At 39.8% G+C, this 134,117-nt stretch overlaps 4 protein-coding genes across 10 annotated transcripts; 2 read left to right on the forward strand and 2 right to left on the reverse strand.

Moving 5' to 3' along the window:
- Positions 1-6,709: 6,709 nt before the first annotated feature.
- On the forward strand, positions 6,710-30,074 carry LOC130924422 (uncharacterized). 4 transcript variants are annotated; one of them, XM_057850983.1, is made up of 11 exons: positions 6,711-7,040; positions 7,164-7,206; positions 12,625-12,773; positions 12,982-13,111; positions 17,027-17,296; positions 17,437-17,736; positions 17,806-17,966; positions 18,036-18,179; positions 23,308-23,358; positions 26,446-26,650; positions 26,741-30,073. In XM_057850983.1, exons 2-10 carry the CDS (start codon positions 7,167-7,169, stop codon positions 26,617-26,619), a joined length of 1,419 nt encoding a protein of 472 aa, XP_057706966.1. In that variant the 5' UTR covers positions 6,711-7,040; positions 7,164-7,166; the 3' UTR covers positions 26,620-26,650; positions 26,741-30,073. The 4 variants fall into 4 exon arrangements, with proteins under 4 accessions (XP_057706965.1, XP_057706966.1, XP_057706968.1 ...); XM_057850984.1 differs by having other exon boundaries at positions 6,849-6,882; positions 6,970-7,206; XM_057850982.1 differs by having other exon boundaries at positions 6,710-7,206; positions 26,446-26,664; positions 26,741-30,074.
- A 13,315-nt stretch (positions 30,075-43,389) lies between these two features.
- LOC130924278 (uncharacterized) lies at positions 43,390-68,867 on the reverse strand. 2 transcript variants are annotated; one of them, XM_057850721.1, is made up of 5 exons: positions 68,777-68,812; positions 67,998-68,668; positions 62,335-62,394; positions 47,361-47,463; positions 43,390-47,285 (listed from the first exon to the last, which is right to left on the reverse strand). In XM_057850721.1, exons 2-5 carry the CDS (start codon positions 68,244-68,246, stop codon positions 46,930-46,932), a joined length of 768 nt encoding a protein of 255 aa, XP_057706704.1. In that variant the 5' UTR covers positions 68,247-68,668; positions 68,777-68,812; the 3' UTR covers positions 43,390-46,929. The 2 variants fall into 2 exon arrangements, with proteins under 2 accessions (XP_057706704.1, XP_057706706.1); XM_057850723.1 differs by lacking the exon at positions 62,335-62,394 and having other exon boundaries at positions 67,998-68,867.
- Positions 68,868-70,111: 1,244 nt separating this feature from the next.
- On the reverse strand, positions 70,112-100,090 carry rnf20 (ring finger protein 20, E3 ubiquitin protein ligase). Of its 3 annotated transcripts, XM_057851048.1 has the most exons (22): positions 99,985-100,090; positions 99,475-99,661; positions 99,317-99,385; positions 95,260-95,358; positions 95,039-95,186; positions 91,578-91,763; positions 91,226-91,341; positions 90,928-91,074; positions 90,693-90,767; positions 90,494-90,613; positions 88,702-88,881; positions 88,506-88,641; positions 88,274-88,395; positions 88,007-88,163; positions 86,482-86,791; positions 86,299-86,416; positions 86,045-86,194; positions 80,482-80,694; positions 80,271-80,396; positions 72,777-72,917; positions 72,553-72,657; positions 70,112-72,385 (listed from the first exon to the last, which is right to left on the reverse strand). In XM_057851048.1, the coding sequence occupies exons 2-22, from the start codon at positions 99,649-99,651 to the stop codon at positions 72,209-72,211; spliced, it is 3,072 nt and encodes a 1,023-aa protein (XP_057707031.1). In that variant the 5' UTR covers positions 99,652-99,661; positions 99,985-100,090; the 3' UTR covers positions 70,112-72,208. The 3 variants fall into 3 exon arrangements, with proteins under 3 accessions (XP_057707031.1, XP_057707034.1, XP_057707032.1); XM_057851051.1 differs by lacking the exons at positions 70,112-72,385; positions 72,553-72,657; positions 72,777-72,917 and adding exons at positions 77,842-77,901; positions 79,226-79,354; XM_057851049.1 differs by lacking the exons at positions 70,112-72,385; positions 72,553-72,657; positions 72,777-72,917 and adding an exon at positions 79,157-79,354.
- Positions 100,091-109,383: 9,293 nt separating this feature from the next.
- On the forward strand, positions 109,384-122,436 carry aldob (aldolase b, fructose-bisphosphate). The gene is made up of 9 exons (XM_057850972.1): positions 109,384-109,538; positions 113,744-113,856; positions 116,901-117,112; positions 117,244-117,298; positions 117,361-117,521; positions 119,266-119,349; positions 119,430-119,604; positions 121,835-122,034; positions 122,190-122,436. The coding sequence occupies exons 2-9, from the start codon at positions 113,745-113,747 to the stop codon at positions 122,283-122,285; spliced, it is 1,095 nt and encodes a 364-aa protein (XP_057706955.1). The 5' UTR covers positions 109,384-109,538; position 113,744; the 3' UTR covers positions 122,286-122,436.
- Positions 122,437-134,117: the final 11,681 nt, after the last annotated feature.

The raw sequence follows: 134,117 nt of genomic DNA on the forward strand, positions 1-134,117 counted from the left end.
GGTCGTACAGGGACCGAACAGCCCTTACTAAGGGGCTCGGTACCCCATACTCACGGAGCACCCCCCCCACAAGAGTCCCCGAGGCACACAGTCGGACGCCTTCTCCAAATCTACAAACCACATGTACACTGGTTGAGCGAACGCCTATGCACCCTCGAGGACCCTGCCGAGGGTGTAGAGCTGGTCCATTGTTCCACGGCCGGGACAAAAACCACACTGCTCCTCCTGAATCCGACATTTGACTTCCTTACAGGCCCTCCTTTCCAGCACCCCTGAATAGACTTTACCGGGGAGGCTGAAGAGTGTGAACCATCTATAATTAGAACATACTCTCCGGTCCCCCTTCTTAAAAAGGACCACCACCCAGGTCTGCAAATCCAGAGACACTGTCCCCGATGTCCACGCGATGTTGTAGAGGCGGGTTACCGGGGTCCCCCTCTGGAGCCAGGCCTGGAGGTGGGGCTCGAAGGCAAGCGTCTGATGGTCGGACCTGTTCCCATGGGGCCCGGCCGGGCACAGCCCGACAAGGAAACAAGGATCTCCCTTCCCATGGGCTCACCACCTGTGGGAGGGGCCAAAGGGGTCGGGTGCGTAGGGAGTTGGGCGGCATCCAAAGGCAGGGGCCTTAGCGGTCCAACCCCCAGCTACAGAAGCTGTGTTTATATATATACATGTATACGTATATACTGTATATACAGTGGGGAGAACAAGTATTTGATACACTGCCGATTTTGCTGGTTTTCCCACTTGCAAAGCATGTAGAGGTCTGTAATTTGTATCATAAGTTCTCTTCAACTGTGAGGGACGGAATCTAATACAAAAAAAACTGAAAATCACCTTGTATGATTTTTAAATAATACATTTGCATTTAATTGCATGAAATAAGTATTTGATACATCACAAAAATCGAACTTAATATTTGGTACAGAAACCTTTGTTTGCTATTACAGATACCAAACGTTTCCTGTAGTCCTTGACAAGGTTTGCACACACTGCAGCAGGGATTTTGGCCCACCCCTCCATGCAGATCTTCTCCAGGGCCTTCAGGTTTTGGGGCTTCTGCCGGGCAACACGGACTTTCAGCTCCCTCCATAGGTTTTCTATCGGGTTCAGATCTGGTGACTGGCTAGGCCACTCCAGGACCTTAAGATGCTTCCTACGGAGCCACTCTTTAGTTGCCTTGGCTGTGTGCTTTGGGTCGTTGTCATGCTGGAAGACCCAGCCATGACCCATCTTCAGGGCTCTCACTGAAGGAAGGAGGTTGTCAGCCAAGATCTGGCGATACATAGCCCCATCCATCCTCCCCTCAATACGGTGCAGTCGTCCTGTACCCTTGGCAGAGAAGCAGCCCCAAAAAATGATGTTTCCTCCTCCATGTTTCACGGTTCGGATGATTTTCTTGGGGTTGTACTTATCCTTCTTTTTCCTCCAAACACGACGAGCCGAGTTTAGACCAAAAAGTTCAATTTTGGTCTCATCCGACCACATGACCTTCTCCCATTGCTCCTTTGGATCATCCAGATGGTCAGTGGCAAACTTCAGACGTGTCTCGACATGCACTGGCTTCAGCAGCGGGACCTTGCGTGCACTGTAGGATTTTAATCCATGACGGCGTAATGTGTTTCCGATGGTTTTCTTCGAGACTGTGGTTCCAGCTCTCTTCAGGTCATTGACCAGGTCCTGACGTGTAGTTCTGGGCCTCACCTTCCTCATGATCAGTGATGCCCCACGAGGTGAGATCTTGCATGGAGCCCTAGAACGAGGCAGATTGACTGTCAACTTGAACTTCTTCCATTTTCTAATAATCGCTCCAACAGTTTCTTTTTTTAATCCACACAAAAAGCACTATGTCTTGCCCTCACAATGGTCTTCTCGAGGAGCACCCGCCTCGGTCTTGCAGAATTCTGAGTAAAAGTCACGGTTCTAGATGTAGAAAAGACCGGTAAACAGAATTCTTTTCCGGCACAGACCATCTGAACTTCTTCTTTGTCACCTGTAAAAAGTGGACAAGGTTGTCATAAAAATGTTTTCCCTATTTCCTCATAGAAAAGAATATGATGACAGCTTGTGTTGACTCACCTAGTACGACCCAACCTGTAAAGAAGCAAAACAATGTTTAATGACCATACTCAAAGCACTAACCTGAAGTGTCATTGATCACCCTTTAAAACATTGATAGTCTACAGTGTATCACAAAAGTGAGTACACCCCTCACATTTCTGCAGATATTTATATCTTTTCATTGGACAACACTGACAAAATGACACTTTGACACAATGAAAAGCAGTCTAAAGTCCCTAAATGTCCAAATTGAGAACTGCTTGTCGTTTTCCCACCAAAATCTCATGTGACTCATTAGTGTTACTAGGTCCTGGTGTGCATAGGGAGCAGGTGTGTTCAAATTTGTACTGCAGCTCTCACACTCTCTCATACTGGTCACTGAAAGTTCCAACATGGCACCACATGGCAAAGAACTCTCTGAGGATCTTAAAAGACATATTGTTGCGCTACATGAAGATGGCCAAGGCTACAAGAAGATTGCCAACATCCTGAAACTGAGCTGGAGCACAGTGGCTAAGATCATCCAGCGTTTGATCGGAGCAGGGTCTACTCAGAACAGCCCTCGGGTTGGTCGTCCAAAGAAGAGGGGCTGAGTGTCACATCCAAATGCTTTCACTCGTTGCAGGAGTGCTGTCAGCGTTGCTGCAGAGAATGAAGAGGTGGGGGGTCAGCCTGTTAGTGCTCAGACCATACGCCGCACTCCACATCAAATTGGTGTGCATGGCTGTCACCCCAGGAGGAAGCCTCTTCTGAAGACTGTACACAAGAAAGCCTGCCCGTCTCATCAGACCATAGGACATGGTTCCAGTAATCCAAGTGCTTTGTTGACATGTCTTCAGCAAACTGTTTGTGAGCTTTCTTCCGTCTTTTCTCCCGTCTTCAGAAGAGGCTTCCTGCTGGGGTGACAGCCATGCAAACCAATTTGATGTAGAGTGTGGCGTATGGTCTGAGCACTAACAGACTGACCACCCACCTCTTCAATCTCTGCAGCAATGCTGACAGCACTCCTGTAACGAGTCACATGACATTTTGGAGGGAAAATGACAAGCAGTACTCAATTTGGACACTGGGCTCATCGGTTTTACTATTCAGCCCATTGAGGGGGAATTATTCAGAACGAGGAAAACGCGACGAAGAGAGCCGCAAAATGTCATTGTTTCAGTCTCTCTATTCCAATATTTTTACAGGATATTCTTTTTATCCAAGTATTTTTCCCCAATAGCTATATAAATGGGTTGAGAAGGACCAGTCAGCCCGTCGAGGGGGAACTATTCACAACGAGGAAAACGCAACGAAGAGAGCGGCAAAATGTCATTGTTTCTGTCTCTTTACTTCAATATTTTTACAGGATATTCTTTTTATCCAAGTATTTTCCCCAATAGCTATATAAATGGCTTGAGAAGGACCAGTCAGCCCGTCGAGGGGGAACTATTCACAACGAGGAAAACGCGACAAAGAGAGCGGTAAAATGTCATTGTTTCTGTCTCTTTACTTCAATATTTTTACAGGATATTCTTTTTATCCAAGTATTTTCCCCAATTGCTAAATAAATGGCATGGTCATTGCAAATAACAGTCTTGTGCTGAATGGAATATGAAATAATAAAAATGCATTTATTCAGGACGACATGGCAAAATTACTCCATAATGGTCAGAACTGTCGACTTCACCTTTACTGTCGCACCTCCCGAACGATATTTTATGACACCTAAATCGGACATATGTCATTTCCCTTCCCCGGCTGCGGAGAATGTAAACAAACCAGAAGGGGTGACAGCTAGCCAACATGCTAAGCCGAACCGAGTGATGTTTCAAAGTCTTCGAAGCGGAAAATCACACATAACTATCCTGGATTATTTGACATGATGACCCGGTTGTCGATTGTCTTCGCGGATCGGCAAACCGCCCGGCGGAGAGCAATTTACAGTTCGTTCCCCGGAGGAGGGTGGCTGGAGTTGTTGTGCAGCTAACGTGCTGCTGCTAATGAGCATTAGGAGACCTTTTTACATGCCTATCAATGATCAAACGTAAGTAGTCCTTCATTTAAAGGTAGTTTGTAGTGTTTACTTTGTAATCGCTGTATTCGTATTTGACGTAATACAAAACAAGATGTTTACTCACTTCCTCGTAAGTCCAATGGTCCCACAGTAAATATCCACGGTGAATGGGAACCTTTTGAAACTCCAAAAAGGCGCATACGCCTCTCCCTCATACAGAATGATTTTTCTGCAGCCGTTTGGCTGGCGTGATGCGAAAAATAAACGTATTAATCCGCAAAATCAGCTGAATCCTTCGTCCACATACACAACAGTACACTGTAGCGTGAAGAGGACGTCTTCTACCGTACACGTCACAGCGCCCTCCTCCTCAATGCAAGACCGAAGCCGGAAGTCACTCATTTTCATGGCGCGGGATTCAAAAAACTACATAAAAATAGCGATCGCTTCCACACACATCCAAGCGGCCCATATCATTCAGGAGCATAAAATACCGCGTGTATTATGAAATAAACATGCTTTTTCGTGTCACAGGCACTTTAAGTTTCAAACCATTCTCTGCTTAGAGGGGGTGGGTGGGGGATATTGTACAAAAAAAGTAAAAAATATATATATATTTGAAATATCTAATATGTTAGTTTTTAAGTACATATCGAGTGGAACACAATATTTAATCAGAATGATTTGAATGAAAAACATGTGAATGTAAAGTAAAAATTCATTCAGTCATTCAGAGTCATTCAGGGGCCCTATGGTCCTGAGGCCCAGGACAACAGGACCCGCCCCCCCCCCCCCACCCCCGTCGACGGGCTTGAACTTATGCCATACATAAATGTTTCATTTTTACTATGAAAGTAATTACCGATGTCCAATTCACTATAATTTTGTTTATAGAGCACATTTTTAACAAGCACTTATGTGCTGCTACTACAGGCTGCCCTCTACTGGATAACTAACCTACAAGCAACATAGGCACCAACAGTCCGCGCCGTGCGCACTGTGTGAGTATGCCCTCTACTAGCAAATTACTAGCCTACAGAAGGCTGCGCTCTATTGGCTAACTCCGAACTACAGTGGTAGGAATAAGTATCTCAACCTTTTAGAATTTCTCACATTTCTGCATAAAATCACCATTAAATGTGATCTGATCTTTGTCAAAATCACACAGATGTAAAAACAGTGCTTTAACTAAAAACATCCAAACATTTATAGGTTTTCATATTTTAATGGGGATAGCAATGCAAGCGATGACAGAAGAGGGAAAATAAGTTAGTCCTTTGCCTAAGGAGAAAAGCAATTGAAACCAATTTTTACCAAACAATTTAAGTCAGGTGTGTGCCCAATCACTGATGAGTGGTTTAAAGCTGCCCTGCCCACTGTAAAACACACACCTGGTAAGAATTGTCATGATGAAAAGCAGTGGCTGATGTGTATTATGGCTCGGTCAAAAGAGCTGTCTGGAGACCTGCGATCAAGGTTTGTTGATTTGTATAAAGCTGGGAAAGAAAGGATACAAAACCATCCCTAAAAGTCTGGATGCTCATCAATCGACAGTCAGAGAAGTCAGAGTTTGGCACTGTTGCTTCTCTCCCAAGGAGTGGCAGTCCACCAAAGATAACCCCAAGAGTTCAGCGCAAAATACTCAGAGAGGTAAAAAAGAACCCTAGAGTGTCTGCTAAAAACTTACAGAAATCACTGGCACAGTGCACACATCAACTATAAGTAAAACTATGGCCAAGCATGGTGTTCATGGGAGGACTCCACGGAAGATGCTACTGCTGTCGAAAAAAACATTGTTGCTCATTTACTGTTCGCAAAAAGGCGCTTGGACACTCCACAGAAGTTTTGGCAAAATATTTTGTGGACTGATGAAACCAAAGTTGAATTGTTTGGAAGTAACACACAACGTTATGTGTGGAAGAAAAATGGTGTCTTTCAGTCTGGCCTTTTCCAGCCACTGGTATGTTTTTCCCATGTCAGCTATATATATATGGCGGAAAACACAGACAAGACTGAAAAAGCGGTTTCTGCTCTTGCACTCCTCTTTAAAAGAAACTGCTGTATTTGAAGCCAAAACAACTGTTGTGTTTGATAGAACAATATGTCTATATGGTGCCATAGCAGATTCATAGCACATTAAGCCCCCGAACTATTTTTAATTTGTCCATTTTACCCTGAAAACCCCCGTTTACAGACGTCACGCAGCCGCTTTTGTTTCAACCCAGCCATAAAACGAAGGTAATTAATTATATTTATTATTCAAAATGTCTGTCGTTTTTAGCTTAGAATCATTAATTGATGTCTCATATTTCGTTTATTTATTTATTTATTTATTTTAAAAATGACTTTAAGATATGTGAGTGAATAATTTTTTAAACTTTTTTAAAAAATATGCCACAATAAAAAAAGAATCTGTCAAATTGTTCTCGCATGTATTGTATGAAATTATGAACACGTTTTCGAATGACATAAACAATTGAGTACACCCCTTACACTTCTGCAGGAATTTATCTTTTAATGGGAGCATACTTAAAATATGACTCTTCCTCAAGTAAAATTAGTCCGTGTACAGTTTATATAGCAGCATAAACTTATTGCTCCCTCACAATAACTCAAAATACAGCCATTATTATTAGTACTAGTATTATTATCAAATATTAATAAACATTGTTTAAAAAAAAATCCCGAAACACATCACATAGTCAAATTGTCGTAAAAACGTCGCAAATCAACGCATGTACGGCTTGCTTGTGCTTGTGCTACGCATGCGCCACTCACATCAATGACACATTGGGAACTTGCGACAATTTATGCCGTTTGCTTAGGTAAATGGTGTGTGTTCGATTTCATGTTTCTTGCGAAAATAAAATACACTGCACCATGTGAGTAAAGCTTGCGCATGTTTTACGCAGGAGTGACGCCCACATGAGAGGAAAGCCTCGCCCAGTTTGTGTTTCCTTGACCGTAAAATACATTTTAATCGGTGCGAAAAAAATGCCTATTTGATAACCAACCAAGTACACGTTTCAATTTAATTGCCATATCTCGCAGCAGTTTTGTATGTGTGCATTGAAGGATTCCTAGTCACCGTGTTGTTTCTGTACAGGTCATGTTTCTCGCATTCCTTCTGCTCCCATGTTTTCTCTGGGGTGAGTAAAAGCAGCTCTGTCACACACACTGGCAACAACAAAAGGGCGCTACCATGGAGAACCCAACGACTGTTTGGCGACTAGTGCTGCAATTGTCAGTTATTTATAATTTAATTTTAATTTATAATTTAATTTAATTTATAATATTAAGTTAAATCTTACGAATGCGACTTAAGTAACATTGCTGCGCCCAATTAGTAGGAATTTGTCAACAGTGTCATGCAGTGCTAGCTTTTCCATTCAAGCTAGTAAACCGCCTAACTTTATGCCTAAATCACACACAAAAGTGCGATTGTTCAAAAAAATGTTCCAAATGAACTACCACGAACCAGCTCCATCTACTGGCTTACTCGGAACCTGCAGGCAACCATTAATTTAATTAATGTAATGTTTTGTTTTGTTTTTATATGGTGCCATTTGGACGTAACAGAGTAGACACTAACAGAGGGGACATTTTGTGCCTTAGTTAGCCCTCAACCTAGCTTTGCTTGCACAATAGCTAACATGACTTTGGGTACTTCATGATAAATCTACAATTTTACATATAAACATTTTGAAATGATTCAATTAAATTATTTTTTTTAAATGTAGCTTAACAGTATGAGCACGTTGTGATGACACACTAACACAACAGAGTGGACATTGACACGACGGACAAACTAAAAACCTTTTTTTTTTTTTTTCCGATTTTTTAACTAAAAACAACACATGATTAAAGGTAGTACACGCTAAACAGCAAAGTTTTCACGAGGAAGGAGCACATAAAATTATCTTCTCTTAAGCATGTTTGCCTTTGCATAAAGTTTACTACATTGACGGTGAATATCCGGTTACTGAATGAATAATAAATAAATCCTGGAAATAAATAAATGAATAGGGCTCCGAGGATCGAGGCATATACATTCTTATAATATATCTAGTAGGTCTGAACGATATTGGGGGAAAATATTGACATTGCGACTTTTTGGGTTTTGCGATATATTTATTGCGATATTAAATCTCAAAGAATTTTCAGCAGATTACTTAAATGGCTTTGTTTGGGAAGACTTTCGGCAGCTCACCATTTAATCCAAGCTAAGGGGGTTCATCTGTGAATGATGAAGATTCCTGTATATAAAAGGGATCCAGGAGGCCATGTCTATGCACAAAATAGATGATTTATTTCACACTTCCATAGCAACAAAAATATTAAAACATATTTTAAACAAAAAAATAAAAGGGCAAATACTCCACACAGCTTAGTACACGCTAAAAGACACACTTGAACAGTTTTCACATACCTTAAGCGCACAGATGCATGTTCAAAACAAAACAAAACAAAACAAAACACAAAAACAGTCGCCCGTCTTGCGATGGGACTATTGCTTATGTGCACATGGCGATAGTGATGTTCAAACAATACATCGTGCAGGCTTAATACTTAGCAAATTTCTTTATGATCTGTCCACAAATTATGGTGGAGAGGGAATTTAATTATACATTTATTGAATGTAACTAATAGGGGTGCAGCTATCAATTATTTTAGTAATCGATTAATCTCTCAACTAGTTAGTTCAACTAATTGAGTCATGTTAAACAACGGCTTGCTAAGCTTGCACTTTCAAAAGAGCGTTAAATGCGAATCCAAAATAAAAAAGTTTCTTCAAACGATGTAGAATTGCACTTTCATTTCACAAGAGCAATAAATGCATTTAAAATACATTAAAATACTCGATCTTGGCCTCAAACAGTATGAAAACAAACTAAAGAAAGATATAAGTATAAAAAAAGAACAATTGCCTAACTTGCATCGCAAAAGTCCGCTAGCTTAAATGCTATAAAATGCTTTTTTCACAATGCTTTTAACATAGTTTAAACACATATTCTCACAAAAAACTCTAAATCTATCTATAAACTAAATCACGAATGGATAAATAAACATTAGCTCAAGCAAAAACTAATCTTGCGTTGGTCTAAAATGAGTTATGTCATATTCACTGTTGCCACTAGAGGGCAGTCTATCCACCCAAATCAATAAAACTAAATGCAAACACTTTCAAAACCATTACAACTCCATTGTAATTAAACGAGTCCTTGAAATGGCAAAATTTGATTAGAAGCTTTTTTCTAATCGATTAATCGTTGCAGCACTAGTAACTAATCAGCCCTGAGACAAAAAAGTAACAGTCAGGCTTGATTATAGCACTCGTGAGGGTTAATATACAAAGCAGAACATTTTGTTCATTAAGAAACGTACAAACATTAGGAAATAATAATACTTCTATGCTTCCGTGCTGCTGTCCTGTCTTCATGACTAATGACAACACCTTGACCAATGAGATGAGCAGGATTTTGTATTGTCATTGTGATAGTCGTATGCTCATTGGTCACAAAGCAGGAGAGGCGGGGGAGTACGCTTGCCTGCATATTCTTAAAAAGCACCCCACAAGTACAGTGGTGTGAAAAAGTATCTGAACTGTTTGGAATTTCTCATTTTCTGCATAAAATCACCATCAAATGTGATCTGATCTTTGTTAAATTCACACAGATGTAAAAACAGTCTCTGCTTTTACTAGAAACACCCAAACATTTATAGGTTTTCATATTTTAATGAGGATAGCATGCTAACAATGACAGAAGGGGGAAATATAAGTGAACCCTGTGCCTAATGAGACTTAAAGAGCAATTGAAACCAATTTTTACCAAACAATTTAAGTCACGTGTGTGCCCAATCACTGTTGAGGGGTTTAAAGCTGCCCTGCCCTCTATAAAAAACACCTAATAAGAATTGTCTTGATGAGAAGCATTGTCTGATGGCTCAGTCAAAAGAGCTGTCTGAAGACCTGCGATCAAGGATTCTTGGTGTAAAGCTGAGAAAGGATACAAACTGCGTCACCAGTAGGTAGATGGCAATGTAGTGTAAAGCGCTCTGAGCACCTTGAAAGGTGGAAAAGCGCTATACAAGTATAACACCAAAAACCATCTCTAAAAGTCTGGATGTTCATTAATCGACAGTCGGAGAAGTTGGAGAGAGTTTGGCACTGTTGCTTCTCTTCCAACGAGTGGCCGTCCACCAAAGATGATGTCATGAGTTCAGCGCAGAATACTCAGAGAGGTCAAAAAGAACCATAAAATGTTTGCTAAAGACTTGCAGAAATCACTGGCACAGTCCAATATCTCTTTGCACACATCAACTATATGTAAAACTATGGCCAAGAATGGTGTTCATGGGAGGACTCCACAGAGAAAGTCACGGCTGTATAAAAAAACCTTGTTGCTCTTTTAATGTTTGCAAAAAGGCACTTGAACACTCAACAGAAGTATTGTCAGAATATTTTGTGGACCGATGAAAACAAAGTTGAATTGTTTGGGAGTAACACACAACATCATGTGTGGAGGAAAAATGGAACAGTTTACCAACATCAACACCTCATCCCCACCGTGAAGCATGGTGGAGGGAGCATCATGATTTGGGGCTGTTTTGTTGCCTCAGGGCCTGGACAACTTGCAATCATTAATGGAAGAATTAATTCAAAAGTTTATCAGGATGTTTTGGAGGAAAACCTGAGGCCGTCTGTCAGACAGTTGAAGCTAAAAAGAGGATGGATGCTGCAACAAGACAATGATCCAAAACACAGAAGTAAATCAACTTCAGAATGGTTTCAGAAGAACAAAATACACGTTCTGGAGTGGCCAAGTCAAAGTCCAGACATGAACCCCAATTAGATGCTGTGGCATGACCTAAAGACAGCGATTCATGCCAGACATCCCAGGAATCTGACTGAATTACTGCAGTTTTGTAGAAAAGAATGGGCCAAGATTAATCCTGATCGATGTGCCAGACTGATCTGCAGCTACGGGAAGCGTCTGGTTATTGCTGCCAAAGGGGGGGGCCACAAAATATTAAATGTGATGGTCCACTTACTTATTTTTCCCCCCTTGTGTTTGCATACTATCCTCATTAAAATATACAAACTAGGGCTGCAGCTATCGAATATTTTAGTAATCGAGTAATCGACTGAAAATTCTATCGATTAATCGAGTAATCGGATAAAACAAATATATTTTTAGGTGAAGAGCAATTATAAATATACATGAGAAAACAAGACATTTTATCATTTTCAGTCAATCAATGTCTTTATTTTTGATGTATATTGTTAAAAACAGCCAACAATTGTATCTCAGATGTAACTAGAATTTTAAAAAATGACTAATTCACTGCTTTCACTCAAAAAACCTTTAATCTTATTTTTTAAAAGTATATATATATATTATATAATATATATATATAAACACACCTAAAAATGCCTTTACGCTTGATAACACACATCACTTAAAAGTTAGGATTTTTCCCCACGTTTTTCAATTAAATATCTATTTGTGTCAAGCCATTTTTAAGTTCTAGTTAAGTTTTAAGTTAGTCTAAACTGTAAGTCCTGATAGGATTTTGAGTTTTTGCACTGTTCAAAATAAATGTATGATACAGGCTGTATTGGAGCACATTAGGGACTAGTGCTACTTGGTGTTTTATCCAGCAATGACTACTGAGCTAAAATTGATAGTTAGCATTATTGAGTTTTTATTTGACACCCTCATCACTCCACAACGCTATGTTGTGTAAAGCCTGTATGAAAGACACGTTAGCCACGCATCGAAAGCGGTCTTAATTAATTGAAACCTAGCCCTCCGCAATGCTAACGTAAGGTGAGCTAGTAGTGACAGTAACGTTAATCTTATATATCAGCGCTTAACGCTCTTTATTAGCGCTTAGCGCTCTACTGCTTTAAGATGGCGGCTGTTTGCTAACGCTGCCCAGACGCGGCCTAGTCTTTCACTGTGCATCTAGTTCAACATACATGTGATCTCTATGAGACGCACCAGATGCTATCTGTTACCAATGTAGCATTGTGCGGGCTAGTATTTAGCAATGTCGGCGTCGTTTGTGGCGGCTGTCGGCTGCGGTAAGTTTTTTTTTTTTTCCCCCTTCTTCCTCTCCGCACGTGACAGCGCGTTGTCCCGCATTAAAAGTAGTCCTAGCAAAACGTGATGCTTAGAGCTGTCAAAATAAACGATAACTCGAGGTGAATAAAATTACTCGGATCACTTTTTAAACTCGAGTTACTCGAGTTGCTCGAGTATTCGTTTCAGCTCTAATACAAACCTATAAATGTTTGGGTGGTTTTAATTAAAGCAGACACTTTTTTCATCTGTGTGATTTTAACAAAGATTAGATCCCATTTAATGGTGATTTTATGCAGAAATGTGAGAAATCCCAAAAGGTTCAGATACTTTTTCATACCACTGTATTCAGTTGTTCTACAGTATTTTCGAGTTTCATGATAATACGGGACAAAGCGCGTCCCTTGTAAGCTCAATACATTACAAGTACTTTTGTTTTTAAGTCTTGATGTTCCCAACTTTTCTGTCCTTTGTCTCCAGTTCCAGGTACCATTGGTAAAGAGTATGAAGTGTGCTATGGCGCATCATTTCGCATTCCATCTCAATATGCGCCCCCTGGATTCACTAAGAAGCTTTACTTCACTCCAAAGAATGGAGGAACGAAGAGGCTATTGCTTGAAAATGGCCAGGTGGAGACTTAGCCCATGACAGATTTTAAACCATATTCAAAAGTCTGAGAAAAACAAAACAAAAAATTCAATTTGGGTCACCTAAAGCTGTGGTCTGAATGTAGCTTTAAACAAATGATAACGATCTCACTGGCATTTAGAGAAAAATAAGAAGGAAAAATGACAAATATTATTAAAACCTCTGTTTTTTTCTTGTCCTTCCACTCAGGCCGTTGACCCACGGGTGAAACTTCGCAATGGGACTCCTATTTTGTATGATGTGACAGAAAAAGACAACGGATATTTGTCCGTTCCTTTCGGCAGCCAGTTTTTGTATCACAACTCACTGAAAGTTTTAGGTAAGATCATTTTACATTGACACATTATCTATTTAATCGAGAAAAAAAAACATTGTGAAAGACTGATACTAAAGTAATTGAACCACTCCAAAACAGTTGTTTTTGGCAGCCTTTTTTAATTTTCGTCATAGTCTTTTTGGACGATAATAGTCTTAGTCATATCAAAATGTGGTTTTCTTCGTCTCGTTTTTGTTGACAAAAACTCAGACTAATTTCGTCTAGTTTTAGTCGTCGTTTCCTAAAAAATGTTTTTGTCTGTAAAATTCTAAATTTTTCGTCAAAAATAATGAATAAAGTGTACTTTGACAGAGTTAGATCAGTGGGCAAAAATACATTTCAATCTCTAAATTAGGTTTAAAAACCAGTATTGTTTACATCAGCGTTTTCAGAACTGCTGTTACTGTTAAAATACGCAGTACGGTATTTATCTTGTTTTTTGTCCATTTGTGTCTTTATTTTCGGGTTCAAATGTTATGATTTTTAACTGTTTCTTGCCACTTTTATGCTGATTTGTGTCATACTTGTTTGACATTTTGGCAAGGACTTGCCTTTAATCAATCAACATGCAATTTGTCTTTACCTACCAAATATATGGTCCAAATCTTAAATACGGCGCCAGCACGCAACCCATCTTTATCAATCTTGACTGTCGTGTTGCCTTTTAAAATGCCTAAACCCGCAAGCTCCTGTCACTTTACAGCATGCTCAATGTCTCGCATTGTCCGTCGAACAAATTTCCTCTAAAATGTCCGATGTAAACCCATGAAATACCCACAGATTTCATCATCTGGCATGCATTCGCTGTTCAGCTTCAACACGGTAGACGTCACAACCAGTGTTGTTTTTGGCGGCCCTTTTTATTTTCGAAAGTCTTTTGAACGATAACACTTATTAGTCTTAGTCATATTTTAGGCATCTCAAAATTTGTTTGTCTTCGTCGTTTTTGTTGTTGACAAAAACTCATGACTAATTTCATCTAGTTTTAGTCGACGTTTAATAAAAATGTTTTCGTCTGTAAAATTAAAAAAATTAATTATACCCACCTGGACGCCATGAACTGTATGAATTAAAAATTTGTCCGAGAATTTAAGAGGACGTTCGCCGTTAGCAATAGCCTGATGCTAATGCGAAAGTGAATGCTATGAATTTTTTTATACTCCAGTTCACTCGACGACCCCAGCGGCGACTTACTATGCAATGCTGCGTTATTTTTTTTATTTATTTTTTTTTTATTGGAACTTATATGCATGCAAACTTCTGCTTCACAAAACAGTCAGCTGACAGAAAATTGACACATACAGATACACGGTTAAATTATCATTGCAAAATAAAAGACAGTAATAAAAAAATGCTATACACAGTTTAACATGTAAAAATAATGCAATGCAACATTACGTACAGCATTACAGCACCACCCTGTGACACTCCATGCTCCCTCCCCTCACAGGAGGGAGGTATTTCCTCTTCTATTTGTCCAATCAATGGACAAATAGATTGGACAAATGCGCCTTTCATCCATGTGATGCTACTCGGAAAGTTTGGTTGGTGCAATGTGAATGCTGAACTTTTTCAACATCTCATTTGCAAGTGTTGCTGCGAGGTAGCTCTCTAACCGGTCCTCTTGGTCGAGTGTGAAAGCGCCGTAAGCTGTTACACTGCTGGCCAAATGTATTGGCACCCCTGCAATTCTGTCAGATAATGCTCAATTTCTCCCAGAAAATGATTGCAATTACAAATGCTTTGGTAGTAATATCTTTATTTATTTTGCTTACAATGAAAAAAACACAAAAGAGAAAGGTTTTTTTTTTTTTTTAAATCATTATCATTTTACACAAAACTTATTGGCACCCTCAGCCTAATACTTGCACAACCTTTTTTCAAAATAACTGCAAACAACTGCTTCCGGTATCCATCAACGAGTTTATTACAATGCTCTGCTGGAATTTTAGACCATTGTTCTTTGGCCAACTGCTCCAGATCGTTGAGATTTGAAGGGTGCCTTCTCCAAACTGCAATTTTCAGATCTCTCTACAGGTGTTCTATGGGATACAGGTCTGGACTCATTGTTGGCCACTTTAGAAGTCTCCAACATTACGCTGCAAAATTTGATGGCAGTCTTCAGACTTCATAATGCCATGGACACGGCCAAGTAGGCATGTGCCGGTATGAGATTTTGACCATACGATAACCGTGAGCAAAAATACCTCGGTTTCACGGTATCAAGGTAATGCAATTATAGCTCCAAAATTTGGAGATGTATGGGTTTAAAAAAAAAAAAAAAAAAATCCTTTTTCCATTGAAAAGGATTTTTATTTTCCCGAACATATTTGCAAATTGGAACATGAATATAATGTGAAAATTAATAAAAAAATAACAAATATTTGAAATAAAATTAAAATAAATAAAACTTATAGACTATACCCACAGCCACAGCTCAAGCGTGGCTGTGGGTATATAAGTCTCCCAGGTATATAAGTGTGGGTCTATAAGGTCTCTTTGGGGCTGTCGTTGGGCAACACGGACTTTCAACTCCCTCCACAGATTTTCTATGGGGTTGAGATCTGGAGACTGGCTAGGCCACTCCAGGACCTTGAAATGCTTCTTACGAAGCCACTCCTTTGTTGCCCTGGCTGTGTGTTTGGGATCATTGTCATGCTGAAAGACCCTGCCATGTCTCATCTTCAATGCCTTTGCTGATTGAACGAGATTTTCACTCAAAATCTCTCGATACTTAGCCCCATTCATTCTTTCCTTTACACAGATCAGTCATCCTGGTCCCTTTGCAGAAAAACAGCCCCAAAGCATGATGTTTCCACCCCCATGCTTCACAGTGGGTATGGTGCAATTCAGTATTATTTTTCCTCCAAACATGAGAACCTGTATTTATACCAAAAAGTTCTATTTTGGTTTCATCTGACCATTACACATTCTCCCAGTCCTCTTCTGGATCATCCAAATGCTCTCTAGCGAACCGCAGACAGGGCTGGATGTGTACTTTCTTCAGCAGGGGGACACGTCTAGCAGTGCAGGATTTGACTCCCTGACGGCGCATTGTGTTACTGATAGTAGCCTTTGTTACTGTGGTCCCAGCTCTCTGTAGGTCATTCACTAGGTCCCCCCGTGTGGCTCTGGGATTTTTGCTCACCATTCTTATCATTTTGATGCCACGGGGTGAGGAGGGAGTTGAAAGTCCGTGTTGCCCAACGACAGCCCCAAAACATCACTGCTCTAGAGGAGAGCTGCATGGAGGAATGGGCCAAAATACCAGCAACAGTGTGTGAAAAGCTTGTGAAGAGTTACAGAAAACGTTTGGCCTCTGTTATTGCCAACAAAGGGTACATAACAAAGTATTGAGATGAACTTTTGGTATTGACCAAATACTTATTTTCCACCATGATTTGCAAATAAATTCTTTAAAAATCAAACAATATGATTTTCTGTTTTTTTTTTCCACATTCTGTGTCTCATGGTTGAGGTTTACCCATGTTGACAATTACAGGCCTCTCTAATATTTTCAAGTGGGAGAACTTGCACAATTAGTGGTTGACTAAATACTTATTTGCCCCACTGTATATCCAAGCTTAAATCCGACATGAGCGTGTGCCGCCTTCGGCTATTACTAAATGAAGCTCGGCCCCCTCTGATAAGGTGTAACTCAAAAAATGACGAAGTGTCAGGTCAATTGATTTTGAAGTCAATGTTTCATTTTTTACCCTATTTAAACATATTCGCCGTCTGACAGTGAGCACCGAACCGTGATAACCCGTACAGTGACGGTATGGGATGAATGCAAATACTGTTACACTCTAAGTATGTTGTTATTCAGATGTATAGCAAAATTGGAGGGTAGAAAAAATCCTTCACAATGGCACTTTAAGCAGACTAACTGTTATTTTTTGTCTTTTACTACTGCAGAGTGTGCTGACAAGGCGCAGAGGTATTACCATGCTACGTATCGCATCAATATTCCCAGTCATGCAGAAATCCTGGAATTCTCTAAAATTGACCAACCGGAGCTGGTAATCCTGTGGAATCGCAGCAACTCCCAGACCGGTGGCACATCCAGGGGCCGGATGATAAATAATGCCTGGGAAATTTCAGAGCTTACACAGGCTGACAGTGGCTACTACAATATTCGGCATAAAGACAACATTTTATTGTCGAGGAAAAAACTCACAGTCACAGGTGGGTATTGGTAGCAGATATATATTACGGAACAATGTTAATTTAGCTCATGGCCTTAGCATACGTCTGTTTTGGATGAATCGTTTCAGGCCCGTTTCTATTGAAATTGCCTTAGATTCTCCTTTCTTCATCCCGCACAGAGCACACAAAAAAATATATACCCAAGGAGGAAACTCATTTCGTGATGCGATACCCACTGAGCTTTACTCCATGGGATGTCACCTTCGAACCGAGTGGAGGTGACAATTACCACAAGCAATCCATAACTATCATGAAATCTGGACGTCAATACGAAAATGAAATATCTTCTGAGCAAATGGTTTTCTTTGATGGCGAGGGCATGGAAATTGATCCTATAAAGTTACAAAACTCCGGCGACTATAAATTCCGAGACACAGACGGAAACTTGGTGTTTTGGGCCAACGTGGAGGTCGAAGAGGGTGAGACATTTGGTTTTTCGTCTACATTTCTTGCCATATAACGCACTTGTCATCCCTCTGTTTTTACAGTACAAACGCCTGCGTATATTTACGTTGTCCTTTTGGCGGCTATTGCTGTTGCTGTGGGTATCTGCTGTTGCTGCGTAAGAAAATGCTGTTGTAAAAAGAAAACTTCCAAAACTCCTGCACCGACTCAGGAAGCGGCGGCAGCACCAGCTGTGCATTACCACGTAGGTACACCCTCAAATGAGCATACGGAATCACATGACTGTTTTTAAAAGTCCTTCTTCTAATTGCAGGGCACAAATCAATCTACAGGACCAGCTTACTCCCCGGCACCACCTGCTGCAACATACTCATACCAGCCTGCGAATTCGATCTTCCAAAGGCAACCGTCCCCTGCGCCTGCACGTGCACCAGCGCCCGCCTCCTCAGGACCACCTGTAATGTCTTTATGGTGTTTATTATTGTGGTTGTAGCACTGTATTGTAGCTTAAAAATTCTTGAAAAGTAGGCCTTTAGTTAAGGAAGCGTATTGCTGCCACTCAAAGATGGAACTGTTATGTGAAAACATGATAATTATCATGTAAAAACGCGATAATTAGCATGTAAAAACGTGATGACTGTCATGTAAAAACGTGACAATGTATCACTTTGAAAGATTGAAAAAAAAACCTCTGCAGATTCCATAATTTGAACAATTTGATTCAATTTTATTTCAGTCTTTGGGACAAAAAAAACGTCTGCGCAAGTAAAAGTATTGTTACATTTAGAGGTGCACGATAATTATCCAGGCATGAAAATCTCTCACCTTTCGGCGAAATTCACCGTTTTGAAGTAAAAAAGGACGACCTACGTGAATCGTGTAGATCCGAGAAGAAAATTTTTAGGGGGGGGGTGTCGAGTGTAGCCATGTGCCAGTTACCTTCACGGTTTACCATGCTATGAAAACGTCGCGGTTACAAAACCACTAAAATTTTCCGTCATACAGTAGTACGTATTCGTTATTTTTCATGTGTCAAAAATGCAGCCACTTCCCTTTTGATGCTGCGTGTGTCAGTGACGTTATTCCAGCACACCCAAAAACAAACACTCCAAACACAAGGCGTACTTTTCTTCAATTTATTGATCTCTCAAATCGTAGTAACTAAAATATACCAAATGAATACATTTAAAACGTTGTACAATCGTATTTTTCCACATGAGTAGCTTCAACAGTTTAGCTTCATGAAAAAGTTCGCCAAAAACAAAACACACATTTTCCTTTCAATTTCAATACACAAAGTTACTAAAAACTTACAAAGACGAATGATAGGCAAGGCTTAGCTAGGAGAGCAACTACATTGAGGTTAATCACAGCCGCTGAGAGAGAAACAAGTTTGAATGCAGGGGGAGAAAAAGAGAGCGTCAAAGATCGCTAATTACGACAGATGATCTTGTCCTAAGCACAAATTCACGTTCGATGGACGAGGAGAGGTCTCCCTCCCAATTTTTTTTTTTTTTTTTTTTTTTTTTTTTTTTAAGATGAATGCATTTGCCAGCATATTGAATTTGGTGAGTAATGGTTTCAGTCGTTTTCATATTTTGCGCTAGACAAAGTTACTGCCGTTCATTGCAGCTTGCGTTGAACACTGCCAGAGCTAGCCAAATCTCCGGTGAAAAAATAGTTCCCGTTAAGTTAGCGTCAAGCTTGTGTATTTAACGGTAATATAAAATCAGTGGTGTCAGTTACGCATTATGTGAGTAATGCGTAACTGTAATCTGATTACTTTCTTTCAGTAAAGAGCAATCTAACGCGTTCATTTTTCTAAATCAGTAATCTGATTAAAGTTACTTTCCTTGATGCCCGTGCGTTACTATTTTGTTATTGCATCATAATGTATGTAGAATGAAGAATACTGTAGACATGGGAGTGACATCACATGTCACATTTTCTAATCTGGGATGGGAAAAAAACAGGTTACGTGTATTACTATGATGCGTGAGCCGTGAGCGCTGGGAGTTTGCGGCCAAAACGTTGCCTTGCTACCTCGTCAGGATGCAATGAAATACGCAGGAGATATACTACAAACGGCTGCATTTGCACACTGGAAACACAGACATTACTTCACATTTTTGTCCAGTAAAGAGGACAAAAATATCTCCGTGCGCTGCTAACTTTGCGCTGACTCAAAAAGACTGTCAACCGCTAAAAGCATCCAATTCAAGCACCACTTGTAATTACAGCACAACAGGTAACAAGACAGCCAGGACTTTTTGATACTGCTGGTGCTCAATCCTCGGTTCAAGCTCAGTTGTTGTTGAAGGTTTTGAAAGCTTAGGTTTAAGGAAATTCTAAATATCCATTTTGCCTCCTCAGCTGTAGTTTTGGCTAAGCAAAGCAAACGGCTGTCTCTAAGGTGCTATAGTCACATGAGCTGTTCGAAAAATAATTTGGACCCATTATGAAATACTTTGAAGGATTCTTGTTTATTTCATTCATTTTTGTTGTTTGTTTTATTGCTCTAAAACTTTTATAGACAACATTTTAATGGCCATATTCAATGGTCTTTATTTTAAAGGGGAAGTTCAGAATTTTTTACATTAGGCTTAATCGTTGAGTTAGCCGTGGTTTAATTAGTCGTTGGAGTTGATTTGAACAAATTCTGTGCAGTTTGCCAGTTATTTGTTAGTTTCAGGGCTCCGGAGTGGCTAAGCTAGCGTGAGTCAATGGTTGTTGAAATCAACTCCTTCAACTAATTAAACCCCCGCTAACTCGAATATTAAGCCTTATGTGAAAAATTAAAATTGTCAAATTTGCCTCATGTAGGCAGAATTTTGGCAGAACGCCGGAACATATTTCCTCCACACCCCCTGGAGGATCTTGATCTTCTTTGCCTTGAGGAACTTTGAGATAGAGATTGAAGTATGCGATGGAGCACCATCCTGCTGCAGAATTTGTCCCTTTTTATTTATTTATTCAAGGCATGTAAGAAGCATCTGATATTTGTTGATATTTCAGACTATTTATGTTGCCTTCCACTCGCACACCCCCATACTGGATGTAACCCCCAGACCATGATTTTGCCACCACCAAACTGAATTAATCTCTGATCCATGCGGGCTCCAGTAGGTCTCCTGCAATATTTGCGGCGACTGTGGTGTAATTTAATTGAAGATTCATCTGAAAAATCCACCTTTTGCCACTTTTCCAGCATCCATCCTTTTGACAGTCTGTGGGCCTAGGCAAATGCCACATGGTTTTTTCATTGCCTGCACCCTGAGAGATTTGCAGGGTGGAAGGCAACATAAATAGTCTGAAATACCAACAAAGCTGCCTCTTTCATTCCTAACCACAAAAAGGGACAAATTCTGCAGCAGGATGGTGCTTAATCGCATACTTCAATATCTACCTCGAAGTTCCTCAAGGCAAAAAAGATCAAGATCCTCCAGGACTGGCCAGCCCAGTCACCAGACATGAACAGGATGAAAGAGAAAGCATGAAAGACGGAACCCAAGAATGTTGATGAACTCTGGGAGGCATGCAAGACTGCTTTCTGTCGATCTTTCTTTGATGTTCCTGATGACTTAATCAATAAATTGTATGAATCGTTGCCGAACCGTACGGATGCAGCCCTTCAAGCCCATGCAAGTCATACAAAATATTGAATTAGGATCTCACAGCACCACTACCTAATTCGCTTATGTTATGTAACATATTTTTGTATCTGAAGTACATTTTTTGTTCAATTTTCACACTACTTTCTGTAGGCGACAAAACTTTTGTCTTGCCAAAATTTGATTTGATAAATCTTTTTTCAGTCAAACAAATATATTTTTGTACATTCAACATCATTTGGGAGGGTCTTAGCTTTCATAAGAGCCATTTCTGAAGCCAATTGAATAATTTAAAGTCAGGTTATTAGCAATTCTTTCTACAAAATGGATAAGCGACAAGACTTATCTCAGGGACTGTATATACAGGGTGTTCCAAAATGGTGGACCCCATTCTAAATGCCCATATCTTGGAAACTACTTGATGGATCTTAATGAAACTATATACACTTTATGTTGAAGGTCATAAGTTTTATTGGTTAATTTTACAAAGAAAAGTAGAAATACAGTATTTGTTGGTTCTATGACAGATTTTCATAAATGTTCAATATGAGCGCCGCCTGTGACTGCACACATCGGGTCGGTATTCAAGCTCGTGCCAAACTCGCTGTAGCATGTCTTCTGTAACAGTTTCCAGTGCAGCTGTAATTCTCTGTTTTGTTGTTTAGTTGGTGCCTTCTTTGCAAAATTTTTAAAGAAGGCACGCTGCACTGTCATCGGTGACTGAGTCCGAGCATACTCTAACACGCAAAATGCCAAACAGCATTTCTTAACCTGAAAAGATCGAAATGCCAAACGTTCCACACAAAAACTTGAAACGTTCCTACACACGCTGTGAAAAATTGAGGTCATTCCAACGAAAATTGTCAAAATTATTGGCCTACGAAATGAGGTCAAAAATTTTGGAACACCCTGTATTATAGAGGAGCAGAAGAAGTATTTGCACCCCTTGTGATTTTGCAAGTTTACCCACGTAGAGAAAAGGTAGAGGTCTGAAGTTCCAATCATAGATGCATTTCCACTATAAAGACAATCCAAAAAAAAAAAAGTGTTTGTCTTCATCTAGTTTTTGTTGACGAAAACTCAAGACTAATTTTGTCTAGTGTTAGTCGACGTTTCCTTAAAATGTTTTTGTTTTTAAAATTAAAACATTTTACTCCAAAAATAAAGATTTCCAACTATTTCGAATGAACAATGACAGAGAAGCACATATTGTAGCGTCTACAAGGCCAACTTGGTGATAATACACGCACAGCGGAAAACAGTACATTGTTTTCAATGAATTATACCCACTCGGACACCACGAAATGTATGTAAAAATTTGTCCGTGAGTTTGAGGGCGCTCGCGGTTAGCTTTAGCCTAATGCAAGTGCTATGCTAATACTACGAGTTACACTTAGTGTGTGATGATCACTAGGCATCTCTTGTCTCGTCTGACGAAAACTGGCATTTTCTTCTACTTTATGCTAAAAGTGATGGTAACAGGGTTGTGTGCATGTTGTCGGACACATGTTTCGCAAATTATAAGTTATGTATGTAATTCTGTGTTTATTAAAACAAATGTTCCCACAGATACAAAAGACAACAAAGAAACAAACAATATCAAGTACCAACAAAAATAACACATGAATTAAATTTGAACTGTTATTTGAGATTCAACTTGGTCATCAGAGATTTTTTTTTTATGCGGCGGACTTATTAGTTATTCAAAAAATATTTTCACACACTATTTTTAGATTTGGTATCAGCACAAGTGAATTGACTCAAAAATTGTAGGTATTACGATTTTGTATGTGGATTATTTAACATTTGAAAGCTGATCCTACAATCATGTGTTGCTCGTTTACTGCACTCACGGTATAATACGGGTCTTTTAACAAAATTGTTATGTCATAGTGCATCTTACTGGATAGTTGTGGCTGGTAAGTGCATATTCTCTTGAGCCCGGCAGTACTTAACACACAGTTTTGTTTTCAGGCGTACAACAGAGTGGATATCCATCCTGATCCAAACTCGACAGAGTTTGAGGTAAGCAACCACACACTCATTCAACACTAGTGAGGTACCTCTGGGTAGCTCACGACACGATGCGAATTGCGATACAAGGCTCATGATAACGATTATCTCACAATATGGGTATGCCGTAATTTCCCGAATATAACGCACACTTTTTTTCCCCAAAATCAACTTGTAAAATGATTGTGCGCATTATAAACGGGTACATGGATGGAGACAGAAATATATAAACCGATTTTAAATTTTTTTTTTTATTGACACGGCCACGTTGTGTTGAAGAAACGTATGCGGCGATCCGTTGCCGACCATTACGGTACGTGACATCACCATTTTGTTTCGGTAATACTTCACTCTGATCAGCCGAATGATTTCGCCTGTGTTAAATTCTGCATTTTTCACTCTTCATAAAGCACAGAATTCAGTTTCTTGAACTCATTTGAGTCAACTTTTATTACAGCTCCGCAACTCGGACCATAACAAACGTAACATCACAGACTTCCTGTGTGTGTCCGTCAACTATATCTGTCCCTCGGGAAACTCAAACCCAAATAACAATAGTTCCTATTGTTACTGTTGTGTCGACAGCGATGAGCTCTCTCGGATTTCCGACTTACGTTCTCACTTTCAGTTTACCGTATCAATCCATGGAAGAAACATTTATTCATCAGTTATACAGCAGCCTTTAAAAGAAAAGTCACATCTGTTTTGTTTTCTCCTAGATTCTGGTAAGTTGGAGAAATTGTCAAATCCTATTACCGTAAATATTGCCAGTTTATGGTAATGTTTTGAACTACCAATATGCTATGCTTGTGCTATGTTTCACCATTCAGTAAAATGACATTTCTGTATCTGTACACGAGCTCTGTTTTCTTGTATTCTTCATTATTTTATTTATTTATTATTTATTGGTGCTAAAATTAGGGTGCACTTTATAAACGGGTACAATAATTTTCCCTAGATTTTACAAGTAAATTTGGGGTGCGCATTATACACAGGTGCGCCTTAAATTCGGGAAATTATGGTATATCAATATATCAATACTCCACCATCAGTTGACAAGACAGCTCCCACAGACATTGCGCCACACCTTCCCGTAGGGGGGGCCGACCCAGGCAGAACGTTGAGTTGGCTGTCACTGAGATAAACTCAAACATTCCCTGCGTTCCAACGCCGGATTTAGGTGGAAAAAGGTTTTACTGCATACAAGCAGGCAGGAGTGTCTCAAGAGTGATTTGGTCAAAGGTTCAAGGTAATATTAAAATAGTACCATGCATGCACTTTGAAACGTTGTGAAAAAAAATCAATGGATAAAAATGGTTTAACTTTGGCTCGTAAAATGAACAATAACTGCCTGTTTTTTTGCTTTTAACCAAGAATCTAGACTGTTTTACGTTCATATCTGTAGAATTTATGCGATTTAAGCATTTATTTGCAAGAATTTTCAACTTACAAATCTCTTTGTTGTGTAACTGCCACCATGTTGGATTTTGTATCTCTACACAGTAGCAGAATTCAACCTAAATAGGTTGTGATTGTACAAAAATTAAAATTTTGCTTTTTATGAGTAAAGTTTAAGTTTCTTATTTGAAAATTTAGTGATTTATTAGCGACTGAAAAAAAATTAAGCTGCTATTTTGGGCAAAAACTTGTATGTTAAAAATTGCTATTGATCCTGAAAATTGTTGATTATTTCTGGATTTGGTGGTTTTTGTTCATCTAGCGTATAATTTGAAAATTTTATAGCTTTTATATATTTTAAGTTTTCTTATACTTGTATTTAAAAAAATAATTGTGATTTTATTAGGGAATGACTTTGAATTTTTTTATGTCGCTGCTCATGGAGACTTATATGCCTAACTTGGTTTGGTTTTAGGTTGCTAGCGGCTTTCGTTTTGAAAATATTTGAATTTTAAATTTTCGAAAATAGGCCCCGTACAGCTCGGCCCCGAGCTCCGTGTCCCGTCAACTCATAGTGAAGTCTACAATATCAATTATTGATACGTGGATCAGGAAATGATTCTACAATATTTTACTGTGTATATAAGTAATAAACAGAAAAATCATTCTGCTGTGAATTTAATTGAGTTTATCAGGAGTAGAAGTCCAAGTCATTTGAACTGGGAGGGGTACCATCTCTTCCACTTCAATGGCAAGCCATAACTTTAATTTTGGGGCATTTCAGGTCATTTGCTGTTGATTTTCAGTCAGTTCCTGTTGATTTTGGAGCATTTATGGGTCACCTTAAGTTGATTTTCGGTTACAGAATAGGAAGTGACCCAGGAATCTCCTCAAATGAATAGGCAGCGACTCAAACTCAAGAGGCAGTGACCTGTAAATGCCCTAAAATGAACGGAAAGTAAATGACCCGAAAATGAAAAAGACTAACTGTAAATACTCTGGTTTAGAATGAACAAACGTTCATTTGCCCCTCCCACTCTAACTGGATTGGGCGTCTAGCGACTATTGAGTTAACAAACACACCACAGGTGGTCCGCGGGTCACGACATACCCGATTTACTTGATTTTAAATTAACAACGCTGGAGTCCCATCTGCCATTTTGTCTCCAGTCGTTTATTATTTTTTTTGTCACGTAAACAGTACCTCACAATACCATATTTTTTACTTTATTTTATTAATATGACTTCTGCTTTTTGGAGAAATGTGTATTTGATTATAATGTTGACGTTTTCTTTCTGCTGCATGCTGCTCCCACATAGAAGTCGCGCACTCAAGTGAGAGAGAGGGAAAAAGATACAGCTTAGCCCGCTGTCTAACTAGGATTTAGCACCAACATCTTGGCGAGGACAGTGCAATGAAGTATAGTACATGTTTTTGGATGGTTATTTTGAGATTTATCGGGTATTTAAGGGTACTTAAAGGGTCATTTCAGAATTACGCGAAAATTAGGGTTACATCACCAGCGTAGGAATGGAACTCGTTCGTAACTTAGGGACTACCTGTATGTTTTTTTTTTTTTTTTTTTTTTTGTGTCCATTGCTTGACTTTTAATTTGATGTTACGGTCATACGTCTTGATCGAGCAAAAAATCTAATGGCAACCTATCTCTTCGTTCTACTTGGGAAAATTGTGTTTTACAGTCTTCCCAGCCTGGACACGACGTCGCTACTGCTCCGTCCGTGGCACTTGCTTTTCCGCCTTCGGACCCCGACCCCAAATTTGAGCTGAAAGGGTTTCGCTTTTCCTCCGACCCTCCGCTCTCGTCTGACTCCACTTTCGCCAGTGTTTACACCTCCGATAAGCTCAACTTCTGAGAAGCTTGTGACGAATACTACACTACTGCAGGTACACATCACGAGGTGCATGCTCGCCATCGGACGAAAAACAAAACACTGTCAAGTGTACCTGAAAGTATGTGCGGCTTTCTTTCAACAGGGAAAACATGGCCGTGCCATCAGTATCAATTTGTTTCGTGACGTGTTGTCTGGCACGGCAACGGTGGACCCCAGACATACAAAAAGGAACTAAAAGGATGTTGCAGGTGGTCTTTGTATCGTATCAGGAAAACAAAAGTCGTCCCACATCTCATAGTCACGGCCAGATAGAAACTGAGCAGAATTGGTGCACGTGTTCTGTAAGAAAATAGATTGAGAAATGAAACACTGCTGTGCGATAACTGTTAAAGACAGAAAATCGGCACCTTGTCCCTATGCAAATCCCACGTAAGGGGGCCAAAACTGAGAGTCGTACGTTAAAGGTGCTACGAAATGGTGACCATGTCAAAAAAATGACTGTACTCATGCTGTCTTTTACCATTTCATAGTTATTCCATGCAAAACAATGCCTCAGGGAACGCCCACTTTTTGTCAGCAACTGACCTTTCGCAAACTCCACCTCCTAAACGGCATCGACCAATCATATGTTCTAGAGACCGTTGTTAGGCTGCGTTCAGACTGCATCTGATTCCAATCGGATTCCTCCTCAAATCTGATTTTCAGGCCTGACTGTTCACACTATCTTTAGCAAGTGTCGAAATCGGATATGGGCCTGTTCAGACTGAGCCACATTGACACACCTAACATGTTATTTATAGAGTGACTTAACAGACGGTAAAAATTAGAGTTGTCAGATAATTACTTAACCATTAGCCGATATGCCGATATTGTTCAACTTGAGGGCTGCAGCTATGGATTCATCTATCAGTTAGTTGGTTCGAATAATCGAGTAACCGGATTTCGAACATTTAAGGTGCATTTGCAGAATAACTTAGGATATGTAAAACAAGTGTTTTGTTAGCAATAATTTTTATTTTATCTTGCTAAGATGACACTTTTAAAAAGAGCATTAAATGCGAATCCAAAATAAAATTCCTGGGTGTTTCTTCACACGATGCAGAACTACACTTTCATTTCACAAGGGTAATAAATGCATTTAAAAATACATTAAAATACCTAATCTTAGCCTCAAACAATATATTAAAAAATGAATAAATGAGGTTCTATTTACAACAAAAGAGCAATTGGCTAAATTGCAAAGCAAATGTCTGCTAGCTTAAGTGCTATAACATGCTACATTTTTTTTTTTACAATGCTCTAAACAAATCGTTCAAATACATATTCCCACAAAAAACTGCTAAATATACTTCTAACGAATGCATAAACAATCATATTAGCTCGAACAAAACATACCTTGTGTTGGTCTTAACAGGGAACAGCTGGATTCAGCCATGTTTGACGAGTTATGGCATATTCACTGTTGTTACTAGAGGGCAGTGTATCCACTCAAATCAAGAAAAACTAAATGCACTTCCTAAATAAACCATTAAAACATCACTCCAAGTAAACAAATCCTCCAAGCAGCAAAATTTGAGTTGAGGCTTTTTTTTAATCGATTAACTCGCGTTCATCAATTAATCATTGCAACACAGTCCAAGTTAAAAAATCTGATGCAGATAACAAATTGATGCCGATATATGCAGTCATGGACTTAGTGTAGTGACACATTTTTAGCTCATCGTCACGTAATCGTCATGAAAAAAATGTTTGTTGACAAAAATATTATGCTTTTATCGGCCGATATTATCAGCTACCCAATAATATCAGACAACTCTAGTCAAAACCCATCTGTGCTGTTCAAATAGCGAAGCTTCTTGTCCATATCTGATATAAAACTATGTGGTTTCAATCATTCTCGCAAAAATCTGATTTCTGTGCTTTGTGACTGTTCAGACTACTGTACAAAAGAACCATCTATTGTCAATCTAGATGGGCTAAAAATCCGATTTTGGTTGCCAGTCGGAACAAGGCCTTAAGCATGTACGACAAACTCTCAGATGCCCTATTGTCTAATTGATTGATTTGGTGGTTTTGAGATGCTAACTGCCATAAAACTTTACTGAAGAAGACAAAATGATCAACAATGATCAATGATTCAAAACGGTGAAGCGATGAGCCTGTGGAATATCTAAATCGGACACGAAGTACCCCAGGACTATACCAATAGAATGTGGTTCTTTCCCTTCACAAAGCTGAAAAATCAATTGGATTCCAATGGAATCCCATCTAAATGTTAAGCTAACGCCAGAGGCTAACAAGCGGACTGTCTTGGCTAACTTGCGCGTAGAGGCAAGAACATTCATAAAACTGGATGCAAAATTGTTGTTACTATTATCGAATATTATATCTAACTTGGATTTCATGGCTATAACGTCTATATCGGTAGCGTTTTCATTAGCTAACGTTAGTTAGCCTCATGTCTTCATTTTCGTTCTATAAGCTAACATTAAAGCGAGACGCTTCCTCTTTTTAAATAAACATAGCCTCCTAATAGGCGCTTTGAACATATTTTGTTTTTATTTTCCGTGAAACAATTTGTGAAGGGACACCTTAGTATCCCAACCATTTGCCTTGATAGCTTGCTGCAGTTTTTTTTATATTTTCAATGTAATCCGGTTTAAGTTTGGAGTCACGAAGCTTGGCGGCTTAGCACCTGTAATTAAGGGAGGAAATCTTTTGTGAAAGGTCAATTGATGATCATGCCTAGCTTTCTTGTATTGCACTAGCTAGTACATGTGGACAGAATGTTCTCATGGTAGAAAGCCTATGGATTAGCATGCTAGCAGACAACAAAAAGCTGCAGCTTGATCTGGGTGTGACATAAATCCTTTTGGAGATTTTTTAGGAGGCCTAGGCAGCTAAGAAATGACTACTTTCGTTATGCCTTTGCCCTTTTTTTTTTGATGGATTTGTGTCAAAAATATAGTCTATCATTTTAAGGTCACTTGTTGTAGCATTTCATAGCACCTTCCAACCTCTCTACTGTGGGGCAAATATGCTAAACACTTGGACCACCATGCTGCCGCTGTGTGTTCATACAGGAGGTAAATGTGTCGTTTGACTTTAACTCATTCAGTGTCAATGATCTCAAAAGCTGTCAATGGCATGGGATGAGCTAAAATAGCAGTGATCTCAAGCGTAATCATGTTACCATTAAGTGTTGCTTCATGTTGGAATGTAAATGCGTTCTTGTTCATGATAACTTTTTGAGGCCTCAGGTCACATTTCCGAGCTCGTTTTGGAACACTGCTCTCAAATCACCACCGTGAAGTTGGCCCCCCCATCAGACGCAAATGTTATATGAAAATGATGTCAATAGTTTGTGCTCTGTTTGTGCTGTAAAAATTTTTGTCTGTGCTGCTATTGTTTTTAAGATATATATAATTATTTTATAGGTCAATCTGAGGTCAACCAGCCCCCCCATTTTGATTAAAAATGGCTAAAAAATGTGTCAGTTGCTTAGTTTGTTCTGGTTTGAGCTGTAAGAAGTTTTGTTTGTGCTGCTATAGTTATTGTAGATATAAATTTCGAGTGATTACGTCACGCAGCCCCCCCCCCCCCCCATTTATTGCAAAGTGGACCCGAAATGATGGCATCCATTTATGCTTGTTTGAGCTGTAAGAATTTTTGTTTGTGCTATTGTTTTATAGATATTGAGATATTATTTTTGAGTGATGACGTCAATTGCAGCTCCTCTGTCGCAGCTGACGGAGTGTACCAACTCTCTCAATAACAGAGGGGTGTCCCATCAACAAGTGCAAACAAATGGCACCCCTTTGGGTCCATTTTGTAGTAAATGGGGGGCTGCGAGTCACGTTATAACTCCAAACGCATATCTCAAGCCCCCCGTTAACTGCAAAATGGACCTAAAGACATGCCATTTGTTTGTGCTATGTTTGCGCAGAGGTCGTTAGAGTAGCCACAACCTTTACACGAAGTTAACTATATGAACTGGTATTATTATAATGTACTATAACCTATTACTAAGGTAGTGCCAAAAAATCGATTATTAGATGCATCGCGATTCGACACGTGACGATTCGATTACGATTCTTAAATGTTCAAAAATGATGATTTGCCCTAATAACTTTATGACAACAGCTCATAGCGGAACGAAATTCAAGACACGTTTGCCGCCCGGACACCTTTAACGGACGCACACACAACGATGTGATGGCTGCTGCCGGTTACTAAGCGAGAGATTAAATGTAATAAATTTGTGTATGAGACAGGCAGGGACCCGGCGGTCACGCTTCTGTGCGCAAGTTATTTTTTAGAGCAAGAGGGGAGGAGAAATAGTTTGTTGCTCCTTGTCTTTCAGTTGGGCAGCAGTAGGTTCAAGTTGTGTTAATTGGAAAAAGTCCTAAGTGTTTTGCTAAGTCCCGTTTCCATCTATCAGAGGTGAGTACACGGACCCTCTTGTACTGTTTAGCTAATATTGTTGTTGTTTTTGAGATGTTACTATTTAGCGCCAAACACTATGCTAATTAGCAACTTCCCTAACATGTATTTCCATGTCAAGTTGTGTGTTGTTTGGTGGTGTACATAAGTTACTCTAAGTTAAGTACAGCAGTAACTGTTTAAGGGCAGCTTTTTGTTGTATGGGCATGTTTCCATCGTTCCTGTTGAATCATTAGGATATTTTAAATAAATGATGGACATAAATTTGTTTGGCTACTTTATTAATTAGCAATGTACGATGTATCGATAATCCCGTTAACCGTGATTGTCAATACCATTATCACCGTTCAATAATCGAATCGTAATCGAATTGAATTGTGCGGTGCCTAAGATGGCACACCCCTACCTATTACATAACTGCATTAAGTCAAAGATGTACAAAAAAGAAAAAAAAATAAGTTCCAGCAAGAGAAAAAAAAATGCATCATTTGTCCAAAAAACATGAGTGCCCTCTAGTGGAGAAAATAGTTCCTAGTTGGAAGAGTTAAATAGTAAATAGTTCAGTTCTCATTATGAAATTAAAAGCACCACATCTGTTTTTCCGTGGTCAATTGATGCCAAATAAAAACTGGGAGAAAGGTTAAAGTCCGAACTTATGAGTCACGTTAAAGGCCGCGCTCTATGTCAAATACTTAATTTTTTTTACGATGATTTAAAGGTGCCACGTCATTGAACAGGCCGGCGTGATCATAGAACGGCAAGCTTAAGTTTGATGTGATTATTGTTGCAATGTCTCATTGGTGAAACTGGTAGAGCTACTGTTGGCCTCACTGGAAAAAAAGTAAAATCTAATATGTAGAATAAAGAGGAAAAATGTAACTAATAGTGTTGCCCAAAGTAGCGGAGTAAGAGTAGTGTTTCTTCTCAAATCTACTCAAAATTAAAAAGGGTGGCTTTGTAATACTACTCTTAGAAATACTACCCCACCTCTGCGTTTGTGCTAGTTGTTGGGACACCCCTTTGTTATTGAGAGAGTTGGTACGCTCCGTCAGCCGTGGGAGTTGGATAAAGAAAAGCTGCGATTTACGTCATCACTCAAAATTAACATCTCAATAGCTATAAAACGATTGTACAAACGAAAAGTTTTACAGCATAAACTTAGCATGAACGAATGGCACCATTTCGAGTCCATTTTGCAATAAAATCGGGAGCACAAACCAGCTCAAACGAAGCCTAAACGACTGACATCATTTTATAGCCATTTTTCATCAAAATGGGTGGCTGGTTGACCTCAGATTGACTATAAAAGAATTGTAAATATCTAAAACAGGATCACAGCACAAACAAAACTTTACAGCACAAACGATTGACATCATTTTTATTTAAATTTGCTTCTGATGGGGGGCCAACTTCACGGAGGTCTTAAATTGGCCTCAGCACTGCACTTCGAATCACTTTATATTCATGTACTTTTGTTTTGGGTGCCTTAGAGCAGGGGTTCCCAACCTATTCCACTAAGGCACACTGTGGGTGCAGGATTTCATTCTTACCAAACAAGATGACAACACTTTTTCCCCAATCTGGTGTTTTACAAGTGCAATCAGTTGATTGCAGTCAGGTGTGGCTTGTTTTAGCAGAAGCCTCATTGGTTCAACTGTCTCTGCTGGATCGGCTGGAACAAAAACCAGGACCCACAGTGTGCCTTGAGGACTGGGTTGAAAACCCCTGCCTTAGAGCCTAAGCTAGTGTCATGCCTGTGCAATCTTCAATTTCTCTTAGGAAAGAAAATGCATGTTGTTTGTTGTATGATCTTGTATGCTGACTCTTTAAATGTTGTCATTTTGGAACCAAGGTAAATGTGTACTTAAATAGTTCTAAGTATACGAAAGTAGAAATTGTTACTCTAACATTGTTTTGATGTCAAAAGCAAAATCCTCAGATGCATAGGACCGATGTTGTTCAACCAAATCAACAATACTTGTGCCTGATTTTACCAAAAAAAAGTAGCGAACAGCGTCTCATTATTATTTAATGGTCTTTAAAAAGCCATTGTCGAATATGGACAAGCTTAAATCACACATTTTAAGCCTTGAGTGAACAGAACACACCTCATAAGAAGTCAACTTTAGGATGAACGCACTACCTCATCTTTGGAAAAAGTTACTGGTCTTTTCTTTCTTTTTAAATCAAAACCAAAACTCAGACCTTACTGCCTTTTCATAAGAAATACCGTTGACTTGTTAAATGTCTCTTTTCGCTATTGTAAATGCTCTCAAAAGATATCTTGTGCTTGCATGTGCACTATTTGCTTTCATTTCCTTGGGACTGTTTTGTGGAAAGATGTTTTATGGTGAAATGTTTTATCTAACAAAAGTGTACATTAAAGCTACTAACGCCTGTTGGCTTCTCAATTTTGGGGGTCCTTTTTCACACGCGGTGTATGAATCTCACCTTACTGTGCTATAAAGCTCAGCTGTTCAGATCATTTAGTTTGACCATAGAATGCATAAAAATATATAATTTAGATTTAATTCATTGTGGAGCTAACAGTTCTTTTTTTTTTTTAACCCTTTCAGGGACACGAGACTGAACATTTCTCAAACTTTAGCATTAGCTTAACTCATTCACTGCTAGCCCAGGTCACATAGTGTGTGTCGCAAAAGTTGGTAAAAGAGAAAAATTGAGATTAAAAAAAAAAAACTACAGTATTGACGGCAGTAAACATCCAATTGCGTAAGTAGCGTACCGCACGAATGCTAATTTTAGACCGCAAGGCCGCGTGACGTCACAAACGTAAACCAGCAGGGGGTCAACATAGAGGTGCGCTCGCGTACAACCAATGCTTGTACTGCTTGTTTTCTGTCGGTATTCTTTTAAAAAGGAACATGCCGGGCAAACACTGCTGCTATGGTACTTGTAGAACGGACTCTCGACATTACAACTGTCCAGATATGAAGGATGTTTTCTTCATATGTTTTCCGAAGCCAAAAACTGGAAAAAGTGCGAACAATGGATCAACTTGTGCGGTATGGGGCGCCGTTTGTAAAGCAGCACATGCTGAAAATTATGACATATACTCACATTTAATGCCACACAGTGTTTAAAATGCGGTGTGAAAATTTTAGTCACTTTTTTTTTGTGCACATTTATAAGATTTAGCAAGTTTAAATATTTATTGTTCATTAATAAGTATTAGACCTGAATCTTTAAATCCAGAACTAAATATTTAATTAAAATCTTTGACATAAATCTTAAATCTATATCTTAAATCTAAATATTAAAAATCTTAAATTTAAATCTTAAATCTAAATCTTAAATATATATCTTACAATCTAAAATATGTATGGCGCAAAACACTCAGGTGACTTGAAGTTCCGCACGGAGACCCCCAATTTGGCCAAACTCAGAATTCTCGTATAAGCATGTCTGATACGTCATTGGAAAGCTTAAAATCTCATTTTTTGGGGGGAAGAAAATTTTTGAACAGGAGGGCATTTAATTTAAAAAAAAAAAAAAAATTTTTTTTAAATAGCAAAACCCTATCTGGAGGTGAGAACATGAAAGAGCATAATTAAAGACGCCACGATTTTAACGAGATATTATCGTGCACTTACCTCTATTTGATCAAAAAACTTCATGTAGCATGTGTCAAGACACAGCTGTGAATGGCCACAGCTGGACTTTGTGGGGATTTCATGGGTGAAACATGGAAATATAACAAAGGTCGTTGTGCAGAAATCGCAGACATGAAGGAGTGGTTGAGATTTTCTTTTTCAACGATTTACCCTTTTAAACTATTTTTTCCCCCCATTTTTTTTGTTTCGATCGATTATCATCTAAAATATTTGGGAAAATGCAGCAGTAACAAAAAAATTACAATGAAGCGATAGTTATGAGGTAGACATCCGTGACACAATTTTTTTCATTGTGACGTAATTTGTCTAAATGTTTAAAATATGCGAGTGAATAATTTTATAAAGCCGTTTTTTTAAACTAAATATTAGACATTAATTAATGATTCTAAGCTAAAATGATAGACATTTCAAATAATAAATAAAATAACCTTTTTATGGCTGGGTTGAAACAAAAGCTGTTGCACGGTGTCTTTAAACGCGGGTCTCCAGGGTAAAACGGACAAATTAAAAATAGTTCGGGGGCTAAATGCACCATGAAACCGCTATGGCAACATATAGAGTTATTGTATTATCAAACAAAACAGTTCTTTTGGCTTAAAATACAGCAGTTTCTTTTAAAGAGGGGTGCAAGAGCAGAAACGGCTTTTTCAGCCTTGTCTGTGTTTGCCGCCATATCCAATTTCAAATGAAATCCATTGTTTTTAATGCAATTATTCAAATGAAACAAAATCAACTTAAAATTACATTATTCAGATAGTTTATTTTAACAATTCAAGATAAAGTGCGTGTGACACCAAAATGCATGTTTATTCTATTATTACAAGCGTTATTTTACACTCCTGAATGAAATGGACCACTTGGATGTGTGCAGAAGTGATCGATATATTTATTCAATTTTTTGAATCCTGCACTTCGAAAATGAGAGACTTTCAGCCACGGTTTCGGATTGAGGAAGAAGGCTAATGTGACACTAACGGGAGACATCATCTTCACTATACATTACAGTCATACTATTGTATGCAACAGGACTGCGGATCCATCTGATTTTGCAGATTCATTTGTTTATTTTTCGCGTCACGCCAGCCCAATGTGCTCCATGCTTTTGTTGCTACACCAGGGAGAGTGGTGTGAATCTTTTTGGGTTTCCAAAAGAGCCTGTTCAACGGGCAAATGGGCAGAATGGGCAAAACAAGTACGACAATGGAGCGACCATTGGACGGACGAGGAAGTGAGTAAGCTTCGGTCTTATATTATGTCAAATACTGGGATCATGGCACACGTTTTAATAAGGAGGTGGTATGCATTTGCATTCCTGGCCGATGAGCCCCCCCATGCTTAGGCAGCCACGTGCTCTCGTCAGCGATTGTCCATTGTGTAAAGTTTTTCACCCCTCTTGGCCCTCTTCATGTGCCTGCCGAGAGAGCGCCATCCTCAGCTTGGGCTCAGGCAGCCACGCGCTCCGACGTCTGCTTGTTTGTCAACCGAGAATGTGGCATTTTCGGCGTTCTTTCCGATGCCGTGTCTCCAGCAACAAGCACTGCCTGCTATTTTTTCCGGCCGGCGGTAAGGACATCAAAACTTGGAATCGAAATTTAAAATTAAACCTGTTCCAGGATAATCGGAGTGTTAGTCCGGGATCCTATCGATGCTTGATGCTCAACGCTAATGAAAAGTAACATTAGTTACTTTGCTGAGTAACTACAACCTCTAGCAAAAAGTATGGAATCACCAGTCATGGACGAACACTCAGACATTTTATCATGTAGAACAAACTCGGATAAAAAGCTTGAAAAAACAATGAATTAGTTCAAAAGTGTTCAGGCAGTCATCTTTGTAAATCGAGAATCTGCATTGGACAAGGTGATGCTGGAACTTTGGTTTGGTGCTGTTTCAGTGAGATTTACAAAGATGACTGCCTGAAGAAAACATCAAAATTCCCTCAGTCCTTGATGATGTGGGGCAGCATGTCAGGCAAAGGCACATGGGAGATGGCTGTAGTTAAATCTTCAATAAATGCACAAGTTTACATTGAAACTTTAGACCGCTTTCTTATCCCTTCAATTGAAAATATGTTTGTCATTTTCCAAGATGACAATACATCATGCCACAAAGCTAAAACTGTTAAAGCATTCCTTGGAGAAAGACTCATCCAGTCAATGTCATGGCCTGCAAATAGCCCTGATCTCAAACCTATTATAAGCCTGTGGTGGAAATTGGGAAAAAAACTGGTCCAGAGCAAGGCTCCGACCAACAAGGATGATCTGGCAACTGCAATCAAAGAGAGTTGGCACAAAATTGATGAAGAATACTCATCAAGTCCATGCCTCAGACACTGAAAGCTGTCATAAAAGCCAGAGGTGGTGCTACTTAATACTAAAGATGTGTTTAGATTTTTATTTCCTTGTTTGTTTCTCATGATTCCATATTTTTTCCTCAGAATGGGAGTGATTCCATATATACTTCACTGCACTTGCTCTATAAAAGTAACATTTACTAAACACCACAATGTTTTTCATTCATTTCTTTTAGTGTTTCTAAATGCTAAAGAGTTGCACCTTTGAACTAATTCATTATTTTTACAAGCTTTTTATCAGAGTTTGTTCTACATGATAAAATGTCTGAGTGAGTGCTCGTCCGAGACTAGTGATTCCATACTTTTTGATAGGGGTTGTAATTACTCTTACAGAGAGGTATCTGAGGTACTAACTCAAAATTACTACACCCAAAACTAATTACTTTTTAAAAGTAAAATTAACAACACTGCTCCTATTGTTTTCCAACCTAAGTGACCCAATATCAACAGGAAGTTACCCGGAAATACCCCCAAACAAATAGGAAGTGACCTGATATACCAACCATCACAGCAAAGCTACCATTTCGATTTCTCTAGAAATTATATTTTCAAGTTAATTGAATGTTGTACAAATTGTTTCAGCTTGTGTGCCAGAGCAAGTTTTGCTTTGACCAACCAATGCAGAAACAGAAAAAAAATTGTGTAATGCAAGTCACATTGTTCATTTAATCATGAATTCTGTTGTTGGCAATATTAATACAGTTTCATGCAATGACTTGAATTTCGATTGTAAATGTAATAAAACCATAACAGTTAAGCTGCTCTGCGTTCTCTGGATTCTTGCACTTGATTGTCCTTGAGGGATTTAAAACTGAACCGTTCAGGTGTCACTGAAGACGACAAATGTGATCTCTGAGAAGCTGACAGCAACAAGAAACCGAGCAGGTGCAGAACGTGGTCAACGGGCCTGAGGTCGCCGTTTGAGGACAGGACACGCACTCGGTCCTTTGTGTAAAAGCGAGACCAAGAACGTTTGACAAACTGACATCAAGTCAGTTTATTTCCGTTTAGTTCATTTTAAGCCAATTAGAGGTCATTCATACTATCCATACGAAATGACATGCTTTTAACATTGCCACCGTAAAACCGTAAATTTGCCTGGTTGAATACGTGTACTACTGCAGTTAAATTCATTCATTCCTACTCTTAGAAAATGATTGGACGTCTAGCACTATCAGGCAGCCAATGAGTAAGGCCTGATTTATGCCTCAGCGTTCCGTTGACGGTGGAGAGACAGCGTAGACCAGGGGTCCCCAACAACCGGGCCGCGGACCGGTACCGCTCCGTGGCGCATTTGGTACCGGGCCGCGCAGAAATAATAAATAATTTATTAACGACTGCATTCTGGCCGATTGACTTTTCCCTATGCCGCTTAACACACCAATATCCCTGTCTACTCTAGATATACAACTACAGGATAGGAGGTCGACATAGAAATGCATTGATTGGACTGTTAGCAGTGCATCTTGTTTTGTATATCTATGTGCGCTTGGCTTCGATAACAACGTATGACATAGGTCATCGCCCATCACATTTGTTCCCGGAAATAATTAGCCCCACACTAGAATAACTGAAAAACGGATGTCCTTGGACAGATTTTTTACGGGGAAAATGCAACCTGATGAGCCAAAAGATGAGCCTACAGCCTCAAAGAAAACAAATTCTATGCTACTTCCCAATCACTAAAGACCCACAAACTGAAGGAGTGGATTCGTGATTAAACCGAGTGATTCGAGCATGTCTGTGTAACAGGAATATCAGCTTGTAGAGATCGCAAATCACGGCGACCTTAAATGTACATTTCAGAATACAACTCTATCGAGGTTCTGGATTAAAGTCATTTCGGAATATCCTCACATCGCTAGGAGAGCACTGAAAACTGTGCTACAATTTCCAACATCGTATCTTTCTGAAGCGGGCTTCTCTCACTCTCCCATCTCGGGACCATCTCGTCTCAACGAAACAAGCTCAGGCCCCCCACTGATTCAGCAGGTGAGTTGTATTTTCCCTGCACTTAACACAACGGGGCTAAATGCAGCGATTCCAAAGTACACACCACAAACTTTCTTTAAAGAAAGGAATATTAACATACATTTGCCCTGTTAGCTGCACACAACAACTGCACACAGCTCTCTCACGTAACGACTTTGCCATGTCGTTAAGCATTCATTTACGCCATTTTCGTGTTGCAAATGTATGTTTATGATGTAAATAGTTTTTTTTTAAGCACCGTTTTTTATTTTTTAGCACCGTTGTTGTACATGTGCCACAAAAGCTTTGGGAGCAAAATTTTATAAGGGTGCAAAATTTGACAGAGCACAGGCCTGTGAAAAAAATACCCAAATCACACCGGTCCGTGGTGCAAAAAAGGTTGGGGACCCCTGGCGTAGACCATACATGGCCATTGAGCATTCGAAATTTTACGTCAATGGAACGCGTTGCTCGGTAATTCACCGCCAGGCCACTAGAGGGGTGTGGCTTTGTCTCGGTACAGTTCTCAATTTTTTTTATTTAGTGCAATTTCGACAGCTAGCTTTTCCACAGCTAATAAATCACTCAATTTTCACACCAGAAACTTCATACTTGAGGAAAGCATGCAGAATCATCTTCATTTTACTCAACAAAATCAAATTTTGCATTTTTCTTTATGCAATTACAACTTACTTAGGTTGAATTCCGTTATTACTATTGCTTCAGCACGTCTTGCCGGGTAATCTGGCATTTCCAGTTTGAAATGTTACATAAAATAAAACACGTAAAAGCCGAATTTTATTTTAGTATGGACGCAGAAATGTCTAAATTACTATTTTTTGTCCAAAAAACAGGCTGTTGGCTGAAAATGACCTGATTATTTGAATGTAAAGTTACGCTATTGTTTATGGACTAGGGCTGTCAAACGATTAAGATCTTTAATCGACTTAATCACAGCTTGAAAATTAATTAATCGTAATTAATCGCAATTCAAACCATCTCTAAAATATGCCATATTTTTCTGTAAATTATTGTTGGAATGGAAAGATAAGACAACAAGACGGATATATACATTCAACATACTGTACATAAGTACTGTATTTGTTCATTATATATATTATATATATATATTATATATATATATATATATATTATAAATCAACAAGATCGCATTAACATTAACATTCTGTTAAAGCGATCCATGGATAGAAAGACTTGTAGTTCTTAAAAGATAAATGTTAGTACAAGTTATAGAAATTTTATATTAAAATTTGTAAAATTTTCGATCAAAAAATAAACGAGTAGCTCGCCATTGTTGATGTCAATAATTACACAATGCTCAAACCCATAAAATCAGTCGCACCCAAGCGCCAGCAGAGGGCAACAAAACAAGTAACAAGTGGACATGACTGTGCTGTCATTTTAACCTGTTTGAACAGGGCATGTGCGTTAATTGCGTCAAATACTTTAACGTGATTAATTAAAAAAATTAATTACCGCCCGTTAACGTGATAATTTTGACTGCCCTACAAAATCCAACATGGCAGCCATCACAAAAAAAAGCTTTTTAAATTCAAAATACTTGTTAATAAATGCGTAAATCCCAGAATTTCCATAGATATGATAGTTAAACAGTCTACCTAGATAGCAGACAGGCATTGAATAAACGTTGATTTTCCATCAAAATCATCAGTATGGTTGACATAGAAATTTTCAACGCCAAATCACGTTGAAACAATGTTGTTCTATGGTATGTCAGGCGATGGTTGGGTTTACATTGTTTTAGATTGATGAACTAATGTTGACAAAAAGTTGGTTTATGCTTGACCCGGAAATATGATTGAAAAGTCATTGAATTATGGATGAGTGGGCGGTTTGGCCGAAAACATAACATTGATTCGTTCATTTAATAATTGAAATGAAGTTTAGGTTTTTTAAGGATTTCAACGTTGAAAAAACAATAAATGAGGGTGCAAAAGTGGCGTTAATTCAACGATATAAGCTCAACAGTGGAATGTTGATCCGACAGCTTTTCAACGTCGGTCTGCTATCTGGGTAGATTCTTGGTTAAAGGCAAAAAACGAGCCGTTATCGTTCATTTTGCGTAAATATTTCAAGCTAACGTTACGCTACTGTGTAATACAACGTGGCGGCCGTCACAAAACAAAGAGCTATTTAAGTTAAAAAATTCTTGTACATGAATGCGTAAATCCCGGAATTTCTTGAGAAATGAACGTAAAACAGTCTAGATTCTTGGTTAAAGGCAAAAAACTGGGCAGTTATCATTCATTTTACGTAAATAATTCAAGCTAGTCACGCAAATTTTTTCCATTCAATTTTTTCACAACAATTCTAAGTGGGCCTTCTTGCATTTCTTCGTACGGGGGTGTGGAAGAATGGCCTGAGAGCCTTCGGAAAGGGCTTCAAGGGGAACATCTTGGGAGAGGGTTTCGTGCTAGGTGGCGTCTTTGTTGTTGGACCTGACCAACAGGGAATTTTGCTGGAACACAGAGAGCTTGAGTTTGGAGATAAGGTCAACACTGAAGATGTGATTGAAGCTGTTGGAAAAATAGGGCAGGAACTTCAGCCCATGAAAAATATTACAGAGTAAGCATGGTGCTATTTTATTTAATTATTAACTTGAATCCTCAACCAAATCACTCGAGACACTCCTGCCTTTTTCTGTGCAATAAAACTTTCGTCCTTTTTCCACCTAAATCCAGCTTTAGACACAGCGAGTATGAGTCGGCCCTCTTCTCCTCAACTGATGGTGAAGCCTATGGTGGACTTGTCGAATTGTTTTCCTCCAGTCAATGGTAACGGAGATGGAACGTGTGTATTTGCAGCTGCAGCGGATCAATATTTAACAACCAACGTTGTGAATACAAATGTTGGAGCACTGGCGACACAGAAGACATTTGCGAATGTTTAAAACAGTGGCGTTGTTGTGCTGAGCTGGGAAAAACGCCGCAACGCATTGACGAGATGCGCACGTCAGGCTACGGCATAGGGTCATAAACAGAGGTGGGTAGTAATGCGTTACATGTACTCCATTACATTGAGTAACTTTTTCAGAAAAATGTACTTCTAAGAGTAGTTTATTAAGCCATGCTTTTTACTTTTACTTGAGTAAATTTGTGAAGAAAAAACACTACTCTTACTCTGCTACTTTGGGTACGTGACATGGGTCTGAAGAAAGTTTGCCCCCACTCCTCAACGCAGAATACTTTCAGATGTGAGATGGTTGAGGGGTTTCTTGCATGAACAGCCCGTTTTAGGTCACTCCACAGTATTTCAATGGGATTAAGATCTGGGCTTTGACTCTGCCATCCCAGGACCATTTCTTCCTTTTCAGTCAGTCCTTGGTGGATTTACTGGTAGGTTGTGGGTCATTGTCATGTTGCAGGGTTCAGTTTCGCTTCAGCTTCAATTTTTTTCCACAAATGATCTGACATGTTCCTCAAGCACCCTCTGATACACAATAGAATTAATGGTGGGTTCTATGATGGTGAACTTGCCAGGTCCTGATGTAGCAAAGCATCCCCAAATCATGACACTTCCACCTCCATGTTTCAGAGTTTCTTTTCCTGGAATGCTGCATTGGGTTTACGCCAAACAGGTCCTCTGTTCTGGTGTCCAAATAATTAAATTTGATAGATTTGATAATTATTATATGTGGCGGAAAACACTCAGGTGACTTGAAGTTCCGCTCTGAGACCCCCAATTTGGCACAATTTCAAAATTGTCCGATATGGATGTGTGATACATTATTGGAAAGCTTAAAATCTCAATTTTCTGGGGGAAGAAAAATTTTGGACAAGAGGGCTTTTTTTTAAATATGATTTTTAAACTGCAAAACCCTATATGGAGGTGAGAGCACGTGAGAGCAGAATTACAGACGCCATGACTTTAACAAGATATTATCGCGTACTTACCTCGTTTCGATCCAAAAACTCCATGTCGCATGCATCACTGAGTGTCAAGACACAGCTGTGAATGGCCACAGCTGGATTTTTGGGGGGTTTTATGGGTGAAACATGGTAAATATAACAAGGGTCCCTATGCAGAAATTGCATAAATCAAGGAGTGTTCGAGATTTTCTTTTTCATATATTTACCCTTTTAAACGTCCCCCCCCCCCCCCCCCATTTTTCTTTGTTTGGATTGATTATTTGTTATCTAACATATCGGGGAAAATGCGACAGTAACAAGAAAAAATACAATTCAGCGTTAGTTATGAGGTAGATATCCATGACTTTTTTACAGACGCCATTTTTTTCATTGTGACTAATTTGTTTAAAAGTTTAAAATATGCAAGTGAATAATTATTTTTTTTTAAACAAAATATTTGACATCAATTAATGATTCTAAGCTAAAAATGACATTTTGAATAATAAATATAATTACTTGTTTTCATGGCTGGATTGAAACAAAAACGGTTGCGCGATGTCTGTAAACGGTGGTTTCCAGGGTAAAACGGGCAAATTAAAAATAGTTCGGGGGCTTAATGCGCCATGAATCTGCTATGGCAGCATATAGACATATTGTTCTATCAAACACAAGTTCTTTTGGCTTCAAATACAGCAGTTTATTTTAAAGAGGGGTGCAAGAGCAGAAACTGCTTTTTCAGCCTTGTGTGTGTTTTCCGCCATAATTTGATTTAAAATTGATTCATCTGTTCAAAAAACATTATTCCAGAAGTCCTGGTCTTTGTCTACATTCACTCTGGCAAACTTTTGGCCTTCATGTTCTTCTTGGAGAGCAAAGGTTTCCCCCTTGCACACCTCTTAACTGAAGGTTAAACTTGTGAAGTCTCTGATTGTAGAGGCATGCACTGTCATCATCAACAGTAGCAAGAGCCTGCTGTAGGTCCCGTGATGACATTTTAGGGTTTTTGGAGACTTCTTGTAGCACCTTGGGGTCTGCTCTCAGGGAGAACTTGCTTGAACGGCCAGACCTGGGCATGTTGGCAGTTGTTTTGAATGTCCTCCACTTGTAGACTTTTATGCGGACAGTAGAATGGCTGATTTTATATCCTTTTCAGATCTTTTGAAATCCCTTACCAGCCTCATAAGCGTCTACAATCTTCTTTCTGACGGCCTCAGACAGTTCCTTTGATCTCACCATGGTGTTTTCTCTCACTTCAACAGTCAGGGGCACACCAAACTGAACAGGAGGTTTAAATAAGGCAAGCCTCCTTAAACATCGGTGATGTTCTAATCATGTGCACCTGATGTGATACCCCTGTGTGCAAGGGCGTAGGTTTGGTCTTAATATTGGTAGGGACGCTATAACAGCATGTACACTTTTTGCTGAGGATGGGACATTAATAAGACCAAACATATTTGGTGAATGGGGGTCATGGCTACATTTCTCACCAATATGAACCAAATTAATTCATAGGCTAAATGATTATTGCAAAATAAATGTATTGACATATACCAACTTTCACATTGAAAATTTATAACATCTTAATCTGATAATTTTTATTAAATATATTCAGATAATTTTCTCCATCATTTTTGAGTGTTAAAGGCTAGTTAACAGATTAGTGCGTCAGATTCTTCCACTTGCTTTAAGTAAATATTACTATTTGTTCGTATTGAGCCTGTACGTCTAAAAGTTGGTGATTTTTCACCTAAATCAAGAAAAAAAATTCTTTCAAATAATGTTTTGAACAATAGTCTTAAATTAAGAACATTTCTGACAAGTTTTTCTTTTAAGATTAAATATACAAACGTTTTGAATAAAACAAGTCTGTTAAGCTTATTTTCAGCTGGCTGTTTTTCTTTCAAGAAACCTAAGTGAGTAAAATCGACTTGAAGCACTGTAGCAGTAGCAAAATTAGTGGAGTGTTCCCCACCTCCACAACATTGACGTCTTTTTACATTACTTAAAGTGGCTGCTGCTAGTGGGAAAAAACTAATATCCCTCATCTTTGAAGGGGCGGGGGAGGCGGCATGGTGTGTTTCTGTCGGGCTGTGAATGCGTGTGTGTTTGTGTGGGGGGGTCAAGTCATCAGCCAATCAAACGTGCATTTGAGGGGAAAAAAATGGACTGGCCCATTCAGCGAGTGAAAAGGGGTCAGTGTAAGTCTGAACATCATGAAAGTACTCTAATTCACTTAATAATGGTAGGTTCAATTCTACCCTTACAACATATAGGAAGACAATCTAAATGACCTATATAACTGAAGTCATTACATAATGCATATAAGGTTGCTTGAAAGTTGGTGGGGATAATTTGGGCATCCTGAAAACTTGGTAGTGTCATGTCCCTACCATCCCTATGCTACGCCCTTGCCTGTGTGTGATTTTAGCCATTTTAAAAGGGATTGAATGTGGGGGTGTGTTAACTTAAATAGAAATTGTATTAATCTAACATTTTTTTCCCCAGTTTTGTTTAGTTCTATTACTTGGATCTCCCAAAATTGTTAAAATATTCAATATCCATATGACCAAATATGTCAGAAAACACAGGCTTCCATTACTGGTGTCAACAATAATCGATGCGGCGATGCATCCCCATGCGGGCCATGGACGATGCGATTCGATGCGGGCAACAAGCCGAATCGATTCAGCACATATTAAAATATATAAGTCCGTTCAAAAATCTTCCGGTGATGCAATGGATTTGGTTTCCCCATTTGTATTATTCTCCTCATGTTTACCTGTAGAGGGAGCTACTGTACAAGCAATGCAGGGGGGACGAGGAACCCAAATCTGCTTCCTCATGGGAGTAACGTCACAGACATGCGCAATTGCGCAGTGGCAATCGAGAAAGCAGAGAGATAAGACATAACAACAATGGCTGAAGCGGAGAAAGAGGGAGCGTGAAAGATTATTGACGCACCAGAGACATTGAAAGCAGGCATATGGAGACATTTTGGCTTCTATGAGGTTGGTGGGAAACTTGACCAAACTTATGCGGTGTGTAAAATGAAAGGCTGCTACTGTGTGTAAAAAAAAAAAGAAAAAGAAAGCCCTTGTCTCATTCAAAGCACTAATTAAATGCTGTGATGTTTTTTTTTTTTTTTTTTAATATATATTACTATTTTCATTTGACTACAACCAGGAATGACACAAGAGCCTATAAAAAGTTGTTTAATGTCTGACCGCTTGTGTTGCCTCATGATTCACGAAAAATATGCTTTGCTTTAGCATTTTAATGCATCCCAGGCTTTAATGCATCGTGATGCACTGCCGAATCGAACCGAATCGAATCGTGGCCCTCTGAATTGAATCGAATCGAATCGTGGCCCTCCGAATTGTAATCGAATCGAATCGTGAGGGCAGTGCCGATGCACACCTCTAGCTTCCATAGGGTGTCCCCTAATTCTTTCACATGACTGTAGATAAGTTTGTGCTGAGAGAAAAAAAACAGTTCTTAGACAAAAAAAAAAAAATCAAAAATGTAAGCAGTTACAATGTTATTATTACTAGTAGACGTTCAATTTGGACGTCTATGGCCATCAGTAAAGGCCAATGCCAGGCAATGAGGTTAATTGTGGGGCATTTCAGGTCATTTCATGTTGAATGTTGGCATTTTGAGGCATTTATGAGTCACTACCTGTTGATTTTGGGTTACTGAGAACAAAGTGACTCAAGAATGTCCCTAAATGAATAGGAAGTGACTTGAACTCAACAGGAAGTAACCCGTTAATGCTCTCAAATGAACAGGAAGTGACCTGCAAATCCCCACGAAAGACTTGCTGTGAAACTAGTCTGGCCCACATAAGATCTAAATATTATAGCCTTTTATTTATGATATCGAACACAAAAAGGTGACTCATTGTAAGGAGTTTGGAGAGGAAAAAAGATACACTTACTCTATAATTCCTGATTAAAAATCCACTTTATTGCCCGTGATACTTTGAACACACCAACCAATCAGATCACTTTCACCTTTTTGTCCAATATTTCCTGATGAGTTATTTGGATTTTCTCTTTTCCACTGCCCTAACTCGTCCCTCCAGGCTCTTGAGGCGATGCTCCAGCGCGCCGTTGCGGTCTGAGCCGGAGGTGAGCAGGCTCAACAAAATGTATCCCAGCACCAGGGCGCCCAGGCGCACGGCCGTGATATCGGCGCTGGCGCTGCCGTCGCTCACGATCATGGCGAAGAGCCACAGCACCACCGCCATCTTCACCAACCAGAAGACGTGGCGCAGCGTCTTGATAGCCAAACGCAGGAGGAGGGTTAGAACCCAATAGCCGATGAAGGCCAGGATCCCCCACTGGGCCACCGCGGTCACGCCCTCTGGGGTGAAGCGCGGAAACATGATGGCAGCTGGAACGAGAGAATACGAGAATGAAAAGTCACGACTGTTACTTGTCATTTCAATAGCGGTGCACGAGCACCCACCGTCAAATCCCGTGACCCTGAGGATCTCCGTGACGTACACGGCGATGACATTGAGGCCGCTGGCGACTCCTTCGGCAAGAAAGCGGATCACAGTCCCCAGGACCTGTATCGGTTCAGAGAGAATTGGTTTTAGCTCGCGATCGTGACAACTCATTCTGAACTACAACCCCTAGCAAAAAGTATGGAATCACCAGTCAACAGCACCAAACCAAAGTTCCAGCATCATCACCTTGTCAAGAGTCAAGAATCTGCATTGTTTGGTGCTGTTCCAGTGAGATTTACAAAGATGACTGCCTGAAGAAAACCTCAAAATTCCCTCAGTCCTTGATGATATGGGGCTGCATGTCAGGCAAAGGCATTGGGAAGATGGCTGTGGTTAAATCTTCAATAAATGCACATTGAAATTTTAGACCGCTTTCTTATCCCTTCAATTGAAAATATGTTTGTCGTTTTCCAAGATGACAATGCATCATGCCACAGAGCTAAAACTTTTAAAGCATTCTTTGGAGAAAGACTCATCCAGTCAATGTCATGGCCTGCAACCCCGATCTCAACCCTACTGAAAACCTGTGGTGGAAATTGGAAGGATGATCTGGCAACTGCAACCAAAGAGAGTTGGCACCAAATTGATGAAGAATACTCATCAAGGCCATGCCTCAAAGACTGTCATAAAAGCCAGTGGTGCTGCTGCTAAGTACTAGTGATGTGTTTTGATTCTTATTTCTTTGTTTGTTTCTCATGATTCCATATTTTTTTCCTCAGAATGGAGTGATTCCATATATATTTCCCTGGACTTGCTCTATAGAATTAACACTTACTGACCACCACAATGTTTTTTATTCATTTCTTTTAGTGTTTCTGAATGCTAAAGAGTTGCACTTTTGAAGTAATTCATTATTTTTTAAGCTTTTTATCTGAGTATGTTCTACATGATAAAATGTCTGAGTGAGTGCTCGTCCGAGACTGGTGATTCCATACTTTTTGCTAGGGGTTGTAGTAGTGATGGTAAGACGAAGCCTCGTGAGACATTGAACGACTAGAGCAGCGGTACTTAACTGGGGTTCGGTCAGTAAGCCTCAGGGGTTTGGTGAAGGTGAAGAAAAACAGCCCTAATTTTTACGCTGAATAAATCTAGGCAAAGTGGTGTTGTTAAAAATGCCAGGTTTGCATGTTACGTGTTTTAGATCCCCCTGGTGGTGAGTTGCAGTTTGTCGTTTTTCTGATCAGGTATATTTTGGCCACCTAACGAAAGTTAAGACCCACGTTAACAATAGAAAGAGAAAATAAAAGCATTGTTGAGGAAGAGTAAGTTTTTGGTCTCATTAATTCTGGACGGGCATCATTATAGTTCTAACCGGACTATCTGCAGTGGTATCCAACCTTCACACCAGCCAAGCTATATATTACAGGTGTTTTAGACCAGGTTCTGGACTGGGTTGCCCGGAATTAACAGGTTTTATTCCATTTCTTTCAACTGCTAGCCCTCATCTAATGGGAGAGATCTCGGTGGAAGGTTGACTGGCACTTGGTATTAGGAATTACTACTTTGGTTCTGGTCCCCATTAACCGCAAAAAAACAAGGGATCATTGTTTTTCATGCGGTACAAGGGGAACAAGAGTGCAAGAATGAATTAAATAAAATGGAAATAAATGTTGAAATAAACAAAAATATATTGGAATAAATAAATGTTGAAATAAATAAAAATGTAAAATGAAAATGCTCTCCTGTTCAAAATTTTTCTTCCACCAAAAGATTTTAAGCTTTCCAATGATGTATCACAAATGCATATAGGACAATTTTGAAATGTGGCGAAATTAGGAGTCTCAGAGCAGAACTTCAAGTCACCCGAGTGCTCTATGCCATTTGTAATTAAGTTTACAGCTACAGTTTGTGGAGTTATATGTGAGCGATTTGCAATGCGAATTGTAAATACATTAGCATTCGAAGCATTTAAGGTAGCAGACTTTTGTCAGGCAAATTAGGCACTTAATCTACTATATTTACGCATTGATCAGACTAGATGGATGTACCAATGGCGTACCGCACGCAGGCTATTTTTAGACCGTGACGTCGCATCATAAAGCGGAAGTAAAGCCGAAGTGGGACATTATAGACCCGCCCTCGCATAGACCCAACGTAAAAAGTGCTACTTTTCTCCGGTAATCTTTCAAAAACGAACATGCCAATCACGCAATGCTTTTTTGGAACTTGTAGAAACGACTCTAGACATTATGACACATGAAGATGTTTTCTTCATACGTTTCCGGAAACCAAAAACTCGAGAGGAAAAAATGTGAAGACCGAATCAACTTGCGCGGACTTTAACACCAGCTCGGTCAATCCATTCACGTTTCATATGCAGTAAACATTATGTTGGGTTGGCATGGTCTTTCAGAGGACAAAGAGGTAAGCCATTTTTATACTTTTACCTTAGTTTTTTTAGCGTAACGTTGTGACGTACTGCTTCTGTCTGACATTGAATGACCTGAAAAGAATTACAATGATATCTGACTGCCACTGTTACCGTTTCTGTTATATATATTAAAAAAACACTTTAGTAAGGGGGAAGTGTAAATAAATTATCGGATTAAGATGTGTTATCAATGAAAAAATTAAAAGTGTTCGTTGGCTGTCACTGAGTAGCATTTGCGATCGCTACACAAAGCTAACTAAATTACCCCCAAGAACGGTAAGAGACGTAGGACAACCAGAGGATATATAAGAAAGACAGGGCTGATGGTAAAGGATAGCTTGTTGAAACAGGAGAATGTCATTGTCAGTCGCGTCGATAAAAAAGCTAAAGCTATGCTTAGGTCGGCTCGTTTTTTCCCCCTCTTTTTCAGCCTTCGACACTAAAGCCATCTCTTTAACTGAACATTTTTATGTTCTTCCACATCTTTGCCAGTGAATTTAGCACCAGGCACATCATTTTCGGAGAGAATTGGTAGGTTTAACTCTGTAAACATCTCCTTCGTACACGATTTCCATTCATTTCCCATTAGGGACAAACGGCACTTAGCAAAAGTAGCTAATGTCATGAATATTAATGAGCGGAAGTGACGTGTTGCTTGCGGTACGCCATTGTATTTTGTCAAATGTTTCATTGTTAAAATGCATGTCGTTTTGAAAATAAGTGTACATATCTGTGTTAAAGCTTTCCAAATTGTCAAAAGGGAAGGAAGTAAAATACTTCAAAAATTCACTATTTCCTTGATTGTAAACTCAAACAAGTCAATTCCAACTCCATTTGTATTGAACCCTTTTTTGTGCACAAATTGTAATTATTAATATTTTTATATTTCACTCATTGGCTGCATTTGACTGTGCTAGACGTCCAATCCATTTTGACTGGCAGGGACTAATGAACAAAGGGCACTGAAAGATGGCCCCTAGGTAGTGTAGCTCAGAGACCCACCCACCAAATGACAATATATGTTTTTAAAACATTGTCTATTTTGTAAATATTGTATTTTCATTACTCACATGATGTACATTCATCACTGTTTATGGTTCACCTGAATCGAGTGATTAAATAATAATGTTGCATTAAAGTCCTATTTAACGTGCATTTTACCTGACATTGTATAGCTAATATGTTTAATAATAGATTTTTCTTATGTACAAGTAGTCCCCAAGTTACCACGTGCTCAACTTACGCGATTTCGACTTAACGACGCCGGCGTCTCGTCCGCCATTTTGTCTCAAGTCGTTTTAAGTCGCATGAACAGTACCTTATTTTACCTCACACATCTTATTTTTTGCTTTACTTTATTAATATGACGTGTTCTGTCCTCACTAAACGTAAAGTTGTTCTGCTTTACAGATGTCAAACAAGGCAATTGTGCTTTTTGAAGCTTTTGACTTCTTCACTTTTGACCATTTGAAAACAGTTGGTTTTCAAATGTCCATCTAGTCTGATCAATATGTAAATTTAGATTAAATTAAGCCTAACTTGCCCAACAGAAGTCCGCTAGCTTAAATGCTACGAATGCTAATGTATTTACAATTCTCATAGCAAATCGCTCACATGTAACTCCATAAACTGCATAATGTAAACTTAATTACAAATGCATACACAAACATATTAGCTGAAACATCCTACAGCCTTATGTGGGCCAAACCAGAGCACAGCTGCCCTTTATCAATGTCAGACGTCTTAGTCTGCTTCTGCCATTCAAGGCCACAGTCCAGTCAGACCAAACGCTGCCACCAGAGGGCAGTGTATCCATCATTAAACAAAATACAATACTTTTGGACTTTTTTGCTAGTTATTTTGGCGATACTTGAAGAGTTAATTCAGATTTACGCAGGAATTCGGTTTACATCACCAGCGTAGGAATGAAACTCGTTCGTAACCCGGGGACTACCTGTATTGAAAGGTACTTGGTCTTAAAATACATTTGTACCCCACCCCAACAGAGTATCCTCCCCCGCATAGAAAATTGGCGTCCCTGCCACTAGACGGCGCCCTAGGCTACTGAATATATCTATATATATATAGCTCACCTATGCTAGGTCTGGCATTGGTACACGGCCAGTCCTCCTAGTTTAGTTGGACTAAAATTGTGTCAGTGGAATGCTATGAAAAAAATACTTTAGAATGTTAATTGCGGTCATAAGAGGAGTGTATTTTTGTTTTTCATTTTTATTCATGCATCTTTGGATCAATCACTGGATTATCGTATTTTCCACACTATAAACCGCATCAGAATACATGGTGTACCTTCTATGAATGGCCTATTTGAAAACTGTTTTCACATATAGGGCGCAGTGGTAGTAGTTGTTGGGGTTGCATTATGCATCCACTAGATGAAGCTGCGTTAAAGGGAATGTCATGCCATGATTAACAACCGTAATTTTCGGAATGTAAGACGCTACTTTTTCCCCCTCTCATTTTGAATCCTGCGGTTTATAGTCCAGTGCGGCTTATTTGTTGATTTATTTGGGTTAATAGGCAACAGTTTATTTGACGGCGGCATCAAGAGACTGCCATAAGACCATCATATCTATGGCATGACACCATCATTAGCATTAATGAATGCTTATGACAGATGACATTAAGTATCATCCGGCAAATTATGTCAGGAACTCCATTTATGTCCAGCTCGGATCTTTTACATACATTCAAAAGTGAGATTATTTGCCCGATGGCACAAAATGACATCTGTCATAAGCCTTTAGGAATGCTCGTGGCAGTGTCATGTCATAATTATGATGGTCTTATGACAGTTTTATGCCGCCACTATCAAACAAAGTGTTACCAGATACTGTAGCTAACAATTAATGAAACAACTAGGACAGTAACACAAAAAATATTTCGCATAGAATATGAATTTTTATTGTCATTTAAATCTGTAGCGCTTCAATGCATGCTAGGAGGCTTGCTGGATGACAACAGTGCTGACAGCAGGTGGCAGCATAGGTTGACTGTCTCCCACAAGGGCGCAAAGATGGTCAAATGAAGCTTCTTGAAACAATGAATCTTTGCAGCCAATTGGTTCAAAGCTTTATCTTGGTTCATTTGGTCTTATAACAGTCTTATGATGCCGCTGTCAAGTAAAGTATTACCAGATACCGTAGCTAGCAATTAATGAAACAACTAGAACAGTAACTGAAACAATATTTAGCATAGAATATACATTTTGATTGTCATTTAAATCTGTAGCGCTGCAATGCATGCTAGGAGGCATGTTTGATGACAACAGTGCTCACGGCAGGTGGCAGCAGAAGTTGACTATCTTCCCCCAAGGGAGCAGTGATGGCCAAATGAAGCTTTTTGCAGTAATGAAGCTTTGCAGCCAATTGGTTCAAAGCTTTATGGTAGTTCATTTGTTCTTATGATGCAGCTGTCAAATAAAGTTTTACCTGTTAATATTTTAAGGTGTAAATATCTCTTAGTCCAGTGTGGCATATCTATGAACAAATGGCGTTTTCGTGTCAGATTTGGTGGGTGGCGGCTTATAGTAAAAAATTACTGAACCGTATTTTTTGGACTATAAGTCAATAAGTTCCCCCCCCCCCCCCCCCCAAATATAGTTTGGCAGAGGGTGCATCTTATACTATGGAGTGACTAATGTGTGAAATTCTTAAAACATTATTACATCATTGTAGCTTGTTAGCATGTTCTTTATGCTATAGTTATCTGGATAACTCTTAATAGCTATGTTACGTTATCATGCCGGCCACATTCGTATTTTTGTTGTTCATGCATCATGTAACATTATCATACTGTACACCTATTCAGCCTGTTGTTCTCTTTTGTATTTTTTATTTTAAATTGCCTTTCAAGATGACATGTCTGTTCTTGGTGCTGGATTCCCTCAAATAAATTTCCCCCCAAAAATGCGACTTATAGTCCCGTGCGAGTTATATACCGTATTGGCCCGAATATAAGACTGTGCTTTTTGCATTGAAATAAGCCTGAAAAAGAGGGGGTCGTCTTATATTTGCGGTCTAGACAGTGTGACGCTAGATGGCGCCAGATTTCATTCTGTCATGATAGATTTCAGCTGCTCTCATTTTATTACAATGTTTTTCCCTTATTCAGATTTGTTTCAAAACTACAGTTACAGTTAGACTTCACTTTGATGGTTAATGCAGTTATTGCAATTTTGTGGTTTTATCACGATATATTGGTTTATTTACATTTCAAAAACCAGAAGCCAATCATTTACGAACGTGACTGCACTTTAGTTAACATATTTAAATCTTCAGATATTAAGATTTCAATGAGGCAAAAATAACATGCTTTTTCTCTCAAATATATTGTTATAATCGTTTGTTTCGGATGTACTGCAATTATTTTCTGTATGAAAATTAATTTGGTGTTCAAAAAGTCTTTTTTCAAACTTGAGTCTTGAAAAAGAGGGGGTCGTCTTATAATCAGGGCCGTCTTATATTCGGGCCAATACGGGTATGCGTTTTTCCTTTTTATTGCCTTTTTTTTGGCTGGTGCGTCTTATACTTAGTTGTGACTTGTAGTCCAAAAATACGGTAATATAGATCCATATATAAGGAATATCAGATTATAAGGCGCACTAGGGTAAACTATCCGAACTAAAGGCTTTTAGGTGCAGCTTAATAGTGTAGAAAATATGGTAATTTATGCAAAAAATATCAAATACTAATTATTAGTATTATATGTAGTAAGTTTATATATATATATTTTTTTAAATGAGTAAGAGTAGCAGTCCCTTGCCCAATTAAGGTTAAATGTCTTCAGTGTCCACTTTTTAATAGTTGGTAAATGGTGTTATACTTGTATAACGCCTTTCAAGGCTCTCAAAGCGCTTTACACTACATCGCCATTCACCTACTGGTGACGCAGCATCAGGAGCAACGTGGGGTTCTGTATCTTGCTCAAGGATACTTAGACGACTTCATCAAGGCGGAGAATCGAACCCACAACCTTTGGATGGGGGACAACTACCCCACCACTGAGACACGCCACCTTACTGTAGTGACCACTGTTCCCTGAAAGTGTTAAAAGTATCATGCAGTTTATAAGTCACACTGACCCTTATCTATAATAAACATGGACTGCACTCTCTGACTGCCATTGTTTTTGTTTACTCCCAGCAAGATAGTCTTGTCTGATATTATCATCCTCCGATTTAATCAAACCAGATATTTCAATTTGCGTATGTAAGACTTTGGAGGAGCATTCAGCAATAGCTCTTGAACAGTTCTTATTATAATGTCAAGTGGGCCTCAGTTTTTAACTGCTAAATGCTTTTAAACAACGAAGACATGAGTCGATTTGAGCCAACAGCTGTGTGAGTGAAAACAGCTGCCTTGATCTATTCCTGTACCCGCCAAACACTCACACACTGTCACTCTCACACACACGTAGGTGGCATTGGTCAAGGTTAAGGCTAAGGCTAGCCCTGATCTTCATCTCCTGCATGACACACTGGCTCAAGAAATCAACTCAAATAATCTTAATCTGATAAAATGTATACGTTTTTCAGTTCGAGCCCCCCCCCCCCCCCCCCAAAAAAAGAAATGTGCACGAAGCTATACAAACTTCGACAACCTCCGGGAAGTTGGTTTGTGCTGTAAAAAAATGTTGTTTGTGCAGCTAGGTATAATTTCGAGTGATGACGTAACAGCCCCCCATTTATCGCAAAATGGACCTGAAATGGTGCCATTCGTTTGTTCTACGTTTGTGCTGCTATCTTTTAATAGATATTAAGTTATTAATTTCGAGTGATGAAGTCAATCGCAGCCCGTCTGTCGCGGCTGATGAAACGTACCAACACTCTCAATAACGGGGCCATTTTGCAGTCATCACTCGAAATGAATATCCCAATGTCTCAAAACTGATAGTGGCACAAATGAATCGTTTTACAGCACAAACTTTTTGAAGTACAGTGGGGCAAATAAGTATCTAGTCAACCACCAATCTTGCAAGTTCTCCTACTTGAAAAGGTTAGAGAGGCCTGTAATTGTCAACATGGGTAAACCTCAACCATGAGAGAAAAAAAACAAGAAAATCACATTGTTTGATTTTTAAAGAATTTATTTGCAAATCATGGAAAACAAGTATTTGGTCAATACCAAAAGTTCATCTCAATACTTTGTTATGTACCCTTTGTTGGCAATAACAGAGGCCAAACGTTTTCTGTAACTCTTCGCTTCGTGTAAAGAAATCAACAGTGGGAGCAATTATTAGAAAATGGAAGACATACAAGACCACTGATAATCTCCCTCGATCTGGGCCTCCATGCAAGATCTCACCCTGTGGCGTCAAAATGATAAGAACGGTGAGCAAAAATCCCAGAACCACACGAGGGGATCTAGTGAATGACCTACAGAGAGTTGGGACCACAGTAACAAAGGCTACTATCAGTAACACAATGTGCCGCTAGGGGCTCAAATCCTGCACTGCCAGACGTGTCCCCCCTGCTAAAGCCAGTACACGTCCAGGCCCATCTGCGGTTCGCTAGAGAGCATTTGGATGAACCAAAAGAGGACTGGGAGAATGTGTTATGGTCAGATGAAACCAAAATAGAACTTTTTGGTAGAAACACAGGTTCTCGTGTTTGAAGGAGAAAGAATACTCAATTGCATCTGAAGAACTGTGAAGCATGGGGGTGGAAACATCATGCTTTGGGGCTGTTTTTCAGCAAAGGGACCAGGACGACTGATCTGTGTAAAGGAAAGAATGAATGGGGCCATGTATCGAGAGATTTTGAGTGAAAATCTCCTTCCATCAGCAAGGGAATTGAATATGAGACATAGCTGGGTCTTTCAGCATGACAATGATCCCAAACACACAACCAGGGCAACAAAGGAGTTGCTTCATAAGAAGCATTTCAAGGTCCTGGAGTGGCCTAGCCGGTCTCCGGATCTCAACCCCATAGAAAATCTGTGGAGGGAGTTGAAAGTCCGTGTTGCACAACGCCAGCTCCAAAACATCACTACTCTCGAGGAGATCTGCATGGAGGAATGGGCCAAAATACCAGCAACAGTGTGTGAAAAGCTTGTGAAGAGTTACAGAAAACGTTTGGCCTCCGTCATTGCCAACAAAGGGTACATAACTAAGTATTAAGATGAACTTTTGGTATTGACCAAATACTTATTTTCCACCATGATTTGCAAATAAATTCTTTAAAAATCAAACAATATGATTTTCTGTTTTTTTTTTTTTTTCTCCACATTCTGTCTCTCATGGTTGAGGTTTACCCATGTTGACAACTACAGGCCTTTCTAATATTTTCAAGAGGGAGAACTTGCACAATTAGTGGACTAAATACTTATTTACCCCACTGTATGTTTATTTTATATTATCAAATCAGGAAATGTTCATTTTGCTCTAGCCATAGGCTGACGTATATGAAACACTGAGTATTTATTTTTGCACTCTTTTAAGGGATACTTTATTTGCACTTTTTGTGTCAGCCAATATAAAAATTAGGGCTGTCAAACAATTAAAAATTTTAAGCGAGTTAATCACAGCTTAAAAATTAATTAATTGTAATTAATTGCAATTCAAACCATCTCTAAAGTATGCCATATTTTTTCTGTAAATTATTGTTGGAATGGAAAGATAAGACACAATACAGATGTATACATTCAACATACTGTACATAAGTACTGTATTTGTTTATTATAACAATAAATCCAAAGATTGCATTAACATGATTAACATTCTTTTCGTTAAAGGGATCCATGGATAGAAAGACTTGTAGTTCTTAAAAGATAAATGTTAGTACAATTTATAGTAATTTTATATTAAAACCCCTCTTAATGACTTCGTTTTAATAACATTTGTAAAATTTTCAATCAAAAAATAAACTAGTAGCTCACGATTGTCGCCGTATTTTGCGGTCGAAAATAGCGGCCGATGTATGTAAAGTAAACTTCCCTCATTTTTAGTTTCGTTCTCCGCGTTTGTCAGCTAATTTTAGAAACCTTTTGAGAAGATGGCAAAAAGAAAAAAAAGGCGAGGAGTATCGTACTTTTCACCAGGAATGGACAGAAGAATTTGCCTTTGTGGAGAGAGCAGGTTCTGCGTTGTGCATGATACGCAATGATAAAATTGCATCTATGAAAAGGTCATATATAAAGCGGCACTTAAGCACCCACCATACTACATTTGCATCAAAATATCCTGCGGGGGACAACAGGAAGAAAGCATGTCAAGAGCTACTATCAAGAGTGCAAGCTAGTCAGCAGCAACTCCGTGTTTGGACCCAACAAGGTGATTGAAATTCGGCTAGCTTTGCTGGCGCTTTAGCAATTGTGAGAAACAGAAAGCCATTCACAGATGGGGCATATGCCAAAGCATTCATACTTGATGTTGCCAATGAACTTTTTGACAACTTTTTGGATAAAGACAAGATAATTAAACGGATAATAGACATGCCTCTGTCAGCAAGAACTGTTCACGATCGTACAATCATGGTCTTGAATCAAATTGAGGCAACGCAAGTGAAGGACATGAATGCGGCTCAGTTTTTTTTTTCTCTCTCGCTTTGGATGAGTCAACAGACGTAAGCAATTTATCCCAGTTCAGCGTGATTGCAAGGTATGTTGTCGGTGACACACTACATGGGGAAAGTCTTGCAGTTTTGGCTATGCAAGGAACAAAAGGGGAGGATTTATTCAAGTCCTTCACAGAGAAAACACTAAAGAAAAAAAATCTACCGATGGATAAACTTGTTTCGGTGTTCATGGTGAGTAGTGGGGAAAAACAGGATTCGCGGCGGTTCTTCGCGAAGAAGCTTAACCCCACCACGTAGCAACCAGATTACAAAGCCATCAGCAAAACCATGCAGCACCAGAAGTCACATTAATGGAATGAAATACTCATCATTGATTAGCAACAGCCATAGACATCATCACTATTGACGTGTCACTTTGTGTCATTCTTTGCGCGACGCATTATCAGAGAGGGCCGAGCTTCATTTAGTAATATCTGAAGACGGCACACACTCATGTCGGATTTAAGCTCTAATTTATTAAGATTGGATTTACCTACGAAAGCTGTACCGCATAAAAAAAGGATGGGATGTCTCAGGAGTGATTTGTTCGAGGATTCAAGGTAAATATTATATTTTCGTACCATGCATGCTTGATTGAAGCATTTATTTGCAGGAATTTTCTTCTTTGTTTACACATTGAGGCGGCTAATTTTCGTAACTGACTAGCCTCATAGCTTACTTTTAACCAAGAATCGAGACTGTTTTACGTCCATATCTATAAAGAATTCGGGGATTTACGCATTTATTCACAAGAATTTTCACCACAAAAGCTTTGTTTATGCCAGACGGCCGCTAGCCTCATTCGCTAACATAGTAGCATTTAAGCCTGAACGATATATCGTTTAAACATCGCCATCGCGATGTGCGTGTGCGCAATAGTCCCATCGCAAGCACGTGCGATAGTTTTTCTTTTTTTTTATCCACATACGCCTCACTTTCTGGTCTGCGCACAGCCTCCTACCCTCCCTCTCCCAGCCTTTTGATCCTCTCAGTCACTGCGGCACAACAATGGCTTTGATCTGGCCAAAGAAGCAGACTTCACACGGGCATCTGTCAATCATCGTTTAACTTGTTAAACAGTTGTAAGGAAGCCGCGCTGGAATGAATGTGTGTACTGTGGGGACGTTGGAGACATTTAAATGCCAGAAGTGATCATGAGGAGTTTGAAAGTTCTACATGTCACTTCAAAGGTCACAGCTAAAGTAGATAAACAGAAGCATTTAATAAAGCCAAGCATTTATCTGCTACAGTACTTTATTCTTGTTCAAAAATGATTTGGTTGGACAGTTATGTTTAAAACTTATCATAATTATGAAATTTGAAGTGCTTAAGAACCATTTATTTATATACATTTTTTAAATCACTTTGGGGGGGGAGTTGGGGGGGGAGTGAGAAAAAAACATGTCTTATACATGGTTACCCAAAAAAAAAGTTTACATTGCCATAATACAACTTAAATGCCATGTTTATTCAGCTTAGAATTAGAATTGAATCACAAATTATACATTATTGTAAAGAACATGTACAGTACACTCTATTCTTCAATGTGTCCTCCCTTAAGTGTCACAACAGCCTCCAGGCGCCTGCGGAACGCTTCTTTATGTAGGATGCTGTCATCTTTTCCCAAGATCTAACAATGGACCTCTCCAAGGCTGCCACAGAAGTTTGTGGCTTCTTACAGGCACTGTCCTCCACAGTTGCCCATATGCTATAATCAGGGGATTGAGATCTGGACTCTGGGGTGGCCACATATCACCTTGTCAATCAACTTTTTGGTCCGCACAGATCGGCACTTCCAGACCCAGGTTTTCGTGAGGCTGTTCCAATATCTTTCAGCTTCTTTTTAACTTTGTAGACTGCACATCTGGATATTCTCAGATTTGCTGCAATCTCAGTAGGTGTCAGACCGGCACGCAGCAATTCAGGTACAGCTAAAGTTTTCTTCATTTTCAGCAGAAGCACAGGAATTGTAGAGACGAGAGATTACCAGCTGCACTGAGTGACCTTAATGAATCACTTAAGCATGACAACCTATTTAGATATGTTTCAATGGCTTTTAAACAAGCAGTCAACTGAGTGTAAACTTTTTTTTGGGTCAACCTGTATGTATCTCTTTCCAATGCTAAATCTGAATAAATACATTGGGCACAAAAAACACACACAAAAAAAAAAAAATTAAATGGGGGGTGGGCTACTTCGCGGTTTTTCACTTATCGCGGTGGGTTCTGGTCCCCATTAACCGCGAAAAACAAGGGATGACTGTACACTGTGGTGATCTAAAGTCTTTCCAAACAGCTATTTAAGTCATCTTGTGAAAATATCTTGAAAAAAATATATATAATTTTTTTTTTAATATCGCAATATATTATCGCAAACCCCAAAAAAATCGCAGCAATAGTTTTTCCCAATATCGTTCAGGCCTAGTAGCATTGTACTTCGTCAATATACGTAAAATAAAAGCTAACTGCACAGTTTTTTTCCTTTTAACCAAGAATCGAGACTGTTTTACGTCCATATCTATGAAGAATTCGGGGATTGAAGCATTTATTCACAATCATTTTCGCCAGCAAAAGCTCCTGTTATGCCAAGCGGTCGCTCGTCTCATTAACTAACAGTACATGGTGTATAATGATAAAGGGCTATTCTATTCCATAATAAGTTGTGGTTGTATATAAAATTTATTAATAATCTATTTACATATTATTTATAATTCATTCCGCATGTTTTCCTTAAGTAATGAATTTCTGATGATAAATTGAGTGATTTATTAGCTGTTGAAAACTTAAGCTTAAATTAAAAAAAAAAGTTCAGAAACATATATGTTAAATATTGCTATTGATTCTGAAAATATAGGTGATTATCTCTGCATTTGGTGATTTTTGGGCATTTAGTAAAATCTGAGACTTTCATAGCCATTTCAAATTCTGTTATTCTTATATAGAAAATAATTAATCGGGATTTTATAAGGGAACGACTTTGAATTTTTTGATGCCGCTGCTCATGGAGACTCATATATGGCTAAGGTAGGTGCCCGTTTTGGTTTTAGGTCGGTAGCAGCTTTGGTGTTGTAAATATTTGAATTTTAAGTTTTTTAAAATAGCCCCCTTACGAATCGGCCCTGTTTCCCGTGTCATGTCAATAGGTTATGAAGTCTATGCAGGAGCATAACGATGTCATTAAAAAAATTCTGAGACTTATTGTACTTTAAAAAATGTTGAAATTACATTCAAACGCAAACATTACTTGTATTTTTAGTGTTAAACGTATTGTATGGCTCTCACGGAATTACATTTAAAAATATGTAGTGTTCATGGCTCTCTCAGCCAAAAAGGTTCGTGACCCCTGCATTAGATTCATATTTTTGCACCGTAAAAAATAAGTGTTATTCATGTTACTCAAGCAAACTGTTCTTTTTGTGATTACTGGGATCAATAACTGACACGTTGACTTGGGCCAGTGGTTTTGATAGTGGGGCCAGTGGATTTCAAAATCTAACTTCCCTTATTTTCTACCCCTGCAGGATCAAGGTCACATGTGGGAAAAGTATGACTAAAGTCAGCAGTTATGAGTCAGCTCTGTCTGCACCACAGAACTGAAATAATGCTTCAAGTTACAATAAGGAATGACTTTATACATGGTTCAATCAATCCTTGGTCAAGTCAAAATCAAGCTGAACTGCATTTACCATGCAGCATATTTAAAGTGTAACTTTGAAAGGTCTAAAACCACACCTCACCTTTTAAAGGCAACAAATTAATCAGAAAGAGCACTCATTTCCCTGCTGACTTGACACAAGGTGCCAACCGCATACATAATAGGGTTAGGGAAATAGAAGGAGATAGATTAAAGTTCTATTCCGGTTTCAGATCCAACTATTTCCGTGGCCTGCTGCGCGCTTACAGATGAATGGCGCAGCGGCGCACACGCAATCCCATGGCATGCTCAACTTAAAGCTAGTAGTAAAACATCCCAGGAGGGTTCTTACCATAGCCACTGAATTGACGTTCTCCTGCCCAAGCAGTGACTCTAGAGACAAGAGTGCACTCTGGGGATAGAGTGAGTATATGAAGAGGAGATGATAAAGAGAAATGAAGTGGTGAGATAAACAAGCAAGGGGGAGGGTGAGAAGACAGTCGATGTACAGGACACATGAAAGGGTGAAAGGTCTGATTAGTGGTCAGTTACACGATCAAAGAAGTGGGACATCAGAGCCGGCCCGAGCTTTTATCCAAATACTGTACTTGCTTGCCACTAAATGCAGTTCGTGTGTTCACTGATACTTTTTTTTTTTTTTTTTTTTTTAAAGCACGTAGATTATGGAAGGCAATTCAAAAACAGCTTCAAATTTACAATGAAGACCTGAGACTTAAAGGGAACCTCGGACTTAAAGACTTGAAGCCTCTAATAAGCCACAATTGTTCTCTTTGACTAAAATATGTGATTAGAAACATTATTGCCATTGATTTAAAAATCTCTAATATTTAGTATGTTTTGACTTACAGAGGGCGCCATGTTTTACACGCTGGGGGTGATGACGCGGTTGGGTTGGACTGTGAGAATAGCTGTGCTCGCTAGCAAGCGAAGCTAGTAGAGGTGGGAATCTTTGGGCACCTAACGATTCGATTACGATTCAGAGGCTCCGATTCGATTAATGATATTACCCAAACCCCCGCTGCTTTTAATGTTTTGTACATTAGTTCCAAAATTGTTCAAAAATCAGGCGTTTAAACCAAACTAATATTTTAGTATCAAGTTAACAGTTAAAAACAGTAAATAAAATATTCAAGCCCCCATTCTGTATCAGCAGCTTTAAACTACATTCAATTAATTTAATGACGTGAATCAACCGTTAAAGTTGTAAAAATTGCTCCCGTTTTTCCCTAATTTCCCTTCTGTCTACTTTCGACATGGCAAAGTTTTAAAACTGTTTCCTCATTTAAAGATAGATAGATTCAAGTCAAGATTTTGCTGATTTAGAAGTTTTTTTTTAGATAAAATGTTAATTGGGTTCGCTACAACAGAGCCTTCTAGACAAGTCTACTGCTTTAAGATGGTGGCTGTTTACAACGTGGCAACTACTAAACGGCAAGTCTGTCATTTCGCATCTAGTTCTCTTTACATGTTCTAACTCCACCGTCGTCTGTCATTTCGTATCTAGTTCTACATATTTGTGATTAAAGATGTCCCGATCGATCGGACGTCATTTTCAAAGTATCGGAATCGGCAAAAAAATATCGGACATGCCTTTTTTAAATATATATATATATTTTATTTAAATCGTTTTCTTTTTGTATTTAACGCTACAGACAAAATGTCTTACGCTCATCCAGAGTCTTTAGTTTTGGCTTAAAGTAGGGCTATCAAATTTATCGCGTTAACGGAGGTAATTAATTTTTTAAAAAATTAATCACGTTAAAATATTTAACGCATTTAACGCATGCGCTAAACGACCCACTCACGCATTGTCGCGTTCAATCTATAATGGCGCCGATTTACCTATATATAGAGCTAAAAGGCAGCGTAAAATGAGTAGAGTGAATTTTGGCAGTCTTTGGTGCCTTTTTTTAATTGGCTAAAGCCTTAAAATCCCTCTCTCAACAATTAGAAATATCGTGGAAAGCAATGTGGGAAAGAAAGGTAGTAGTTGATCTTTTTCTTTACACCCTATGTTATTTCCCAACGCAGAGATGATATATCAATTGGTGCCACTACGCACAGTCATGGTTGCACTTCCTATCATGCATTTAGGCAGAACAGTTAAATGGCTACAGTATCATTTACTGAAAGCTCAACAAATACACTAGATGGCAATATTTAGTCAAAATATACAAAGTCACATTTATCCTTTAAGAATTACAAGTCTTTCTATCCGTGGATCCCTCTCACAGAAAGAATGTTAATAATGTAAATGCCATCTTGAGGATTTATTGTCATAACAAACCAATACAGTACTTATGTACTGTATGTTGAATGTATATATTCGTCCGAGTTTTATTTATTTTTTTCTTAATGCATTGCCAAAATGTATATGATCGGGAAAAATTATCGGGAATGATTGGAATTGAATTAGGAGCAAAAAAAAAAAAAAAAAAAAAGCAATCGGATCGGGAAATATCGGGATCGGCAGATACTCAAACTAAAACGATCGGGATCGGATCAGGAGCAAAAAAACATGATCGGAACAACCCTATTTGTGATATCTACCATAGCCATATGTAGCCGTACAGTGTATCTCAAAAGTGAGTACACACCTCTCATTTCTGCAGATATTTAAGTATATCTTTTCATGGGACAATACTGACAAAATGACACTTTGACACAATGAAAAGTAGTCTGTGCAGCTTATATAATAGAGTTAATTTATTTTCCCCTCAAAATAACAGAAAATATAGCCATTAATATCTAAACCCCTGGCAACAATAGTGACTACACCCCTTAGAAACTACGTACATCCCTAAATGTCCAAATTGAGTACTATTTGTCATTTTCCCTCCAAAATGTCATGTGACACGTTACAGGAGTGCTGTCAGCACTGCTGCAGAGATTGAAGAGGTGAGGGGTCAGCCTGTTAATGCTCAGACCATACGCCGCACTCTACATCAAATTGGTGTGTTAAGTTAGGGTTTTGCTGTTTAAATGTTTTTTTAAATGCCCTCCTTTTCAAATTTTTCCTCCCCCAGAAAATGAAGATTTTAAGCTTTCCAATGATGTATCACACATGCATATCGGACAATTTTCAAAGTTGCCAAATTGAGGGTCTCAGGTCGCGTGAAGAAAAATTTTGAACAAGAGGGCTTTTTAAAAAAAAATATAAGTTTTTTAAACAGCAAAACCCTATCTGGAGGTGAGAGCACGCGAGAAAAGAATTACAGACGCCATGACTTTAACGAGATATTATCACGTACTTACCTTGTTTTGATCCAAAAACAGGTCAATTAATTAATTAGATTACTCGCTACTGAAAGAAAAAAAAAAAAACGCTATTATCCTCTAACGCCGGCCCGCTACAAAAGGTCATAGGGAAAACGCAGAGTGGATTTTCAGTGATGTGGGCGTTCTCTATGTGAACAAGTGGAATGGACTGGATAACGAAGCACTGATGGGGCTCTCCACCTACCGAAACTGACAGATTTATGATCATATTTAAGTTAATAATGATGTTATATGATTATTGATTGAAACTAGTATTCTGGCACCTTCATTGTGAATATGTCAGTTTTTTAGTCTTTTTTTTTTTTTAATTAAACAACACCATATTATTTAGGGGGGCTTGACAATATTTTAGCGGGGCTGAACCCCTCCTAAAACAGGCCTAACGACGCCACTGTTATGAAGCAAAAAAAAAAATAATAATAATAATTGCACATCCTGTGATAGGACCAAGCCTGTCGACCGGGGGTGGGCAACCGGGTATGTTGTCCCGGACCTCAGCACCATAGGGGCCCCTGAATGACCCTTCATTTATTTTACTATACATTCACATATTTCTTTTTTATTTAAATCATTGTCTCATTAAATATTATGTTTTACTCAATATAAAAACTTTAAGATATTAAATATTTTTGCACAATGCCCCCCACCGTCTCAGCAGAGAATGGTTTGACCCCGCTCTGGCGCACTCAAGTCTACACTACTTACCTGCCCTGAAGCGGGAAATTAAAATCTGTCATTGCTATAAACTCTAAACATGGCGAGTTGTCATTTATTGGGTGCGCAGAAAAGAAAAGGAAAAAGAACAAAGATGAAGATCATAGAGTTGCACGAGAAAAAATGATGAAGTGTTTAAAAGGGGGGACAAGAAGCCAGAGAATTAGGGCTAGAGTCGGCTGTGGATGTCGGTGATGTCACTAAGTGAACAAAAGCAGACGTTTACATTCACCGTTACATCACCGTGACCAAAGCCCGATACGAGTGTAACCAGCTGCTTGTAGCCTATTGAGCTGCGGTATGACAAGACATGCTTTCTTTGGAGTGTACTTCTATAGCGCATTTATCTACAATGTTACAATGTCCAAAGCGCTTTACATTAGCACACATTTACCCTTTCACGCACACATTCACACACCAAAGGTGCTGCTGCCATGCAAGGTGCTGCCAACCCATTGGGTGCAAATTAGGGTTCAGTGCCTTGCCCAAGGGCACTTGGACAGTGGGCAGTCATAACTGGGAATCGAACCGTTGACCCTTCGGTCCCAGGTAAACTCGAGCTACCAACTGCGCCGCTGCTCGCATTGAGCCGTGGAGAGAGAAGGTGATGGGAGATTAGGAATATATGTTAGTCTGTGGGGAGCAAGTGCGTGAGGCTGAACAGACTCTGGTCCGGCGGCTTGGTTTATCTTGGATTTTCAATCCACTGTGTATTATAGCAAACGCTACTACGAATCCATCACCGAAACAGCACAATTGAGCAGCAGTGGGACAGCAAATTCTTGAGATTCCAGAAAATGATCACTGAAAGCATTAAATCGACATGCACAAAACTGTCAAAAATACAAAAACGACTTTCCAGAGTCACCTGTAAAATATATATACTGCAACATTTGAGGAGGACCTGGCATCACTATATCTGCTTAATGCCATCTATGGCATGGGTCTACAAAGTATGTTGATCTCTGCACAGTGCTACACATTTTCTTGTCTTGTCAGTGTCTGTAGCTGGAGGAGAGCGAGCCTTCAGTAAAATGAAAATAATAAAAAACTAGCTTTGCTCCACCATATCACAGGGCAGACTTAACAACCTAGCCATACTCACCATTCATCGTGAGCTTGCTCAAAAACTGGATTTCACTGATGTTATAAATGACTTTGCTGTCAAACAAATCTAGGCACATCACTGTTTTAGGGCTTGATAACCCCAGGGATGTGGCGGGGGCAGGATGTTTAGTTATACTGTTTTGTTGCCTAGCAGGCAGGCATAGCACTCTCAGTTGTATTGTATTGTTGCCTATATGGGACAACAGATGGAAATTGTTTATATTGTGTCACATTACATTACGGTCAGTTAAATTTAACTCTCCATCTCAAATAATGTGAAAATTTACACTGTCATTGCGTGCTAAGCATTAAAAAAAAAAGTACTGCGTATGTTGTCGTGACAAGCCGGTGGCAGGGGTGGGGTGGGGTCTATAATGGTCTCTTGTCCCGGGGCCTCTGCAAGTCTGTTGACAGCCCTGGCTAAGAGACCCAGTGTTGTGTACCGAAGTCCAGTTGTTATTGTTTTATTCTTTTTTGTTTGTTTTTAATATATTGCTGTGTTGTGTTGTTGTGAATTTGGACGTTGAGTCTGTTGATAAATCTATCTATTTAAAATGGCGGACGTGACTCCGGCGTCGTAAAGTCGAAATCACGTAGGTCGAATACGTCGGAACCCGGGGACTAACTGTACATAGTTTAATGCGCCATTTCTGACGTTTTATGATGGATTAATGCTTGAAAAAAATGTGCTCGCTCGCCAGTGCCCCAATATTGTATTAAGTCTAGTGACGCCCCTGAACGGTTAAAAAAAAAAAAAAAAAAAAAGTCGGAATTTTTCTTAGGCCGGCTCTGTGCCACATGATAGAGTTAGGAAAGAACAGAATTCATTCAAAACCCAAAGTAGTAATCACACAAAGACGCGCGCACACTTGCAGATTCATTTGATCATTTTACCTCTGCAGCTGATCGGACGGCACCGATTCCCATCAGCGACTCCACGTACCGGTGGAGCTCCTGGCTGCTTCTCTGGAGCACCCCGCGGAAGCTTTCTTTTCCGGCCGACGACGACGACGACGACGACTCCGACTCCTGCTGGGCCTTCTCGGCTTCGGCATGGACGGCGGCTAAAGCCACCAACAGCAGCAGCAACAGCACACAATACGGCCGCAGAGAGTGGAGCGTGGCAGCCGCACAGGATGTCATCCTCGGGAGGTTGTCGAGCGCAAAAATGAAGTTATAAAAATTAAAAGATGCAGAGCCGGTCGAGCAGGATGCGTGACTCAAGTCGAAACGGACTGAGGCGAACGAATTTAAAAAAAGCGGAAAGCAATCGAGCTTACGCGGGCAGCGTTTATATCTTTAAATAATGCGTGTTAAAGAGTCAGAGTATTTAATTTTAAACTTTGGTGACGTTGCAAATTTCCAAGCTTGCTTCCAAACTCGCGCTGATTTATTTTTGGTGTCACGCAGTAAAATGACTTTCTATTTTAGTGGAATACTTACAAAAAAAAAAAAAAAAAAAGCTATGCAAGTGAGGGGGAAAACCGTGGCTTTTGAGCTAACCACGAGTCTCCTAAATCTTCTTATTTAAGCTCAAGGACAAAAACAAAGCCACGTCCTGCGGTCTTCAAAAAAAAAAAAAAAAAAAGAAAGAAAAAAACAAGAGAGAGATTAGGTTGCTAAAAAATGAAACAAGACGGCTGTTTAGGAAAAGTATTCCAAATCCTCGCTACCTCGCTGATGACGGTTAATCACACGAAACGAAGACGACGTGTGGGTTTACTTGAAGCAAAAGGATTGACGCAGAGGTGCATTCTGGGATTTGTAGTCTGTGTTGCTAATTCATTTTCCGGGTACGTATTATGACGCCATGGCGTAAAACATGACGTTTATTACGCAGTCAAGCAAAAATACGTGTTTTAGTTGTGAACTAAATATGAAAGCAACATTATTTCATTCACATGCATCTTGGCCATTTAAAAAAAAAAAAAAAAAAAAAAAAATATATATATATATATATATATATAAGAATACGGTGCTATTTGTGTCCTCAATATAGATTAAACTGTATTTTCACTCAAGTTTGACAAATACTTATTCAACTTTTTTTGTGTGTGTATTATCAAATAATGAATTGAAGGCTACAGGCTCCTAAAATCCATTTTTAAAATTATTATAAAATTAAAATATATAATTAAAAAAATATAAAATGTACTTCTGGTAAAAGGTGATGAAATTTTGCTATGTCCCCAGTATGTCTATAAAATTACTATCAGTAGAAAAAAAAATCCAAAACAATTATCAGTTTATTGTCCTGGATAAAATATCTTTAATCATGTGTTGTTTTTAAACAAAAAAAAAATGTTTAATATAAAAAAAAAAAATCTGTTCGTCCTACAAGTGTCACTGTGACCACTCTATGGTGTTTGTGTCCCTTACGAAAATTCATTATGTATTAATGACGTCACTCTTCTGCGATAACATCACACCAATGGCGGGAAATTGAACTTTAGTGAGCAATTTTATTTTTTGCCATTAAAAATCTGATTTTGCAGTTTTATGAGGTACGTTCAGTTTATTTGATCATGATTTGAATGCGTCCACTCTGTTAAAGCCAAAGAAATTGACTTGAATAATTTTAAAATATTTTTCATCAAGTACTTTAAAAGGTTTATATTTAAAATGATATTTTTCATCAAGTACAAAAGTCATATTAGCTATTATGCTCGCAAAGCTAGGCTGAGGAGTAACTTTAGCATAAATGTTCCCTGCTAAAAAAAAAAAAAAAATCTAATGTTATCATTTTCAAGGGCTAAAGGTTAAGTATTAGCATTTATTTTTCAAAGGTTGCAAGACCTCAAGAAGTGGCTATAAAAACAAGAATTTGTTTTTAGCAAAATGTTTCTGTCTTTACGTAGTTTTAAAATTTGCCTGTTTTTTTTTTAGACAGGGAAAGACAAACATTTATAATGTCCTTCCCATCAGTTTTTTTTTTTTTTTTTTTTTAAACAAATTGAAGAATCAAGGAGAGAAAAAAACATAAGTAAAAGCCACAGTTTTCTTTTTAAAAACAATGCCCCCGCCCTTAGCACGTCCTTCTATACGCATGAACTTGTTTTTATACTATACTAGAACCTATTACGTGACCATATTCGGCCCAATTATACACAAAAATAATCAAAATCCGACTAGAAAAATCTACAGCAATGAAACGCCACCACTTCAAAGAGCTTATGTGCCCTCTAGTGGAGAAAACACATTTTCTACTATGAAATTAAAACGATTATATCTCCGGTTTTCAGCTTTAAAACACCCATGTGAATGAACAAGCCGGCGTGATCATAGGACTTTCTACTGCAAGCTTGTGTGTAGTCATATGACTCTTGTTTAATGCGATTGGTATAATGGAGTCATGTAATTTTTGTTGTGACGTGTCACTGGTAGAGCCCCTGTGGGCATCAAATAGTCAAATCTAACATGTAAAATAGAGAAAAAATTAACTACCGTAGCCCAAGGTAGTGGAGTAAGTAGCGTTTCTTCTTCACATATCTACTCAAGTAAAAAGTATGGCATAAATTTTTCTATAAAATTTGAACTCGTCATGTAAATGTAATTCGCTGTTACCCACCTACACACATTTTATCAATGCCAGTACTTAGTCAAATTAAATCTGTCTCGATCGCTTATTCTTGCACCCGAGTGAGTGTCACCTGAAGTTCCAAACATCTTACTGTCACACTGTGCCACCTTCATAATGTGATTTTTTTTTTTAAAACAAGAATTAACAGAAAAGTGCTTGTCTTTATGAAATGCTTCATGGAGTGATTTCACTCAAATCCATTCACGCTTTGCCGCTGCTGTAAACAGCCTCTCACTTACACAATGAGTTGCCACAGTACACTTATGACTGCAACTTTAATTAATGATTGACACATTTGTGCCTTTGATCACAGAGCTACAAAGCTTCTCTGGCATGATCAAAGCTACAAACCTGTCAATCATCAACATTTCAAATATCAAACACAAGCTGCAATGGTCAGCTAAGCAGCACTGCTTAGCAGAAGAGAGGATGTGGCACTGTATGAGCATGAGGCAGAAAAACATACAGTGGTACGTTTATTTACCACCGTCTCTACATACAGAATTTTCAAGTTAGACACACCTCAACGGGAAAATATTGCCTTGTTACGAAAAAAATTTCAGGATACATAAGGCAAAAATAAAGTATGGCTGGTGCTCGAAGCTCCCAGTTTACTGAACGTAACATACTTATAGCTGCTCTGCCACTGGCTATTGCCTAGCATTCCTGGCATCTAATTGGCTAAAACGGACCTCTACTGTATGTGCATCCCAGCGTCTTCATTCGCCCCTCGTGTTCTGCATTATATGAGTGTATTAACTTTATTACATGTATTTGTGACGTTTTGATGCATTTTGTGCATTATAAAAGATTTCTGTCTGAATTTTGGGGGGGGGGGGCTTGGATCGGATTTGGGAATTTACATGGAAAATGTGTCTCTACTTACAGAATTTTCAAGTTACGAAGCTACATCCAGAACCAATTAATTTCGTAAGTAGTACTAAGTACAGGTACCACTGTATATTTTTTAAATTAAAAACCCGATCCTTTTTACCCGATTCCGATCCTCTGAAAAATGGTCCAATCGGCCCGATTTCCAACCACTTGACTGGATCGAGACATCCCCAATTAAAATATCATCACATACACCTGTACATGTAAGTGCGTGGGTATAACAGACTATAAAATTGTCGCTTATGTATGTTTAAACATTTTCTCCATGATCATGGGTCGAAGAAATTCTCAATTTAGTCTTATATGAATGTCATTTATACTAAGTGTTGCCTTGTGCTTTAATAACCAGGGACAACAGAGAGTTTCAGCAATTTTCAAAGAATAAAAAACAAACAGCAACAAAACATACGCACAAAACATGACACACCATTAACGTCAGAGGAGCCATAGGAATGAATGTCGCTCGTCTTTTTGTGTGTGCTGTACACGCATAACAAATTTAGCCAGTTAAAAAAACAGAATGACAAAAAGCTCAATATTCAAGTCTTCGGTTCGGACCACAAAAGCAGAGCGCAACCTCGCTCCGGTCGCCAACTGCGTCTTTCTGGCTCCGTGAACGGATTTGCGGCGCCTAGCCGATGTAAATGCGATGGAAGTCGTTGGCTCCGAACGCAGCGTTGCACTTGGGGCATTTCCGCTGGCGTGTGTCGTAGCGCGTTTTAACGCACTCGAAGCAGAAGACGTGGAAGCACTTTGTCAGGACAGCGTCCTTCACCCGCGAGTTGCAACAGGGACACGTTAGTCGAGCCTGGGGGGGACGGGAGAATAAGAGGACAGAGAATGGGAGAGGTTTTATCTTCGAATGAATGGAATTAATGAGTGGCAGGAATATCTAGGACAGCCAGCGAAACTGCCGTGCACAACAGTACACTCGATTTTAAAAGGGACGAGTTTGTTTTGATGGCACTGACTCACCTTGTACTCGCTAATTTCTTCATTTAGGATTTCGTCTCCGTTGCTAATTTTCTCGGCCGGTTTCTTTGCCTTTTCAATTTTTCTCCTCAGTTTAGAGATATCCTCCTGAAATGACATATAACAATGGAAAGACAGTCATTATAAGAGCAGCTTGTTTGTTTTTTCCTCTACCCACAATCAAGAGTAATAGAGACTCTGCCACTATGAGGATATGCGCAAGCTACCTGTGCTCTTCGAGAGTTGAACGACTCCTTCTCCCTGGAGATGCTGTTCTCCACCACCTCCTCTCGGACCACGACGAGCCTCTGCTGAACCTGCTCTAGCTGAGTTCGCGCCTCTTCTGACAACAACGTTGACTCTTGAGCCTGGAACAGGCATGAAAATGGGTCAGGGGTTAAAAAGGTGAGGAGGGTGTGGAGGAAATATGTTCCGGTACACTGTACAACTAGGGCTGTCCCAAAAAACTAATTTTCTCCCGATTAGTCAGCCGACTATTTTTACAATTGGTCGACAATTCTAATAATTTTCCCCGGCCCCTTTTTTTTTACTAGTTTAGCAATGAAATCTTTGATGACGCTTATTAATTCACAAAAATATTTTGGAACACTTAAGTTATTATAGTACAAATAAACACGTAAATAACAACAATAAATCACAACAATGAGGTCAAATGCTGATCGCATTAACTAGTGCAAAAGAATGGCATGTAAACAGATTCAGAACACTGACTTTGCCTTTCCAACATGATTCAAAACAATTCTTGAAAAAAAAAATCTTGCATTAATATTATACTAGTTTACAGTGGGGCAAATAAGTATTTAGTCAACCATTAATTGTGCAATTTCTCCCACTTGAAAATATTAGAGAGGCCTGTAATTGTCAACATGGGTAAACCTCAACCATGAGAGACAGTATGTGGAAACCCCCTCCCAAAAAAATCATATTGTTGATTTTTAAAGAATTTATTTCCAAATCATGGTGAAAAATAAGTATTTGGTCAATACCAAAAGTTCATCTCAATACTTTGTTATGTACCCTTTGTTGGCAATAACGGAGGCCAAAGGTTTTCTGTACCTCTTCACAAGCTTTTCACACACTGTTGCTGGCATTGTGGCCCATTCCTCCATGCAGATCTCCTCTAGAGCAGTGATATTTTGGGGCTGTCGTTGGGCAACACGGACTTTCAACCCCCTCCACAGATTTTCTATGGGGTTGAGATCTGGAGACTGGCTAGGCCACTCCAGGACCATGTCTTCTTCTTCTTACAAAGCCACTCCTTTATTGCCCTGGCTGTATGTTTGGGATCATTGCCATGCTGAAAGACCCAGCCACTTCTCATCTTCAATGCCCTTGCTGATGGAAGGAAGTTTTCACTCAAAATCTCTCGATACATGGCCCAATTCATTCTTTGCTTTACACAGATCAGTCATCCTAGTCCCTTTGCAGAAAAACTGCCCCAAAGCATGATGTTTCCACCTCCATGCTTCACAGTGGGTATGGTGTTCTTCAGATGCAATTCAGTATTCTTTCTCCTCCAAACACGAGAACCTGTGTTTCTACCAAAAAGTTCTATTTTGGTTTCATCTGACCATAACACATTCTCCCAGTCCTCTTCTGGATCATCCAAATGCTCTCTAGCGAACCACAGACGGGCCTGGACGTGTACTTTCTTCAGCAGGGGGACACGTCTGGCAATGCAGGATTTGAGTCCCTGGCGGCGCATTGTGTTACTGATAGTAGCCTTTGTTACTGTGGTCCCAGCTCTCTGTAGGTCATTCAATAGGTCCCCCCGTGTGGTTCTGGGATTTTTGCTCACCATTCTTGTTATCATTTTGACGCCACGGGATGAGATCTTCGAGGGAGATTATCAGTGGTCTTGTATGTCTTCCATTTTCTAATAGTTGCTCCCACAGTTGTTTTCTTTACACCAAGCATTTTACCTATTGCAGATTCAGTCTTCCCAGCCTGGTGCAGGTCTACAATTTTGTCTCTGGTGTCCTTCGACAGCTCTTTGGTCTTGGCCATAGTGGAGTTTGGAGTGTGACGGACTGAGGTTGTGGACAGGTGTCTTTTATACCGACAATGAGTTAAAACAGGTGCCATTAATACAGGTAACGAGTGGAGCCTCGTTAGACCTCGTTCGAAGAAGTTAGACCTCTTTGACAGCCAGAAATCTTGCTTGTTTGTAGGTGACCAAATACTTATTTTCATCTCTAATTTGGAAATAAATTCTTTAAAAATCTAACAATGTGATTAAACAGCTACCTTAAGCTTTATACTCCGCAAAACAAGCACTTTTTGTCATTGCATGTAGTGTCAGTAATAGTTTTTTTTCTTTTTTTTCGTTTGCAAATGCTGTTAACCAGCAATTTTTCATGTTTGAAGTGTCACCTTTTAACCGCCAGTTTGCATTTTGGAGAAGACTGTGTGACAATGTTTTATAGCAGGCTAAAGTAGGTTGTCTTTTTTCCCCATTAGCCTCGATGTAGTAATGCTGAAGTTTACACTGTTTAATATAGATGTGTTTCCTTATTTTGTATGTCTGAACTTTAATTCTATAGCGTGTTGATGACCAATAAACATCTGTGAAAGGAACTGAAGTCTCATATGCCATCAGCGCGCGTGCGCGCGGCGATGACACACAACACTGAAAATTACCACCCTCATTTTTATTTACCGTGCATTTCGCGATAGGCTTAGCAACTTTGATAAAATCTGTCGTTAGTTAGTTCGATGGACTTACGATCTGCCAGCTCGTCTCCTGTCATCTTCCAAAATTACAACTGGGTGACAGCGCTTTAGGTGTTCGTTCACGGCCGACATGCAGCCAAGTTGGGCATTTGAGAGACAGGACACAACAGCGCACCCTCCTCTGTTTCGTTGAAATAAGTTTTGGCCCCTCTGGTGCGCTTTCCCCACTTGCATTCCCCCCCGCCCCCCCGGCCTTAAAAATTTTCTCCTCGGATCTACACAATTCACGTAGGTCACCCTTTTTGACTTCAAAACAGCAAATTTAGCCAAAAGGTGAGAGATTTTCATGCCTGCTCGAAGATGGCAATCTCACCAACAGGACTAGGGATGTCCTGATCGCATATTTTTGCACCTGAGTCCTTGTCACCTGATTCTGAGAATCTGCCAATACAGAGTCCCAATCCGATACACACACTGTTTTGTTTTTATTTGAACAAAAGTTCCAAACATGTTACTGTACTGTACTTTTTACTAAGAGCATAGGTTTGGTTTCAACATTGGTTAGGACGCCATAACAGCAAACCTATATGTACACTTTTTGCAGGGGACGGGACATTAATAAGACCAAACAGATTGGGTACATTTCTCAAAAATAGCTGTTTCCTATGTAAAAATGAAATGAATGAAAAGTTAAAATTATTTTCATAGGAGAAAGTCATTTTTCAAAATGCTTGCATCATATAAAGGAAATTTGTGGTTGTGTTTTTGTGTTTTTTTTCTGTGGGTGAATTTTTAAAAATGTGCACAGGCTGCAAATCAAAATATTTTTTTTGAAAAATGATGTAGAAGATAAATAAATTTTAATGAAGAAATGCACAAAATGCACAGTTGAATTAATGTTAAAAACACATAGAAAACACATAGGAAGACGCCTCTCTAAGCAGCTTTCTACTCGAGTTTTACAGGTTAGCAAGTTCACACAGTTTGTTATGCTAACTCTGATGCAGGATTACAAAAAATTATTATTATTATTCCAATTAGCAAAATAAGTGGCGTGTTCCCCAATTACACAACACTGATGTATTTTTACATTTTTTACATTACTAACAGTGGCTGCTGGTGCTGGATGAAAAAACCTTTTAATATCCCTCCACTTCAAAGAGGGCGGAGGAGGCAGCATGTTGACATGTATTTCTGCCGGGATTGTGTGAATGTGGGGGTTCTAGTCATCACCCAATCAAACATGTGTTTGAGGGAAAAAACATGGACCACCATATTCAGCAAGTGAAAAGGGGTAAATGTCTGAAAATAATGAAACTAATTCACTTAATAATGGTAGGGTCAATTCTATCCTTACAGCATATGGGAAGACAAGCCAAGTTAATAAGGTTGCTTAGAAGTTGGTGGGGACAATTTGAGCATCCTGAAATGTTGGTAGAGTTATGTCCCTATGCAAACATATGCCCTTGCTTTTTACAGTACTTCCGCGCCATTTCCAGGAGTGTTTCGCAGTATAAAACATGTATATTTTTGTATCTTTTGGCAATACGATTGTATTTCTGGATAATTTTGTTACTTTTTGGCCCTAAATATATAAATTAGGCCTAAATGATACTGAAAAAAATTAGCATTGCAATACATATTGCCAAGGCTCTACACTTTTTGCATTGGTTGCGCTGGTGCGCCTAACTTAAAATGTAGGCGCACTAGGGATGGGAATTTCTAGTTGACTAGTCTATAAGCAAGAAAACTAAGAGCTACTTTAGCACGAACATTCAGGACAAGTTGTTAACAAAAACTGACTGATAAAGGTAAACAATTGAAAGAAATACATTCCTGATACGTTCGCCAAAACTTGCCCAAATTACGTGTCCCTGCCCTGTGTGTTGGAATGTTTACACTTTTTCATCTCACTGCGAAGAGGAAATGACGATCGGCCCGCTATGATATTTACATCATCAGCCTTCATACTGTGACCGGGGAATTAAACGGCTGTTTTCATGCATGCTGCGTCCCTGTGCAGTCCCGGACAGTATACTAAGACGCGACGCGGTTAATGTCCTCACCATCTCCGTGTCAGTCAACCCGGGAAATTTAAATCTTGGGATTTAACTGGAATTCAACGTATGTCTGAAAGGGGCTCAAGATGCATGGTGCTGCGTTTAATCAACTAGTAAAATACGAAACGTTTAATCATAGACTTCATTACCGATTGACTTGACACTTCGTCATTCTTTGCGTGACGCCTTACCATAGGGGGCCTAGCTTGAATCTTCATTTTTCCTGACTGTCTCAGGAAATTAGAATATTGTGTATTCTAACTTCCTGAGACAGTCCTATACACAGGACTGTCTCAAAAAATTAGAATATTGTGTATTCTAATTTTCTGAGACAGTCCAGTATTATTTGACACGAGACGCGGCCCTCCTGCGTCAATACTATTACCGGTAGCTAGGATCGGGCCGAAAGTCACTCGAGTAAAAATACGGTGGATCCGGTCGATTTTCAAACTAATATGCAATCGTAACCTACTTTTTGAGTCCATCAGATCTCTTGAGTGGTAGATCGGGGCACAGTTGACTTGTCTTTGTTGATTTACTGCTGTCTTCTCTGCTATAATAATAACCAACACGGCTCCGTGTTCAATACAAAATCCTCCTACCGAACACAACAAAACAAGTGGGAACTAATATTCACATAGGAACTAAAGTTATACAACTTAAAATATACAATAAAAATGAATGCTACATCACATTTAAAAAATATAAACACATAATAAAATAAATAATAGCCCATTTAAATAAAATAAATTGAAATGAGCTAAAACACCCGTAATTAAATAATAAAAATAACACACACATCCTGCTTACACAATTAAATTTATTAATTTTTGTGTGGTGCTTTAACTTGAGAACATCCACCAATAAAGCTTTTGAAAACCGTTCATAAGAAAAAAATGTTTCATTGAGGCATTGCATTTGTAAAATACATGTTAAAATCTTTGCCATTGGGATTGCTTTTCTCTTTATAGTCATCTCTTTAAATACCCACTACTTTTTGAGCAGAATTCTAGCTTTGTATAGGCTAATGTTCCTATTGTTGAAAGCACAAAAGTGTGTAATAAACAACTAGCACATTTATATTTTGCATTTTGTTTTCTTACTGTACCGAAAATGAACCGAACAGTGACATCAAAACCGAGGTACGTACCGAACCGAGATTTTTGTGTACTGTAACACCCCTAGAAACAACTAGACACTGCTACAGTGCATGCTAACTATACATAAAATGGTAGACATTGTGAACGTGAGGGAAAATATTGCACATTTTCGTCTCGTCAGACAAGAACTGGCATTCGTCTCATTATGTTTGTCTCCCAAAACATGTTTTTAGCTCATTATCATCTCGTCATCAAAAAAAAAAAAAAAAGTTTTTGTTGACGAAATATTTTCGTTATCGTCATCACTTGACGAAAACAACGCCGCAACAGACGAGTATCTATGAGGTTTAGGTTAGGGGAGTTTACAGATAGTTCCTTTCCTATGCTGGCGAAGTAACCCGAATTTCCGCACAATTCGGAATGAACCCTTTAAGTACCCATAAATACCCCCTAAATATCAAAATCACTATCCAGAAACATGTATTATACGCCACTTTACTGTCCTCGCAAAGACGTTGGGAGCTAAATACAGTGGTACCTATACATACGAAATTATTTCGTTCCAGGATCTTGTTTGTAAGTCGAAATGGTCATATGTCGAATAGGATTTTCCCATAAGAATGCATTATAATTCCATTAATACGTTCCACAGCCCGAAAACCTACACTAAATCCTTAATAAATACTGCTGGTACTATTACAAATGGCAATTACATATAGAAAAACAAATAAATTACGAATAAAAATCAGAAAAATAATATAATAATAATTATAATTCCTGTAATAATGTAACGATGTGGCGGATGTGTTTTGCGTGCTGTACCTGAATGCACCGCGTGGCTGACGTAACAGAGTGAGAAAGGTGCAGTAGAGATGTTACTTTCTCTTTTAATGTTCTGTTGTTGTTAGCGTCAACTGCGGCGGACAGTAGGTGTGTTGTGTTGCACAAGTTCTGAAATAAATGATTAAAAATCTGAGGAAGCTGGCGATTTCTTTGGCGACGTTACCACAATAATAACTGTCACCTTAACTTATTAAGACTGGCGAGCAGAGGTGGGACCGTCGAGATCGTAGACATTCTACAGTTGTATTGTCGAGCCAGTTCAAAGACGCACACACCACACTCATATTTTTCTATCATTTCCATCTTCATTTCAATGGTAAGCGTCACCTTTTTCCTTTTTTCACCGCCGTGCGTCAGTCTTGCGGAAAAACAAAGAAACTGCGGCGCTGTCATAAATCGTCGTATTTCAAGCATGTCGTCGGCTATAGAAACAAATGGCGAGTCAAATCTTACGTCGGACGTCGAAAAGATTGTGTGTCAAAGCGATCGTATGTCGAAGTACCAATTTACTAGCTAGACAGAGAGCTTTAATCTTTCCCCTCTCTCTCACTAGGCTGCGTGACTTCTTCATGGGAGCAAATGCGCTCTCCCTCGTGTGTGTGCAATACGTACTTCTTCGTGTCTACATGCGGTTTTACTCGCGTGCGTACTTCCTGCATCACAAAACAAAAGTCAACATTATAATCAAATACATGTTTCGCCAAAGGGCAGAACAGTAATATTAATAAAATACCTGGTGACAAAATAGCGGATGAGACTTTGACGTCGTAAAGTCGATCTCACATAAGAAGGGTACGTTGTAACCCAGGGACTACCGGTACCTGTATCTTGATTTTCCATGAGGTTTAGGTTAGGGGAGTTTACTCACTCAATCAAGCACAGTGACACCATAGTCATAAACTCATCACGAGCTGCCAAGCCCTCCCAGTCAAAATGTATTGGACGTCTATCGCCGTCAATCGCAGTGAATGAATTAAAAAAAAAAAAAAGAAAAAGAAAAAAAACACTGTACAAAATGTGATACCTTGCGTTTATTCATGTCCAGTGCTTGTGTCCTCAACGTCAACTCTCTCTCAGCAGTGCTGATGGTGCCCTGCAGGAGGCGCTCCTTCTCCTCGAGCTTCCTCACCACCTGCAGTTGGGCATCCACCTAACAAATGGACCCCAAAAATACAGTGTAATTTCATACAGTTCTCAGGGAAAGAAACTTTCATAGCATACATTTTTGGACTCACCTGTGTTTTTAAAGTGAGCAGTTGATCTGACAACTCCTCCTTCTCCTCTTTCAGTAGCTTGTGAATCTGGTTAGACTTGATGCGCTCGCTCATCAGCTTAAAGTTGGCATCATCCTTTTCCCGCAGCTGCTGCATCAGGCGGATGTTTTGTTCTTGCATGTCCTCAAAGGCCTGTCCTGTCACGTCCATCTCGCTCAGCAAGGCATCCTCCTCCTGCGGAGGGAGTGGCCAGGGGGTGACAATATATCGAAATGGTAATACAACCCCTAGCAAAAAGCATGGAATCACCAGTCTCTGACGAGCACTCACTCAGACATTTTATCATGTAGAACAAACTCAGATAAAGGCTAGAAAAAATTAATGAATTAGCTCAAAAGTGCAACTCTTTAGCATTCAGAAACACTAAAAGAAATGAATAAAAAAAACATTGTGGTATTCAGTAAATGTTACTTTGATAGAGCAAGTGCAGGGAAATATATATGGAATCACTCCATTCTGAGGAAAATAATGTGGAATCATGAAACAAAGAAATAACGATCAAAACACATCTATAGTATTTAGTAGCACCACCTCTGGCTTTTATGACAGTTTGCAGTCTGAGAGGCATGGACCTGATGAGTATTCTTCATCAATTTGGTGCTAACTCTCTGATTGCAGTTGCCAGATCATCCTTGCAGGCCGGAGCCTTGCTGTGGACCACTTTTTTCAATTTCCACCATAGGTTTTCAACAGGGTTGAGATATGGGCTTTTTGCAGACTATGACATCGACTAGATGAGTCTTTCTCCAAGGAATGCTTTAACAGTTTTAGCTCTATGGCATGGTGCATTGTCATCTTGGAAAAAAACAACATAAAAAAAAAAAACATTTTCAATTGAAGGGATAAGAAACTTGTCTAAAATTTCAATGTAAACTTTCGCATTTATTGAACATTTAACCACAGCCATCTCCCCAGTGCTTCTGCCTGACATGCAGCCCCATATCATCAAGGACTGAGGGAATTTTGATGTTTTCTTCAGGCAGTCATCTTTGTAAATCTCACTGGAACAGCACCAAACAAAAGTTCCAGCATCATCACCTTGTCCAATGCAGATTCTTGACTCTTGACACCTTGTACAATGCAGATTCTTGACTCTTGACAAGGTGATGATGTTGAACCTTGATGACAATGCACCATGCCACAGAGCTAAAACTGTTAGAGCATTCCTTGGAGAAAAACTCATCCAGTCAATGTCATGGCCTGCTACTAAATACTAAAGATGTGTTTTGATTGTTATTTCTTTGTTTGTTTCTCATGATTCCATTTTTTTTCTCTCTTCAGAATGGAGTGATTCCATATACCCTGCACTTGCTCTATTAAAGTAACATTTACTGAATACCACAATGTTTATGATTCATTTCTTTTAGTGTTTCTGAATGCTAAAGAATTGCTCTTTTGAACTAATTCATAATTTTTTAAACGTTTTATCTGAGTTTTTTTTCCCCTGAGTTTGTTCTATATGATAAAATGTCTGAGTGAGTGCTCATCCGAGACTGGTGATTCCATACTTTTTGCTAGGGGTTGTATATCGTGATACTTTGTATCCCAAGAAGTTATCGATATGAGCCTGCCAAGAATCGAAATATTTTTAAAAAGGTTTCACTGTTTAAAAAGAAAAAAAAAAAAGGAACCAACAAGTTGCTAGCAAAATCTTCTACTAGAATCGCTGCCATTGACCCAACCCATTAGACTGGGAGAGGCGGCGAATTAACGTTTGTTCATTCAAACCCGGAGGATTTGCAGCCAGTCTTTCTGATTTTCGGGGCATTAACAGGTCACTTTCTGTTCATTTTAGGGCATTTATAGGACGCTTTCTGTTGAGTTTGAATCACTGCCTAGTCATTCCATGGTCACTTCTTGTTCACAGGGTTTCTATAGGTACAGTGGGGCAAATAAGTATTTAGTCAACCACCAATTGTGCAAGTTCTCCAACTTGAAAAGATTAGAGAGGCCTGTAATTGTCAACATGGGTAAACCTCAACCATGAGAGACAGAATGTGGAAAAAAAAAAAAAGTTTGATTTTTAAAGAATTTATCATGGTGAAAAAGTAAGTATTACGTCTATACCAGGGTTCACTAAATCCGGACCTCGGTGCCACTTTTCCTGTCGTGTTTTCCATGTCTCCCCCCTCCAACATACCTGAATCAAAATAATCCGGATCATTATCAGGCTTCTGGAGAGGTTGCTGATGACATAATCATTTGATTCAGGTGTGTTAGGGGAGCGAGACGTGAAAACACGACAGGAAAAGTGGCACCGAGGTCCGGATTTAGTGAACCCTGGTCTATACCAAAAGTTAATCAAAAGTTCATCTTAATACTTTGTTATGTACCCTTTGTTGGGAATAACGGGGGCCAAACGTTTTCTGTAACTCTTCACTCTTCGTTTGGTGTAAAGAAATCAACTGTGGAAGCAATTATTAGAAAATGGAAGACATACAAGACCACTGATAATCTCCCTCGATCTGGGGCTCCATGCAAGATCTCACCCCGTGGCGTCAAAATGATAACAAGAATGGTGAGCAAAAATCCCAGAACCACACGGGGGGACCTAGTGAATGACCTACAGAGAGCTGGGACCACAGTAACAAAGGCTACTATCAGTAAAACAATGCGCCGCCAGGGACTCAAATCCTGCACTGCCAGACGTGTCCCCCTGCCAAAGCCAGTACACGTCCAGGCCCGTCTGCGGTTCGCTAAAAAGCATTTGGATGATCCAGAAGAGGACTGGGAGAATGTGTTATGGTCAGATGAAACCAAAACAGAACTTTTTGGTAGAAACACAGGTTCTCGTGTTTGGAGGAAAAAGAATTCTGAATTGCACCATACCCACTGTGAAGCATGGGGGTGGAAACATGATCATGCTTTGGGGCTGTTTTTCTGCAAAGGGACCAGGACGACTGATCTGTGTAAAGGAAAGAATGAATGGGGCCATGTATCGAGAGATTTTGAGTGAAAATATCCTTCCATCAGCAAGGGCATTGAAGATGAGACGTGGCTGGGTCTTTCAGCGTGACAATGATCCCAAACACACAGCCAGGGCAACAAAGGAGTGGCTTCGTAAGAAGCATTTCAAAGTCCTGGAGTGGCCTAGCCAGTCTCGGGATCTCATCCCCATAGAATATCTGTGGAGGGAGTTGAAAGTCCCTGTTGCCCAACGACAGCCCCAAAACATCACTGCTCTAGAGGAGATCTGCATGTAAGAATGGGCTAAAATACCAGCAAAAGTGTGTGAAAAGCTTGTGAAGAGTTACAGAAAACGTTTGGCCTCCGTTATTGCCAACAAATGGTACATAACAAAGTATTGAGATGAACTTTTGGTATTGAACAAATACTTATTTTCCACCATGATTTGCAAATAAATTCTTTGAAAATCAAACAATGTGATTTTCTGCGTTTTTTTCCCCCAAGACAATGACCCTAAACATATGGCCAAATCTACACAGAAATGGTTCCCCAAACACAAAATCAAGCTCCTCCCATGGCCATCTCAGTCCCTAGACCTTGTTTTGTTGGCAAAAGGGGGTTGTACAAAATATTAACACCAGGAGTGCTAATAATTGTGACACACATTATTTGATGTCAAATCATTTTTTCTTTATGGGATTTTTTTCCCCACTGAATGAATGCACTTGTATTGAAGGTTGCATTTTTCTCTTTTTTTCCATTAAGGTCCCATATTATTTGAATAAAAAAAATATATATTAGAAGCTAAAAAACACATCTTTTTCAGGGGTGCCAATAATTATGGAGGGCACTGTATAGTATCACAAAGTCTAACATTTAAATAAAGTTTTAGGTTTATTTTTAACAGCGTGAATTGTCTCTGAAGAGTTTATTGGGGAGAGGCTGGCCGGAAGACAGGTATGCAAGGATTAAATTCTTGAAACACGTTAAATTGATGTAAAGGTCGGAAGGGTGGTGAAATGGGTGCTGCACATTTTGTACATTGGGTGGCGGTATGCACCTAAAAATTGATTGCAAGAAGAACTTTAACGCGTATGCGCAATACGGCTACCCAATTGGTATTCTTCGAAACGGTCTGGCATGCGCGTTGAATCATACCGTTTTCCTATATCTGAATTTAACATCTAAATCATCTTAGGGACATCGTGGCTTGTAAAAAAACATCTTTTGATTAATGCCGAAGTGCACACAACTTTCAGGTGCATACCTCCATCTAGTGTTACAAGAATATACAGCACCCATGCCTTCCCCCTTACGATGTGAACATAAACTTAATGTCTTTTAAGAATGCAAACAGTGCAGTTTAAACAGTCCCTTCAGAGACCATTATCACCCTAAAAAAAGAGAGTGACATTTATTGTTTAATCAGGATTAGGGTTACATACTGTATATACCTATATCACCCGTCATTCCTCGAGAGAAAATGGCGTCTGTCCGCGCATGCGCAGTAGCAATCTGTCGCGGTCTGGTAGCCCATCACAATTGGGTAGTGACGATTTTGACAAAATTCATTTAATGACCTTTAATGCTTTTAAATGACCCGCATAAACCCTGTGTTCAGTAATGCAAAAAACAAGCGACCCATAAATGCTCCAAAATCAACGGTCAGTGACAAGAAAATCAACAGCAAATGACTTGAAATGCTCCAAATTTAACTGGCTGACACTTGCCACGTTTACATAGAGCCAAATATTTCAATTACAATCGGAATATTTGTTCAAACCGAATAAATGTGTTCCATATAAACACCTCATTCGGAATGAACAGGCCCAAACCAAATGGAATTTCATTCCGATTCACAGGGGTGGAATATTCCTTTTCCCAAACCGATTAGAAGTAAAATTATATCATGTAAACAGGGAAGCGGAATGGTGTCTGGTTGCGTTCTTTCTGCGCATGCTCCGTACTGACATGGTGACGTCACTTGGTGACGTAAGTAACGTCACTTGCAACATGGCTTCCAAGCACACGCACAGCGCACCCACACAACTTTTTAAATGAACGGCGTATCATTCTGAAGTTTTGTTTCCACTCGAAAGGTTAAAACAGCAGCTGATCTGACGATCGATCTCCATGTTTTGCAACGTGACGCTTTGTTTTGATTAATCTGCGCATGTCAGACGGCAGTTGTCAAACGTCCTTTCAGAATAAAGGCAGTCACATGTAAACGCTGGATCGGAATAGATGAAGTGACATGCAAACAGCTGATGTGAAATTTCCATTCGGAATGATTTGAATCGGTATGAATAAAAGTCAGCATGTAAACGTGGCTATTGACTGCCATAGACGTTCAATCCATTTGAAGTTAGAGGGATAGCAGCAAATGAAGAAATGTTCTTTCACTCTACCCTTCCAGTTCGAATGAATTGTAAGTCTACTAGTGATAATCATTCCAATTCAAAGAAGAATATAAAGAGCCTGTTTTTCTGTTTATTACTTGTATAGTTAAATATTCACAATGATTTCCTGACCAATGTATCGATAATTGTTATATAACCATATTGTGAGCTTGCCTTGTATGGCAAATCGTATTGTATCGTGAGCTTCACAAATCTACCTGTTTGGCTATCGACAGCTTTTTGTTGAGGATGTCGATCTGCTCCTCCACGGAGCGAATCTTTCTTAGGGCTTCCTCGTCGGCCATTTTTTTGCCCTCCCTCCTCTCCCGCTCCTCCAGCTCCCTCAGTCTCTGACGAAGCTCCTCTGACTGGAAATCGGCATCAACGGGGAAACCAACAAAAAAAGTACAATTTCACTCAACTCGTCCAACAATTGCCTGAAAGAGCTTCCGCGATTCATCATCATGGTCACCTCTGACTTGGCCTTCTTCTCTGCTGCCATAAGCTGCACTTTGTCCCTCTGCTCCTTTGGTGCTGAACGATACATGTCTAAGAGCAGCTTCATCTCCCTCTGGGACTCTTGAGCTTTCCTGTATTGTCAATTTAAAGCAGTTTATCAGAACAGGCACAAAGCACGGAAAAGTAAAGAACTCACTTAAGTTCCACTTTGACGATTTTCAGCTGCTCCATCTCTTTCCTCTTTGGCCCTCCAGCTGCAGATAGACGTTCCCCCGATGACTCCTCAGGTTGGTTGCCACTTCCCGCTTTATCCTTTTCTTCCTTAACTCCACTGCTGGCAGGGCCACTCCGGGTTGGCCTTTCTCTTTCCTTTTCCCTCTCACGCTCTTTTTCTTCTTTTTTAATTTCCTTTTCTTTCTTTTCTTCTTTTTCTTTTTTCTCGTCTTTCTCCTCCTCCTTCAGCGGCAGCTCAGGATCGACACCCGGTTCAGCTTTCACAGAGATTCCTTTAGAAACGGATAATGACAAATTGTCATAGGAGGGTGCGTTCCCGGCTGCTGTGGCTGCTCGTTTCATCATAACATTGTGATCAGTGGACACACACACGTCGCAGCAAATTTGGAACACTCGAAAAATGGGTCTCATCACGTATCCAATTGCTAAGCTATGAGATCTCGATGTACTTTTGCTGTAGTTCACACCAACAACTAAAAACTATCCGTTTCTCACCGAAACTAGTAAAGCTCTTTACAAGGCCATTATAATCTCTCCTACCCCTTTAAATAAGACTTGGTCTTTTCTTGTGCATCAAGTGAAATCGATCGAGAGCCAAGCGAGTGGGCCGAGTCCTAGCGGCGACCAAGCCGAGCGAATTTGCTCCCTGCCAGATTAAACAGCGACCGGCAGAGCGCGTGTGGAAGTCACAAAAAAAGGTGACAAAAATAGGAAGTGGTCGTGCAATAAACGTATTGTACTAAACCACAGCAATGTACATGTATGCATTTAAATACTACTTTAATCAAGCGAACGTTAGACAAATTAACTACAAAACACTCACGCAGGGTCTCAAATGAACTGTACTCGATGTGACACGGGACATCAAAGAAAAGCAACTTCAGAAGGGTGTAGAAGCGATGAAGCAAATTTATTTTATTTTCCTTCATTTAATAATTTCTATATTTATTTGATACATCAAAAAATATTTCCAAAACGCGGACATGCTGGCTGTGAGCCAGTAGTCTCCGCTTGTTGTGTGTTCATGACGTCATCACAAGAGGACTAAGGTTCATCACACTTTTTGGTGGTGAACTTTAAGCCTTTTAACCGAAAGCGCAATTTTAGCTATTTTTGACAAAGTTTTCGGCGCCGAATCTTCGGTCACATCTTTACTTATTAGTCATATTTTAGACAGTTCAAAATATGTTTGTCTTCACCTGGTTTTAGTCGGCAAAATCCCATACAAGTTTCATCTAGAGCTGCAACTATTAATCGATTAACTCGAGTAATTTGATTAGAAAAAAGCTTTGATTTTTTTCAATTGTATCAGTAAATCTTTAAATGGTACCCCAAAAATGCGCTAAAAATGCACTATGTTTTTAGAAAGACCTTTAAACAGTGAGAGTTCAAACCTCTTCCCACAGGATGTTTGAATCAAATTAAGTCGACATTTCAAGTTCTCCTGTCTGCAACATTGACTTGACTTAGTGATGGGAGACAGTTACCAGTGCTGTTTGGCGTAGAAGAGTCTTCAGAAGGTTCTGACTTGACCGCTGACTCCCCTGAAGCAGCTGGTGTCGTAGGAGATGTCGTCTCCTCCTTCACGTCTATCTCCGTGCTCGACTGAGTTTGCAAGATGGCGCTTCCCTTTGAAATACGAATCTACCCAGAAAACATCAATTACTGTACAGTATTTCAGAACTACTGAATGTCCTGCATAGTGTTCCACAAGAGCCAGTCAATCAGCATCTCTTTCTCTCTCTGCTGCTGACCTGGTTGAGTTCTGCTTGCGTCTCCCTCAGCCTCAGCTTGAATTTCACAACCTCCCCTTTCATCTGCTGGTTGTGAGTTTGCAGGGTGCTGATCAGATGCCTCATCTCTCGGTTTATAGGGCCTGATGGAAATGTAGAGGAACGAGCAAAATGCACTTCATATCTCCGCCAGCCTTCACACACACATTGAGGAAGAAAGTAGTTTGGGGTTCTGTGTCACATAACTCCTCACCTGCCTGCTCGTTGGCAGCAAGTGTCTGTTCAAATTCAATGCGCAGCATTTCGTACTCCTTCCTGACTTGAGCAAGGGTATCTTCCAACTGAAAGACCTCGGTGCGAACCTTCCTCTGCAGAGTCACTTCGTCGTTCTGCCCATAAAATCCAATGCATAACAAATAATCACACGGCATAACACACAATGAGCTTACCTCCATATGCTCCAGCTGTCGAAGTCGTGCCGTCCTGGTTGTGTTGAGACGGGCACGTGTTTCGTCTAACTGGGCTTTGAGGATCAGCGACTCGTTGTAGAGGACAGAAAACTGAGACTGCAGACAGCGATACTCAGACGTATCCTTAACCATGCCTTCCGCTCGACTCAGCAGCTCAGTCTGAGGGTGATAAGATTTAAAAAGTGGTGTGCAATGTAGTGTGATAGTTTTCTATTAGGAATTACTAGTTCTGCAACTAACGATTATTTTGATAATCGATTAACTGGATGAATGTCACTTTTTTTCAATTACCTTCACAATTTCACTCGAAGTTGCTTTAGGTATGTTGTAAGTAACAATGAAGACAAAATGAATGACTATTTCCTTCAAAAATTTGATTTTATTACAGGTTCCTGACTTAACAGTAGTCTACAACTATATTGTTTTAAATACATAGAACTTGTCAAAGTCTTAAATAAATGTTCTGAGTATAAAACATAAAAAGGATTTCTCAGTACGCAAATCTGACAAAAGTACTGTTCGTTCAAATAAAAAAAGTGCTGATGGATAACAATTTTTATCTTTTGGGCAAAGTGCTGATATAAATTGTGTCAATGACTCATTTCTTTTCTTTAAACAAACTAAATAACAAAATCGAATAAGGAGGAGGCAGACTGTAATTAATCAATATTCATTGTCAAACAGTTGTTCATAAATACAATCCAAAATCCAAAGCACACTCTTTTGTATGACAATTTACAGTTTGAATGGGAGTTTGTGTTCAATGGAGACAAAGGCCAAAGCTATATTTTCAGGATAAAGTTATTAAAACTTATCATTGCATGTCAAAAATTGGACGGCAGCTCCACAGAGGAGCAGAGCGGAGTGATATTACATCGTTTTTTTTCACCGCTGATTTTTAAGTCGTAGCCAGCAGCAAATAACCAGTTTAAATTGTTCCTTGTTCTTCATGGGGAATTTGTGGAAACTTTGCTTTGCCCACTTATTCTGTCTGTTTCCACAGCCTCTAAATACACATTTCGTCATGTTTCCGGCCGTCAGTTAACTCAGCAGACTGATGCTGCATTCGAGGAAGGTGGGAAGTTAGTTTCCAAAACATCACTGGAACGCCTCCACTATTTGATCGCTTACGAGAAGGCATGGTTTGCTGGAGGTCAAAATGTCTTTTGATGGCCAAAATAAAAAACAACATGTCACGATCAGCCATCTTTGCTGTTTACATTCGCTTGGAACGCTTTGAGGTCGCAACTTGTACCCTCCGAACGGGATAAGTCCGACTTCCCACCTTCCTCGAATGCAGCTTGAGCAAAGGTTGCCGAAGCACTCCTCTCTATTGTCGTCGTATTACGCATCTAAAAAAATAGTCCTTCAGAATGTAATGAATGGCCGCATGGGTGTTTTGGAACAATGATCTGCATTTTGAATTTATTTGACTATGTTGGCTCTGTTCGTAGATCTGTATCGTTTTCTTATTCGCATGCTAAGTTTACCCCATTGACTCGCACTAGCTTAGCAACTCCATAGCCCTAAACTAACAAATAACTTGCAAACTCCACGGAATTTGTTGAAATCAACTCTACCAACTAATTAAACCCCCACTAACTCGAAGATTAAGCCTAATGTAAAAAATTCGGAACTTCCGTTTCAATGTTCAAGATGCCAGAACACTCCGGAACTCCATTAAGACTCCAATAGAGCCTTCGGAAATCCAGTCTTTAGTCCGAGACTTTAAAAATGTTTAGGTGTGAGGTGAACCCAGCATTAAAAATACCTTCATGTTGTTGTTCTCCTGCAGCACATTCTGCAGGTCCTGCTGGAGCTTCTGAAGCTCGATGAGACGATTGTCTGCCAGCTCCTGGTTCTCTTCCAGTTCACTGTTCATTTCCTCAAACTGCAGATAGAGAAAATGTCACCAACAGTACAAGTAACGTTAAAAATGACTCAAATAATTTGTTAAAAGTAGTTCTTACCTTTCTCTTGTTGATCGTGATGGTTCCACATACGCTACTGGCTTCTCCACACACTTTATAACCTTTGCTGTTCACCTAGGGTGTATGAGAGGAAGTCATCTTTTATTCCTGGCTATTGATGTTCACTTTAACTGGGAGGGGCAGGTAGCAACCACCAGTCAAAATGGCATCAAATGAGTTAACAAGCGGGCACAGTTGCATCCAGCATGTGATTTGCAAAGAACATGTCCCTTACTCTTTCCAGTATCTCACTCATGTGCGCATTGAGGCGATTTTCTCGACGACGGATCTTCTCCATATCCCACTGAAGCTCTTCACTCAGAACTTGCAGCTCGCTGACACGCTGGTCCGCCTTGTTTGCTGCGCGGCTGAGAGGTCGGCACTACATGAGAGAGGAAGAGCGGGGACGTGACAACATTTGTGAGGTCTGTGACCTATTAGGAGCTATATCTGTTGAAGACGATTCAATGTGAACTTACAAGGGGAGTTTTGTGTGCTAAACAATACATTTTACACCACCAATAAATGCCTACCTCGCTGGTCATGTGACTGTGTTTCTGTTTGAGATCCTCCGACAGCTGTTGAAGACGCTCATTTTCACTGGTCAGCAGTGTGTTTATTTTGGAAGCTACATGGTTCAAACGCCCAGCTAAGAAATGACATTGCCATCTTTAGTGTGGGTTTAGGGTAAAGCCCTTTGAACAAGTCAGCAAAACAAAGTTTTTTCATAATTCAGGGTTTGTTATGGTTATTCTTGGGGGAGAAAAAATCTCAATTGTCATGAAATGCAATTTCGCCATGGCATGACATGGTGGGGCTGTACGGCTTCAAAAAAATCCTAGGGGAAAGTACCCTGCAATTATTAACACTTTGTTTGGAACTCACCAATTCCAGAGTCCATGTCTGCCTTTAGTTGGTCCACCGTACTTTTCAGACACTTATAGACCTCTACAATACGAGAAGCCTGTGTTTGGCTGGACTGCACCCTTTCCTGGAGCTCTGCTTCCATCTCTTCACTGGTGCTGCTGGCCAGGGTGGCCAGGAAAGAGTTGGACGTCTCACCCTGGTGTCCTGTGCAATGGAAAGTCTCTTCAAATCCTCAAATTATTTCAATTCAATTATCTTAAACTCAAGGTTCATAAAAGCAACAGGTACACTGCCGGCCAAAAGTATTGGCACCCCTGTAATTCTGTCAGATAATGCTCAATTTCTCCAAGAAAATGAATGCAATTACAAATGCTATAGTAGTAATATCTTCATTTATTTTGCTAGCAATGAAAAAACAAAAAAACAAAATTTACACTGAAGTCCAAAAATGGGCCTGACAAAAGTATTGGCACCCTCAGCCTCATACTTGGTAGCACAACGTTTAGACAAAATAACTGCGAACAACCGCCTGCGGTATCCATCGATGAGTTTCTTACAAGGCTCTGCTGGAATTTTAGACCATTCCTCTTTGGCCAACTGCTCCCGGTCTCTGAGATTTGAAGGGTGCCTCCTCCAAAGTGCCATTTTCAGATCGCTCCACAGGTGTTCTATGGGATTCAGGTCTGGACTCATTGCTGGCCACTTTAGAAGTCTCCAGTGCTTTCTCTAAAACCATTTTCTAGTGCTGTTTGAAGTGTGTTTTGCATCATTGTCCTGCAGGAAGACCCATGACCTCTGAGGGACACCAAGCTTTCTCACACTGGGCCCCACCTTAAAGGGTATGACAACACCTGGGGAAATGCTAATATTCCATCATTTATCCATCAACGCATGACTTTTGAATTCATATCATGCCACTTCGTGTAATTACATACATCGCAACACCAAGACAATGATAGAAATTAGGTCGATTGTCAAGCTAAAACGACCCGCCCCCGAGATGCCAGAAATCTAGTATATTGTGTGCGTGAAGTCACTATAAGGAAACAACCAGCTCAGTGCTTACTACTGAATGGCGGCGATGATGGCGGACAATTTTGTTTCTAGTTGCAGCGACGAATCCGACGTAACGAACATTCTTCTAATGGTGACGAGGAGAGTTATGAACCTTTCTTTGGTGTTTTGGGTTATCAATTTGAGCCCAAACGAAAGCCAATGCAGCCTAATGAAAGGATCATTGAGGGGAGCAATCACACTGACGAAACACCGGTGGCAACAGAAACACCAAATGGTTTGTTTTGCATTTCTTTTTGTGAAGCTGATACACCGTGACCGCAAAATAATGTATAGAATAATTATCATTTAATGTGCTATCATCGGTTTTCGCTCTGCCAACCGACACAAATATGAATGGGATTAGAGGATTTGTTCTATATATTTTACGAGCGATAATTTATACATGTGTCCAGTCCTATATCCAATGCGTGATATGTTTTTTATTATAAAAGAGTACTCACTCTGGCCATTTCCCTCCTTTGCTTTGCCTGGGGTGGTGGGGTGGTCTCATCAGAGCCAGTCATCGTCCTCTTTCTTGTTATCTCGGGACATTTAGGTGGCTGCGCGTGGAGGTGGGCACCGCATCTGCTTTCAGCAGCAATTTCTTAGCAAAACCTGATTTCATTTGTCCATAATTCGTATAGCTTTCAGGTGTAAAATGCCCAACACACAAAACCGTGCCGGAGGCTGGGTCTGCAAAATTAGCCCTCTTAGCACTGACGAACTTTACTCATTGTCTGCGTAGTCCAGCTCTTTTTCTCGCGTTCGGGAACTCATGGGTACTACATTGCGTCAAATGGCTATTTGTAAACCACATAGCATGACAGGTTTGAACCATTTTAGCGATTTTTTGATAAAACACGAACGCAACTGTCTCGTCGATAAACAATGATGGCAGCTGCCTCGACCTTTTGTTTCCTTGTTATGACGTCTCCGCCCCATTCGGCTGTTTCCGGAATACTTTCGGAAATGTTCGTAATTTTCGTTCTATTTTTGATAATTGCTCATGAATGCGATTTATTTTTTTGTTAACTTTATTAATATTTGTTATCTTGCCACATAACGGTTCTATTGATATCTCACAGCCCCTTGGTGTTTTCATACCCTTTAAGCTACAAAATTGGTTGGTAGTCTTCAGACTTCATAATGCCATGCACACGGTCAAGCAGTGCTAGAGGCAGAAAAGAAACCCCAAAACATCAGGGAACCTCCACCATGATTGACTGTGCGGATTGTGTTCTTTTCTTTGAAGGCCTCATTTTTTTCCTTTAAACTATGTTGATGCCTTTTCCCAAAAAGCTCTACTTTTGTCTCATATGACCAGAGAACATTCTTCCAAAATATTTTTGCCTTTCTCAGGTAGGTTTTGGTAAATTCCAGCCTGGCTTTTTTATGTCTCTGGGTCAGAAGTGGGGTCTTCATGGGTATCCTACCATAGAGTTTCTTTTCATTCGGACGCTGACGGATAGTACGGGAAGACACTGTTGTGCCCTCGGACTGCAGGACAGCTTGAACTTGTTTGGATGTCAGTCGAGGTTCTTTATTCACCAGCTGCACAATCTTTCGTTGAAATGTCTCGTCAATTTTTCTTTTCTACATCCACATTCCACATCTAGGGAGGTTAGCCACAGTGCCATGGGCTTTACACTTATGGATGACACTGCGCTTGGTAGACACAGGAACATTCAGGTCTTTGTAGCCTTGAGATTGCCCATACTTCCTCGCAATTTTGCTTCTCAAGTCCTCAGACAGTTCTATAGTCTTCTTTCTTTTCTCCATGTTCAATGTGGTACACACAAGGACACAGGTTGAGTCAACTTTAATCCATTTTAAGTGGCTGCAAGAGTGATTTAGTTATTGCCACCACCTGTTATGTGCCACAGGTACGTAAAAGGTGCTGTTAATTACACAAATTAGAGAAGCATCACATGATTTTTCAAAGGGTGCCAATACTTTGTCCATCCCACTTTTGGAGTTCTGTGTAAAATGATAATGATTTAATTTATTTTCCCACTCTCTTTTGTTTATTTACATTGCAAGCAAAACAAATGACGATATTATTACCAAAGCATTTGTAATTGCAATCATTTTCTGGGATAAATTAAGCATTATCTGACAAAATTGCAGGGTGCCAATACTTTAGGCCAGCACTGTATAGCTGATGAAATTGATTCAAATTTCAACATGTGCGTGCGGCAGGTAGAGTTGTCTTCACCGTGGAAACTGGGTTGAAATGACTCTTTGAGCATTAAAGGTTTCTGAACCCTGTACTAGGGTAACTCATCAAAATCTAGTGACTGGAATAGGATCGGGGGGGGGGGGGGGGGGGGTGTATGAAGGTGGCATTCTGAAAAATCAGACCAAATGAAAATGTTGCATTTAAGCACTTTCTCTACATTCTTTCTTCATTTTTGTGCCATCACCTCTGTCCTTGGCTCTCTCCTGATTTGAATCTCCATCAGGTTCGGGGGTTTCCGGTTTCAAGTTCCTTCCCTCTCCTGTAGGAGACTTCTCTGGTTCGCTGGCTGATTGGTCATAAAGTCGGATGAAAAGCTTAATATTTTCATCAAGCTGAAAGAAAATGAGGAGAACACGATGACATTTCAAGTTGGTCTTGTTAATGAGAAAATATCAATGTGCGCACCTGGTTCCAGTATCTATTGAGGATAAGCAAACTTGCGTCATCCGTGGCCTGGCGGGTCTCCAGTCTCTCAATTCGCTCTCGCAATTCATCTTCAATCCCCTGCAAAACATTAAACATCCATCAATATTATGTAAGGTATGGTATGTATGGTCATCTTCTGAAAACGCCTACAGGGTCCCCCCCAGGATCGATAAATCTAAATTCAAGACTTTTAAGACCTTTTTTTAATGCCATTTCAACTGAAAATGAATACTTTTCTCGCACCCATTATTTAGATAATATTGAATCATATTAAAAAAATAAAGCACTGAACATCAAATTTAACCTCAATTACTAACTGTGTTTGACAAAAGAATGTACATTTATTGAAGATACAATTAAAACACATTTAAATATAAGGTCTTTCAGATTTTTTTTCCCCCCAGGATAAAATGGATTTTACACTATTTTTGTAAACCAACTTCAGAAATTACATTTGCAATACAACAGGTTTCCCTTTTAAGAGGACCTAGTCAAGGTGGTAGGTAAGTGATTGTCAAGTTGGCCACCTTAACTGTAAAGTGCTTGCAATTGGCAGTGAAAGTTTAAAAAACAGCCACTAAATGGCAGTAGTTTACCATTAATTACCACAAAATAAAAAAGCTACACATGACCATTTCCCTTGGTAATTGGTTTTTTCTCATTACAAGAAGTATACAAAACACATGTTAATCCTTTGTTAGCTATGAAGACATTTCTTTTAATCAGACAGAGAAAATCCATACTCTTATTTAATCAAGAAAAACATTTACCAGGAGGTGTTTTACTATCACCTACATTATAATTTGCCCATCACCATGCCATGTTATTCAGATCAACGTTACCCCGCACTCGTTCCAATAATAGACAGTGTCAACAGTGTTGTGTATCTGAGAGTGATGGTGAATCTACGACTCCGGTTTATCCATGCTAAGGCTAGTGCACCTTCCAATACCCCACTGAACATGGCTAACTATTGAGTTAAAACTGCGAAATTCACATTCATTCGAAAGGCAAACCATGCAGAAATACATTATTGCATCTAACACATTTTAATTGGAGAAATTGGCAACTTACTTTGAAATGTTAAGCAGGCACACTGCCTTCGCATGACCCATAAACTGCGACCCAAAGTATCTGGATGGGACTTGGTCGCCGATCCAATACCTCACATGCTGGTCCAACTGTTTGGACTTGGTTGTCTTGTTGAAGCTTTCGTCGAACATAACAACTAAGGCATGTGAGCAGTTCCTTGCGTTAACACACAGTACTGTGCGATTGCCTGCTGCTGTGATGTTGATGCTAATGATGCTAACGGCGCGCACGCACGAGGTGCAGTGCATCCCCCAAAAAATTAAATTAAATAAAAAAAAAATATATATATATTTTTTTAAAACTTCGTCACGGATATAATTTAGGTTGCACTGAGATGTTCATGAAAATTAAATCCACAATGAAAAAATTCCAGACTTACGACAGCTAATTTAAAACTTTTAATACCTTCAATAATGGAAAACTAAATTCAATGCTTTTTTACTACTTTTAATAACCCGTGGGTAGCATGGCCTATCCTCATCAGGGTCGCGGGGGGTGCTGGAACTTAATGAGTTGGCACAGTACACTTCAAACTGGGCTGCAAGTTTAAGGATGATTAACACATTTATAGCTATCAATCACCTTTACCGTTAAGTACAAAACACCAGCTGCACTGGAGACCAACAAAAAATAGTTTGGCCGAACTGCTTAGCAGGAGGGAGGGTGAGAGGCTGTGGCGCTGTGTGAGCATGAAGAAGAAAAACATAGATATAGCTTTTAAATTAAAGAGCCGCTCCTTTTCATCCATCCTCTCAAAAATGGCATGATCGGCTCGATTTACGATCACTTTGGATTGGTCTGATCACTTCGGATTGGATCAGGTACATCCCTAATTTATAAAACGCCGTTTAATCCAGGCTTGCTGTATATAAAAGGGATCCAGGTTATGCGCACATTGCGATGGTGATGTCCAAACGATATATTGTGCAGGCCTAGCAACAACCTGCCATCACTGCTTCGCTTTTATTACCTCAGGTAAGAAAGTTTTGCAATGTAAATGATTTTTTTCATTTACATGTATTATTTTGATGACATTTGGCGTAGACTAATATCAAATAAACCAGGACCTTAAATTGGCTGAAAGTGGAAATGACTATCAAACAAGCCTACATTCATTTACTGAATTATTTGATATTGAGAAGTACTTTACATCTAATTTACTACACACACCATTATTACTGCCATTTTGATAGAATAAGCTATAAAAATGGTTTGGATAGCTTCCAAAATATATAAGGTGATGTCCATGTTGCTTGATATAGTCTACATATTAAAAAATAGTAACATTGCATTTTTAAATTCTATACATTCAGTTCATATTTTTTAAATTCACTCAATACTTCCAACACACAAAAAAAATCCGGATTTCAACTCAAAAGCTATTAAGTAGCTATTTTTTAAAAATAATTTTTCTGTTTTTAAGGTGAGGAAGAATGTGACTGACTCCGACATCTTGAATGCTGAAGCAGATGGTAAAAGTGCTCAAACAACAAAGCAAAAAAGGTCATATAATAAGAAATGAGACCCAACAATTCTATCATTTCCCCACTTCAAGCTCAACTGCTGACACCTACAGCACTGTTAAAGATTTTATAAGATTTAAAATTTTAAAGAAATTAAGGGTGCCATTCATCATGATCTCTCCTAGAGCTATAAGTGGTTTTGGTTTGTTCCCTCTATATGAGCAGGAAAAGAATTTGCAGTAGATTTATATTTTACAGCAATGTAGCACAGAAGGTGTCACAGTTTAATAAAGGACTTAATAAACAGTATTTTTTTCTATATTGAAATGCATTGTTTTTTTTGTTTTAACAGTTGGATCCTCTTGGTACCTTACGATACAATTTCCAATACAAAATTCACGATAATGCTCTCACGATATGGCGATACAACGATTATCGATACATTTGTCAGGAAATCATTCTAGGATATTCTACGAAACAACAAATAAACTGAAAAACAAGCTATTTTCATCCATTCTGCTGTGAATAGGAATGAGTTTATCTCTAGTGGATGTCCAAACTTTTTGGGTTGTGAGGGTGGCAGTAAATGAACAAATGTTCATTCGCTGCAATCCCTCCCACATCAAACCGATTAAACGTCTATAGCGGGCAATGGCAACCAACGAATTTAATTTGGAGGCATTTCAGGCCATTTGCTATTGATTTTCAGTCACTTCCTGTATATTTTGGGGCATTTCAGGGTAACTTCCTGTTGATTTTGGGGCATTTATGGGTCACTCTCTCTTTTATTTTGTATTACAGAACAGGGAGTGACCCAAGAATCTCCCAATTTGAATTAGCAGTGGCTCAAATTCAACAGGAAGTGACCTATAAATGCCCTAAAATACACAAAAATTAACCTGTAAAGGCCCCAAAAATCGTAAAGACTAGCTGCGAATGTACAGGTTTCGAATGAACTGAATGAATGGTTGTTGAATTCATTCGCCCCTCCCTGTCTAAATGAATCGGCCATCTGTCGCCGTCATCGGCAGCCATAGAGTTAACAGAGACACTATTATGGTTGAAGATTTTAGTAGCAACTTGTTGGTTGCTTTTTAATTTTAAACATCAACATCTTCTTAAAACAGTACACCGATTAGGCAGGAGCATCCTTTTGGGATGCAAAGTATCACGCTATATTATCATTTCGATATTTTGTCACACCCCTAACATATCATGAACGACACTGTCGAAATATGTCCTCATTGTCGGTCACAGTGTCTGTGATCACATGACAGAGATATTGTACCTGACTACAAGACTTTACAACTTGACCTGACAACTTAAGTCAGGGAAAACCAACCGTTTGTCTATACTGTTCATATATCTAAATAACACTACAAAAAGGGAAAAGACAGTATTTAGGGGACTATAACATGGCCAAGAAGTGATTTCAAACCCAGCCACAGATTCAAGAAAATTGTAAAAAGCAGAAAAAGCACCTGTCTTTGATCCAAAGATTCTCCCAGTTTCCGGTTCTTAGCCTGGAGAGCTTTGATATCTTGCTCTTCCTGAAACACAATCAAATACATTTTTAATCGACCACCACACAAGTGTCATGCTTTAAAAAATGTAAGAGAAGCATAATAAACAAGCTGACCGAGTTGGAAACCCCTCCGAGTTTGATGACCGTCTCCACCGCTGTGCTCCCACCGGCAGCCGCAGCACTGACACCGGGACTTGGGTCGTCTCCATCCCGCTCCCTTCGCTTCTCCGGGTGCACACCAGAGGACGATGAAGGGCCGATGGGGTCTGCAGGACGCTTCTGCCCCGACATGCCGAGACACCTATGTAAACAAAACATGCAGGAATAACAGTGTGAGACATTTCTCTGCTCTGTAACTATAGCACTTGAGCTATAAGCTAGTAAACACCTTGCTAGCCGACGTCTTCATTTGGCACAATTAAACAATGCACAGTAAAATAAACACATAAATTATACAGACCGACTATGCAATTAACATGAAGCTAATATGTTGCTAATCTCTGCCATATGCTAACAGGAGCGTAACCGTGCCCACTAAAGAGAAAAGCTCTCTACCAAAAATGAGATTTACGGCTTCGTGTCCTTATTATTTACTCAACACAAATCGGACTTGAAGAAACATACCACTTTTTGATGTGAAAGTGTAACTGAAACGTGAAATCAATGTAGCAAATGTTGATAGTGCGAATCCCTCCCTCCCGGAAACGGAAGCCTCCAGCAAGCCATAAAAAGTTCAACGCAAGTGCATCATCTAGTGGTACGGAGGTATATTACAGCCAGTGGCACCTTTAGAATCGGAACTTCACAAAGTTGTTCGATAGACCCTACTCACCAACGTCTCAGAATATCCGGGCGCCATATTGTCCGTCTTTGTTTATCCGTATTCTCAATGGTTTCAATTTTGTCGTGCAATTTATAGTGCAATTCATGGAAGCACCGGTGCTTTCAGACGCTGTAAACCAGACATGTCCAAAGTCCGGCCCGGGGGCCAAATGCGGCCCGTGGTCAAATTTCATCCGGCCCCCAGCCTCTGTCATAAAATCAATAACATCTGGCCTGTACACAGACTTAATAAATTGGTCAGCAGTACTGCGACCAGCATATGAAGTAGCTTACACACGAAATGCTGCTCCTCATTTACCCACTAAAAGGCAGCAGCACTTTAACCCTTTATTGATAAGTATATCACATTTTATACACCTAAAATTTCATGATTTTCAGACTAATTTAGAATTTTGACATTTGTTTTTGGAAAAAAAATGATGGATGTAAGTCAACACATGCATCTGCAGGTTCCATGAGAAAAAAACATGATTTAGCATGGGTTATAGATATTAGGGCGCTTATTACACATTTTCATTTTTACTTTTCTTTTCACAAATTTGAAAAAAAGGTTTCATTAGGACCTTATTTTTCAAATTTTGGGATTCTCTGATAATTGCTTCATGTTGCAGGTATTTAAGGGCTAAGCAACATTACTCCGTGTGACCCTCTACTTCCAATTATCTAAAATGGCGACAATCAAGAAAAAAAAGTTGACTGTGACGGCCGACGCTTCAAGGATAGGTGGAAATTGGACTATTTCTTCACTAAAATACGCAACAACTGTGTCTTGCCTCATTTGCAAAGAGACAGTCAATGTTTTTAAAGATTTCAATGTAAGGCGATATTACCAAACAAGACACGCTGACATGTACGACAAGATTACAGGGAAGATACGCAGCTAGAAATTGAAGCAACTTGAAGCTAGTTTAATTTCACAGCAGTAGTATTTCACAAGAGCCCGAGAGTCGAAAGAGGACGCCGCAAAGGCTAGTTGCGAATTATTCATAAAAAAAAAAAATAATAATAAAGCAAATGTGACACACTGAATGGCTTGCTAAATTTTGCTTAAATATATTGTTCTACGTTAAGGACGTCAGCCAAGGTCGGCCCCCCACATTTTTACCACGCCAAATCTGGCCCCCGTTGCAAAAAGTTTGGACACCCCTGCTGTAAACTCATTGGATGCGTTGCATAAAAGGCGTTATGTGGAAAAGCTTCAGTCTATCCATTCGCCAGATCCATATTTGATGCCTAAATCGATATTTTTCGACCTGCTGTCTTCGCCCTCTCTGCCTGACATCTGCTACCCTGATATCTACAGCTATCTTTTCCAAAGAAACTCGGCCTATTCTCACGAAACTTTGAAAAACATTAAGAGCAGCACTCTAAGCAACATTACCCTGTGTGATTTCTAAAATGGCGACAATCAAAAAAAAAAAAAGTTGACTGCGATGGCCGACGCTTCAAGGATAGGTGGATATTGGACTATTTCTTCAATAAAACACGCAACAACTGTGTCTGCCTCAATTGCAAAGAGACCGTCGCTGTTTTTAAAGAGTTCGATGTGACGTGATAATGATATTACCGAACAAGACACGCTGACATGTACAACAACATTACAGGGAAGATACACAGTGAGAAATTATAGCAACTTGAAGCTAGTTTAATTTCACAGCAGCAGTATTTCACAAGAGCCCAAGTGTCGAAAGAGAACGCCACAAAGACGAGACTGTTGAAATTATGAATAAAAAAATAAAAAATAAAGCAAATGTGACACACAGAAGGGCTTGCAAACATTTGTTTAAATATACGTATTGTTCTATGTAAATCAGCCAAGGTAGCCCCCCGCATTTTTACCACACCAAATCTGGCCCCCTTTGCAAAAGGTTTGGACACACCTGTTTAACTGATAATCCATAGACAAGGCCAGCTTCTTTCACTTGGTACCAGCTCAATATTATTCAAAATGTAATGATGGTGGAAGAAATAAGCATCTTGAATTTGAAACTGTATGTTGTCGGCGATTAGCCTCACAATGATCTTAATTGTGGTTGTCAGCCCAAAACCCTCTAAATATATATTAAATGCATTTTACCAGATATAAAATGACTACTACATAATCCGTGGTAATCGTTTGGAGCCCAGTTTTCTCGTCGAATTGCAGCAGTCCATCTCGCTCTCCTCTCCGGGTCTCTCGGAATACGGTAGAACTTCAAGTCTCTCCTTCTATCTTCTCTGTTATTGCAACCAACCGCCACACACGCCTTCACCATTTTGATTATTAATGTTAACGAGCAGAAAAACACGCCATAATAGGAGGAATTTACGTAGCGGTAATGCGTCAACACGACGAGTAGACGGACAATATGGCGCGGAGGCGTGGTTGTGACGTCATGTGAGTAGGGTCTATATACAATTGTTTTTGCTGAAGAAACATTTTACGGTGCACCACAGGTAATACAGGCAACGGGTGGAGCCTCGTTAGACCTCGTTAGATCTCGTTAGAAGAAGTTAGACCTCTTTGACAGCCAGAATTCTTGCTTGTTGGTAGGTGACCAAATACTTATTTTCCACTCTAATTTGGAAATAAATTATTTAAAAATCAAACAATGTGATTTTCTGTTGTTGTTTTTTTTCCACATTATGTCTCTCATGGTTGAGGTTTACCCATGTTGACAATTACAGGCCTCTCTAATCTTTTCAAGTAGGAGAACTTGACTAAATACCTTTTTACCCCACTGTATGTACCTATATGTTGATAATTTCATGATTCAACAGCTGCTTATCCCCACTAACGAAACCTGGGAATCATATTGGGTCCATCCAGTCATTTTTAACACCTCTTATCCTTGTCAGAGTGAAAAAAACTCAATGAATTCAATAATTAATCAATCAGGCGGTTGTTGGTTTGTTGTTAGTTTAGACATTTGGGCAAGTTGTATACATCCAACACTCTTGGAGTACTTTGTGAAAGGCCCTTTTCATTTTAGCTGCAATAATTGCCCGGCAGTGACTTCACACAAGAAATGGTTAGCGTGAAAGAACTTGACATCAATCAGTAACAACAAAGATCCGCCTTCACAAATGGATTAATGGACGGAAATGTCCACAGACACACTCAACAAGAAGAATTAGATATCTGATTCAAAAAGTATTCTATTTCCAATTTATGTATGTGTCATGGCATGTTCATATTTTTGTACAGATTGTGCATGTGGTCAAATGGTGAACATGTACAACAAATGGTCATCTATTGTTCATTTGTTGAACAAATGTAAGATCTGTTTTAATCATGAGGTAAGGGAAACGCTTTCATCTGCCATGCATCAATGCTCACTAAGCACGTCCCACACAAACTGTTGACATTCAAGAACCAGTTTTTACTCAATTTGGACTCTGTACCAGGTGCATTTTACGCTTTGGTATTGCGGATCAGAGTTCAGTCAAGGGTTCATGAATCGCTTTATGTAAGCATTGAGGGAAAAAAGTGGGAGGGGAAAGTACGGCTCGTTTTTGGACTCAGAACACATAGAACCATAATTTGAGTCTGAAGCCATGTTGACAGCATTTTTCTCGTTTTAAATTTGTCAGTAGTTATGCAATTTTGATTTCAATGGAAGTCATGCATGTTGTCACTTTCTACAAATAATTGCAATTGAGCCCGTGGTTAGCATTTTTATCTCACAGTTCAAATCTAAGGTGTGGCATTTGCATGTTCTCCCTTTGCGTGCTTGAGTTTCCTCTGGGCAGGCCCTGTTCATTAATGACTTGATTCTCAATAGGTGTTAAGATAATTCCTTAAAAGTGCATGAATTAAGAAGGACAATTAAAAAAAAAAAAAAAAAAAAGCATTCACTTCACATCTGCAGTGTTTCTCGACTCATTATTTCAAGAACCTAAGTGTGGTGATTGCTTTTGCATAGAAACTGTTTTTAGTCTGTTTGTTTGTGCTTTTAAGTAACCTGAAGCGTTTGCATGATTGCAGCAGTTCAAAGTGCGAGTGTCCTGAGTAGGATGAGTATGTTGTTGGCCCGCCTGAGACAACGGCAATATTCTTGCTTGTACTGGTGTTGCTGCCTCTAGTGCTCAATTACGGTATAGTTGCACGGGGGTTACCGATTGCGACGGATGCATGAAAACGAAACTATCAATTCACAATGAGAACAAAAACATACAAACAAAAGTAACATGTAACGCAGGCGACAATTTTAAAAGTAGTGGAGTAAAAAGTACAGCTGCTGTACAGAAATAGTTCATACATTTCGTATATATTTTTCATTACTTTAAAACAATGTTTAATTTTATGTAGGTCATTAACTTTCAGTATTATTTTGTTTGTGGCCAATGGGCCTAGGGCGTTTATGACCTTCTTTGACCTGTGTAGAGAGAAGGGTTTTTTTCCATTCCTACTTTAAGGCCCCCCTGGAGTGTAAGTAAGAACAGATGACTTACTCTGATGAACTGTGACCATATGTGACATTCTTTAACCTCCTTTATCTCAATAAATCTCCTTTTTTTGGTAGCCTTTCTATGTATTTCCCACTTTTGTTATGCCCATTGGGAGTGGGCTCACTTGTTCATTTCCATATAGACTTGAAAGCAAATATGCCCTAAAATCTGGGCCCTCTCTTGAACCCGAGAGTGACTGAAAGGTGAACAGAGAGAGGGGCCCAGACCGATCTGTGTTGTCTAATTGTTTTGTCTTATTGTAATTTCGATGTGTCTTAGTGTTCTTCTGTTTTGTTATTTTTTGTCTTATTGTTAATAAATGTTTACCTTCTTCTGTCTAATTTAGAGAATAAAAGAATTTGCAAGTAGAGGATGCCGGCCTGGCTGTTTATTGCAGTACAAAAATACAAAAAATAGCTTCTTCTACACTACGTGCCGTAAAATATAGTGAAGTAAAAGTACTACTTCATATAGTATTTGTACTCAAGTAAAGTACAGAAAGACAAAAATGTAATTAAATACAGTAACAAAGTACAGTAATCCCTCGCAACTTTGCGCTTCAAACTTTGCGCCCTCAGTCCATTGCGGAATTTTTTTCAAATAAAAAATAAAATACAGATGAGCCTTCCTGAGCCGATCACGTAGTCTCACTCTCCCTCCTGCTGCTCTTTGTTGGTCAGGTAGTGCGCTGGAGTTGCTTATTGAAGTTAATAATGATTGAGAGACATTTAATGTTTGATCTTGCCACAGATGCTTGGAAGCCTAAGCTTCAAAGTGCTGCATGCATCAATCATCGTTTAACTTGTTAAACAGTTGCTGTGGCAACTCATTGCGTGTAAGTGAGCAGTTTGAGCAGATTTGAGTGGACTCACTCAATGAAGCATTTAATAAGAACAAGCATTTTTCTACTTTTTTCTTGTTTGAAAATAATTCGGTGGAACGGTAACATGTTTAAAATTTATCAGAATTATTACATTTGAAATACTGACAGACAGCCTTAGGATTTCCTGCAAAACGTCCTGATGAACTTTTGAATTCATTCTTCCATTAATGATTGCAAGTTGTCCAGGCCCTGTGGCAGAAAAACAGTCCCAAATCCAAATGCTCCCTCCATCATGCTTCACGGTGGGGATGAGGTGTTGATGTTGGTGAGCTGTTCCATTTTTCCTCTACACATGACATTGTGTGTTACTCCCAAACAATATAGCTTTGGTTTCATCAGTCCACAAAATATTTTGTCAAAACTTCTGTGGAGTGTCCAAGTGCCTTTTTGCGAACATTAAACGAGCAACAATTTTTTTTAGACAGCCGTGGCTTCCTCCGAGCAGTCCTCCCATGAACAACCATTTTTGGCCATAGTTTTACATATAGTGGATGTGTGCAGAGATATTGGACTGTGCCAGTGATTTCTGTAAGTCTTTAGCTGACACTCTAGGGTTCTTTTTTACCTCTCTGAGTATTATGCGCTGAACTCTTGGCGTCATCTTTGGTGGACGACCATTCCGTGAGAGAGAAGCAACAGTGCCAATTTCTCTCCATTTGTAGACAACTTCTCTGACCGTCGGTTGATGAACATCCAGACTTTTAGAGATGGTTTTGTATCCTTTCACAGCTTTATACATATCGGTTTTGTATCCTTTCCCAGCTTTATACATATCAATAATCCTTGATCGCAGGTCTTCCGACAGCTCTTTTGAACGAGCCATGATGCACATCAGACAATGCTTCTCAACATGACAATTCTTACCAGGTGTGTGTTTTATAGTGGGCAGGGCAGCTTTAAACCACTCATCAGTGAATGGGCACACACCTGACTTAAATTGTTTGGTTAAAATGGTTTAAATTGCTATTTAAGTCTCCTTGGGCAGAGGGTTCACTTACTTATTTCCCCCTTCTGTCATTGTTTGCATACTACTCTCATTAAAATATGAAAACCTATAAATGTTTGGGTGGTTTTAGTTAAGCAGACAGTGTTTTTTTTTCATCTGTGTGATTTTGACAAAGATCAGATCACATTTGATGGTGATTTTATGCAGAAATGTGAGAAATTCAAAAAGGTTCAGATACTTTTTCATACCAATGTAAATCTGAATAAATACATTGTACTCAAAAAAAAGAAATCATTTTTTTCGCTCAGGTGGAGCGTTACTTTGTGGTTTTTCACTTATTCGTGGCGGGTTCTGGTCCCCATTAACCGTGAAAAACGAGGGATCACTGTACTTTTACTTTGTTACATTCCAGCACTGCCTCTGATGCTAACAAAGAACATAGTGGTGCTGTCGTAATCTAATTATATTTACACATGGAAACCACGGGTTTCATCCCGTTGTCCTTTTTTTCTTTCTTTGGGCCAGATACCTCGTCGTAGAAAAGAATGTGGGAAGAGAATGTTGAATTTGACAAACAAAGCAGACCAGAACAACCAAGGGTGTAGGTTTGGTCTCAGCATTGATAGGGACGATATAACAGCATAACCTGCATGTACGCTTTTTGCTAGGGATGGGACATTAATAAAACCAAACAGATTGGGTGAACGGGGGTCAGGGATACATTTCTCACGAATATAAACCTAATTAATTGATGGGCTGAATGATCAATGCAAAATAAATCTGTATTGACTTATACTAACTTTCATGTGTATTGGTTCAGGTAATACAAAGTTTTGCAGGTTAGCAAGTTTACACAGTTTAACGCATTCACTCCTAGCCATTTTCACCGGAGCAAGGCCCTTCACTCCTGGCCGTTTTACTGGATTTTGACTGATTTTGCAAGGCCCACAGAAAATTCTGTTCTATTATAACATGGAACCCAGCAAAAGAAAGATTAGACTCTCTTCTTTCAGCAGGAAAAAAAGTAAGTTCATATCTTTTTCAATTTCTTTTGAAATCAGCATTAGAAAATAGCTTAGTTTGAGCATTTTTCCAATTTCTGATGAAAAAACAGAAATTGAGCTTTTTGTGAAAGCATACATTTCAAACATAACTTTGACTTTAACACAGCTATTTTTTGCTTTAAGCACATCCCAAATGTCTGAATAATGTTTTCAGATGTTTAACCTAAACAACAAGACAAATAGAGCTTTTGATGGCAAAGTAACAATTTATTTAAACATAACTAACATAACGACAGCTGGGTTAACTTTTCCCTCATCGCCGCGCCTGTCTCATAAAGATGGATTTTTTTTTTTTGTCTCTACGGGGTCTGCTCGGCGAGCAGCACGGACTCAACGACATCATCCGCTGTACTGGTGGTCCCGGTCGTTCTGCTCGTTCATTCAGCGCCTGGCATCCCAGGCGTCTTTGCGGTTGTTCTGCTTGATCGTCAGCCGCCTGGCATCCTTCCGCCGGCGCCCAGGCCGTGCTGTTTTTGGGAGCAAATGAGTTAATGTTATGCAGAGGTTGCACTAGACTTTTTCGTTGTCTTTCATTTTGACTGACAGGGTCATAAAAATCCGGTCATAATCTATTTTTACCCGTCACTTATATTTTTTTAAATGATGATAATGACATTGTGGTGACCCTTTGTTTGGCATAATTCACCTTCGGTACTTGTGTGTCCATTTGGCCGAGCGCGTTAGCGGCTACGACACAGTCACGTGACAGAGACACTTAAGAGCCGCACGCGTTCCGGCTTGAATAGAGAGTTCACAGAGAGCAGCAGAGCTACAGCGGCTGGACACAGCAATTCGAGCTAACAAGACTCTTAACATTGCATACCGCTTCAACATATTCAATAGTATTTAGTTTTCATTCATTTTAAATTAATATTCTGTCCGAACAAGCTTAACAGAGAATCCACACCGTGCCATCACACATCGAGCAGATGAATATGTAACTTTTTCTCCGCAGTGACAAAAACAGCTGACTGTGGCCCCAGTAGGTAGGCTACATATAGAACAATGAAATTAACAGTTCACCTGCTGTGGCTTGAACGGAGTCTTACACCTTCCTCCTGGTGCGCATGGACTTGAATTGCATGCCCGCTTGTGCAGTCCCTGTTTTTTCACCTCTTTTATCAACACCATCGTCTTTTTGAAGAAACTTCGGACACTCAGTTGCCTTGACATTTTTCAGAGTAAGGCCAACGACGTCATGCATCAAGAGAGACAATAGCTAATTAATATGCTCACTCGCCACCCTGTGACAGGTGGACTTCAGTTTTTTCCGTCACCATTTTAAAAGATCGGTCAACGACGGAAAATATTCGGTTAACGCGACCCCTGATGTTATGCTAACTGTGAGTCAGGTTGGACTTCCCCCACCTCCACAACATTGATGTCCTTTTACATTACTTAAAGTGGCTGCTGCTGGCCAAAAAAACCTGATATGAATCTGCTGGGGCTGCGTGATGAGTATGCGTGTGTCAGTGTGGCGGCGGGCGGGCGTGTCAAGTCATCAGCCAATCAAACATGCGTTTGAGAGGGGGGAAAAAATGGACCAGCATAATATAATGCAAATAATGTTGCTTAAAAGTTGGTGGGGACAATTTAAGCATCCTGAAACGTTAGTAGTGTTATTACACCATTGAGAACAACAAACTCCCAATGAAGCTCCGAGGCACTTTTCTCCATTTGCACTGGCAAAAACCTGTATTGCGACATTGCACTCAGTCGTGAGCCACATTGGAGCGTCAACCTATTGCTCAGATGACACATTGTGTTCTCTTTGATTGTTTTCACTTCTGCCCCCCCTTGCCCTCAAAGTCCAAACAGGAGCACTATTGATGCCTCTTAACACCGCCCATGTCTGTCCGCTTTGGGCCAATTGCATTTCCGGGGTAAGGCACACCCCGCCACATCACATCGGTAGTTCCTCCTCCTCCTCTCGCTTAAAAACACCTTTGGGCGCTCCCATCGGCCTCCACTTTCAAGTTTGATACCAACGCAACATCGTTCCTGCTGTCAAGTAAGTAATACGTTTACTGCCCTTTCATTGTGGTTCGATGAGGACTCGTATTTTAGGAGCAAGAGTCGAACGTGTGGAAAGTTTCCGGAAGTTGCTGGACGAGTTCTCAGCTCTTGCAAGCTGAATCATGTGGCGATTTCTTTACTGAATCAACATTCGGGCGAGTGTTGACGCGTCAGCATGAGTCCAATACGCCAGTCGCTTTCGTGACTTGGTGCAAAGAAATCTCCTGCAAATTGTGAACTGCGGAGCCAATGCAAACTTTGATTTAAAATAGTCCTTTTATGTAATGCTTTGGATTGCTACCTTACATCACAAGTAATATTTGTCTTTTTGGAAAAAAAAGAAAGAAAGCAATTTATGTACAAACGCTTAGTAGAAATATGAAACATTTGTATTGATAAAACAGATTTGCCACGAGTCATTCTTAGAGCCAACATTTTCTTAATCCTCTATTGGACAAATGACCAGTGGTGAATGAAGTACTCACCTTTTTAGGGTAAGGGTAGGTCAGGGTTCAGCAAACCGCGGCTCCCGAGTCACATGCGGCTCAGGTTTACTTGAAATAAATGAATATTTGAAATTTATTCTAGGGCTTGCAAGATTTCACAAAAACGTGTTACTTCCTTTTAAAAGGCAGATCACGTCACTGTTTTGTGCATTAATAAAACACTAATGCAACTCATTAATTCACCAGCTATGTAAAGTTAAGGTTGTAACTGGTAAGGTGTGCCCACAAATCTTTGCTCTATTCATAGGCGCAAAGACTTTATGCAGTGTGTATATGTATGTATAATATATATGGCGGAAAACACACACAAGACTGAAAAAGCAGTTTCTGCTCTTGCACTCCTCTTTAAAAGAAACTGCTGTATTTTAAGCCAAAACAACTGTTGTGTTTGATAGAACAGCATGTCTATATGCTGCCATAGCAGATTCATGGCGTATTAAGCCCCCCAACTATTTTTAACTTGTCCATTTTACCCTGAAAACCCCCGTTTACAGACGTCGCGCAACCGCTTTTGTTTCAACCCAGCCATAAAAAGAAGGTAATTATATTTATTATTCAAAATGTCTGTTGTTTTTAGCTTAGAATCATTAATTGATGTTGAATATTTCGTTAAAAAAAAAAAAAAAAACGACTAAAGAATTACTCACTCGCATAACTTTTGAACAAATTACTCCACAATGGAAAAAAATGGCGTCTGTAAAAAAGTCACGGATATCTACCTCATAACTATCGATTAATTGTAATTTTTTTGTTACTGTCGCATTTTCTCCGACATGTTGGAGGATAAATAATCGATCCAAATGAAAAAAGAAAAAAAAAAAACGTTTAAAAGGGTAAATATATGAAAAAGAAAATCTCAACCACTCTTTGATGTCTGCGATTTCTGCATCGCGACCCTTGTTATATTACCATGTTTCACCCATAAAATCCCCCCAAAATCCGGCTGTGGCCATTCATAGCTGTGTCTTGACACTCAGTGATGCATGCTACGTGGACTTTTTGGATGGAAACAGGGTAAATACGTGGTAATATCTCGTGAACGTCATGGCATCTGTAACTCTGCTCTCGTGTGCTCTCACCTCCAGATGGGGTTTTGCTGTTTAAAAAACATTTAAAAAAAAAAAAAAAAAAATTTCTTCCCCCAGAAAAGTGTTTTCCACCATATGTGTGTGTGTGTGTGTGTGTGTATGTGTATATATATATATATATATATATATATATATATATATATATATATATAATAAAAACCCATGTAGCATGTATCACAGACTGTCAAGACACAGCTGTGAATGGCCACAGCTGGATTTTTGAGGGATTTTATGGGTGAAACATGGTAATATAACATTTTTCATTGTGGAGTAATTTGTTTAAAAGTTATGCGAGTAATTCTTTAGTCGTTTTTTTATTTTTTTAGACAAAATATTAGACATCAATTAATGATTTTAAGCTAAAAATGACAGACATTTCGAATAATAAATATAATTAATCACCTTCGTTTTATGGCTGGGTTTAAACAAAAGCGGTTGCGCGACATCTGTAAACGGGGGTTTTTAGGGTAAAACGGGCAAATTAAAAATAGTTTGGGGGCTTAATGCGCCATGAATCTGCTATGGCAGCATATAGACATATTGTTCTATCAAACACAACAGTTCTTTTGGCTTAAAATACAGCAGTTTCTTTTGGTTGGTTGGTTGGTGTTGGTGTTATACTTATATTAAGTGTGTGTGTGTGTGTGTGTATATATATACACAAAAATGTACAGTAGCGAAGTACTTTTACTTCGTTACATTCCACTACTGCAAATTACTTGTTTTATTATTATGATTAAGTATTATTGTATCTATTCAATTATTTAAATAGGTCTATGAACAAATAAAATTACACTTGAATTAAAATAATTAAATTCAGGGGATTGCCGATATCCATAGCCGATTTTGTAAGCCCATATTTGTGCCCGATATACATTATTTTTAAAGCGCGTAGCTTATGAAAGGCAATTTAAAAAAAAAATTGCTTCAACAGATTCAAATTTACAACAATGACCTGAGACCTAAAGTATTAATTTGGTGTAGTGTTAGCAAATCAATGAACGCAGCAGTTCTTTTTATGATTATAAACGCTCAGCAAGAACAGTAAATTATTTTCAAACATTAAACCCACCAGGACGTCACGACAAGAGATGTAAACAAGTGAGAGCTTGCCATGCTAACGCGAATGCTATGCTAATGCTACGTGTTACATTTAGAGTGTAAGGATCTCTCGGTAAACACCTTAAAAGGTTAAAGCAACATTGCATATTCATCCATCCATCCATTATCTTCCGCTTAGTCCGGGGTCGGGTCGCGGGGGCAGCAGTTTTGGCAGGGAAGCCCAGACTTCCCTCTCCCAAGCCACTTCAGCCAGCTCCTCCGGTGGGATTCCAAGGCGTTCCCAGGCCAGCCGAGTGACATAGTCTCTCCAGCGTGTCCTGGGTCGACCCCGGGGCCTCCCACCGGTGGGACATGCCCGGAACACCTCTCCAGGGAGGCGTCCAGGACATTGCATATTCTCTCATGCAAAACAAAATCTTACAATATTTACAAAACAGGCAAGCCTGAAGCTTCCTGTAGCAGGGTCCTTCCGGGGTCCTACAGTCAGTCAGCGGTGGCCAAAGTTGCCCACAATGATGCCTGATCAAAATCCTTTTTTTTTTAATCAGCTTCTTTTGTCTGCTAATCGGCCGATGTAGGGAAAAAGTCGATATGTCAACTAGGGCTGCAGCTATTAATTATTTTAGTAGTCGATTATTCAATGAACTAGTTAGTTCAAGTAATCGGATAAGAAACATGAAAAATCAAAATACCTGAGCTGGGCCTCAAACGGTATAAAAAATTTAAATAGATAAGGATCTATGTACAACTAAAGCACAATTGGCTAACTTACATAGCAAAAGTCTGCTAGCTTAAATGCTATAAAACATTGTTGTTTTTTTTACAATGCTCTTAACAAATGGTTCAGAAACATTCACACAAAAAACGGCTAGATACTGTATACTGATAAACTAAATTACGAATGCATTAAAAAAAAACAAAAAAACTTGGCTTATGTTGGTCTTAACATAGAGCAGCTGGATTCAGCCATGTGAAATGAGGCAGACTAGAGGGCAGTGTATCCACCGAAATCAATAAAACTAAATACAACCACTTTCAAAATTAACCATTACAACGCCACTTAAATTTTGCCGCTTCGAGTATTTGTTTAATTAAATTCGAATCTTTTTTTCTAGTCCAATATTTGAGTTAATTGATTAATCGTTGCAGCATAATATCGACCTCTTTTAAATATTATACCCTATACAGATTGAATGAGTGGCCGTGAAATGGTAAACTGTGTGAATTTACCTACGCTAGTCTTTTTTTTAAAGTACTGTCTTCATCTGCAGATGTTGGAAGTTTACAAGTGTACTTTGACAACGTACTGAATAGGGAGTAAAAGCAAAGTTACTAATAAAATGAAATCTAGTAGGTACGTAGTTGCTCTTTTCCCACCACTGGTTGCACATTAGGAAGGAAATAACTCAACCGAGCTAAAGGTTTTCAGATGTGACGCAACAAAATTAGTCAATGATACCGAACCATAGCAAAACATCTTCCTCATACCTTCAGTAGATCTTGTGTTATTCACTTCCTAAATAACCTGTTTGTTTCCCTTCCAGGATGGCTCGCCAATTCCCGTCTCTCTCCCCTGCTCAGAAGAAGGAGCTCTCTGAAATCGCCCAGAAGATTGTGTTCCCGGGGAAGGGAATCCTAGCAGCAGATGAGTCGACCGGTCAGTTCACACATAGCTAATACTGTAATTTTCGGACTATAAGCCGCTACTTTTTTCCTTCATTTTGAATCCTGCGGCATATAGTCCAGTGAGTCTTATTTGTTGATTTATTTGGGTTGATAGGTAACACTTTTTTTGACAGCAGCGTCATCAGACTGTCATAATTATGACATGACACGATCATGGGCATCACTGAATGCTTATGACAGTAACCTCCGGCAAATTATGTCACGAACTCCATTTATGTCCAGCTTGGATCTTTTACATCCATTCAAAAGTGAGATCATTTGCCGGATAACACTAAATGACACCTGTTATAAGCATTGACTAATGCTCATGACAGTGTCATGTCATAATTATGATTGTGTAATGACAATCTTATGGTGCCACTGTCAAATAAAGTGTTACCAAATACCATAACAAGCAATTAATGAAACAACTGGAACAGTAACCAAAGACATAATTAGCACAGAACATGAATTTTCATTGTTATTTAAATTTGTAGCGCTGCAATGCATGCTAGGAGGCATGTTGGACAACAAGTGTCGACAGCAGGTGGCAGCAGCCAAGTGGTTAAAAGCTTCATGGTGGCTAGTTGTAGTCTGTGTGCAGATTATATAATAGTTAATTTATTTTCCCCTCAAAATAACTCAAAATATAGCCATTAATATCTAAACCCCTGGCAACAAAAGTGAGTACACCCCTTAGAAACGACATCTCTAAATGTCCAAATTGAGTACTCCTTTTCATTTTCCCTCCAAAATGTCATGTGACTCGTTAGTGTTACTAGGTCCAGGTGTGCATAGGGAGCACTTGTGTTCAAATTTGTAGTGCAATTCTCACACTCTCTAATAGTGGTCACTGAAAGTTCCAACATGGCACCACATGGCAAAGAACTCCCTTAGGATCTTAGTATTGTTACACTACATGAAGATGGCCAAGGCTACAAGAAGATTGCCAACACCCTGAAACAGAGCTGCAGCACAGTGGCTTAGATCAGCCAGCCAGCGTTTTAAAAGAGCAGGGTCCACTCACAACAGGCCTCTGGTTGTTCGTCCAAAGAAGCTGAGCGCACGTGCTGAGTGTCACATCCAAATGCTTTCTTTGAAAGATCGTCGCAGGAGTGCTGTCAGCCTGTTAGTGCTCTGACCATACGCCGCACTCTACTTCAAATTGGTGTGCATGGCTGTCTCCCCAGGAGGAAGCCTCTTCTTAAGACAGTACACAAGAAAGCCCGCAATCAGTTTGCTGAAGACATGTCAACAAAGCACATGGATTACTGGAACCATGTCCTATGGTCTGATGAGACGAAGATTTAACTTTACTGTAGAGGCTGAGGGTAAAGGTGATGGACTGGCCAAGCATGTCTCCAGAGTTTAACCCAATAGAACATCTTTGGGGGATCCTCAAGCAGAAGGTGGAGGTGCGCGAAGGTCTCAACTCTCCGTCAGCTCTGCAGCGTCGTCATGGAGGAGTTTCGGAAGAGCATTCCAGTGGCAACCTGTGAAGCTCTGGTCAACTTAATGCCCAGGAGAGTAAAGGCAGTTCTAGATAATAGTGGTGGCCACACAAAATATTGACAGGTGATATGTTGTACGTATGTTTACTCATTTGCTCCCAAAAACGTATAAATGTTTTATTTTTAATTGTTTCAGTGTCCCAAAGACGTATTTATACGTCTTTTACATGTTTTTTTTACAAGACACATCTCTAGGTTCTGATTCAATTTAGCTTCAAAGCACAAAGCTGAAAATCCATTTTAAAGCAACAAAACTGGCCACTGGAGGGCAGTAGCACATTTGGTAAGACCCGCAACCCGATTCAACGGCAACGAACGGCCGGGCCGCACGGCCGGGGCGCTGGCGGAAGACGACCGAATGGAGAACAACCTAGAGGATGCCCTGGATGCCAGGCGCTAGACAACAGAGCAGAACGACCGGGACCACCAGTGCAGCGGAAGATGCTGTTGAGTCCGTTCTGCTCCCCGAGCAGACCCCGCAGAGACAAAAAAAAATCCATCTTTATGACACAGGCGGCGATGAGGGAAAAGTTTACCCGGCTGTCGCAGCCACAACAGCATCATTTCTCAGTTAGTTATGTGTAAATAAATTGTTACTTTGCTATCAAAAAGCTCTATTCATCTTGTTGTTTGATATTTTGTAAAAGGAAAACATTATTCAGATGTTTGGAATGTCACTAAAGCAAAAAATAGCCGTGTTAAAGTCAGTTATGTTTGAAATGTATGCTTTCGCAAAAAGCTCAATTTCTCAGTTTTTTCATCAGAAATTGGGAAGTTTTCTAATGCTGATTTCTAAAGAATGGAAAAAGATATGAACTTACTTTTTTTTCCTGCTGTAAGAAGAGAGTCTAATCTTTCTTTTGGTGTGTTCCATGTTTACATAGCAATAGAACAAAATTTTCTGTGGGCCTTGCAAAAATCAGTCAAAATCCAGTAAAACAGCCAGCAGTGAAGGCGGTTGCACCGGTGAAAATGGCTGGGAGTGAAGGAGTTAATATTGACAACTTTCACTAAGGGGTGTACTCACTTTGGTTGACAGGGGTTTAGATGTTAATGGCTATATTTTGAGTTATTTTGAGGGGAAAATAAATCAACTCTATTATAGAAGCTGCACACAGACTACTTTTCATAGTGTCATTTTGTCAGCGTTGTCCCATGAAAAGATATTGTAAAATATAGCTTGACTGGTGTGACTTGAAGAATGGATACCACTGCAGATAGTCCGGTTTGAACTATAATTATGCCCGTCCCGAATTAATGAGACCTAAAACTTGCTCTTCCTCAACAATGCTTTTATTTTTCTCTTTCTATTGTTAACGTGGGTATTAACTTTCGTTAGGTGCCAAAATATGCCTGATCAGAAAAATAACAAATTGCAACTCACCACTAGGGGGATTCAAAACACGGTAACATGCAAACCTGGCATTTTCAAGATACTGACCTATAGTCAGGTGGGCCTTATAGTGCAAAAATTACGAATTGAATTGTCGATCACTGATTTTTTTTTCCCCCCTCTCCGTTTAAGGCACTATGGGAAAGCGTCTCCAGAATATCAACGTGGAAAACACCGAGGAAAACCGTCGATGCTTCCGCGACCTCCTCTTTACATCTGCCGACCCGGTCCCTGACTCAATCGGAGGGGTCATTCTGTTCCACGAGACGCTTTACCAGAAGTCAGACAGCGGGAAGCCCTTCCCCCAAGTCATCAAAGAAAGGGGCATTGTTGTAGGCATCAAGGTGAGGGAGCGTACTCTTTTTCTCCATTTAGTAGTGCAAATGGGGTGATAACTTTTACATATATTATTTATTTGGACAGAGTTTACCCTCTACTGTGTTGTTTGATTTTAAAAGTCAGTTTCCTTCTTCAGGTGGACAAGGGCACAGCTGCTTTAAACGGAACGGATGGCGAGACAACCACGCAAGGTAAAAATGATCCCAGTTGACTTCTTTAGCCGCCGTCGCTCATCTTACCGTTTTTCCCACAGGTCTCGACGGCCTCTCGGAGCGCTGCGCCCAGTACAAGAAGGACGGCTGCGACTTTGCCAAGTGGAGGTGTGTGCTGAAGATCTCTGACAGCTGCCCCACACCTCTTGCCATCGCTGAGAATGCCAACGTACTGGCCAGATATGCTAGCATCTGCCAACAGGTTGGCATTACTCACTTGACTACTGCAATGGTACTCGGGATTTGAGCAATGGAGCTTGCATACAGAATGCCTAGATTAGGGAAGTTTCTGATCACGTGATCAGAAATCAGATCTGATTAAGTCCTTTTTTTGAAGATCGGAATCGCATGAAAAAGATCTGCTTTTGAAAATGTATTCATTTATTATTTATTTGTTTAGGTACTAACTTATTGCCTGCCATTGAATAGCGATAGACGTCCAACCAATTGTGAATAGGAGGGTTGGCAGCGAAACATTATCCTTCGATGAGGACCTTCCCATTTGAAATAAATTTAACCCCTATTGCTGTCAATGGCAGTGAAAGAGTTGAGGGCTACAAACAACAAAATAATCCAGAGGTATAATGATTAGGGATGTCCCCGATCAGATCACGTGATCAAGCCGGAGCAAGGCATTTGTCAAAGATCAGAATCTGATGATATAGACTGTGTTTTTAAGATTAATTTTTTATTTAAGGGCTACAAAATACCGGTAATATGTTCAAAGATGTAAAAAAAAAAAAAACGTACGTTTTTGTTCCATAAAATATTTTTAAAGATCGGAATTGGGTGAAAAAATATTTACCCAAGATGAACAAGGATATTTCCAAAACAAAAAAAAGCATATTTTGTAATAAATTTCTAATAAATTAATAACAGCTTGGGCTGCAGCTATCGATTATTTTAGTAGTCGATTAATCTATCAACACTTCAGTTCGAGTAATCTGATTAGGAATATTTAACGCGTCAATTTTAGGAGATTTAAAACAAAAGATTGCACTTTCAAAAAGCATCAAATGTGAACACAAAATAAAATTCCCGAGTGTTTCCTCAAACTATGCAGGATTGAATTTTCATTTAGAAATAAATTAAAATACCCGAGTTTAGCCTAAAACAATTTTAAAAAACATAAATAAATGAGTACAACAAAAGAACAATTGGCAAACTTGCATAGCAAAAGTCAGTTATATTAAATGTTGTAAAATGCTCGCGTTTTTTTTTTTTTTTTCCAAATCGTTCAAACACGTGTTCATAAAATTTAATACACTCATGTAAAGCTGTTGAAACACGAGGGGTGAATGAAGAGGAAACTGGGATACACACATACAGTAGAGGTCCTTCTTAGCCAATTGGATGCCATGAATGCTTCGCAATAGCCAATGGCAGAGCAGCTATTAGTAGATTACAAGCTGCAAATACATGCCATTCTGTATTTTTGCCTTTTTATATCCTGAAATTTCTTTCGTAACAAGAGGCAATATTTTCCTGTTGAGGCGTGTCTAAACCTGAAAATTCTGTAAGTAGAGACGTTCGTAAGTAGAGGTACCGCTGTATGTCATATTCACTGTTGCCACTAGAGGATAGTGTATCCACCCAAATAAATAAATTGTTGCAAACACTTTCAAAACAAACCATTACAGCGCCACTCTAATAAAAAGCAGCAAAATTCGAATGTTTTTTTATCTAACCGAATTACTGGAGTGAATCGATTAATTGTTGTTAATAATAATATTAAAGAAATTAATTGCCCGGTATATGATCGGCTCTCTGTATCAGCAGATCCTCAAAATCAGGTGGCTCGAACACGGGTGCTAAAATATGTGACTGGGTCAAATCTAGCTTAAATTGTGTTAAGACTTCTGCATTATTTTCTGTGAGCGTTAAGGAAGTTGCCCAAACTGTTGCTATTGGAAAAGGTAACATATCCCACTTATCCTTTTTATCAGAATGGACTGGTGCCTATTGTGGAACCAGAGATTCTTCCTGATGGTGCCCATGACTTGCAGCGATGCCAGTATGTCACAGAAAAGGTAGGTGGACAATCTTTTAAATACATATTTTTCCCTGAGGATAACATAGATGTCACGATGTTATGTGTGGTCATCTTCAGGTTCTGGCTGCCGTGTACAAGGCGCTGTCTGATCACCACGTGTACCTGGAGGGAACGCTGCTGAAGCCCAACATGGTTACCGCCGGACACTCCTGCACCCAGAAGTTCACGCCTCAGGAGGTCGCCATGGCTACCGTGACGGCTCTGAGGCGCACTGTGCCAGCCGCGGTGCCGGGTAAGTGTTATGCAGAGGTGGTACCCTAGTTGGGAACAGAGGTGGACAGAGTAGCCAAAAATTTTACTCAAGTAAGAGTAGCTATACTTCTAACTAATATTACTCAAAAGTAAACGTAGTCATCCAAAAATTGACTTAAGAAAAAAAGTAGTTGTTGAAAAGTCGTCAGTAACTGCTTACAATGTCTGATTTTTCATCATCTATAGCAGTGTTTTTCAACCTTTTTTGAGCAACGGCACACTTTTGTCATGAAAAAATCTCAAGGCATGTCACCAGCCAAAAAAATGGATTAATTTCTGTAACCTATATTAACATTACAAAGTTGTGTCTAGTTAGTTTGAGTAATCAGATATGGAACATAAAAAAATAAAAATACCTGAGTTAAGCCTCAAACTGTATAGAAAAATGATAAATTACAAACAACAACAGACAACAAAAGAACAATTGGCTAACTTACATAGCAAAAGTCCGCTAGCTTAAAACGCTTACGGTTTTGTTTTACAATGCTCATAACAAATGATTCAAACACATATTCCACCATAAAATGGCTAAATATACCTATTAACTAAATTACGAATGCATAAAAAAAAAAAACAACGCAAACAAAAAATTAGCTTATGTTGGTCTTAACAGGGAGCAGCTGGATTTAGCCATGTGAAATGAGTCAAATGTGTCAAATTCACTGTTTGCACTAGGGGCAGGGTATCCACCCAAATCAATAAAACTAAATGCAAACACTTTCAAAACAAACCATTACAACGCCACTTTAATTAAACGAATACTCGAAGCAGCAGAATTTAGTTCGAATCTTTTTTCTAATGGAATTACTCGAGTTAATCAATTAATCGTTGCGGCACTTAGTTTTACTCACTCAGTGTGTCACCTGGGCTTCTGTATTGGAGTTGGTATCAGTGCATCCCTGTTGAAAGTCAATCCCGCTATGTTCAGTTCTTCTTTACATTTTAGCACAAATCCCAATGAAAGATGGCGTTTGCTTATAGCTTTATACAAGAGAACAAATGGTCTTTGCTTCCTTTTAATGGCATTTCAATGAATTTTGTCCATTTCTTATTTAGCCTCGCTCCTATTTGAAAACCTTTACCATCACTGTCACCGTTGTAGTATTGCTAGCTAGCCACAGGTCGCTTGCCCCAATGCCCCTCTTACGCATCACTAAACAAAGTAATTAGCGATCTATTGACACCTACTGATATGGAAGAGTATTGCATGATTACCGACCATTGGACAGTACACTCAGCAACGGCATATTTGCGGATTCAATTTCCCCCAAATTTTTTAAATCAATAAGGTGGAAGTGCATGATTTTTCACGGCACACCAGACACTACACCACGGTGTTCCACAGCAAAGTGGTTGAAAAACATTGATCTATAGAAACCGTTATTATTAAACTGTACTTATAACCAATGGAAACGCCTAACATTTTCTAATCATTGAACATTAAAGAATGGCATGAGGAACATTCTAATGAAGTTGAGCATCTCGTATGGCAGGCACAGTCCCCAGACCTCAACATTATTGAGCATTTATAGTCAATTTTAGAGATTCAATTAAGACGTTGATTCCAACCGCCATCGTCTCTAAAAGAGTTAGAGGGTGTTCTAACTGAAGAATGGCTTAAAATTCCTATGGTAACAATTCACAATACCTAGGTGAATTGAGGCCATAATTGCCGCAAAAGGCAGACCTACACCATATTACATGTTTTTGTTGATTTTTAAAAAAACGTGTTTCCATTATTTTTTTCCAACCCCTGTAGTACATGACCATATTAGGCCAAAGAGATGGCACAAAAATCATCAAATTCAGACCAGAACAACACTATGAAACATCACCCATCCAAAGAGTGCTCTCTAGTGAAGAAAAAAAATGGCTACCTCTGATTAGTATAATGGAGTCATGTGGTAATTGTTGCAACGTCTCATCTGTGAAACTGGGACAGCTACTATCGGCATCTCTGACAAAAATAAAGAGAATAAAGAGGAAAAATGTAACGACTCGAGTGTAGCCCAAAGTAGCAGAGTAAGAGCAGTGTTTCTTCCTCGCAAATCTACTCAGGTAAAAGTGAAAAATATTGTGTGATAAAACTTCTCTAAGAAATAAAATTTTTTCAAAATGATGCACAAGTAAATGTAACATGTTACTACCAAACTCTGGTTGGGAATCACGCTGCCCTTCATTTATTCATGTTACTTTCTTTTACTTTGCAGGTATTTGCTTCCTCTCCGGGGGCCAGAGCGAGGAGGAAGCCTCACTCAACTTGAACGCAATCAACCAGGTGCCGCTGCATCGCCCCTGGAAGCTCACTTTCTCGTACGGCCGTGCGCTGCAGGCGTCCACCCTCGCAGCCTGGCAAGGCAAAGCTGCCAACAAGGCTGCCGCACAGGAAGTTTTCTGCAAAAGGGCTAAGGTAAGCTCGCCAAGATGGCAATGAACACTGGCAAAGTATTAAACCACAGTTATCTTGCGTTATCTAACTTTATTCTGGCTGGTAAATGATTTCTCTCAAGTTGTTTGTCACATCATGTGGCATAGGTAGGATTGCTAATGATTAACTCTCCTCAGATCAATGGCCAGGCTGCTAAAGGGGAGTACAAGGCCACAGGCTCAGCCGACCAGGCCTCCATGCAGTCTCTGCACACCAGCAACTACGTCTATTAAATGTTCTGATCTCAAAGTGATGACGCACTTGGACCAAATGTAGACAACCTGAAATGCCTCTGATGGATGGAAAACATTGAGGGGGGGGGATTGCCTTTTTCACAATAAACTACTGTTTGCCTCCATGAAGAAATAAAACTAAGTGACCAAATGTGTTTGTTTTTCATATTGTATATATATACTATAATGGTTCTTTACCAAACGTCTTATTTGGTTTAAAAGCCTACTGGAATAACTAAAAGATTGTGAATTAGGTTTGTTACCTTATGGGCCACGCCACATGTACTATTTTAAATATGTCAAAATGTTTTTTTTTTAACCTCTAAAATAGCTGGAACTGATTAAGTTCTCAAAACCTCAAGGACTTCACTTTTTTTTTAGGGGCTTTTACTAAAGAAAGCAAGCATTTTAACTTACATTTTTCACCCTTTATGTTCAATGGTAGGTATAGCCAGGGGTGAAAGTGGCTTGAACTTCTTGCCGGAACTCCCTTGGCTCCAGCGCCCCCGTGACCTTCGTGAGCTTAAGCGGCTCAGAAAATGAATGGCTGAATGAATTTCATACATGCATTAGGCTGCTGCATTACACGGGAACAAGGCATAAATGAGAAACTGATTTGCATTAAAAAATAGTGTATTTTTTTCACTGATTTACAAAATTCCATGTAAAACGTCATCTATTTTTTTTTTTTAAATATTTCCTCAAATTTAAAAGCAAAACAAAATTTTAACTATTCAAGAACATAGGATATACTTTAAAATTTGAAGCTAATATACTGTAAACACTGGCTTTTTTAAAATAAAAGTAAAATACATTTTTTAAAAAGTGCAAATGACTTCTGCACAGTGAAATGGAATATATTTTGAAGACAAAGCAAACATTTTTGTGGGGTGTCGTGGCTCAGTGGTAGAGTAGTTGTCCCCCAACCCAGAGGTTGTGGGTTCGATTCTTCGCCCTGATGAACTCGCCTAAGTATCCTTGAGCAAGATACTGAACCCCACGTTGCTCCTGGTGCTGTGTCACCAGTAGGTGAATGGCGAGATAGTGTAAAGCGCTTTGAGCGCCTTGAAAGGTGGAAAAGCGCTATATAAGTTTAACACCATTTACCATTTTTTAATCATAAGGAAATAAATAAGTAGCCTTACATAAATGAACAAGATTAAGTGCACATTAACATGGGAGGTGTTCTGAACCACCCAAATAAAATAATACAAAACAAACTTAATCAACTCTTTCCTTTCTCTTAAATATCTGATCAATTTTCCGTTGCATTGGACCTATAATTTTTAAATAAATAAATAAATTTTTTTTGCTGTGGATAGATCTTAAGCCCCAACCCGAGCCGACCCGAATTTTGGGCCGGGTCGCGCCCCAAATGTCGGACTTGGGCCGGACTTCTAACTTAAAAAAAAAAAAAAAAAAAAAATATATATATATATATATATATATATATATATATATATATATATATATATATATATATATATATATATATATATATTTATACAGTATGTTCAATGGTAGGTATAGCCAGGGGTGAAAATGGCTAGAATTTCTTGCCGGAACTCCCTTGGCTCCAGCGCCCACTTGACCTTCATGAGCTTAAGCGGCTCAGAAAATGAATGGCTGAATGAATTTCAGGCTGTTGCATTACACTGGAACAAGGCATAAATGAGAAACTGATTTCCATTCAAAATAGTATTATTTTTCACTGATTTACAAAATTCTATCTAAAAAGTCATCTTATTTTTATATTTCCTCACATTTAAAAGCCAAACCTCAATTTTAACGATTCAAGAACTTAGGATATATTTTCAAATTGAAGACAATATACTGTAAACACAAGTAAAATCCCTTTTTAAAAAAAGTACAAATGGCTTATATTATGCACAGTGAAATGGGATATATTTTGAAGACAAAGCAAACATTTTTTTTAACCATAAGGAAATAAATAAGTAGCCTTACATAAATGACCAAAAATAAGTGCACATTAACATGGGAGGTGTTCGGAACCACCCAAATAAAGTAATAATAAATAAATAAAATAAAATAAATACAAAACAAACTTACAGTAACTCTTTCCTTTCTCTTAAATATCTGATCAATTTTCCGTTGCATTGCACCTGTAATTAAAGCTTTTTGTTGTTGTTGTTGTTGTTGTGGATAGATGTTAAGCCCGAACCAAACCCGAGCCAACCCGAATTTCCGGCCCGGTCGGGCCCAAAATTTCAATTATTTTTGTTCAGGTAGGGCCGGACTTTTAACTTTTTTTTTCTTTTCTTTTTTTTTAATAAAAACATACCGTATTGGCCCGAATATAGGACGGCCCTTTTGAAAAAAGAGTTTTTGAACACCAAATTAATTTTTATGGTGAATGGTGTTATACTTATATAGCGCTTTTTCACCTTTCAAGGTGCTTTACACTATCTCGCCATCCACCTACTGGTGACGCAGCACCAGGAGCAATGGTTCAGTGTCTTGCTCAAGGACACTTAGACGAGCTCGTCAGGGCGGAGACTTGAACCAACAACCTCTGGGTTGTGGGACAACTACTCTGCCACTGAGCCACGCCATCCCCTTATACAGAAAATAATTACAGTACATGTGAAACAAATGATTATAACAATATATTTGATAGAAAAAGCATGTTATTTTGCCTCATTCAAATCTTAATATCTGAACATTTAAATATGTAAACTAAAGTGCAATCACATTCGTAAATGAATGGCTTCTGGTTTTTGAAATGTAAATAAACCAATCTATTGTGATAAAACAACAAAATTGCAATAATTGCATTAACCATCAAAGTGAAGTCTAACTGTAACTGTAGTCTTGAAACAAATCTGAATCAGGAAAAACATTACAATAAAGTAATGCAAACTGGTTAAACTTGAGAGTAGCTGAGATCTGTCATGATAGAACATCGCTTCAATGATATCTGGCGCCATCTAACGTCGTAAATGGGTATAACATCTAGACCGCGAATATAAGACGAACCCCACTTTTTCAGTCTTATTTCAATGTAAAAAACACAGTCTTATATTCCGGCCAATACGGTATTTACAGTATATATGTATACTAAAACGATGTATGGATGTTAAACTAAGGAATATAAAAAAGAGTGGGGCATGGAAAGGCTTCAAATTGATTGTTGAAGATGCTATACAGAAACGTGTGTCGGCTTCGCTGAATGTAAATGAATGTGACGCTTTGCTCTCATACGAGAAATATATTTAACAAACTTTTCCAGCGTTATTTCGTTGTGTAAATGCATTTATAATGATCGTAAAAATATATAGACTATTTAAACATTGAGAAAACCTGCGTTTTTTTTTCTGCCAACTCGAAGAGATTAAAATAAATGTCAAATCCACTATCCGCCTGATAGGATAGACACACAAATATAAAAGATAGAAATGTTTATTGAATATGCGTCTTACAGTCTTGTTTAACTGGGAGAATTCGTTACAAAAGACAGGCTTTAATTTGTTATCATTATGCACAGGCATCGTCGCAAATGCGATCACACAAAACGCACCCACACATCGCATCCCCACATTTTCTCCATCTCCTGAGTCCTAACAAATATTTTTTCGGGTTCGGACCTGCAAATCAAGTTAACACCGGTGTATGTAAATCAGACGTTAGTATATTGTTCTGATTGGAGATCCGTGTGTGGCAGCGTGGCAGAGTTTTTTTCAAACATGGGGTTTTGACAGATGCAGTGATATTTTCGGGATCAAAACACCGAATGCCAGAACGGCGTTCCGCCTGAAAAGTTCATCCCGTTCCGCCTCACTTTCACCCTGGGTATAGCTCTAGCCCAGTGCTTCTCAATTATTTTGTTAATGTTTGTTATTTTCGCTGCAAAAAACTCAAGCGGCTTATCAATGTGATTGGGGGTCAAATGTCTTTAAGTGACGTCTTAATTGATTTGGCTTCCTACTTTTAACATTTTTAGACACAGTAAACAGACTGGTCTTTCCTCGTCTCCCAGTATATTAAGTCAAAGCCAAATGCTTACATACACTTCATACATACGCGGAGTTTAAAGGGGGGCTGGGCAAGGACACCCCTGGTGGCCGAAATGTTTCATTGCATGTAGTTCACTTTCCTATATATATGATTTTAAAATTAAGAGTTTCCCGGTAAAATATAAAACCACCCGAGGACTGAAGAGGCAAGATGAATAAAACGGAATTTTTTCAAACCTACGCTTTCAAAAGTGATAACTACTGAGCAAGAACCAAGGATTGAAAATGTGTACCATGAAATGCCACAGAGCACGGCCAAAATGGTGAGCGGAGTTTCAATTTGCCCCACTAAAGACACATTGTACAACAGAGCCACCACCGGTGTCTTGCCAATGTAGTTACCCCGTCAGAAATTGTATCCCCTGGCTGCAGGAGCGCACACGCACACACATTAGTTATGAGTTATGTTGACTTAAACAATTAATTGAAGTCAAAAAACAACCACAGTTATATATTTTGGACATTGACATTTTTTTAAACCTGAGAAACTCCATACAGGACTTGAATGACAATAATAACAGTTATAGGTCATTCTATGAGTAAAACAGTAAAACATTGCCATTTTTTACGTTTAGTATGTATGTTATGTTATACGACAGGGAAAAAAAGTTTAATTTTTTATTTTTTTTTAATGGATAGGCCATGTTTTAAAACCTCGTAGATAACTACATCACCAAAACACGGAAATTAAGCTAATCAGTGCAGCGCGGTTGCTCCACCCTTGGGACACAATTTTTGACAGGGATAAGTTGGCACGACACCGGTGGGTGTACCATATTCAATGGATGAAGATCTTGGCGAAAAGTATCGCTGTCCTAAGCAGCCTTATTTAGAATTCCCCTTAAGAATGATGGGAAACAAAAAAAATGCTCATTTTCAACTTATCATTATAAATATTCTTGTAAGTTAATTTTATTGCTGACACTGCGTTTCGGGGTCATCAACATGTTGTGCCCCCCCTGCCCCAAAAGTCAAACTCCGCCTATGGCTTCATATTGCCAGTTCTCTTTGCAGTGTGCTCTTGTTTGTTTCAAAAATACTGCACACACTCTGAAAATGAGAGTGCCACTGCCACCCACTGAGTGGATGTGCAATTACACTTTATTCTAGTACGGCAAATAAGTATGTTCCCCAAGGTCAAACGCGCCACCCCCGGTATCGCTCTGCGCGCGCGCTCCACTATTTGAGAAGCACTGCTCTAGCCACAAGTATACTGTTGGCAAAGTCTCCCATCATAAATTAAATGAATCCATCTCTCACGTAGGCTCTACTGCAGGTAGGACTTGCGAAATCACCATTTTGCGTTGCACACTTGTGGCCAAGGATATGTCACCTATTTGTGATTCCAACGATGTATTCCAAAAATCGTAGCATGTTGCAAGAAGAAATTTCCCCATCCTTGCTTGGAGGTGTGTAGTAACACGTTACATGTACTCAGTTACATTGACTTGAGTAACTTTTTTAGAAAATTTTTACTTGTACTTGAGTAGATTTGTGAAGAAAAAACGCTACACTTACTTTGCTACTTTGGATAGCACAAGAGTCATTACATTTTCGTCTTTATTCTACATATGAGATGTATTTATTTGGTTTTGCCAATGATGGAAAAAGGAGCTATACCAATTTCACCAATGAGACGCCGTAAAAATAATCATATGACTCCATTGTACCAATCAGATGCAAGCTTGCCGTTCTATGTTCACGCCAGCCTGTTCAATCAGGTGTCTTGAAAGCATTGGTCTTTAACCCGGTTCTCAAAGACCTTCTGTGGGTCGTGGTTTTCGTTCCTGCCGATTCAGCAGAACCACTGAAGGTTTCTGCTTAAACAAGCAGCACCTGACTACAATCAACTGATTGCACTTGTAAAACACCAGATTGGTGAAAAAGTGTGGTCATCTTGAGGTCACCTTTGAGGACCGGGTTGCAGACTACTGCTTTAAAGTGCCTATGACAGCAAAAAGCATGTTTATTTCATATTTTCCGTGGTATTTTATGCTCCCGAATGAAATAGACCGCTTGGATGTGTGTGGAAGCGATCGATATGTTTATTTAGTTATATTTGAATCCCGTGCCATGAAAATGAGCGAGGATAGTCATCTTCAGTACACAGCCAATACTACAGTATGCAGAACGACTGTGGAGTCAGCTGGTTTTGTGGACTAATTTGTTTATTTTTCGCATCACGCCAGCCAAACAGCTGCAGAAAAATGTTGCTGCACCAGGGAGAATCGTGTGAGCCTTTTTGGGGTTTCAAAAGGTTCCCTTTCACCGGTGGATATTGGCCAAAACAAGCCCTACTACTGTGGGACCATTGGACTTACGAGGAAGTGAGTAAACATCGTGTTTCGTATTATGTCAAATACTGGGATAATTTTAATACGTAGGTGGCTTGCATTTTGTGGCTGACATGCTCCTTGTCCAGTCGGCCGACGACCGGCGGCTTGTCGCATATCCATCCGCCGGGAGAGCACTATACTCGGCTTATTGCCCTCTTCGTGTGCCCGGTGTTCTGTCAAATTTTTCATTCGATTAGAAATTGCAACTTTGTGTTAAAAATGGCCGTGAATGCGGCGATTACAAAGTAAACACTGCAAACTTTTACTATTTACTTCGTTTGATCATGGATGGGCATGTAGAAAAGCTCTCCTCACCTCCACATTCTGTCACGTTAGCTGCACAACAACTGCAGCCGCTCTCCTATGACTCTCTCGCTGTTTTCGTCATCGCCGTTTAGTAAAGCATTATTTTGCCATTGTCGTGTTGACCATTTAGCAGCTACGCTCTCCTCCGACGTCGGCCGGTTTGTCTGGCGGTCATTGTCCAGCAGCTACCCTGCAAACGAGCCCTCTGCTGGGCGGGTTACCGATCTGAGAAGACAATCGAGAACCCCGCCGTCGTGTGAAATAATCTGGGCTAGTTATGTGTGATTTTCCACTTCGAAGACTTTGAAACATACTTGGTTTGGGTTAGCATGTCGGCTAGCTGTCACGCCTCTTAGTTTGTTTACATTCCACAAAGCCAAAATGCCAAAAAATGGCCCCCCTGCGTCAAATGTCTCCTCTGACTGGAGCGCTTATTTATGACGCTTTATTGCAGGGAAAAGACATAAGCCCTACTAAGTACGGTGGCATAGAATATCGTTCGGGAAGTGTAACAGTAAAGGTGAAGTCGACAGTTTTGACCATTATGGAGTAATTTTGCCATGTCGTACTGAATAAATGCATTTTTGTTATTTCATATTCCATTGGGTACAAGACTGTTATTTGTCAGGGCCATACCATTTATTTAGCAATTGGGGAAAAAATACTTCGATAAAAAGAATATCCTGTAAAAATATTGGAGTAGAGACTGAAAAAATGAAATTTTGCGGCTCTCTTCGTCGGATTTTCCTCGTTCTGAAAAATTCCCCCTCAATGGGGTGAATTCTAAATCAGCTGAAATCGTGACCCTGCCGACGTCATCCACCTGTTGGGGACGCTAGAGCCCTATAATGGTAGGCGTGGCTAACCAGCAGATTAAAAGACTAATTTCTTGTCATTTGAGTTTTGCCAGATTGTTGCATATAGTCGAATCGTCTTAAAAATGTGATTCTAATTCACATAATATTGCTATATAAGACTTTTTTTCTCCTGCCGTACGCACTTTAAAGCGCCATAAAAAATGAAAAATGAAGTATTTGACATAGAGCGCCCTTTAGAGTGCCCTCAACATGACTCGAAAGCGCGGATTTTAATCTCTCTCCCAGTTTTTATTTGGCACCGACTGACCATGGAAAACCAGAGATATGATCCTTTTAATTTCATTATAGTAATAATGAAGGAACTATTAAAATTCCATCCATCCATTATCTTCCGCTTAGTCCGGGGTCGGGTCGCGGGGGCAGCAGCTTTAGCAGGGAAGCCCAGACTTCCCTCTCCCCAGCCACTTCAGCCAGCTCCTCCGGCGGGATTCCAAGGCGTTCTCAGGCCAGCCGAGCGACATAGTCTCTCCAGTGTGTCCTGGTTCGACCCCGGGGCCTCCCGCCAGTGGAACATGCCCGGAACACCTCTCCAGGGAGGCGTCCAGGAGGCATTCGAACCAGATGCCCGAGCCACCTCAACTGGCTCCTCTCAACGCGGAGGAGTAGCGGCTCGAACACCAAGCCCCTCCCGGATGACCGAGCTTCTCACCCTATCTCTAAGGGAGAGCCCGGACACCCTGCGGAGGAAACTCATTTCGGCCGCTTGTATCCGGGATCTTGTTCTTTCGGTCACGACCCACAGTTCGTGACCATAGATGAGGGTAGGAACGTAGATCGACCGGTAAATCGAGAGCTTCGCCTTTTGGCTCAACTCCTTCTTCACCACAACGGACCGGTGCAGAGTCCGCACTGCAGACGCTGCACCGATCCGCCTGTCAATCTCCCACTCCCTCCTACCCTCACTCGTGAACAAGACCCCAAGATAATTGAACTCCTCCACTTGGGGCAGGATCTCCTCCCCGACCCGGAGAGGGCATGCCACCCTTTTCCGGCTGAGGACCATGGTCTCGGATTTGGAGGTGCTGATCTTCATCCCAACCGCTTCACACTCTGCTGCGAACCGCCCCAATGAGAGTTGGAGGTCACGGCTTGATGAAGCCAACAGCACCACATTATCTGCAAAAAGCAGAGATGAAATGCTGAGGCCACCAAACCGGACACCCTCAACGCTTCGGCTGCGCCTAGAAATTCTGTCCATAAAAATTATGAACAGAATTGGTGACAAAGGGCAGCCTTGGCGGAGTTCAATCCTCACTGGGAACGAATTCGACTTACTGCCAGCAATGCGGACCAGACTCTGACACCGGTCGTACAGGGACCGAACAGCCCTTACCAAGGGGCTCGGTACCCCGTACTCCCGGAGCACCCTCCACAGGACTCCCCTAGGCACACGGTCGAACGCCTTCTCCAAATCCACAAAACACATGTAGACTGGTTGGGCGAACTCCCATGCACCCTCAAGGACCCTGCCGAGGGTGTAGAGCTGGTCCACTGTTCCACGGCCGGGACGAAAACCACACTGCTCCTCCGGAATCCGAGATTCGACTTCCCGACGGACCCTCCTCTCCAGCACCCCTGAATAGACTTTACCGGGGAGGCTGAGGAGTGTGATCCCTCTATAATTGGAACACACCCTCCGGCCCCCCCTTCTTGAAAAGAGGGACCACCACCCCGGTCTGCCAATCCAGAGGCACTGTCCCCGATGTCCACGCGATGTTGTAGAGGCGTGTCAGCCATGACAGCACTACAACATCCAGAGCCTTTAGGAACTCCAGGCGGATCTCATCTACCCCCGGGGCCTTGCCACTGAGGAGCTTACCAACCGCCTCAGTGACTTCAACCCCAGAGATCGAAGAGCCCACCTCAGAGCCCCCAGACCCTGCTTCCTCAAAGGAAGGCGTGTCAGTGGAATTGAGGAGGGGTTCGAAGTATTCTCCCCACCGACTCACGACGTCCCGAGTCGAGGTCAGCAGTACACCATCTTCACTATACACAGTGTTAATGGTGCACTGCTTTCCTCTCCTCAGACGCCGGATGGTGGACCAGAATTTCCTCGAAGCCGTCCGGAAGTCGTTTTCCATGGCCTCGCCGAACTCCTCCCATGTCCGAGTTTTTGCCTCAGCGACCGCCGAAGCCGCAGTCCGCTTGGCCAGCCGGTACCTGTCAGCTGCCTCCGGAGTCCCACAGGCCAAAAAGGCCTGAGAGGCCTCCTTCTTCAGCTTGACGGCAACCCTTACCACTGGTGTCCACCAGCGGGTTCGGGGATTGCCGCCACGACAGGCACCAACCACCTTACGGCCACAGCTCCGATCGGCCGCCTCAACAATGGAGGTGCGGAACATGGCCCACTCGGACTCAATGTCCCCCACCTCCCCTGGGACAAGGGAGAAACTCTGTCGGAGGTGGGTGTTGAAACTCTTTCTGACAGGGGATTCCGCCAGACGTTCCCAGCAGACCCTCACAATACGTTTGGGCCTGCCAGGTCTGGCCAGCAACTTCCCCTGCCATCGGAGCCAACACACCACCAGGTGGTGATCAGTTGACAGCTCCGCCCCTCTCTTCACCCGAGTGTCCAAAACGTGGCCGCAAGTCCGATGACATGATTACAAAGTTGATCATTGAACTGCGGCCTAGGGTGTCCTGGTGCCATGTGCACATATGGACACCCCTATGTTTGAACATGGTGTTCGTTATGGACAAACCGTGACGAGCACAGAAGTCCAATAACAGAACACCTCTCGGGTTCTGATCGGGGGGGCTGTTCCTCCCAATCACGCCCCTCCAGGTCTCACTGTCATTGCCCACGTGAGCGTTGAAGTCCCCCAGTAGAACGAGGGAGTCCCCAGAGGGGGCGCTCTCCAGCACACCCTCCAAGGACTCCAAAAAGGGTGGGTATTCTGAGCTGCTGTTTGGTGCATAAGCGCAAACAACAGTCAAAACCCGTCCCCCCACCCGAAGGCGGAGGGAGGCTACCCTCTCGTCTACCGGGGTAAACCCCAACGTACAGGCACCAAGCCGGGGGGCAATAAGTATGCCCACACCTGCTCTGCGCCTCTCACCGTGGGCATCTCCAGAGAGGAAGAGAGTCCAACCCCTCTCGAGAGGATTGGTACCAGAACCCAAGCTCTGTGTGGAGGAGAGTCCGACTATATCTAGTCGGAATTTCTCTGCCTCACCCACCAGCTCAGGCTCCTTCCCTGCCAGAGAGGTGACATTCCATGTCCCAAGAGTTAGCTTCTGCAGCTGGGGGTTGGACCGCCAAGGCCCCCGCCTTTGGCTGCCGCCCAACTCTCTGCGCACCCGACCCCTTTGGCCCCTCCCACAGGTGGTGAGCCCATGGGAAGAGGAACCCATGTTGCCTTTTCGGGCTGTGCCCGGCCGGGCCCCATGGGGACAGGCCCGGCCACCAGACGCTTGCCTTCGAGCCCCACCTCCAGGCCTGGCTCCAGAGGGGGGCCCCAGTAACCCGCGTCCGGGCAAGGGAAACTGGAGTTCATGTATTTTTTTCATCATAGGGAGTCATTTTGAGCCACGCTTAGTCTGGCCCCTCACCTAGGACCTGTTTGCCATGGGTGACCCTGCCAGGGGCTTAAAGCCCCAGACAACATAGCTCCTAGGATCATTGGGACACGCAAACCCCTCCACCACGATAAGGTGATGACTCACGGAGGAGAGTATTAAAATTAGGAACTATTTTCTCCACCAGAGGGCACTCATGTTCTTTGGACGAATAATGCTTCATTTATGTAATTTGTTTTCTCTCATCAAAATTATTATTTTTTTGTATTTCTCTGCCTTAATTTGCTTATTTAATGGGTTTTTGTACAATATCAGTATAACAACAGTTCAATTAGATCACTTGTGCTCAGAAAAAAAAAATGTAAGCAGTTACTGACAAATGTTACTCATTTTTCTGAGTATTCTTTTCACCAAATACTTTTTTTCTTGTACTTGAGTACATTTTTTGGACAACTACTTTTACTTGAGTAATATTATTTTGAAGTAACGCCACTCTTACTTGATTAAAATTTTTGGCTACTCTACTCACCTCTGTCTTGCTAGACGAGGATTGTAACTTCCCAGTTTACTATCAACAAGATAGAGGTCCACCTCATTTTGGCATTCAGGTACATCCACGGTAAGATGAGTTTCCAGCTGCACAAATTGGTTGGCATGGTCTTGTTGAGTGACCTCCCAGGTCCCTATAACCTGGGCCCCTTGATTTTTATCTTTGGGGACATTTAAAGACTTCACTGTTTTGTGGAAAAAGGTGGATTT

Source organism: Corythoichthys intestinalis, chromosome 11 (assembly GCF_030265065.1).
Source record: "Corythoichthys intestinalis isolate RoL2023-P3 chromosome 11, ASM3026506v1, whole genome shotgun sequence".
NCBI classification, from domain to species: domain Eukaryota; kingdom Metazoa; phylum Chordata; class Actinopteri; order Syngnathiformes; family Syngnathidae; genus Corythoichthys; species Corythoichthys intestinalis.

What these genes read in the sequence shown, in the direction of transcription:
- LOC130924422 (XM_057850982.1), top strand. Translation starts at nt 7,167, where the DNA reads ATGTTTCTCGCATTCCTTCTGCTCCCATGTTTTCTCTGGG. An exon ending in CCGCCTCCTCAGGACCACCT is followed by an intron (nt 18,180 to 23,307) that starts GTAATGTCTTTA and finishes TTTTGTTTTCAG; the next exon opens with GCGTACAACAGAGTGGATAT. An exon ending in CAAACTCGACAGAGTTTGAG is followed by an intron (nt 23,359 to 26,445) that starts GTAAGCAACCAC and finishes TGTGTTTTACAG; the next exon opens with TCTTCCCAGCCTGGACACGA.
- rnf20 (XM_057851048.1), bottom strand. Translation starts at nt 99,651, where the DNA reads ATGTCGGGGCAGAAGCGTCCTGCAGACCCCATCGGCCCTTCATCGTCC. An exon ending in GACAGCTGGAGCATATGGAG is followed by an intron (nt 88,642 to 88,701) that starts GTAAGCTCATTG and finishes TTTTATGGGCAG; the next exon opens with AACGACGAAGTGACTCTGCA. An exon ending in TGCTCACTTTAAAAACACAG is followed by an intron (nt 80,397 to 80,481) that starts GTGAGTCCAAAA and finishes TCCATTTGTTAG; the next exon opens with GTGGATGCCCAACTGCAGGT.
- aldob (XM_057850972.1), top strand. Translation starts at nt 113,745, where the DNA reads ATGGCTCGCCAATTCCCGTCTCTCTCCCCTGCTCAGAAGAAGGAGCTC. An exon ending in TGGCGAGACAACCACGCAAG is followed by an intron (nt 117,299 to 117,360) that starts GTAAAAATGATC and finishes TTTTTCCCACAG; the next exon opens with GTCTCGACGGCCTCTCGGAG. An exon ending in GCCAGTATGTCACAGAAAAG is followed by an intron (nt 119,350 to 119,429) that starts GTAGGTGGACAA and finishes GGTCATCTTCAG; the next exon opens with GTTCTGGCTGCCGTGTACAA.
- LOC130924278 (XM_057850721.1), bottom strand. Translation starts at nt 68,246, where the DNA reads ATGACATCCTGTGCGGCTGCCACGCTCCACTCTCTGCGGCCGTATTGT. An exon ending in ACGTCAATTCAGTGGCTATG is followed by an intron (nt 47,464 to 62,334) that starts GTAAGAACCCTC and finishes GAACCGATACAG; the next exon opens with GTCCTGGGGACTGTGATCCG. An exon ending in CAGGGTCACGGGATTTGACG is followed by an intron (nt 47,286 to 47,360) that starts GTGGGTGCTCGT and finishes CTCTCGTTCCAG; the next exon opens with CTGCCATCATGTTTCCGCGC.